This window comes from Tenrec ecaudatus, chromosome 4 (assembly GCF_050624435.1).
Source record: "Tenrec ecaudatus isolate mTenEca1 chromosome 4, mTenEca1.hap1, whole genome shotgun sequence".
Lineage (NCBI taxonomy): Eukaryota > Metazoa > Chordata > Mammalia > Afrosoricida > Tenrecidae > Tenrec > Tenrec ecaudatus.
Genome location: NC_134533.1, coordinates 163,577,734 through 163,721,912, shown reverse-complemented (window position 1 = coordinate 163,721,912; position 144,179 = coordinate 163,577,734). Strand labels below are relative to the sequence as shown.

Here is a 144,179-nt window from a genome sequence, read left to right as displayed (position 1 = left end):
CCGAGGTTGCTTGCATCTGATGTTATAAAGCAAAGTTTCCCAAGGTAGGTGATTCTTTCCCCGGGGCCATCTAGAGCTCTCTGAGGGTACTGCAAAAGCGGATCACTACAAGTTATCCTTTTCATTGATGGGGGCACTGAGGAAGGTATGCATGTATGTCTGTATGTATTTACCGAAAAGGGCGCAGTCAGCCAAATGATTTTGGGAACCTATGCTGTAAACCAATGGCTCTCAAATTTCAGCTACATCAGGCTCTTAAGATTCTGTAGGTGTCATATGTGGCCTGAGGAGTTGTGTTGCTTGTGTTTCCTAAGTGATGTTGATCCTACTGGTCCAGAGACCTCACTTCGAGAATTACTGTGCAAGTGATTAAAAGCAAGGTATACAGTTACAAAAGTCACTTAAAGTTCCATCATGCCATTTAAAATAGTGACGATGCTGAAAAACAAATGGACTAACAAACATTGACTTTTTAATATTATCAGCATATTCAAGATAGGTTTTCCCCCTAAATTAATGAAATTATACTAAAACCTGCCTTTTATATCCACTCAAGGTTGATCAATGTGGCAGTTACATAATCTGTCAACTTATAAATGGGTGAAGTCTAGCCTGTCAATCAGGTCATAGCCAATGAGGCCCCTATGTGGGCATAGCCTTCTGCAGAGGATTCTGGGAACTGCTGTCTTCCTCCCTGCAGTTGGGACACACACTCTCTCCACTTGACATTCTGTTAACAAGCCAGATGGAGCTACACTGATGGAGCTAGAACCTTGGAGCTGGAGGAGCCACATGGAGACCCATGCCAGTGCTGAGATGCTTCTACCACCTGCATTCCACAAGACTTTACCCCCACTGGCCTGGGATCTTCCTGCATTCTGTGTCATTGCATGTGTTGCATGAGTCTGAAGAGGAATTTAGAGACTGATATGGACATGTGGACTTGATCTAGACTTGGCTGGGGTGTTTTCTTAATGTCCAATTGCTCTTGGATATTAAGTACTCTAGAAGACACATATGAGTGTCTCTGGATTGGTTTCTCTAGTTAACCTGGACTGACATAATCAGAGAGCTATTGCTGTAGTTCATTTTTAAGTCAAAAAAGCCAAGCAGAATAAAGGTTTTGGGGTGGAGTTAGACAATTATTTATACACATATATAGTAGAACAAGAGATTCACGCTTTAAAAAGGAATGACATCCACTGATTATAGGGCTATATGAGAAATACTTTACATTAAAAAATAGAAATCATTCATCAATGGAACACAATTGTCACTCATTGGAGTCATGTAGGAGTACGCCTTTATATATAAAATTAGATTACACTGCTTGAAATGCCTTCATATAATCATATAAATGATAAAATTCCTGGTTTAGTTGAGGCCAACCAAATGCCTAGTGGAGGCCAACCAAAGTAGAACCAGAAGAAAAAGAAGACGTCATTTAATACTCTTTCTACCAATGTGCTAACAGACTTTGGAGTTTCTACTTACATGGTCTCTGTATGATGTGTCCATATAGCACACACAGCCTTTTAACTTGCTTGTTCCCGGTGGTGTAGAGGATTACACATTGAGCTGGTCACCACAGGATCAGCAGTTGGAATCCACCAGTTGCTTCCATGGGAGAAAGATGGGGCTTTCGGTTCCATTAAGGAATTACAGCCTCAGAAACCCCAAAGGGTGCTATTATGGGACCATGAATCAGAATCACTCGGCATCAGTGAGTTTGGAGCTATCCCTGGTCTGCAGGCTCACCCCTCTAGCTATTTCTAGTATTTGCCATCTAAAAAGCTAGTGGGTGTCTCCACTGCAAAAATCCCAATCCTCTTCTAGCAATTTCCCCAAATCACCAGAATATGAAAATAAAAACTTTAAAATGACCGTTGTAAAAATACAAATAAAATCCGCTCCTGTCTCTGGCTACTTTTTAATTGAAGAATGTCCTAAGTGGACTTCCTCGGGCAGTAAATCAATCCATTTATTACAGCGCCCATTGATTCCCGCCCAAGGCAGAGCACAGACAGAATTACATCAGCGAGAGTTTCAGCTCAGGCATGTGACCTTTGCCTCCATTGTTCTGGCTGGCCTTGGTGGATTGTTTCAACCAAAGTTTGACTAATCCTGAAGAAATGGTGTCCAGGAGAGAGAAGATCTAGTTTATAAAACTTCTGTTGCTAGTTGCCATCCCATTGAATCAAACGTATGGAGACCTCATTTTCTAAAGGAAGTGAAGAACCTTAACAACAAATACCACGCCGTGAATTGGTCCCAGTTCACACCAATCCTAGAAGACAAGGCCGCACTGAACTTGAGGCTTTTCAAAACTGTCCATCCTTAGGGGAGCAGAAAACTTCCCCTTTCTCCCGCAGAACAGGCCCTGGGCTGGCACGGCCAGCCTTTCTGTAAGTAGCTCAATAACGAACCCACTACACCACCAGGGCGGATTTTTAGAAGTAAAAGTAGATTATTATTTTGAATGAGTTTAAGTCTACATAAACCAAAACTGAAAAACCAAACTCACTGCCATCTAGTCGATTCTGACTCATGGCGACCCTATAGGACAGGGTAAGAAGGCCCTATGTATTTCAGAGATATTAACTCTTTGCGCAGTAGAAATCCTCTCTCTTCCAACAAGCTGCTGGCTACTTTATATTGGTGGCCTTGCAGATCATAGCTTAATTGGTAACCGCTGTCTTGGTAAAGTGGTTGCACGTTGGGCTGCTAGCAACAAGGTCAGCAGTGTGAAACCAGCTGCTGGGGAAAGATGAGGTTTGATACTCCCGTGAAGAGTGACAGTGTCCAAAAATCACAGAGCAGTCTTCCCCTGCCCCCACAGACTTGCCATGAGTTGGAATTCACTCAATGGCACTGAGTAAATCTACACATTTCTTCTTTAAATGTGAAGATTATGCACTGAGAGATAAATAATCCATTCTCAATGCATATCTTGACAGGTGTTAGTTCTTAAAGAGTTGAAGAGTATACTGATGGATTAAAGTGCTAGGCTGAAAAAGCAATTATGTTAAAACTCTAAAGCTTAAATTTCTTTTACTGTTGATATGAAGAGTTTATATCAGTATAATCCAACTGCAAGCTGCAACCCTGGAGTTGTGCTTTGTACAGACTGATTTCTTAATTGAGCACTGTTTACGTGGGGCATGGGGTGGACGTTAGGGAAAGTTTCCTGTGTCATTTTTACACGGACAGATCCTGGCCTTTCAGATTAAACCTTGTCGTATTAAAGCAGGGGGAAGGACATAAGTAACTAAAGAAGTGATGGTACTGGGTCCCCTTTTATTGGAGAACCGCTAAGTCGGGCTCCTACCCAAAGTCGAACAACCATCATTTCCACAGTCGTGGGTGGCCATCCTGTGCTTCCTCTGCCGTCAGAGTAGTTCAGTTTCTAATTCTAGTTCTAGATTGTAGTTTGTGGACACTTTATCTCTGAGCAACCCTAAAATCAGAAGAGCAAGCTACATGAAAACAAATAACATTATCTAGCCTAAAAGCTAGAAAGTACTAAATTCAAATTCTCTGGTTCCAAGAATATGAACTTTACACTAATTGAAGATGGGAAAGTTAGGAAAAAGCACGAGGAAAAAAGAACACTCAAAATCATTGGCCCTAGTGAGACCTGCTTTACATAAACATTATTTAACAATATAAAACTGCTTTCTATTTTTAACAATAATATCTTTAATGGAAAGATATGTCCAGTATAATCCCCAAATTATTAAAAAAAAACATATATTTGGCAATTTTCATTTACTTTTTTTGAGAGAAGAAAATATGCTTTTATATTTAATGTGTTATTCAGCCTACCTTTTCCTTAAAATAATTAGAAATTATAGATAAGTTATTTATTGGTATTATCACTTTGAACTCTTAAAAGACAATCATTTGCATTCAAATAATAATCCTTGAATTCTATTTGAAAGTTTCATTACCTAGGGGGATAAAATATTTCTTTTTGTTAGCATTTTATTTGGGCATACTTAATAAACAAAAAAATAGCATTGCTAATATCAGATGGATCTTGGCTGAAAGCAGAAAGTCTTTCAAGTAAATAAGAAAGATGTTTACTTGTATTTTATTGACTATGCAAAGACATTTGACTGTGTGGATCATAACAAACTATGGATAACCTTGAGAAGAGTGGGATTCCAGAAGACTGCATTATGCTCATCTGGAACCTTTATATGGATCAATGGCAGTTCTGTGAACAGAACAAGGCAATAACATATGGTTTAAAATCAGGAAAGGTGTGGTTCCGGGTTGAAAACTCTTATACTTATTCGGTCTGTGTGCATACCAGATAATCAGAGAAACCAAAATATATGAAAAAGAATGTGGCATCAGGATTGGAGAAAGGCTTATTAACAAATTTTAATATGCATGTGACATCACCTTGTTTGCTGAGTTTGAGGAGTACTCGAAGCACTTGCTGATGAAGACCAAGGTTTGCAGCCTTCAGTATGGATTACAACTCTAGGTAAAGAAGCCAAAATCTTCACAACTGGACCAATAGGTAGCATCATGATAAACAGAGAAAACGTTGACATTGTCAAGGATTTTGTCTTGGGTGGATCCACAATCAATGCTCATGGAAGCAGCAGCCAAGAGATCAAAGGATAGACACCTTGAATTAGATAAAGCTGCTACACAAGACCACTTTAGAGTATCATAAAGCACAGATGTTACTCTGATGACTAAAGTACATCTGACCCAAGCCATGTATTTTCAATGGCTTCATATGCAAATTTAAGTTGGACATTGAATAAGGAAGTCTGAAGAAGAATCAATGCATCTGGACTCTAGTGCTAGAAAGAATATCAAACGCACCAAGATGCTAAAAGGCCAAACCAATCTGTGGCTGCTCCACAGAGGCAAGGATGGAAGACTTTGTATGGACTGTGGGCATGTTGACAGGAGAGACCAGTCTTTGGAGAAGGACATCATGCTCAGTAAAACAGAGGATTAGCCAAAAGGAAGTCCTTTAAGGAGATGGAGAGACACTGGCTACAACAGTGGGTACAAGTATAGGAACAATTGTGAGGATGGCACAGGATTGGGCAGTGTTTTGTTCTGTTGTGCATTGTGTCACGTGGGTGAGAACTGATTCAGTGACACCCATCAACAACAATATCATATATCTATATTTATATCTCTATCTAAATATATATCCACAAGATATTTGATCCCATTTTCTAATTTTTAAACATATTTTATGAGTATACTAGCTACACAGTCAAATTTATTTTTGTATGTTAATTAAATTTCAAGTGTTTTTATACACATACACAAAAATTGACATGGAATCATTGTTTTCTTATTGTGGAAATAGAGTCACCTTTCCAAGAAGCTATCACATGCATTTGTGCCCCCAGTCAAAAATATTGTTTATCTTGAACATTAAAATGTGTAAAAAATTTGAACTAATTATATAAAACTTATTACTTGTGCTTTCCCCTTGGGAAAAAAGATTTTAAAATATACAAATAACTAATGTACATCAGTCATAACATCATCCTGGATCACCCCCCATACCCCAACCACATAATCTATTATTTTAAGACCATCATCAGTAACGAGATATTTTTATTGCTTTAAATGTGACATGTGACAAGAAATGAATGTCTTTGGATTGATTGCAAAAGTACAGTTTTGCTACTCTCTTACTTCCTTACCTTCTTTATGACATTGGTCTATATTTTCCATTCCATTGAATACCAGGTTACATATCATTCTTTAATCACCTGACTCACCATTTCTGGTAACAAAGACCCTCAACAAAGACCAACACACAAACTCATAATTTCTTTGAACAGAATGTCCCTGGTCCACTTAGCTGAGAAGGCACTCTGTTTCTTCTAAACTCTCTTTAATATAGTCATATTCCAAAAAAAATTTTCTAATTGCATCCCACCCCATCCTACATTTCTTTTTGATGGAAGCCAGGGTACAGAGAAGGTAAAGAAATAGTAAAGTAAACTCAGATGGCTTTTCCTACTATCCTTCTGAACAGGGTCATAGAGAGCTCAGCCAATGTCTGCATCCAGCTGATATGTTCAAAGGATCTCTTCCTGCTACCTGGAATTTGTCTTCTCAGCGCCTGTTCCCAATAGTTTAAGCTATTAATATAAAACCTCCCTATGTGAATGCCTCCTCCTTTTTTTGTCCCAAATGCATTTAATAGTCAAGGCCTGGTAGTTATTTTGAAAATAAAATCAACCCCAGGTGTATAAAATTACACTATTGAAGATTAAAGCTGAGAAGTCCTGGAATGATTGATTTAAAGTTTCCCTACATCTCCTCTCAAATTTTAGCCATGAGATTTTAAGAATTATCAAAATTAGTAAGAAAAGGATAAAAAGGAATGTAGAACTGAGAAGAAAGTAACGGGAGTAGTTTTCATTGGACAATTTACAGACACAGCATTATGCTAATCCAGATGAGTGACCTTAACGACCTGAATTACATGATATAAGAACTAAGTAAAGAGGAAGATGGACTCTCGAGGTAACATTACAGGTGCATTCATGAAAAATAAACCAACTCTAGATGGCTCAAATAGCTAAGCATTCAAATACTAGGAAAAGCTGTGGGTGCCAATACACCAAGAGGCATCTCCAAAGAGGAGCCGGTAGTCTGGTCCTGAATGGTCACAGCATTGGAAGCCAACAGAAGGCAGTTTGACTTTGTACGCATGAGGTCTCCATGAGTTGGAATCAATTCAACAGCAACTGAGAACAACAGAATCATTACGATATGACCCTGCTTTGTAGTTGTGTTAGTCTGGGTTGACTAGAGAAACAAATCAAGGGACACGCCTATGCGTGTAAGAAGGAGCTTTATATAAGGCAGTAATAGTGTACTGAAAAACACTCCTAGTCCAGTCCAAATCAAGTCTATGAATTCAATACTAACCCATATGTCTGATACTAGTCCATAAATAGTGAGTCATTAGACTCATGAAGCACCTGCAATAGTGTTGAATGCAGGAAGATCACAGGCCAGTGGGTAAAAGGTCTGTGGATCCAGTGACAATGGAAATACCTCAATAGGTCTCCACATGTCTCCTCCAGCTCTCTTGGTGTCTCAATAGCAGGAAAGGGAAGGCAGAAAGAGATAGAGTCTGGCCCCCAGTGCTCTATTTATCTTCTTTGTGCCTCCAAATATGGTCATCAAGTTGCTACCTGATTGACAGGCTAGACCCCACTCCTTTGCTCAAACTGACAAGAGATTATGTAACGGGCATAGTAGTGGAGATAAAAAAGTGTAGCAAAGTAGAGAATAAGGGTTGTAGTATGGACTACTACAATGGATTTATGCCTTTACCATAAAATACATTTCTAAGTGTGTGATGTGGTGCATGTATATTTTTAAAGGCATATTGCCAGATAATGGCTGTGGATCAGGTTAGAATTTATATTATATGTATTGAGTTGTGTAGTTATCAAAATAACCAGAAGATATGTTTAGCAAAAGGTTGGAAATACAAGAGTGGAAAACTACCAACACAGATTTGAGAGTGATCATCTCAGCGGTGACAGTTGAGACCACACAGTCAGTCAAATATGATCAAAATCGCAAGACAAAAGAAAATAGCACCAAGATAGAATTTCAGTGAGTGCCTCAAATTCAGAAGCAGAAATAATAGAAAGTCAAATGCTGTTTGTCAGTAATAATTTTACCTGTCTCACCAAGTTATAAAAATAACTGTTTTAGTTGTTCAGTACTTGAGAGAGCATAGTAATACTATTTTTACATCTCTTCTACTAATTAAAACACCATTACAGTTCAACTACGAGCTGCAATAGGATTCATTGTCTCTCCCTGAAAGAGCTATTTCCTCATCTGTGGAAGATAAGGGTTGGGCGTTGAGAGATACATAGGTTGACAAATATGACAGCATCACTAGCCTTTTAAAGGACTCAGTCTCAAAGGCAGCCAAAGAGGCTACTATGTACGTAGGAAACACAATATTCATTTAAATTAAAGGCATTACAAATTTAACTGTTCTTTATTAATAATCCACCCTTGGATAGTTCTTTTATAACATATGTAAAAAGAAAATGAACGTCCATTTCATCTTTTGAAATTTACAACCACGTTAAATAAGAGAGGGACATGTCCCCCATGGAACCAATTCTTCACCACATGTGTTAATTTCCTCAACAATACCTCAGGCAGGGTAGAGTTATGGCAATGAGAATACCAGGAGTAACTCTGAGTCCCCTTCTCTCCAGGTAATAGTGAAAAGCTATAGCTTCCTTAAAAAAGCTTTTTCCTGTCACCAAATTCAGTCATATTCCTCAAATCCTGGTTGTTAGGGATTTAAGTATTTCCCCACAGATCCTGTTTCTCATTTCATTGATTCACAATAATGAACTGTAGACCTATCTATTAAATTTTTTATTTTCTGCATACAAAAATGAAAAAGAATCCATTGAGAATGTAAAATAATAGTAAGAAAATACGTCATCTCTAACTACTACCTTTGATACAACTATCATGAAGACTTTGGTGATTTATATATATCTCTATTTATTTCTGGGTCTATGTTTACATATTTTACATTTTAAGAGGCCTGATATTTGCAGAGTTAAGTCCTCATCTCCAGCTGATAGCTTTGGCTAGAAACCCCAGCCCTTCTATGGGAGCAAAGACCTGGTGAACTGCTCCCAGAAGGGTTACCATGGAGGAAACCCGGGAGGCAGTTGTCCTCTGCCTTATAAGACCACGATGAGTCAGAATCAATTCAGTGACCCAGAACGACAATAACAGCACATTTACACTGAGCACCTCTCTCTCTGTAGCGATGTCATGTTTCATATTCAAATCTATACCCTGCTTTTATCCCTTAACATTTCTGTAAAATTATTTTTTCCCTCTGAGAATATTCCAGCCTACAAATGGAATATCGCATACCTTACCATTTCCTGCTAGAAGATTACATTTGAAGGTTTCATTCAGAAAAGGTTGAGCATAATGTTTATATATATGAATCTCATTTCTATGGCACTCTATGAAAATACATACAATTTTAACTAATAACTCACCAGAAAAGTACTGAAGAGAAAATCCCTAGCTCTATATAATCCCATTATCTATAGACCTAGCCTGTTCACATTTTTATTAATGACTCAAATGAGTGCGTCTGTGGTGTATGCTGATCGGGTGGGCAGATGGGATGAAGCTTAGAGAAATAACAAGCACGTTGGATGATGGAATCACAATCAAAAAGGATCAAGCAGGTTGAAATGATTAGGTAAATGGGAAGAGTATATTTTGAAGGGATAAATATATTTCCATGTTTTGGTTAAAAACAACATTAATGATGATATGGAATGTGATTTACTAGAAAGTTCAAGCAATATATATTTATATATGTATTTAAAAGACAACAATATAGTGGCTATAGAATTGTTGATTTTGCTTGTTGATTTTTCTAAGGAGTGCATATCTCCTTATAGCCCACTGTCCAGAGTCAATTCTGACAAATAACGCCAAGCAAAAAACAAATCAACTCAATTTCCTTCCACATGATTCTGACTCATAAAGAGCCTATAGGACAGAGCAGATTGCCCTGTGGATTTCTGAGACTGTACATTTTATAGCAATAGTAGTTTGTGGGAGGATTTCTAAGACTAACTCTCTGCAGGAGCATTAAGTCTGTCCAGTGTTTAGCTCAAAGCTGACTCTGGGAGATAAGTGAGTTCCAGGTCTGAAAAGTGTGTGAGGGTCATAGATTCAGGTTTACCTGTTTCTCAGGTCAGTAAACCTGATCTTTTTGTGTGAATTTAATGTTGAGCTCAAAGTCCATCTGTCCTAGACACATAGTTACAAGGCATTCTTTGTCTATCATTGATTCTCCATTGGCAATGACTTTGCACCTGCCCACAAGACACCTATGTAATATTTTGCAGAAATTTTTCATTGGCACAACTTGGGATCAAAGCGCTTAGTATCTAGGCAGGTAGAGCCTGGAAATTTTATATGTATCTGTGTCTATATTGATGTAGAGAAGAATATATAGGATCTTCTAAAACAAAGAACTATCTGGCTCCAAATGTCAATGACCAAGTTTAAGAAGCCCTCCGCTTCAATATGTCCAATAGGTAACAAACTCAGCGTTAACAATTTCAAACTTGCCCTCTTCATTCCAATTTCCCGCCTCCTCCTCAACTTCCTAAGTTTTTTTTCAATAAAACTTGGTTGTTATTCCCTATTGTTATTAGGAATGACTGGACGTCATGAACTACCTAATTGCATGACCTGGTTACCCCTAACTCCTCATTTGTCTACTCTTTAATACCACATTCTGTTGGCCCACTGCCAAAATGGCCTTCTCTTTCTACTCCTCTCCATCACTATTGCTCCTGACTTGGCTTGATCCCACAACCCCACCCCCCCAAGAATTCATCATGCATCCTTCGTATTTTGTCCAAATGAATCTTTCTGAAACACATCATACTTGTCTCACATCCCCTTGCATCCACCTGAGGAACAAACCATGGCCCAGTGAGTGAAATTTTCAAACTCTGAAGGTAGGTGCTAAACAAGGTGGTTCCAATTGCTTTCAACAGCTTCCCATGCCACTACTTGCTTTCCCTCAGATGCCGACTTATAACAAACCTATAGCCCTTTTAAATTCTGAGACCTCATGCTTTGGTAATTTTCCTTTGTGGATGAACAAAACAGCAATATTCACGTTAACCAAGTCCCATTGTATTACTGTATTTATATCAATGACCATTATCTTGTTCTGATGAGCCTTTAATTTCAAGCAAGTATTCCTAAAGAGTATATATAAAAAACAAAGAGTATAAAACCACATTTCCCTACTACAGTGCTAATAGCTGTTTTATACGTTAACTTTTGTTATCAAATGAAAGACAAAGCAGTTATTCAAATGGTGTGTTTCTATGAGAGTTTTAAATATTTACATTTTCAGAACAAATGCCTCCAATAATGTGAAATCCAAAATGTCAGCATAGCATGTGTTGTTTCCTCCCACCGGTGGAACAGGGGCATTGCTGTGTCTGCTACATTTTCATTTATGAAGTGGTCAAACTGCTTCAAGGAGGTTAAAATATATATAATAGTCCTTTGAGGGTGGCATTGAGAGGAACATAAATATTTGACTATGAAATACATGTAGCCACGGTGAAATGTTTGGCCATACAGATAGTTAAATGTTAAGTATAAAGCTAAGAAAGACATCATGAAAAATATTTAATCTTGTACTGCACTAAAATGCATTAAAAGTACACAGTCATATCACAAAGATCTCCTTTAGTATTGTGAAAAAATAGGCATGGTGCACAGAGCAGTGAACCCCAAACTCTTTATGTTTGCCTTTGGAATTTGGACAGACACACACACAGTTTCCTTCTCTGCTTCTAAGCAGAATTCTTCCTGAGGAGACCATACTGTCAGCAGCCAAGAACAGAGTTAGGTGTTCCAGGGAAACAAGCCTGGGGTTACAGCCAAATCTCTCAGCAAAGCAGAGAGTTCTCTAAATAATAAAGACTTGACTGTGATGGCAAACGTCTTCTCGCAGGTGCAGACGCATGTGTTCAAAAATGCAAATAAACCCTTTCAGCTGCTCTCCCTACTCCACTGCCAGCATCTTCTTTTCAGACAGCATTCTCATTTTGCTAGACTTCTTCACATAGGGATCTCTCTACTCCAACCTGGTCCAGGTGTGGGATGGAGCAGTGAAGCACAGCAAAGGAAGGAAGACGAATAAAAGCCGATTCTGCTGTTTCGCTGGTCTTTATTCTCTTGTTCTCTATTGTGGTAAATCATATACATAACATGAAGTGAACCGTTGTTGCTATTTTTAGCCTGTACTCTAGAGGATTGTGTACATTCTCAAGGCTGTGTAACCAGTATAGTTCTCCTGGAGTCCATGCCCACCCAGGGTGATGTTGCGTGTTTCACAGAACGGTGCTCCATAGCGTGACAATTGTTGATTTGTCAGAAGGAGATCAGCAGGCCATGCATCTGAAAAACTCTGAGTTTCTGCAACCGAGCATGTTTCTGTTACTCGTGACTTCACTAACCTTGGTTCTATTCAGAGACTCTACCATTGCCAAGAATATCGCCCCAACAAATACCCTGTTTTCATTCAACAATAACACCCTTCTCTCCTTCTCGTGGCCCTTGGTAAACTCTGCTGTGCTTTCTACTTTCATGGATTTGTCCTAGACCTTTGTTTATATTTAACAATATACTTTGATGCATTCTGTTCATATTTAATAGCTGAGGACGAGTATGTGTGTGCATGCATTGCTGTCATGGCGGGTGGTCGGGAAATAACCTGCTCTGTCTAATTGGAATCCTGTGCACCAATTAAGAGATCTGTGTTATCGCAGCATTAAAAAAATAAAACAAAATTTTTAAAACAAGCATATTTCCTGGAGTTTTTATTGGATGGATTTCTTTTATTTATGCCAATCCCACACACATTTCACATTTATCTTTCTACTAAGTGAGTTCTGGTAAATCAATTGGTTATCAGATTCTGAGAAATTAATGTCCAACAACCATTTGGAACATTTCATTCTCCACCTCTACACAGGAAATGTCCTCCTCGACAGTCCTTTTGACTACAAAACCCAAACCAGTAACTGATCTAAGTAGTATTTTAGGCAAAATTAAGCACAGCAATTCCTGAAGTGGCAAATGGAAATTAATAGTATAGCAGAGTCATTTGCAAAAATATATATTTTTCTGATATCTATTCAAATGATTATACCAATCTAAACTTTTCTTATCCTTTCTAATTTTTGTGTATTATTAAATCAAACCAAGAGCTTCATTTTCCTGTTTATAAAGTTGTTAAAGTCTCATAGACCCAACGCAGTCTTCTCTTTGGTCATTTGCAATTTACCCAATCTTGCAGCACTGAAAAATCAAGGCCAGGGTCCCTGGCCTCTGACTTTCCAGAAACAAAAGCCACTGAAGCATTTTGCAAAGGATACCTGCAAAGCTCACACAAACAACAACTGTATTCTGACGAGACCATACGGAGGAATGTCTCTGAAATTGACATATGCAATCTTAGTAATACTTTGGAATAATTTATCATAATGGTTTGTATTCATGATCAATAAATGGGTACAAATCTGAAAACAGTTCACGAAGAAGCCAGTCAATAGTGAATCCAATTTCCCACATGCTGCAAACAAACTCACTTTCATCAAGTACATTCTTACACAGCACAAAGTAGAACTTCCCCGGTAGGTTTCCAAGACTTTAAATTAAAACAAAAATCATTTTACTGGGGGCTCATACAACTCTTATTACAATTCATCCATCCATCCATCCATTGTGTCAAGCACATTGATACCTTTGTTGATAACATAATTGTCAAAACATTTGGTTTCTGCTTGAGCCCTTGGTATCTGCTCCTCATTTCCCCCCTCCGTCCTCCAGCCTCCCTCCTTCCCTCCCTCACAAACCCTTGAAAATTTATCAATATCTCCCTTCACCCACTTTCCTGTTGTCCCTCCCCCAGGGAGGGGGTTATATGTAGATCATTGTGATTGGTTCTCCCTTTCTCCCCGATCTCCCCCTTCCCCTCTTGGTATCACTACTCTCATTATTGGCTCTGAAGGGTTTATCTGTCCTGTATTCCCTGTGTTTCCAGCTGTTACCTGTGCCAGTGTACATCCTCTGATCTAGCTGGCTTTGTAAGTTAGAATTTGAATCATGATAGTGGGGGATGGAAGGAAGCATTAAAGAACTAGAGGAAAGTTGTAAGTTTCATCAGTGCTATACTGCATCCTGACTGGCTCATCTCCTCCCCATGACCCTTCTGTATGGGGATGTCCAGTTGGGTACAGATGGTTCTGGGTCTCCACTCTGCACTCCCCCTCATTCACAATAATATGATATTTTTGTTCTTTCATGCCTGATACCTGATCCTATCGCTACCTCATCATCACAGAGGCTGGTATGCTTCTTCCATGTGGACTTATTTGCTTCTCAGCTAGATGACCACTTTTTTTATCAAGCCTTTAAGACCACAGATGCTGTATCTTTTGATAGCCAGGCACTATCAACGTTCTTCACCACATTTGCTTATGTACCCACTTTGACTTCAGTGATCAGGTCAGGAAGATGAGCGTCATGGAATGTCAGGTTAATAGAACAAAGTGTTCTTGCATTGAGGGAGTACTTGATTAGAGGCCTAATGTCCATCTGCTCCCTTAATACTCAACTATAAATACATGCACATAGATCAATTTCCCCATCGTTATATATAAATATATACATGCACATGCCTGTATTTAGACATGTATAAATGTCCTCTGCCTCCTAGTTCTTTCTTCTATTTCCTTTTATTTTCCTCTTGTCCCATTCTCATATAAAGCCTTCATTTGGGTTTCATTAATGCTTCTCGGTTAAATTGCCATTGATCAGTCCCTACCATGCCTCCTATACCCTCACCATCAATTTTGGATCACTTGTTGTTCCCTCATACCTGGGTTTGTTAACATCCACTTCCTTTCCCCCGCCTCACCCTCTCTCATGTCCCCCCCAGAACCGTCCTGTTGTTTTCTCCTCCAGATTATTTGTCTCACCTATCTTATCTAGATAGACCTGTAGAGATAATAACATGCACAAAAAACAAGACATAGCAAAACAAAGCAACAAAAGAAAACACAAACTAATGACAAAAGAGAAAAAGAAAGAAAAGCCTGTAAAGAGTTCAAAGTGTTTGTTGACCTTTATGAGTGTTTTCTGGTTGAGTCTGATGGGGTGCCATGCCCTGGCCCCAAAGTCTATTTTTGGTATTTCCTGGGGCTTCGTTGCTCTGTTCCCCTTGCTGTTGTGTTGCACAACCTTAGTTTTCTATCTCAGTGTGGTGGGGTCAGATTGGGCACAATTCCCACACTGTGCTTCCAGTGTTGTCACCATAGCACTATGGATCAGTGAGGAGCATCATGTCTCCTGTTGGGACCAGCCCTATGGTCCTCCCTTTGCTTTGGCTGCTCTGAGCAGGAATATCATCCTGAAGGCTTGGTGGGCAAAGATGTGTTCCACTCTCTGTTCCTCCCCCATCAGTTGATCCTGTGTGCTCTGATCAGACATGTCCCTCTCCCTGAGCTGTAGCTTCGGTGCTGTCCACTGAAGTGAATTCTTCTGCAGGGGTTGTGGGGCGGGGGGGCAATGCTCCATGTAGTTTGGATTGGGGCCAGGCCCTCAGACCTCTCTATTGGTTCCTGCTTCGTGCTGGTATGTTGCATTCACATCTTGGAGCACTGAGTTGAATCTTTAATGGAGTAGAAACCCTCATCTTTCCCTCATAAAGTTGCTGTTGGATTTGAACTGCTAACCTTGTGACTAGCAGCCCAACCTCTAGCCAACTATGCCACCAGAGCTCCTTCCAGTATGCTTTATATATTTCTTACAAACTCTCTTTGACACTGGCAAGAAAATACTGCCTACATAGTGGTAATCAACGAGACTAGAAACTTTATCAACCTGAAAAATCCTTAGTGTACCAAAACAGACATTCTTATAAAATCAGAATACTTCAGGGGAAATTCAAAGACATTTCGCTCACTAAAATTGGTGGTAGAAAATCACAATAAAATTACAGAAGGCAATAAAAGGAGAAATGGGATCAAGTAGGATTTCTAAGCTAGAGTTAAGAGAAGATCCATCCTTAGACCATAACACAATGTCCAGGAACCTGATGAAATGTTCTGTAGGGTAATCTGACTCTGTTGTGCCGCTCCCCCCCGCCCCCATCACTGTGATTCGAATGTACTCCACAGCCCTTAACAACATCCGCATGGCCTACCAACAGGATGTTTGTCAGGATTCAAGAGACAGCAAATGGGTGGTACTGTTACTGTGAAGGTGACAAACAGTCTGGGCATCCCTGAAGGGCAAGGTTTATTCTTTTGCATATTGATAAGCACCCTCACCGCTTGGTATGTAGCTGTGCATATGAATAGTGCATTCCTAAAGGACAATGGTGTTAATTGTCGCCTTAATTTTTATGCAGAATCATCTTGTTCAGATGCTTCTTTAGGATTTTGTAAAGAGCCCCCCCCCCCCCCCCAGTCCCCTGGTGAGAAAATAGTAATAAAGATCAAGAAGTAAGAGCTCAAAAAGAATGAACAAAGCATAAAACCAGGAGAAATTATTTCTAAAACTAGAAATAAGAAGGCAAAGAGACCTGGAAAAGTCTGCGTTGTAGCTCCCTGATGTGACATCTGTATCACCCTGCCCTGGACTCTTCCTGTACAACGAACCCCTGAGGAGAGAAGAGGCTGAAAACTGGTCTGCATTATTTACCGGGGAAGATTTCGATAATACCCTGTTAATATCTAAATGGCACGTCTTAAAAGGATTGTGATCAGCTTTCCTCAATCTCCACTGAGATCAAGCAAGAAGATGTGAGCTTCTATCGCAACAGGAAGGATTTAGGAAAAAGTTTCAGTAAAAACTCACAACAATGTAGGTAACTTCACAGGAGGCTGCATTCGCCAGGTAAACTATGAACAGTGTCTTTGAAATATGAGAGATTCTCATCTCACCCGGAAGATCACTTTTTAAATTCTTCTTTAGCCTAAGAGTTTAAAGTTACATATTAAGTACCGGTTAAAAAGAACAATTGCAAAATAACAATCGATAATTTATAGGCACTATAGAGCTAGGTGGGATAAAGACTGGGCTCTCTAGTCCCATAGAGAGTTGCAGTCTAAGAAGGACTCAGTACTGTCCTGTAGGTTTGCTAGGAGTTGCCATTGACTCCATGGCAGTGGGTGGGTGATAAGCTGGCTTCTATCTTGCTCAATGACCTCAGGATAGGATAAAACTAGAAAATGTGTTTGCTAAACTAGGAGTGCATTTCCCATCAGTCAAATTATCTTGGCTCCCCAAGTTTGTTAATGCAGTAATAGATCCACGAAATAAATTGAAATCACCTGCTAGATTTCTGTATCTAAATATGTAGCAAACTATTTAACACTCTCAATAGTAACATAAAAGAAATTAAGAACAGGCAGTACACTAAGTCCTGATGAGAAGACGGCCTTAGAATACAATGGTCTTAGGTATTAAAACTGATTCCCTTTGGTGTACTTTCTAGGGAATAACACCAGACCTACAATTTTTTACAAAGGCAGTGAAATTGTTCCAAGCGATTGTCCTATCAACAAAGAATTAACTGTTATTTTATCCCAGGACATTTTTTTTTTCAGAATTACAAAATATTTCAAGTATTCCAAATAATGACAATGTAGGTTGGAAAAAAAAACCCTTCAAATCATCTATCTTGAGCACCTTCCTTGAGTCAGGTGTCCTGGAAGCTCTCTATAAAGCTCTCTCATCCGTTATCCAGTATAAAAGGTTAAAAATACTTGATAGACTTACAGAGAAATGAACTATTAAATCCAGATAATAATTTTTCTTAAAAATAAACTTTCAAATCAGATTTTGTAATATACCTAGTAACATCGTTGTGCTATACACAAATCAAGTACACGATGTTCATAATCAGCCTCATGAAAAAATCAAGTGTTTTTATTAATAATTTTATTGGGGCTCTTCCCAATCTTGTGACAATCCATAGTCAATTGTATTGAGCACACTTGTACAATGTTGCCATCAAGGTTCCTAGAACGTTTTCTTTCTACCTGAACCTTTGGTATCAACTCTTCTTTTTTCCCCTCCCTCTTCCACCCTCCACCTGCGTGAATCCTTGATCGATTATAAATTATTGTTGTAATTCCATATCTTGCACTGTCCGTTGTCTCCCTTCACCCACATACTTCAGCAAATGCGCACTGCCTGCCATTTTTGCTCAATTTAGTACTAACTCTGTTTTTGATTTCAAGTGCCTTTAATGGGTTTCATCTTTCAAATGACCTGAGAAAATAAAGCCCTGGAGCTCTAAGTCGTTCTTGCATCCTGAAGGTTTCCAGCCGTGCTTTCCCATGGGGAGCTAGTCTACTTTCAACTAACCGTCTTTGACTGCCAAGTTTGCCGGCCTCATGGCAAACTATTCATGCTCCCTGGTTGACTGCACTCGTAGTTGCCATGTTTTATAACCTCAAAATCACCAAAGGAACCTGCAAAAACAATGACAGTGACTCGCCTCAAATTCTGAAACTGGATCTCCTAAATTAGGTGTGAGTCGGGGTAAAATCCTGGCCTTCTGCTTGGATGATGTAGGTTTGAGTTCTGGCCACTGGCCACCAAGTGGAGGTGCCATTCCGCTGTTCACAGCAGCTTGCGGGTTGCTTTGGCGAAAAACAGGCTTCAGCAGAGACCCAGACTAAAGCCGACCGGGTAGAAAGACCTGGAAATCGACTTCTAAAAATCAACCAATGACAATCCTATGGATGACAGTGGTCAAAGGCTATTTTGTATGGGAGTCACCGAGTTTGGACCGATGGTGATAGATGTCAGAAGAAACAACCTGGAGATGGAGTAGGATCTGAGTATTTGAATTATTAGCAAGCTTTTCCCCAGGCTCTCGGCTACCAGTGTTGTGTGCTGTCTTCATTTGTGGGAACAATTTATGGCATATCTATCAGCCTTTCATTTGAATCTTAATCCCCTATATATTATTCAAATTAATCATCAAAAGAACTCGTCTGCAGTGAATGGAAACAACTTTTTCTGTTTTACAAATGAGGAAACTAAGATTCAAAGGAATTAAGGCTGATCTGGAGCTACAAGAACCGCCCGTCCTCCTCGTCCTGTATAGACTAAAAGGGTGGGATGAGAAACCAGAGGTCAGGAGTAAGATATGTATTTGAACGATGACCAGAGCAAAACAAAACCTGCCGTAGAGTCGATTCCAACTCACAGCCTGTAAATCAGAAAGTCTTATATATCTCATGTGGTGCAGCTGGGGGATTCCAAAGGCAACCCAACAAGTAACCCACTGGGCCAAGGGGCTTGGATTTGTAATTCAATTCTTTGAGCGTCTAATTAATTACAGTAAAGTGATGATTACAATGTTTATCTTTTTATGTATAGATCATTACTCAAGAAATATTAGTCCATCCCCATTCAAAACTCAAATTTGTCTTTATTTCTATAGCCACTAACCCTTAAAACAAAAACCTTCTTTGGGCCATATTATTAGATAATAATTAGTCATATAAATGTGATTATTTAGTAAATATATCTGTTACAGAAATCATCAAGCAATCGTATTTTACTATGCAAAATGATAGGAGAATTTTCAAGATTAGAAGAATATTAAACAAAGATAAAAATGATTAAATAAAATTAGGGAATGATCCTGCAGAATGATTTTAAGGAGGCATTCAAAATTCTCATTAAAAGAATACTGTCAATTACATGATAACACAATAGATGAAAAATGAGATGCAATATTACATATTTTAACATGATTTCATAATAGGTCCAAACGTATTTGAAGTAAAGTGTATGTGTGTGTGTGTGTGTGTGTGTGTGAAAGGATGCCTGTACGTACACATTATCTTTTTAAAATAGTTTTATAGGGGCTCACATACAACTCTTATCACAATCCATACATATATCAATTGTGTAAAGTACATTTTATACATGCACATTATATGCATGTATTAGTTTCAAAGATGGAGAGGGAATATCCCAAACTATTAATAGTAGCCTCAACATCGGGGAATTGTGGGTGACTTGGGGGTTTGCCTTTTAGTTTACATCACACATGCTTACAAAATTGCTGAGCAAGTTGTCTGGCGAGAAAAGTGAATATTCTATGCAATACACTGTCTCCTGTAACTTGTAAATCCGAATCAAACAAATCATGCTGCTAACCATGAAAATGGGCCCAGCTTTCCATGTGCTTCTTCGCGGTTCCCTTTGCAGTTCCAAGATCCATCATGAGTAATTCTCTTACAAGGTTTTTAAAATATCCATGGTACTGTTAAATGATACCGTGAGATGTTCTATGTAAAAGCGAGTCTCGTAGATTACACGTATTAGAAGGTTTGCCCTGACTATATTTGGCTTCCATGGGGATTCTACAAATAACATATCTGCAACAGAAGGCTCTGAAATCAGGGAACAAAATGTTCTTAACTGTTTGGGGTGATTTCCCATTTATATGGGAATCAGCTTTCCGTCCTAAAATAAAAGTGCAATAGCCAACATCCCAGCATTGACTACTAGTTTGCGTTATCCCGAGCACCATTACAAGTTCATTAATATGCTATTGTTCTGGATGTGACCTTGGGAGGTAACTCAGCCTGTCTGTGTCTTATTTTTTCTCCCCAGAGGAAATTATACAATTGTGTCAATGAAAGTTTGCTGGATTTTCTTTTTTTTCTTTTTGCTTTTTTCCTTGAGGATTATTCAGTTAATATCTATAAGATCTATGAGTAAATGCTTATTATTATAATATATATTTTAAACAATTAAAGACTGCCTTTAAAATTTAGGGATCTAATTGTCCCAGATAAAAGGAGATTGAGGCTGAGTTTAGGGGTTTTTTGCACCTTCTATGCGTCAAATGCAAGTCTTGCTGACATCAAAGTCCATAAATAGTCATAAAACCATCCATGCAATGGACAATATTTTATAAATATTTACAAACCTGCTGAATGCCAGACAGAGACAGTGAGCAATACTGAACGTGTTGAAGAAGGCGCAGTTCCCGCCAGTAGTTCAGGGAGGGCATGCATGCAGGTCTGTGAGCAGTAAGTGTGGTGGTGGTGGGAGGGGCGTGAGCATATGGGGCCCTGGTGCAGAGGGCTTTCTGGAGAGCTAAGCCAAAGCTTCCTGGAGGACATGATACTTCAGCTGAGATCTAACAAGGAGTAGGGGTTCACCAGGAAGGAACAACCAGCACTTGGCATCGGCTCCCTGGCATTCTGTGCTGGAACTCCAGAGCTGCCAACACTAACTTCATGCCAGGTGACAAATGATCTGAGTGCCCACAGCTGCAGCTGCTGTTTTATCAGTACTCACCCCTCCTTCCACTAATGAGCTGGGACCAGGAAAGAGGACAGCTTAGGAACCGAGATCTCTTCTGTCTGCCTTTGGTTCACAGAGGCAAGAGAAGCATCCTCTCCCTTGGTAGCAACACGGCTACAAATCCTTTGTTATTTTTCCCCTAGCACTTGTTAAAATAGCAGTTTGCATGCTACCAATTCCCATTTTTATATATCTTTATGGCAGGCTGTGGCTTGCTCATAAATATCTCGACGTATGAAAAAAAACCACGATTTTAAAAAATTAATTTATTTATTTTAGGAAACAGCTGTACAGCGTGCCAGTGCCTCTGAGGTTCCTCAAGGTTAATTCTTGCGGCTAAGAAGTTTTCTGATTTGCCCTAACTTTCAGCAACTCTGACTTTGGAATCTTCTACCTGCAGTTACACAATTCCCCCGGGACCCAGGAAGGCTAGAGGGGATCTATGACAGACGTAAACAGCTTTGCCGAATGAAGGCACGTCTTGCTGCTTTTATAGATACCTCCACATTTCAGATATCATTTTCAAGATGCTATTTCACTCCAGATGGCTTATTTGAGAAGGAATTGCTCCTCCTATGGTGGGGTGACAGGTATACCACTTCTAATTTAGAGAGTTGCTGGAAATAGTTTCAGTTTGCCCTTTAGAAACCCCTGCTCTCTGCCTGCATCTCTGTATTTGAACTTGTTGGAAAGAATAAGAATTTAATCGTTGCCCAATTATTTAAACAAGCAAACTAAAGTGCTTACTAAGCGGCTGCTTGTGTCCTAAGAGTAATCTAGAGCTAAGAAAGCCTGGACTTTGTTTCCCTTCCTATGAAGTTTACAGCTGGTTTGCAGGGGCTGCAGAAATGTCATGGTAAACTGGTTCAGTGACACTGACTACAGAAAGCAGTAACATGAGGCCATGCAACATGGAAAGGAGACGTCTGCACTCCCAGAAGGGAGACCAGGCTATGGGATCCAATAGCTAGAAGACGCCTGCCACTTGTTTACGTGTTATGTCTGTGTGTCTTTGAACACCCAGCCTGCCAAGACATAAGGAAATCATACAATCTTTTATTAATTTTTTCCAGGACTTTGCCTTTGTATCTTTTCAAAATGGTTGTTGTATCTTTTCAAAATGGTGATGGTCCCTGAAAGAAGCTGCATATTTTGTTTTGTTTTTTTTTGTACAGTAGAAAATCTTAACAGAACCAGCTTCACTGTGTAAAGGAAATTCCATTTAGATTGTTTTAAGACACACAGCAGCTCCAGGACTTCAGCCACTAGGGGGGAAACCTGCAGTACACACTGCAGTATAGCGCCCCAAACTGACCAGGCAGCATTCTTTGAACAAGGCATGCCTCCTCTATCCATTAGGCTCCAGGCCCAGTCATGCCCCAGGGCTGGGAAGAAGGGGAGCATCTTGGGCCGCTGTGTCTTTACCACCTCCCTCACAGAGGCTAAAAATAAAGCATCACCAGCCAGGTCCAGCAGGATGGAGACCAGAGCTGGTGTGGAAATTTATCATATTGACACTGATGAGAGAAAAACCCTGACTTTGTGCAGATTCGCTCAAAATGAAGCGAGTCTTGTATTCTCCGTTTAACAGACACATAAACCCCAATCCACATGTATTTTTAAACTGAGAAGCTGTACCCCTGAATGGATTTTAGATGCATCACCTCAGAGTGAAATAGGATACCTAAATTATCATCGCAGGAAGGTCTCTCCTGAGCAACAGGGTAACCGCCAGGCTGGGGGCTTATTTAATTGTTAAGGTTCATTGGCATTGTTTGTTTATTTGTCATTTCTTTTCCTTTTATTAATTTACTTTTTAATTTTTTTCAAAACCATTTGAGAGTTGATACAGATATCACATCATGCCATAGTTCAGCCACATCAAGCAGTGGTGGACAATTACTCCCCCATTCAGTTTCCAAACATTCTCTTCTTTCTTGAGCTTCTCCTCTCAGCTCTTTTCATGCCCACCCCCTCAACCCCACTCATCCTGCTATACCCCCGCCCCCAGAAACCCTCATTCTACTTGCTGTCCCTAGAGGTTCAGCAAGCCTGGGTTAAGCATATAACAAAAATTCAAGAGGGTGACCCCTGATGACACCACACATTTGAGATAAACCCCAATATGCACAAACAACATATCCTGAAAATGTTGAAAAGCAGATCAGGCCTAACGCGCTTCTTTTTCTAGGACATTATACATCCATTTATAATTTGCATGGGTGCAAGCCTTGCAAAAGTTACTGTTAAATGCCTACGTTTATTAGTATCATCCTTTCAAAGGAGAAAACCTTTTTCCTCACTAGTTTCTATGTCTGCTGCTGTCCATTAAAAAAACAAAAACCAAAGACGAACGAACTGTGGAGTTCCCGACCCAGGCCCAGCAAGGCCCACCACTGTCTATGCAACCCCCAAACACATCTCAATGGCCTGAACCACTGCGGATACGAATACCTTAGCATTTCTCAAACGACCCGTCTAGACGCCTAGAAGGAAGGAGCGGTAGCTTCACTGCCCCGGCACTAGACTTGTGGCGAGGTTCTAGATAGTGTGACCTCAACGGAATTGCAGACAACCGACTATGGAAACATAAACCTATGCTATGGAGGGAAAAGGCAATCCTCACTCGACAAACATTTCTCTTCACCCGTTGGTGTTATAGCCCTACTAGGTCTACTGCAGAAATATTAAGATGAACAGGTGTATTCTACCTGAATAATCACGTAGTTTAAAATTATTTGAAAAAACCTTAAGACATATGTAGGCACGATTCATTGTATAAGAGGTTAAACACAGAGTATGTTTTAAGCACCAATCATGGCTCCTCTCAGGAACTTGTTGGCACTGAGAGCAATAAAGGCAATGAACAGGTCCAACCGCTCCAAGGACTTGGTACAATTTGAGGGTAGTCATCCACGATGCCCATTGGAAAAGCGAGATGTGAATGACATGGAACGCTAGCCTTCTTCTCATCTCAGCTTTTTAATTTTCATTCGCCGGGTAAATATTTTAGCCAATATCACCATGTGCTGGGTGCGATTGTAGGCTTTGAGTTATAGCGTGCTGAACAAGAGAACCATGCGTCGACAGACAAGAACACATGCTGAGATTATCTTAAAACTTCCTTCACACTGGCTTTTTCGGTATGTACACGTACTCAGTGTTTCTTAAAGAGTACTGAATGGCCTACATTGTTAGTGCCACTGCGGATGGAGCAAAAAGAATATCCAACACTTTTATCTTAATGTTCCAGGCCATTCCCACTACTGACCCACCTCCTTTTATAAAATTATCTTTTACTGCTCTCCTCTGAGACCAGTGAAAAAGGCAATGTCTGACCTAGACTCGGCTCCTGCCTCCATTCCAGTCGACTGCCAAGTGCTGCTTCTCCAGCCGCCCCCTTCTCCACCTACCAGAATCCTTCCGCAATCGATCACTAGGAAAAGAGACCTTCCAACTTATGCTCTTCCCAGCTCTTACATCAAACTTTCTCTCCATTAAGTGTCCGACAATTTTTGTGTTCCTTATTCTGATAGTATTTATTTTTTATTTGTATTATCCTGTGCATTCGGCATCTCCTTGAGGGGGTGGGCTGTTTCTAATTTTTCTTTGTATCGCAAGCTTTATTTAGCATACTGTTTCACACAGTTATATTTCTCCATTGTATTATGTTGAATTGTGCTATATTTGCATGCAATGACAAGATACAAAATTTACTTTCAACTTTGTGGCTGCTATATCTACTGTAAAGGAATACATTCAACTTTATAAATAGGCAAAGAATAAGAATTCGGTTTGTTATTTGCAATTACGTTCTGAATTTAATTTTTTTCTTTCAATTTTCCAGAACTCCTGTGAACTCCAAATATGGTCATCTCAAATTAGAGGAAGCTGTAGTTCAGTGGGAGTCAGAATCCACACAGTTGGCCTGTCCTGGTGGCAGACTACTTAAAAGCAGCTGAGCTGTTAACAATAATAACAAGGGTCAGCAGTTTGAACCTACTACCTCTCCACAAAAGAACGACGACGACCTGGCACTCTACCACCATAAATATTTACCGCCCGTGAACCCAATGGGACAGTTCTACTCTGTGCTATAGGATTGCTGGAGCCAGAATCCAGTCCGCAGGAGTGGCTTGATTTACACTTACATATCTATGCATCGTTCTTTCAGGAGATCTCCTTCACATAAAATCACCTCAGTCGATAATTTAGATTTCAAAGGAGAAAAACCTCTTTTTCTTTTAAGTATTTAAAGCATAAAAATTTAACTGCACACCTGAATGAAATGGAAGGATTATCAAGCATAATTGAGAGACAAGCAGATTATTTCAGCACAATTTGTTTTTTTACAATGCATGATCTGCATACTGTTCATCTAGATAGAGATGCTGTATGGGAGCCTGCCAATATCCACCCATAGCCAACACATGCATATTGGTAACTGGACAATCATTCTACATCTAGATCACAAATACATGTTCCTGACCACGTGCATAGTACACACATTCACTCACATAACATATTAATACCACACAAAATGGACATACATATGTCCCACTAGTGTTTTCATAGTTACCCAATTTTTTTTCTGGGACACATATGTCAAAATTATAATTTACCTATATGTTTAAGTCTACATCAACAGGTTAACGCATTCCAATGCCTAGCCCATGGTAATATGTATAACATATATATGATATATACATACCTATATCATATATATTGCTGGCCATTATTATTTTTTAAGTCATAGCTGGTAAAAACTACATGCAGATTGTTCAGGTTTTCCATCTTTTCTTTCTTTCTCTCTAAAAGAGAAAATAAAAGTATGTGGCTGCGGTTATCACGTGCTTCTTTGGCGTCTTCGGTCCTTCTTGCATCCAAAAGCACTGTCCTGTAAAACCTTTCACCATCTCATGTGGAAAACGTAAGAGCATCTTGGTGGACATGAAATGGGTGTCTACACAAAGGCACAACCCAGGACACACAGAACGTAGGGAACACAAAGGATAAACAGACGGGTTCCTACCCAGAACAATTCCATTCAGTAGTTTCTTGTGCACGTACCCGCTCGGCTGCCCGCGGTCCATTCTGCTTTTAAATACTACAAAGCAGTGTACGCTCCCAGCGTCTCCCGCGGAAGTTCTTCCTTTTGCGCTCAGAAATGGAGATACTTGGACAGTGAGTGATGCCCTGTTGCAACTGCCTCCCGAGTCCTTGGGCTCCGCGGCTCCCAGCCGCGCGGGTGAAGCCCTGCCGCTCCGAGCTCTTTCTCTCCCGCAGCTGGCGGCTGGCCGGCCGCGGAGAGCGGGCCCGAGGCCGCCATCTGCAGGCACCTTGAGGCAGCTGCAGCAAACTTAACCACTCAACTGTGGGTGAAACCAGACATGTCAGCACATTCTTTGTTAAATAAGCAGATTGCTTTTATTTACAGTTTCCCCGTACGGTTTTAAGAGACAGGAGACACGAAAAAACCTCCCTCTATTATTCATGGATGTCCTCTTCCTTTCATACTTTACAATGAAGGGGGAAGAAATGCAATCTCTTCCCTAGGTGCAAGCACTAAGAGATGGCAAGTGGACTTTCTGCTTCTTGGTGACATAGCTGAAAGGAAAGTAATTAGCATGGCCTGGTAGCAGAAGTTTCCAGGATTTGGCCATTTAGATCATAGGCAGCTTTCCAAAAAGAGAAAGCTATGCTTCTGAACTGACACAATAAAGCATGTTACACATACTCTAGTACTCTCGCTAATTGCAAACCTTACCTCTGGAAATGCATAGTGTGTTACTTCTCAATGCATTATCCTGAGCTGAGTATGATAAGGAGGAAAAGCAGTCTCAGTTAATGCTTCTGTGATAAGGTTGTCAGATGACTTTAATAATTCAACGAAAGCTCCTTGAATTAATTTTCCTCTATCTCGCTAAGCTTCTTTCCCTTAAAGAGGATAAGTTGTATACCTGAATGACATATAAGCTTCATTAATTAATTGAATATTGCACTCAAGGCTTATCTTCTAGGATAGGCATTTAGAAATGTGATTGTTGACTGTGATATGTATCAGAATGACATATATCCCTTACACCCTTGCTCCACTCCCTATGCATCCCGTCTATAATTCATCAAAATGTATTATGCTTTTCATTTTCATTGGAATTCCGTTTTAAATTTTTTGAATTCGAGATCAAGCTACACACAAGTACTTGTGTGTGTGTAAATATTATGCATCATGAGTCATAAACTCACTGCCATCGAGTCAATGCCAACTCCTAGCGACACTATAAGACAGTACAGAACTGCCACTTTGTGTTTCTGCTACTGTGATTCTTTTGTTAAAAGAGTTTTGCTGGATATAATTGACATATCATAAAATTCGACAGCTCAGTCACATCAAGAAGAGTTGCACGATCATCACCACAATGCGTTTGAGAACCATTTCTTCATTCTTGCAGTTATCACCATTTGCTCCCACTTACCCCACCTCCCCTGTCAGGCTCCCAAGAAACCATGAATCCACTTGCTGTCTCTCTAGATTTGCCTATCCTGGGTTTCATGTACAGAAAGCATTTTTTTTCATTAACAAAAATGACTAAATGAAACAATCAAAACAAAGCATAAAATATTAAAAAACTAGAACAAATGTCGATGGGCCATACGGTAGATCAAGTGACAGGGTGCTAAACGTTCACCTATCTGCCTCTGCAACAATCCCCTTTCCATTGTGCCATGTCTGCAGGGCAGCAAGGCTACCCTTGATGGGAGCAGAAAGCCCTGTCCGTGTCCCACTGAGTGACTTGTTGACCATTGCAAAACCGCATCATCACAAGGGAATATGCAGCCTGGTTTAAAATCCAGGAAGGTGGGAGACAGGGCTGTGTGCTCTCATCACACTGATTCAAACTACATGTCAAGCAAATAATTAGAGAAGCTGCATTATATGAAGGTGAATGTAGCATCATGATCGGAGGAAGGTCGATTAAGAACCTGTGATATGCAGATGACACAACCTTGTTTGCTGAAAAGTGAAGAGGATTTGATGCACTTGCTGATGAAGATCAAGGACTACAGCCTTCAGTGTGGATTGCAACTCAATGTCAAGAAGAGCAAATTCCTCACAACTGGACCAATAGGTAACATCATGATAAATGGAGAAAAGATTGAAGTTGTCAAGGATTGCTTCTTGCTTGGATTTACAATCAATGCTCATGGGAGCAGCAAACAAGAGATCAAAAGACCCGTTACCTTGTATAAATCTGCTGTACAAAATCTCTCTCAAGTGTTGAAAAGCAAGGATGATACTTTGAGGACTAAGGTTTGCCTGATCCAAGCCCTGGTATTGCCTCATATGAAGGTGAAAGTTGGACATGGAACAAGGAAGACCAAAGTGAACCTAGGCATCAGAATTAAGGTATTGGTGAAGAATATTGAAAGTGCCATGGACTGACAAAAAAAAAATCTATCTCGGAAGAAATATAGCCAGAATGCTCCTTAAAGGCAAGGATGGTGAGACTTAGTCTCATGCACTTCATCTCATGCATGTTGTCGGGAGAGTCCATTCCCTAGATTAGGACATACTGTTTGGTCAAGTAGAGGGGCAGTGAACAAGAGGCTGTAACAATGGGCTGAACCATAAGAGCAATTGTCAGGATGATGCAGGACCAAGCAGTGTCTCTTCCAGTTATACAGAGTGTCTCTGTACAGTGGGGGCCAAATTGATGGCACCAAACAGCAACATGATGAAGGACCCGTATTAACGTTCAATTGCGGTGTAGCAAATTATCCCAAACTTAGTGGCTCATATTAAGGCACACGCATTATCTTAGTATTGATGGGTCACTGACCCTGACAGGGCTTCTTTGGGTCCTCTGCTCCAGGTCTGACAAGGGTGCAATAAAGGTGTTGACTGAGCTGCATGTTTTCTAGAGACTTGACTGCAAAAGTGTCGGATTTTCAGTCTTATTGACATTGGCATGTAATTCACATATCATGCAACAGTTTAAACATATTGAGAAGGGTTATGCGATCATCACTACCATCAATTTTAGATCATTTTCTACTTTCTTGTCCTTGATATTAGCTCCCCATCCTACTACTACAACCCTCCCCAGGCCCCCTCACCAGCCCCAAGAAAATGTTAATCCAGTTACTGTCTTTATAGATTTGTCTATCCTTGATGTCATGTCAGGGATACATACAACAAAAAGCAAAAACAAACCCCAGAAGCAATAACAAAACAGATCATAGAAAGTAACCTCAGTTTAAAAGAACATATCTAGTTTTCTTAGGACTTCCCAACTGTTTCCAAGAAATAGTTTTTCATAGACTGACGTGCACAACATCACTGGCAAAGGTTTCCAATTATCCACATTTTGGCCAATTCTATTTATTTTATTGTCTGTGTTTTTTATTAGTAGTTATAGAGTGATAGCTCATTGTTTTTCTTTTCACATATCTTACGATGTAATTGTTCATTCATTTTAAAGAAATGTGTGCAATCATCACTACAATCAATTTCTGAATATTTTCTTCTTATTGCGGTTAGCCCCCCACTTTTTTTCCATCCTCCCCTGCTATGCCCCTAGGCAGTTACTCTCTCTGTAGATCTACTTCTACTGGATTTCTTATACAGAAAATCATACAAAACCGAACACAATTGTAGACATTCTACAAAGCAAGAAAAGACAACCAACAACAATAACTAGACAAAACAGAAAAATCTCAATCAAAGATAAAATAGAAAATATGAGCTACTCATATCCCTCAACGTTAAAGCTCAATCGTTGGTAAAGTTCATTTTCTTGTGACTGAAGAACCCATGGCCCCAGGAAGATGAGTCCTCACTTCAAGTAAAGCACAAGCCCTCCTTTTAAGGACGTTCACCTGATTGGAGCAGGCCTAGAATCCCAGGTGATGTGGTGGGGAAAGCACTTCACAGAGAAATGAGAGGGCTGCAGCTTGAACCCTCCAGCCATGCCGCAGAAGAAAGAGGTTGCAATCTGCTTCCAGGAAGACTGAGCGTTCTTGAAACGTGCTGGGGTAATTCGCCTGCGACCTGTAGTGTTACGTGGGTTGGAATTGACTCACTGGCAGTGGGTTTGCTTTCCTGGTTAAGGCAAACACACCTAGGATAATCTCCATCTTTAAAATTAGATGAAGGGGGAGGAGGAGAGAGTGGAGCACATCCTGGCCCACCAGGCCTTGAGGACGATGACCTCAATTAGAGCAGCCAGTCCACAGAGAGGACCACATGGCCAGCCCCAGTTTGGGTCATGACGTCCCTCATTGACCCATACCCCTGCAGGGGACAGCACCTGAGACACAGTGTGGGAATTGCGTCTGATCTGACCGTGCTGCCACACGGAGGCAAAGCACTGGGGGAGTGCAGCGGAACAGCAAGGGAATGGAGCAGCAAGGTCCCCAGGGAATGCTGAAGGTGGACTTTGGGGCCAGGGCATGGTGTCCCAACAGACTGGACTGGAAAACACTCCTAAAGATCAACAAATGATCCTTGAACAAACTACAAGCTTCTCTTTCTTGTTGTGTTGTGTTTTGTTCTTTGTCAGTGGTTTGTTGTTGTTTTGTTATATATTGTGGCTTGGTTTTGCTCTGTCTTGTTTTTGTGTATCTTATTATCTCTGTAAGTCTGTCTAAATAAGATAGGCTGGGTGGACAACCTGTAGGAGAAAACAATGGGACCAAAAGTTCCGGGGAACATGGGATAGGAAGTGGGGGGAAAGGAAGTGGTGTCAACAAACCCAGGGACAAGGGAACAACAAGTGATGCAAATTGGTGGTGAGGTGGTTGTGGGAGGCCTGGTGGGACATGATCAAGGGTAATGTAACCAAGAGGAATTGCTGAAACCCAGGTGGGGATGGAGCATGATAGTGAGACAGGAGGAAAGTCAAGGGAAATTGAGGAAAGAGCAAGGAGGCAAAGGGCATTTATAGAGGTCTAGGTAAAGACATGTACATATGCAAATATATTTATATATGAGGATGGGAAAATAGATCTATGTGCCTATATTTATAGGTTTAGTATTAAGGTGGCAGAAGGACATTGGGCCTCCACTCAGGTACTCCATCAATGCAAGAATACTTTCTTCTATTAAATTGGCATTTTATGATGCTCACCTTCCCCACACAACTACTGAAGACAAAGTGGGTGAATAAGCAAATGTGGTGAAGAAAGCTGATGGTGCCCGGCTATCAAAAGATATAGCGTCTGGGGTCTTAAAAGCTTGAGGGTAAACAAACGGCCATCTAGCTCAGAAGCAACAAAGCCCACATGGAAGAACACACCAGCCTGTGCGATCATGAGGTGCTGAAGGGATCAGTTATCAGGCATCAAAGAACAAAAAATCATATCATTGGGAGGACACCTCCATGATAAGATTGCTGAAGACAAATGGATGCATAAGCAAATGTGGCAAAGAAAGCTGATAGTGCCTGGCTATCAAAAGGTATAGCTTGAAGGTAAACAAGCAGCCATCTAGCTCAGAAGCAACCAAGCCCACATGGAAAAAGCACAGCCTGTGTGATCACGAGGTGTCCAAGGGATCAGGTATAAGGCATCATCAGAACAAAATATCTTAGCATAGTGAATGAGGCGGGCAGTGCAGAGTGGAGACCCAAAACCCATTTGTCGGCCACTGGAGATCCCCTTGCTGAGGAGTCTAGGGGAGGAGATGAATCAAACAGGGTGCAATATAGCAATGATGAAAAATACAAATTTCCTCTAGTACATAAATGCTTTCTTCCCACCCGCCCCCACTATCATGATCCGAATTCTACCTTGTAAGTCTGGCTAGAACAGAGGATGTACACTGCTACAGATAGGAACTGGAAACACAGCGAATCACAGGCAGATGATCCCTTCAGGACCAGTGGTGTGAGTGGCAATACTGGAAGGGTAGAAGGAGAGTGTGTTGGAAAGAGGGAACCGACTACATCGATCTACATGTGACCTCCTCCCTGGGAGACAGACAACAGAAAAGTGGGTGAAGGGAGACATCAGACAGGGAAAAATATGACAAAATAATAAATTTATAAATTATCAAGGGCTCCTGAGGGGGGAGAGAGGGAGGAAGGAGGGGGGAAATGAGGACCTGATGCCAGGGGCTTAAGTGGAGAGCAAATGTTTTGAGAATGATGAGGGCAATGAATGTACAGATGTGGTTTTTACACAATTGATGTATGTATGGATTGTGATAAGAGTTGTATGAGCCCCTAATAAAACGATTAAAAAATTTTTAAATCAACAGATTTAGGACCTTAATCCTGTTTTAGATGAAAAAATAGTAGAATATAATATAGAAAGCCTAGAGCAATCATATGCTTAGGTAGGTACAGGAAGGCAGAAGAGAGATACACTGAATTACACCAGGATTTCCAACTCATGAGTGGGCAATGGAACCCTTGGTGCAGAAGCGGCATCCATGCAGTTGTCCTCTAAAGCTAGTAGCATAAAGCTAGTCTTAGCATGAAGCTAGGCATGGTTTATGTTTAATTTTTAGAGCAGTCTCCCCAACACCTAACATGTTTAGCTATATATCAATCTTAAAAGGAACCCATCCAGAGAGTCTTTAGATATCCATGACTTGCATGGTATTTTTGGTGAAAAAATAATAATAACAATTAGCCTACTCAGATTTTTAAGTCTTTAAAATAAAAGAGGAAAGTTTCCAGTTGGTGCAGAATACTGCAGCTGAAAACCATGTGGCAATTATGAACTGTATGCTAGCTGATCCAGGCTAAGCTGTTAGCAAAAACAAAAGTACAGTTTCTAAAGAGGAAAGATAGGATATAAACAATCATCCATTTGATTTTACTGACATATATCTATGGAATTATTTTTATATCCTGGAAAATATTCTGGAGATACCAAGAATACCACAATGAATATGCTAAAGTCTCTGTGTTCATGGAGCTTACGTTTCCATAGTCATAGATAAACTAGAGCTACAGAAAATACATAAATATGTAGAACAGAGAGTCTCTGCTTTTGTTTTTGCTGTGAGATGCCACCAAATTAGCTTTGCCTTACAGACACCCTATCTTCAGCATAATGAAGCAATGCCTGGTTCGATGCCGTGCTCAAAATTGGTCTTATGTTTGATGCAACCGCTGTGCTGATCCATCTTGTCGCGGGCACTTCCTAGGTGGCGTAAATGGTTTTCATGTTCAACTGGTAACTGAAAGACTGCCGTTTCAAGTCCACCCAGAGGTCACTAGGAAGAAAGACCTGGCATTCCTTATAGAAAAATCACCCCCTGCCAATGTTGTGGCATGTAATTCTACTGTGTCATGACTCAGAAGAAACTCATTGGCAACTGGTCACTAGTAGATCAAAGTAAATAAATGATATGTAATCACGTGGTAATTGTAGGGATTTAAAACAATAAGCAAAAGTAAATGTTGATAGCTAAGAGTTGGTAGAAATGCCATTTATTGAGACTGTTGTTTATTGAAAGGGTTTTCTAGGAAGATTGTGCAGAATTAGAAAAAGCCCTGAGTGTAAAAGAAGAAGATACTTTCTTGAAATTAGATTGCTTTACTGTAAGCTATTTAATATATTTTAAAAATAATAATTTATAATAGTTATGTATTATAAGTAATGATTTTTTAAATGACTGCCAGTTAAGGAAAGACAATTTAGACCATTCGTCTGTGCAAGAGGAGTAGCTTGTCTAATATGATAGAAAACTATTAGCAGTCATCTGAAATCATATCATGTAAGTTTAGATCACTGTAAGAATGGTGCAGGGGCAACATCTGTGCTCCTCTGATTTCACAATGGGGAACTAAAATAAAGCTCCACATCATCCCAAGGCTGATAACTGTGAAACAACGTCAGACGTGTTTCTACTCTCCCATCTTCTGCACCAGCCAACCCTCCTACAACATACTCCACATCTCTGCTAGGTTTGATAACTTACTATAAGGGTTACATAGAACTCACCAGGTACTCTATTCGTAATATCATTGTAGGGCTTATTAGGGAAGCTAATAGGTCATAGTTCAGTTTCAGAAATGCTTAGGGTAAAGTTCTTCCAGTCGCTAATGCCTTTATTTCAGCCATGCCACGGGTAAGATTCAGCACACAGAGAGGGCCACAGGAGCACCTCCACTCTTGGCTCTTCATGTTTGTAGTGGAGTGGAATCCTCCATCACTGCTTTCATGTAGAACCTAGAGGAATGGCAAAATTGACCAATGCCCGTGTTAGAGTTCCACCCACGCTGTAGGATCCCACTGAGTCATTTGACGGAAGTTATAAAAATAATGGCTAGAGAAACATCAAATAAATCACAGTACCTCAATGTCTAACAGAGAAAAAAAATAAAGCAAAATTATTTCAATAATTAGAAAATGTAGTTATAGACATGGAGGTCACTAAAAAATCAGTTGTTTAACACCACTGAAATGTAAAAAAATGATTTAGATTAAAATGGTTTAAAAAGATACTAGAGGCTGTATCCTCTCAACAGAGTGATATAAATGAGAGTCAAAGTACAAAAATAAATTCTTATTATTTGGGGATTTTTAGGATTTAAGTTACTTTTAGAATCCCTAACACTTGGATATGTATCTGGTGACTTATAAAATTCTTATTTTATGCTTAAAATACAAATCTATATAGAAGACATCTGTTACCTATGATATTCTGTATGTGATCATATTGAAGCAATTTAAGATTATTCTGTCCCCTAGTTAGTTGAAGAATAATTTTTATCAGATTTATTGTTGAAAACAATCTTATTTTTAAAGTATCATTTCAGGATAATAATATCTTTAGTAAATTCAAAGACCAGGGGAAAATTTATTTATAAATAGTTATTTATATTCAAACTCTGACCTTTTAAATGATGAGTGAAACTATTCTTTTAGTAAGAGATTCCATAAAGGCATTTCCTTCCATTCTCTTCATACAATCATATTGAAAAGCAATCTGTATTCCTAACTTCTGAGATTTGCCTCTTACCACTACATGTAATACCTACTCTTTCTTTTTGATGTATGATTGAATTCAGCAGTTCAATTTACTTCAATGTGTTTATTCAATGTGCTTCACCTTATCTTAGTCATTTAATATAGTCTCCTCCTCTTAATAATTTTAATCTTATTATATTCAGCCTATTTCAAATAATTTTGGGAAAATCTTTTAAAGAAGAGACCGTAGTTTTCTATTCTTAACCCAGTGAGCAAATAAAAATTCGGAAGCTTCATTCATATTGGATAGATTAACTCTAAATGGCCTAAAACAGCTTCCTTAGCCTTTGAAATTAAAACACTTGTTTACTTCACAAATAAGCTGAGGTTTCATTTAGTGGAAGCATACAAAGTGCTTTGAAATGCTTTAGTGAAAAAGGATATAAAAGATCAATGTCTAATTGAATATCCTGTACCTCCTCCATATTTATAGCTTGTTAGTTATAACGATCATGCAGCTGAAATCCACAAATCTCTGCTGATTTACAAAATTTTATAAGAGTCCTGGTGTTAGTGTTTGACTACTGAATGCAAAGTTAGCGGTTCAAACTCACAATTTACTCCTCAGGAGAAATAGGAGGTTGTCTGCGTCTGTAAAGATTGATAGTCTCCACAATCTTTGGTCATTGAATGAGAATTTTCTTTATCACTTTGATCACTGAGTCAGAATTGACTGGATGGCAATGAGTTTGGTTTAGGGGGAAAAAATCAAAAGCTAAGTTATCATTTGTCTTTGGAACACATTCTATATCATATAAAATACCACAAACCCATTAAACATCATTAATAAAGAACAGATATTTTCATAGCTGTTGTTCTTGTTAAAATGTAAATGATGTTCAATTAAAATAAATCTATAGAGATGTAAATAACTTGTGCAGAAGACACTGAAAAGTACTACAAATCACTTGCAGATGAAACTGCATTACATACACCTTTCTGCAAAGGTCTGCCATAATCACTCACCCTCACAAACTTTTATGAACTAGCTGGGAATATTTGTGTTGCAAAACCATGTTTAAAGTTGATCATCCATTCTAGCCACTCAATTTTCTGTCGGTCTATGGTATCATCAGGCCACACCGACATCTATCTGCTCAAATATCTTTAATTATCAAATCAAATAAAAATCAGTACAAAAGGTTGAAGAGATTCTGTTATTTTTAGAAATGAAGTTTCCTGATTTTGTTAGAGTTACTCTAACATCCTACATCTCTTAGGCTCAGTGGCATGTGTGAGATTTCACACTTGCCCACATTGGGTACTGTGTGCCCTGGCATGATTCACCTCTGATTGAGCAACCACCTGCAAAGGCTACAGAGATCTCTGACTCATTAGCCTACTGATGCAATTTATTTTAAAAATCAGATTGATTATTACATGGGAAAAACCCTGTTCAGAACTTTCCCTGTGGATACACCTCTTTGGAACCCTACTGAGACTTCATGAGTGAAACATTCATGACAAATGTTCTTTCCAGGCGCAGGTCTTTACATAGGTAACATTCACATGGCATAGCTTATCATCCTAGGAAATACTGAAGAAGTTAAGACTCCAGACTAACAGATCTGAAATGCTAGTTTTAAAAAATGTGTTTTGCCATCATGCTCTTATCACACAGCCATTAAGGTAACTCAGAGAGCCTTGTTGGAAGAATGTAAGTTCTTGGTTTCATTGCTAAATGAAAGTTCCAGTGTTCAAACACACCATCTTCTTCGTGGAGAAAGACGTCGATGTGGCAGTATATGCTTCCGTAGAGATTTGATGTTCTCAGGTGCTGTCAAGTTAGGTTGACTCGCAGCCACCTGGCACTGCTGGCTTGTGTGTCCTCCTCCTCATCTTTGCTGTCTGCGCTCACTGGCTCAGTCAAGTGTCAATCCGTTCCATTGAAGGTCTTCCTCCTTTTGGCTGACCCTCTGTTTTACCTGCCTTGTCCTTCCCCAAAGACTGGATCCTGCTGTGAACCAGTGCGTGGGAAGAAGGATTTCTATTTTCACTTCCAGGAAGCATTCTGCTTGGATTTTTCCAAAACAAATTTGTATGTTCTTTTGACAGTTCTCTGATATCATCTGATATTCATGATAGAGTCTTCCATGGTATATTCTTCACCGACACCATAAGCCAAATGCAACATCAAATCATCAGGTGTCCTTATTCATTGTCTAAGTTGTGCATGCATGTACAAAGTGATGGGAAACACCATGGTTTAGATCAGGCATACTTTAATCCTTGGCTTTGTTACAGTGTTGGAAACCCTGTAGGCAGTCTCCTTAGTTGTATAAGGTTGCCATGTTTAGAATTGGCCCCATGACAGTACATTTGGGATTTGATATAGACATTTCACTAATATAAATCATTAAAAGACCACTAGGTATTTTGACAAACAATTTGAATTCTTTCAGTGTGTTATTTAAAACAATTTAAATTCATACTTCATATATAACCAACATAGCTTTCATGTTGAAATTAGTTAAAATAGATATCAAATTAAAAAAAAAGTCCACAGGCCTATCATTTTCTCTATGACCCAGATCCATTATTTCCTCTTTTTGTTAATAAAAGTAATATGGACTCTAAACTTGTGATATCCTATGTATTAATAAAGACTAACAATGGTATATATAACTTGTTGTATACTGAAAACCCACTTTAAAAAAAGCTGAAGTCCTATGTCGAGAGCTATCTCTCAATAGTTTCTGTAGACAGTTTGAAAGAGTACTGTTTTTCTGCCAGAGGTGAGTTGAGTTCCTTTGAAAGGTTTTAAAAATAAAACCCGGTTCGTTTTATGCCCACCATGATAGCCACACAGTTTGCTTGTCCTCGAGAATTCGTGGCATTCACGTTAGGAAGGAAAGGCAACAGACACAGAAATGATTGCCCAGCCTCCCTCCTGCTCAGTTTGGGAGTCAGTGGGACACTGGCCTCTCTTCAGCGTCGTCGCTGAGGAAGGGCCCTATTAAAGAGGACTGCGCTGGTTTACACTGCAGATCGAATGGAGCAGTAAACGACCGCATTAACATGACTGCAGCAGGGGTCACGGTCGCCTCCAGTGGGTAGCGGATTCTGCTCTAATACTTCCACAGAGGTGCAATAATTGTCCACATGTCATTATCTAATTGGTCACGAAGCGTATGCAGCATCTCACCCTCAAATGGCCCCCACCCCTCCCCTCGCCTTACAGTTTTGTTTGCCTCGCGCTTAGCGAGTGTGAGCAGAGAGGGGGAAATGTGCACTTTCAAATGATCACCTATGTGTCATGAAGGTGGAGGACGGGATACAGCACTTGGAAACCCCTCCTGGAGGCGTTTAGCGATACCAGATACCACCCACCAACACAACTCAGATGTTCTTCATTGGGTTCCCCCTCCCCACCCCCACCCCAAGGCCTGCGATGTAATTTTCCAGTCGGCTCGCATTTTCAAATAAAAGTTAAAACAATCCACTGATCCAGAATGGAGAGAGAGAGCGAGAGAAGGCGAGAGAGCGAGCGAGGGAGAGAGAGAGAGAGAGAGAGAGAGAGAGAGAGAGAGAGAGAGAGAGAGAGAGAGAGAGAGAGAGAGAGAGACGATCGCTCGCTCCCTGGCTCCCGGGGCCGGGATTCGCGGACTGCGGCGGCGGACTTCCACAGTTGGCGCGGAGGAGGGGCCGGGAGGCGGGGGACACGCAAGCGGAGGCTCCAGCGATGGGCTGATCTGGGGGCTCCCGAGCGCCGCTCCCTCGGCGCTCGATTTGGGGGCGGCTGATGGATTTGCATTCGGGTTCCATCCCAGCGTTTTGGACCTTGCCTCCTATGCTCGGCCTGGCGCGCCCCGTTTAGGGGCAGACGTTGGTAAGTGATGTGTAATCCGATTTTAGTTATTTCCTGGGCCATTAAAGTGGCACTTTTAAGCAGGTCAGTCTGAAAAGATGCCGCCGCCGCCGCGAGCGTCTCCTTGGCCTGAAACGTTCCGCGGTCCCCTCCCCCGCCTCCCACCCTCTTTCTGGAGCCGCGAGGGTGCGGGCTGGGGGAGCTGTCAGGGGGCTCACTCTCTGCCAACGCGATCGGGTCCCCTCGGTGCTTTCCGGGTGATCACCCCCTCAACCCAAGTCGCATTTGGCGTGTTCAGCCATACTGTGGTGTTTGGATCCTCTCTTTCTCTTTCTCCTTCCTGCCCCCACCTTCGCCATCTGGCCAATGCTGAGAACTGGGGTCTGCTCGCCCCCTTCCTGCCGCCTTCCTGCTCCTTTCCACCCCCCTCCTCTCTGATCTACACGCCGTCTACCCCCCACTCCCACCTACTCCAAGGGACAAGAGCAAAGATACCCGGGGATGGCCACGACTGGTCCCATCGCCTCCGATCGAAGGATGCCTGGGGCAGGGATTGCGCTGTGAGTGACAGCCTTTCAGGAAGAGAGAAAGAGAGCGACCCAGAGACCAAGCCGGGGCTCTCGGAGACCGGGAAGCTCGCCCTTGAATCCCAGAGCACTGAGATGTAAAATCCAACGAGCCCAGTTCTGGGACACGCAAGCAGCCTGCCTCCCGTCAGGACCTAGGGAGCTGTGGTCCTGAGCTCCTTGTTAGTGGCATCGTCGCGCTAGGTGCGCGCCCAGCTCTCCCATTGGCATGCAGCGACCATTTCCCTGCAAGTCTCGAAGGTGGAAACACTTAAAAGGATTACAAGCGTGATTTGATGGCCTTTCTGAAAGTTGGTGGTCGGAGGAGAACCCGCAAGGCTCCGGCGTGATGGATACAATGCGCCCTCCCAGAGAGTTTCTATCTCCTGCGGGGAAGCGACTCGGAGCCAGCCTCGGAGATCGCGAGCGCTCTGCACCATAGGTACACATCCCACCCTTTCCTACTTGGCTTAATTGAACCCAGTAATTGTCGCTTGTAGGTTGTGCATTGTAAAGCCTGTGGTGTGGCCGCGGCAGCTGCTGGGTGCTCACAGGTTGCCCAGGGTTTGTTGTGATTTCGAATGGAGCAACTAGCTCAGCTCGAAGGAGGGCGGTGGAAAGAGGGTGCTGGACACTAACGTGTACCCTCGGACCTCCTTTGAGGGGGAGGGAATCATAAGTAACTTCAACAAATAGGCCAGGTGGTGGAGCGAAGGACCCCTCCCCCCGTAGATCCGCCGCTCCTTGACGCTGTCAAGAGATAGATGGAAAATGGCTTGAGCTTTTTAATCATTCTCCATTCTCAACAGACCCATTGTCGTGTAGCCCGGCGATGGCAGATTTAAAGGGGATCCGTGGAAAGCTCGGGGATCTTCAGAAAATCAATGATGCAGCATTTTAATCATTTGTTCTAGGAGAGATCGTTTTGCTTCCATATTGGAATATTTAATCTTTGATCTGGAGAGATTAGTGGGCTCCAGGATCTGGCAGTGGGATGTGGGGAGGCGGGTATGGGGCACCTCTGGGAGAAAGGACTTCTTGTCCTCCCTGGACAAACATTGCTGGGCGCTCCCAGCAGAAAGCAGTGGAGAGCCGGGTTCCAGGGCCTTTCACTTTGGGAACCTCCCCACCACCACTTAGATAACGCTGTCTTGGGGTTAAAGGAAGGAAAGGGGGACAGCCTTTAGAACATGGCCCGAGTCCAGCATATAGGGGATGCAGTTTTAGAGAGAACAGAGACTGATTGCAGGGCCGCTTCCCGGTTCCCCCTTAGTTCCTCGGTTCCAGCACGTCGTGAGTTTGGATAAGGTCTGTGCACAGGGGTGGGGGTGGGGGGGTGTTGAAGGAAGTGGTGGTGGGGGGTAGCCCTTGAGGAAGGAGATGGGATTATTCTGGTTTGGAGTTTAGGCTACTGGGGTTGGTTTGCTTCTCAGCTGAGACTTCCTTGAGGGTGGGTCTTCCCTTCCTAGGGTGGGTCTGACATCGAAGGGTGTCAAACCGCAGAGGATCCGGACCCACTGGCTACTTGTTCTCAGCTAGCGGTTTCCCATGTTAGCTGCTGTGGGGCGACGCACACACATGTGCGGTCATTTTAAACGCCCAGTGTCGCGCAGCTCGCCCTGTGAGTTCTAAGGAACGTTTTATGGAGTTGGGCGATTGTCTGTGTTTTCAGCTGGAAAGAAATGGACAGATAAGCTACTTTCCTTTTAAAATAAGGTATTTGTAAAAAGTGCTTTACAGGAAAGGCGTCTTTAAGGGCTGTTGAGTCCTCATCCTTAGCGGCAAGAAAGCCCCTCCCTGACCCCTTCTTCTCCAGGACTTGAGGAGGACTGGTGTGTGGGGGTGGGAGGTGGGGTAGGAAGAGGAGGGTGCCAGGACCATACACAGTACCATCTCCTGCAACTAGATCCATTTGCTGCACACTTGACTCTCCTCAGTTTCCCCACAGAGCTGAATCCCTTCCTATCAGATCGGAGTGTGGAACTGTGAGTTGAATCTTTTAAAATTCCTCTTAGAGGATTCAGGTGAACTCTGCTCCGAGGCCCCTCTTCACACAGCCTGGTCCTTCCTCACTCATCACCACTCCCTCCCACAACATCACGGAGCCAAATCTGGAGGAGCAAACCTTCCAAACCCTTGTCCCCACATCTTTGTTGGAAGAATGTGAGATGTACCATTGCACCTAAATGATCTGCATTTCCTTACAGAACATTGACTTCTCTCTGTTTCAAAAAAAAAAATCTGGAAGCAAACACATGGCTGTTGCATCTTGAATCCAAGGGAAATCGAAGGCTTTTAGCCGCAGCACAACAAAAGGACTCATGGTGCAAAGGGATCGAAGCAAAATTCAGGAGAAACCCGGTCCAAGTCTCTCGGGCTCTCTGAGCACTTGTTCGGGACATCCTGGCAAATTCAATTAGATTCAGCTCTTCTGCTTAGGGGAGCTGGGCTTTCTCTCATCTTGGTGGAGAAGTGTCTGTGCTGTTAAAAGCAGGGGGGGGGCGAAGGGGGAGGAAGAATTGAACAATAGATTCACTTGCCAACCTAGGGTTGGAGAGAGAAGCTTTGGAAACCAGAGGCACAAGCTAGGGAAGGGATGCTTTCCTTGAGAGTTTTTTTTTTTTTTTTAAGAAAGAAGTCTACAGTTGGCCACCACCTTCTTTCTCGAACACAAAGGAATGCTGTTGGTTGTTCTTCGTCAGCCTCCTCTGCCCCCTCATTTTTGGAGGGTATTTTGTCAGTTTATCTTCTCATATCCCTTACTTTTAGCCTCCTTCCCGCCCCCTCCCCCCGTCCCCCGCCAATGCCGCGCGCACGCGCGCGCGCGCGCAAACACACACACACACACACACACACACACACACACACACACACACACACACACAGAAACTGTATAGTCAGGGCTTCCCAGCGCTCGCTCCCGACCCCATGCAAAGCGCGTTCCTCTTCTGAGAGCTCACTTCATGACGTGGAATGCCGGATCCAGGGTTACAGCACATATTAAATAAATTTTAAAAAAGGATAGAGCGAGAGAAGGGCGAGATTCTGCACTGTGACTGAGTCTCCTTGCGTCCCTGCATTCCTCCCGCCCTTGCTCCGGGTGCCCCATGATGTGCTGCCGGTACCCAGAGAGAGCAGCCGCGGGAGCAGCGGCGGAGCTGGAAGCCTGCAGCAGCCCCTTCTCCTTCCTCCTCCATGGACTGTGCCAAGCGGCAGCTCTGCCTCCTAAAGAAGCCCATTGAAGGGCCCATTGCATTCCCAGCACGTTTTGAGCTTGCTGCTTTCTCCCCCCTTCTTAGTCTTCCTCTCCCTCCCCCAACCCCCTCCAGCCCCCGTTACTTCCGAGAGAGGGAAAGAGAGAATCCTCAACTGAAGCCCCCGCCCCCACCCCCACCCCTATGTGCTTAAAAAAAAATCTCCTGCAAAATAGGTAAGTCAAAGACATCGGGAATCTTTCTTGCCTAAAGCTTAGGGACCTCAAAAACAAGAAAAGGGTTTGTTTTTTTTAAAAAGGAAGAAAGTACTTAAGTAGGTTTTAATATTTTATAAGGGAGACAGGGCAGACTAACTGATACTGCAATGTAGCTTCATCTGCCTTCTCCCCTCCTGCTTTTCATTTAAGTGTTTCTAAAAATTGACTACTGCGTGCCTGAGGCAGGTTGGTTCCCTTTGCTTTCTCACGGATTCCTTCCAGCTGTGTTATATTATATGCAAGTTGAATGTGAAGATTCATTCGCGTTCACTTTCCCAATAAATTATACTATTGTGAATTAACTTAGGGGATTGGTAACACATTTCCTGTATGTATGTATCTATGTATAGGAAGAAAAGATCTGCTAACTTTTCCATTTGTTTTTATTGATTAAAACATTTATTCAATTTTGATTGATATTATGACTCAAAAAGGACAATTGAATAAAATGTCATTATTATAATTTATCGATATATGCATTCCCATATACCGGTGGCATTAGGCAAAGAGGACAGAGATCAGAGCCATAAGGGAAGGCTCTGTATGTTAGAATAGTGCATTGCATATGTTTCTTATCATTGGAAAAGAATGATGTCTTTCTTTGAAATGTGTTTCATGTAGTATTCTCATTTGTCAGCAGGTAAGAACTGATGTTCCCACCCTCCTTTTCCTTCATCCACTCTCTAACCAGTTATCTGCCCTTCCAGCTTTTCACAGGATTTATCAGTTGAGCTTCAAGACACAGATCCATTTTGGAAACTGAGTGTTTTAATGCGGACACTCCCAAGCTCAGCATGCTTTACCTGTCACTATCTTTAGCTCTGACAGTCGCATAGATGTGTTCTTAAGAGCTGCTAATCATTCCTAATGGCTTTCAAGAATGAAGCTATACAAGTTCACAGAGGTTATGCATTTAGTGAAAAGAGACTTCAGTCATCTGTTCTTGGGTATTTGGGAGTGGAAATATAGTATACTACTGACCATATGCTTTTATTAACCATTTTGTGATTAAGAGCAATTTTGGATTTTCCCGCGATACCAATTATTTTACACAACTCAAAGCCTGATATTGGGTATTGGGCACATACTTTGTCATACTCTTTTACTAATGATTTTGGGGGCAGTCTACATCTTTTTTTCTGAGTAGATCCCTACAGTTTGAATATCGCCCTCCCCCCATCATGGTTAAAATTAGATTTATAAAGGGCACCTCTGATGTCAATGTGAGTTTTAACAGTCAAAAAGGTGTACTGGACAAAGTATTGCCATTATTGCTGAATCTGCTTGTACCTGTAATGCAGCACTGTGAACCGATTTTCTTGTTTTCTAGAAGAGGCATAGATAAGCTGTTTTTGTTCCTATGATATGCCTCTTATACTAAAGATGGCTTGGTTTAGGAAAATGTCAACACATGTTTCGATATTTCAGGGTCTCCTAAATTTAAAATATAGGGCAACTTCTAAACATTAAACATGTTGCTAGCTCTTTCTGAATGGTATTTCAAAATTGCTGATGGTTCTATATTACTCTTAGAAGCCCCACGTGTAGGAGTTTATTAAAATCATGCCTATGACTAAAGCTAAAAATCTGCATCTTTATTTCTGTTGCAGTTTTGTAATCAACAACCAACGATGAAACCTTCCATAACTGAGATGCTTCACAGAGGGAGGATGTTGTGGATAATTCTTCTAAGCACAATTGCTCTGGCATGGACTACCCCGATTCCCCTGATAGAAGACTCAGAAGAAATCGACGAGCCCTGTTTCGATCCATGCTACTGTGAAGTTAAAGAAAGTCTCTTCCATATACATTGTGACAGTAAGGGATTTACAAATATTAGTCAGATTACAGAGTTCTGGTCAAGACCTTTTAAACTGTATCTGCAGAGGAATTCAATGAGGAAATTGTATACCAACAGTTTTCTCCATCTGAATAATGCCGTGTCCATTAACCTTGGGAACAATGCGTTGCAGGACATTCAGACAGGAGCCTTTAATGGCCTTAAGATTTTAAAGAGACTGTATCTCCATGAGAACAAACTAGATGTCTTCAGAAACGATACCTTTCTAGGCTTGGAAAGCCTGGAGTACCTGCAGGCAGATTACAATGTCATCAAGCGTATTGAGAGCGGGGCATTTCGGAACCTAAGCAAATTGAGGGTTTTGATTTTAAATGATAATCTCATCCCCATGCTTCCAACCAATTTATTTAAGGCAGTCTCTTTGACCCATTTGGACCTACGTGGAAACAGATTAAAGGTTCTTTTTTACCGAGGAATGCTAGATCATATTGGCAGAAGCTTAATGGAGCTCCAGTTGGAAGAAAATCCCTGGAATTGTACATGTGAAATTGTGCAACTGAAAAGTTGGCTGGAACGCATTCCTTACACGGCCCTGGTGGGAGACATCACCTGTGAAACCCCTTTTCATTTCCATGGGAAGGACCTTCGGGAAATTAGGAAGACAGAACTCTGCCCTTTGTTGTCTGACTCTGAGGTGGAAGCTAGTTTGGGGATCCCCCACTTGTCGTCAAGCAAAGAGAATGCATGGCCAACTAAGCCTTCCTCGATGTTATCCTCTGTCCATTTCACAGCTTCTTCCGTTGAGTACAAGTCCTCAAACAAACAACCTAAGCCCACTAAGCAACCGCGAACGCCCAGGCCACCCTCCACATCCCAGGCTCTATATCCTGGCCCCAACCAGCCTCCCATCGCGCCTTACCAGACCAGGCCCCCCATTCCCATTATCTGCCCTACTGGGTGCACCTGTAATTTGCACATAAATGACCTTGGCTTGACAGTTAACTGCAAGGAGCGAGGATTTAATAACATTTCGGAACTTCTTCCAAGGCCATTGAACGCCAAGAAACTGTACCTGAGTAGCAATCTGATTCAAAAAATATACCGTTCTGATTTTTGGAATTTCTCTTCTTTGGATCTCCTGCATCTGGGGAACAATCGTATTTCTTATGTTCAAGACGGGGCCTTCATCAACCTGCCCAACCTAAAGAGCCTCTTTCTCAATGGCAATGATATTGAGAAGCTGACACCGGGCATGTTCCGAGGCCTACAGAGTTTGCACTACCTGTACTTCGAGTTCAATGTCATCCGAGAAATCCAGCCTGCGGCCTTCAGCCTCATGCCCAACTTGAAGCTGCTGTTTCTCAACAACAACCTGCTGAGGACCCTCCCCACGGACGCCTTCGCTGGCACATCCTTAGCCCGCCTCAATTTGCGAAAGAACTACTTCCTCTACCTTCCGGTGGCTGGGGTCCTGGAGCACTTGAACGCCATCGTCCAGATAGACTTGAATGAGAATCCCTGGGACTGCACCTGTGACCTGGTCCCCTTCAAACAGTGGATCGAGACCATCAGCTCGGTCAGTGTGGTGGGCGACGTGCTCTGTGGGAGCCCCGAGAACCTCACCCACCGTGATGTGCGCACCATCGAACTGGAAGTTCTCTGCCCAGAAATGCTGCACGTGGCACCTGCAGGAGTGTCCCCAGCTCAGCCTGGAGAGTCTCACTTGGCTGGAGGGCCCACAAGTGCATCCCCGTACGAGTTCTCCCCGCCGGGGGGACCAGTACCACTCTCGGTGTTGATTCTCAGCTTGCTGGTTCTGTTTTTTTCCGCAGTCTTCGTGGCCGCAGGGCTGTTCGCCTATGTGCTCAGAAGGCGCAGGAAGAAGCTGCCCTTTCGAAGCAAGCGGCAGGAGGGGGTAGACCTCGCTGGCATTCAGATGCAATGTCACCGGCTGTTTGAGGACAGTGGAGGGGGTGGAGGTGGAAATGGAAGTGGGGGTCGACCCACACTTGCCTCTCCAGAGAAGGCTCCGCCCGTGGGGCACGTGTATGAGTACATCCCGCACCCAGTCACCCAGATGTGCAACAACCCCATCTACAAGCCGCGGGAGGAGGAGGAGGTCGCCGTGTCGTCGGGGCAGGAACCAGGGGGCGCAGAACGTGGGGGTCCTGGGACACAACCCCCAGGGATGGGCGAGGTTCTGCTAGGAAGTGAGCAGTTTGCTGAACCACCCAAGGAGAACCACAGCAGCTACCGGACCTTGCTGGAAAAGGAGAAAGAATGGGCTCTGGCAGTGTCCAGCTCCCAGCTCAACACCATAGTGACAGCGAACCACCCTCACGCTCACCCTCACCCTCACCCTCACCCTCACCACCCAGCCGCTGGTGGGGTTTCCGGGGGAGTTGGGGGACCTGGGGGAGACTTGGCTGGGTTCCGCCACCACGAGAAGAACGGCGGGGTGGTGCTGTTTCCTCCGGGGGGCGGCTGCAGCGGTGGCACTATGCTGCTAGACCGAGAAAGGCCACAGGCAGCTCCCTGCACAGTGGGCTTTGTGGACTGTCTTTACAGCGCAGTGCCCAAATTAAAGGAACTACACGTCCACCCTCCTGGCATGCAATACCCAGACTTACAGCAGGATGCCAGGCGCAAAGAAACCCTTCTCTTCTCGGCTGGAAAGGGCTTCACAGACCACCAACCCCCCAAAAGTGATTACCTCGAGTTAAGGGCCAAACTTCAAACCAAGCCGGATTACCTCGAAGTCCTGGAAAAGACCACATATAGGTTCTAACAGAGAAAGATAGATTCGTTTGTTTTGTTTTGTTTTTTAAAAGAAAAGGAAAATAAAAGAAATATATCCCAATCCCCCTTTACACTTGCCCCAATAACTCCTTCCTCGTAACCCTCCCTGCCCAGACCAGAACTGAAGCCGCATGATAACTACAGGATACAGACGTATGCCCTCTCTCTCTTGAACGGGATTTGGAGGAAGGGCCATACCCAGATCATTAATCAATGAAGTGCCTTCGCAGACTTTTGCCAGCAAATGTTATCATTATTTTTTTATACTGAAATTGAGACTTTGACTGTGCCATGTATAAGGTATATAAGGGGTCGTTGTATTGATCCTAATTAAGTAAAATTCAATGTATCTTTTTTTTCAGTATTTTTTTTTTTTAGTTGTAGTTTTGTTTGAAAAGGAGGGGGGCGGGCGGGCAAGTTGACATTTGTGGCTTTCTTTCCTCTTCCCGTCATGGCACAGATTCTGTACATGTATTAAAATGCAGTTTGCTGCATGCCTGGAACTGCAAGACGGGAGGGAGGGCGCGGGTCTTGCTGGAATGTTCTCACTCACAATCTTTTCTCACGCTCATGCCCCCACCCAGATGGCAAATCCCTGCACACAGGTCCTTCAACCCACAACCTCTTTTTCTTTTCTTTTTGGTGCAGATTTAAAGGTATACACACACGCCCTAACAGACTAACACCCACACAGACCCCATTACCCTTCGGTTCCATCTGATGCGTTCCGGGTTGACCCCTCGTCTCTTTTCCGTAGCTTCACTCCTCGTTGTTTCACTTACAGCATCTCTTCTGACCACCCTGGGGAAGTCACATCACAGGCTGAGCCTCTCAAGTGGAGGACCCGGTGGTTTAACAGCCGGAGGCGCGCATCTAGGGATGAGCACCCTCTTTGTGACATTTCATCCCGATGCCAAGATTTTTTGGAGAACATCTGCACTTTCTTATATATATATATAATATTAAAAAAATTTAAAAAGCAACTGGGTATATATCACTAACAGCTTTGTAGGAAGCACTTTTAATGTTTTCTCTCACACACAAAGATACAAAAGAAATGTGCATATATTTATTCTGTAATTTCAGTGATTATAAATTGTAAAGGTAATGTTTAATCATTGTATAGTGATTATGCGTCTGGTATAGCTTTCCTAATAAAACGTTTTTTGAAAAACATAATACATTATATATAGAGGATACAGAGCTTGAACCTAAAACTCCAGCTATGCCATGCCTTTCTTGCTCCCCCTTTAAACACCCCCTTTCTTTTTACTTGTTCTACGGAAAGTTAGTTGATTCATGAGTTTGACACACTGTGTTGTTGATACACCATCCGCACCCTCCGCACCCTGTACCCCAATCCTATTGGGACTTAGAACCATCTGATTGATAGTGCCTGACTTTCTCTTGGAGGACGAATCTCCAAGTTAGTACCACCATGAGGCAGGAAACAACGGAGAGAAAATAGAGTCGCTGTCACTAGGTTTCTAAGTTCAAGATTAATTCGATCAGATAATCAAGGATCCAGTCATCTTAAGAGAGATCGCAAAAGGCCACAAGGAACTGGAAAATTTCTGTTCTTTAAAACAAAACAAACGCACTGAATTCACAGACCCAATTTGGCCGTCAAAATCCGCTTTGCTGCGAAAGTCGTCACACTTGTGTTTGTCTTTTCTAATCCCTCGCTTCACTTACTGGCCCCAGCTGTGCTTGAACTAAGACAGGATGCTGGATAGAATTTTTCTTTCTATGTACTATTAAAATGCTGTGAAGTTGACTTGGTAATAACCAGTTTATGATCCATTTACAAATGAGTGAAACCAAAGAAAATCAAAGGTTTAAGGTATCTAGTGTGTGGAGGAAATTTGAACTGATAAAATCCTGAGCTTGGAGGTAGGCACTTATCTCATTAGGCCAGTAGAGGGCAGCAGAGTTCCAGCGATTCCAGCTGCAGATTTCTGCAGTGAAAGCAGTATTTTCTGCTAGTGCTACTTCAAGCTGCCCTTATAACAAATTATCATTACGTGTTGAATGTAATTCACCACAATTCACTGATGCCTTACATCACAATTTTCCCACTAAAAAAGGAATAAGACCGGCAGCTTGAAAAGCTGTGGGGTTGGTAAACCACTAAGACACTGTATTTTTAAAACGCTCCATGAATGTCTAGAAGATATTTGTATATCTTGATGAGTTATACATGGATACCTACACAGGTAGGCCTACAAATGGAAAGTACAAGTCTATAAATATCAAACATACAGTTTTCGGGGCTACTTTGCATTTGACATACTGTACCTAGAAATTTTATCCTCAATTATTTAAAATATATTTTCAAATAACTTAAGATGAAAAGAGATGTCTATGGGAAAAGACTCACCCTAGCTCTACATAAAATATTGACATTAAAATTTTTATATGCAAGAGGATCAGACCTACTACTAAATAGGTGTCATTCATTCACTGACATTTTGTCTCTTCACCTTTCCACATGTCATCATTGTTTCTTGCTATCTTACTCCCCCCACCCACTCATTTCTCTTTCCTTCACTTAGAATTCACTTAACCACCACTCCTTAAGCATACACTTTCTAAATTAGTGATCTATAGTGCTTATATTATACCTGTTTTATGTTTTGGAAAATAACAGGAAGCATGTGCGCAGTGAAAACTCAAAGTGCGAGCTAGATCCTTCTGATAGAAATACTTCCCTCGATAACACTGCACACTTCCATCACATGACATACTATACAAATCAGGATAAAGTACAATCAGTAATGATCCTGGTGCTTTTGGCATTTGAAAAATGAGTGTCCAATAGCAAATCACGATGCAGGTTCATAATGATGTTTATATTCTAATACAACAGAAAGTAAGGCTGTGTAGTCTTACATGTAGGGGTAAGTTCATCCTTGAATGAGGAATAAATTTATTTATTTAGTAAAAATAAATTTATGACATGAGATGGGATTTTGTGTTAAAGAATATAATTTTATTTTTCTTCCACGGAACTTTCTGCCCCATGGTGAAGCCTCTTGTTTTAGCTCTGCATTAAAACTGCTGATGTTTGCTTTGCTTTATGATACCAGATAGATGTTTTTAAAATGTCACGAATGTTAATATAGATATTATGATTAGAATTTGTTTTATATTCTTAATATATGTGCTACCAAAGCGAGCACAATTTGTTTTATATTCTTACTGCACTAAAATTATGTTTATTTTTAAGGTAAACAAACATCACTAATTCACTTCTGGGTAATGGCCAATTGGATAGAAGCCGACCCATCCTGACAGATGTTTGCTCTTAACTGTCATTTCATAAACAGCTATAGGAATAATATCCAGAAATCATGAAACATATTGTAATGTTCCTTAAATTATGAGATGCCATAATTTAAGTGGGAAATAACTGGACTTGGAATATGAGTTTATATGGTCATGATAAATTTAATGTGCTTTGTATCATATGCAGTAGAGCTATGTGGATGCTTTTATGTTTTTATTTAGAAAGGGATATTCTAACATCAAATTACTAAAAATTAAATACATTGTCATAATATTTTTAATAAAATGTATAGATAGAATCGCAAAGAGAGATTAATGACTGAGCTTGACATTTTTGTTCGCTTTAATTTTAAACCTAAGATACATTAAAAGGAAAGCATTTGTGCTTAGAATTATAAAAATTAATAATTTGGTTATAGAAGAAAAGGATTTTCTTTTGCCATTGGCACATGTCAACTTGATTTATTTACTGTATCCATATGGGCCTGTACTTTTCGATTATGGTGTCTAACCCCCCAAATGTGGCATTCGTGTGAAATGCAGAGACAAAGGGACCCTGAAGGAAATGCTTCAGAGAGTGTCAGCTACAAATGTCTAATGAGACAAGATATTGAAGAGCAAATGTGAATGAAAAGCTATCTTGTCCTAAAGGATTTGAGCTGGTTTAATCTGAGTTTAGAAAGTGACAGCTTAAACTTAGCTCAAAATCCATTCCTAGAAAATTCAGGTGAAAAGAACATAAATGTCATAAATTAATCATGGAAGTGTTCTCTTTAAGACACTATAGGCCTTTTCAAAGTAATAGGAGCAATAACACATGTGTAATTGGGCAGTCATATGCATCATTGTATATAGAGAGCTATTATATATGTATATACACTGTATATACATGTATATAATTTTTATATGTTGAGTTACAGTTATATGTAAATTATGCATTTTTCCTCACATGTATAACAGTATCTGTTTTATTCTTTTCTTTTTTGTGTTTCTGTCTAGTCATCGTCTGAGTGAAACTGGATGAAATTATAAGTCGTCACTTTGGGAATATTCACATGTAAAAAATAACATTGTAATGAATCTTTATGAATTTAAAAGTTCTTTTACCTTACAGTTTGTTTCATTTTGTTATTTAAATCATAGCAGACCAATTTCAGTGTGTGATATAAGATACATCTTCAAAGTAAAGAAACTAATCTCTTATAAATGTGCAATATATATAAAAAGAAAAAATAAGTGCTCTTTTTCATTTCTACTTCTAGAATACATTTTATAGGTGAAATTTATTTCAACCATTTTATTAGTTAAGCAATGTCTCAGAAGTTGTCTAAGTGTGCAGGAAAAATGACATCTTACATGTAAAGAAAGAGAACTAGAGATGCTATTTATGATGTCCATCATCTGGTTACTTCTTTTAACATCACCCTTCATTTCAGATGTATGAGGGTGGAATGGCTGACTCTGTATGGTAACCCAGTTTCTAGTATCTTATATGCATTGGGCAATTACGTAACTTCAAGGTCGGAGGCTCAAACTCACCAGCCACTGGAGGGAAGAAAGATGAGGTTGTGTGCCCCCCAAAGATTTACAGCTTTGGGAGTCCTATATAAGGTTGTTATGAGCTGGAATTAATTTAATGGCATCGAGTTTAGAATTTGGATACGAAATCTGAGCTGAAGGGGCGGGGCCAATATATGAGGAAAGCAAGTACAGTAGGGGCTGTCAGTTGTGAAGAGGCGAGGTTGGACAAGTCGCTTTCTTTCTAATTACATTTATCCCTAAAAGAATATTTGTATTTGGGACAAAACCATTTTCTCTTTTTTTTTCACTGATACAGATTAAAATTTTGCTCTATGTTTTAATATAAACTGATACTTGCAATTGATTTCAAATAGAGAGACAAAAACATTGTAATTATTTTGTGGTGTGTGATCCAACGCCAACAAAATCATTGAACAGCAAAGTTCCAGGGTTACCTGAGGTTAAAAGAAGGTGCAGCGGCAGCAAGACTCGGTGAGCCTCCGAGGTCTTGGAGGAGATTCCCGCCAGCTCATGGGTAATCCGATGACAGACTGATCAAATTTGCTGTGCTTTCAATGCTCAAAACCCAACAGGTTCCATCCTTATGCCCCTAGCCACTAAGAAAGTGCTAGTGATAAGATAAAACAAATATGTATATTTTATTCTAATTTAAATGTGATAATTATCAAATTGCTCTCTTACAAAGCAGAAGGCACCACTTTTCCAGGATTGCTTTACATGCGACCATCGGGCCTTTGCTCTTTGAACACTTATTACTCGGAATGCACCCCACTATCAATGATTTGGATGATGAAACACTACTAAATGAATTTTAATTTCTCATTAAAACGAGAGCCGATATTCCCGAGACTGCATTGGCCAAGGTTAGTTCAGAAGACAAGTCACTGAAGCAAAGATGCCACCTGATGATGCAGATGAACGGGAAGGGATCCTCTCCTCTTCTGTGGCCTTATTCCGTCCACGATTCCTGCAGCTCTGCTTCCACTTCGGTTTCTGTTTCAGTGCACGGTGTTCTTGTGACAAAGGGAACATGTACTGAGCTCAAATTGGGTGCCAAGGCAAGATCAGGAACTGATAAAAGTCCTTCCACTCAATGACAAAATGTCCAATTCACTTACCTTTGCCCTTAGGCTGAGAAAATAATTCAGCATGTCTCACCTCTTTGTGAAATCATTTATAGATCTGGTGAAGGTCAGAGCCTATCATACTAATATTGGAAATCAAATGAGAATCAACAAATACATAAAAATATGGAAACCAGCTTGAAAATTCCAAAGATTTTATCTTCTACCTCATAATGTCCTTTAGATCTTAACATCCAAAGTCTAGCTTAATTGGTCAAAAGAGAAATGTTGAACTACTGATCTTGGAATCAGCATCTCTCCCTAGGATCCACACATCCTCTGTAGTTGCAGTTTTGGTTACAGATGAGGTGAAAGTTTTCTGATAACTTGTCATTTGGTGTTCTAAGAATCTTTACCCAGATTCTAATAAGAAAATTTGTCTTAAAAGGTTTCCCTACTTTGCAGTTTTGGGTCTACTTTTGCAATTTAAAAAAGTGTGTCACGTATGTAAACTATAATTTTGTGATTGGGAAATATAAGTAAAAGTTTATCTCAATTGGAGATTTTTAGATGTATTGATTTGAGTTGGGATTTTTTTCCTGACCTGTGCTCTTATTCACCAAATTTAGATTCAAAATTGAAATCTGTCATACTATTTTTAATGCCAGTTAAATCAGATATTTTACTTTTATTGCTGGAAATACAAAACCTGCATCCAGATAATGTTAATCCCAGGATAAATAATCAATCTGCCAATAATCAGGACAATGGATCTCCCCTGCTTCCTTAAGGAAACCGTCCTAAACAAGAAGGGCAACGGGAAGAGAAGAGGTAGGAGAGGAAACTACGCTCCCTTTTCAAAGACTATTTTTACCTTTCTTCTAATCAATAGGTTTGTTATTGTTTTTGCTCTAGTAAGAGCTCTTAATTATTCATTAATTAATTTATGAGTCCTTCCAATATCAGTTTCTCTTGGGTTGTTAAGAAATCATTTAAGGCACACATCCCAGCTGTTTATATAGACTGAATAAATCATAATTATTAAAAAGTCTATTATAATTTATCATGTGACATATTCAGAGCTATGCATATATTACAGAGTTGCTCATATGTCATTTCAGAAAAAATTTAAATTGACTAAATTGTTGTTCTCTTCTGTGTGCTTGTGGCCTGCATTTTACCAGTATAATATTGATTTGGATGATATATAATTTTCTCTTTGTAAATGTGATTACTTGATAACTGAATATCATTCAAATGAATCCCTGATGCCTTACATGAGTCTTATTTACTAGAATTTTTATGAAGTAGGTGAGAGATTGAATGATGCATTACTGAACAAATGCAATTAAAGTTTCAAATGAGGTAAGAAATCATTTGGGAGGTTGGACAGTATGTTACCTCTAGCTGCTAATGTTTCGTTTGTTTGACAATCATTTCTCATGTTGACTGAGACATGGCTGCAGAGTGGGCAATACTCTATTCATTATTTCCATTCTCATCTCAAATATACTCCTGCGTTTCCATAAGCATTATGTGAACTCAGAGAAGGCAGGATTGGGATGCTGATTCTGGAAAACATGTGCAAACAACATTCTACCTATCCTAAGTGAAGCATGTGCAGCGGTATCTTATTTCTACTCTATTTCTGACATTACAGAAAAAGGGAAAGAAATGTCAATATGAAAGTGAAGACAGTGTGTATAGTCAGATGGAATATGCTTCTAGTTGGTGATGATTCTCCAACCATCAGTATAAAACTGCTGTTCTCAACAAGGATGTCTAACTTGAACCAAGCAAGGAATTGTTTTTCACACGTCTAACTTTATGTCGCATCCATTATGGACATGAAAATTCAGCTTTCAGTCCACTTCATTCAGTAGGCTGTGAGTGAAAAAATAAACTAAAATTTAAATGCTCTTAAATATTTATGATGTACATGATGCTACATTATGTCAACGGGAGTGTGTGGGGAGAGTTAACCTGAGTGTCCTTCAGTCACTTCGCATATCTGTACCAAGGATTCAATTATTTTGGAAGTACTTTAGAGGAGAGCCTGTCTTCAACCTTTTGTTATTAAGGGTCTAGGACTGTTTTTTGCTCAAAATGGACTATGCATTTAAATCAAACTTGAGTTTCATGGAGTCTACCTGTTCCTAGAATTGTCCCACAATTATCTTCCTTTTTACTGGTTTTAATATCATCTTGGCTACTATTGACATTAGCTAAGTACTTGTTGAATAAGTATGAATAAGTAGAATTTTAACATATATGTAGCTCAGGAGTTCTTACATCCATTCCTAGTATTTTAGTGTGTAATCCACAGAAAGGAAGAAAAGGGATGGAGTGTGACAGAGGTAGTAAGAAGGACAGCGACTTCATTTTCTTTATTAGCAATCTACACTCTGACCTCAAGGAAATGAGACTGAGGAAACTGAAGCATAGGATTAGATCTATGAGGAGAAACTAGGGGGAAAGAAAATTTAAAAAGGCAAAAGATGGAGAGAGAGGAAAGAGTTACAGAACTTAGTTTTATGTTCTCATTAACAGAGAGCAGAGAAAGCAGCATGTCCAGTAGTAACCACATGTGGTAAGGACCATGGTCACGGTTACAAGTAAGAGTATTAATTTGCTCTGCTGAGTTGCTGTCTCCTTTGTTATAATAGCTTCACAACAGCTCCACCACCTTACTGTTAGATGCTTTTCGAATTTTAACCTAACATATGTGCATTAAATCAAACAAGATATATTTGCAAAGATTGTATGTACCACCTTCTTTTAGAGAAATAGTTGACATAGATTGATATGTTCCATACCAATGAAATGTGCAAGATTTCAACTTGCAGGGTGAGGATATGGCTAACTCTTTTTAACAATTTTTTTTAGTTAACCCCTGATCCTGTTGTGGGTAAAAGGAAAAGAAACAAAAATGAATGAATGATTGCCTGGCGGGATGACTAAATGAAATGAATGCTATATGGAATATATTTTTACCTTAGAAAATGTAACATTTAACAAATTGCTAATGATAATTAATTTGATAATATGAGAAGTAAAAGATAGAAATTCTATGTTGTTTAAATTTTAAACATGAAATATGAGTTTATTCAAATTTTACTCTATTTTATTGAAGGATAACATCAGTCAATCAACCAGAGTACTTGAGGCTGAATTTAGTTCAGTCAGAAATACTTAACACAGATACTAATACACACACACACACACACACACATTTTATATGACCCTCAAATATCGTGTTTTTTTTAAAAGCCATGGAAATCTATGTGAATTTTTAAATGCTTTTCTGGTCCCAGGAAGCATGACCATCTGGTCCTACAACTGACCTATCTAAGATGTTTGATTTTTGTTAAAATTCTGTAATTGTTTTATAACTTTATGGTATCTTTGAAATATACTTGCCTTTGAATTCTAATTATATTAACTAAAGAGTATAATTCTAAACCGTACATTTACATTTTAAGTGAATTTAAAATATAATTAAATATCTTTGAAATTTTTATGGAAAAGTACTGTGCAAAGTAGATTACAGAGTTTCATCTTATTTTCAAAGGGAATTAATGGCTGGTAATATAGTAGACTTTATAAGATGTAACATAAGAAATAAATATCTGGCTAGTCCATAAAATCAAGAATGAAGGGATATTAACTTCTTCAACTCTAAAGTAATCTTGTGTGATATAAACTTCAAAGAATATAATTATTTATGGCTATATTCAATTAATATATTGAGCTCTTTAAAATGTTCAAATATATATTTGTATCAATATCCCATGCACTTTATTAGTATCTACACTAACAAGACTCATTTTATAATATAGAAAAATGTTAATATCCAAATTATAAAAGATGTGACCTGAGTTTCATATCTCAATCCTTTGTGAAAGTCAATCAACATCTCAGCCTCAGATTTTCTGAATAACCAGCTGTGTAAGACACAATGTTGTCTAGAGGCCAGATGTGATGACAACGAGCAACTTCCAGGAAAGCATTCCCTATGCCTACAATGGACACATTCAAACTCTAAGTCTTATTGGTGCTTCATAGAATGCTGATATCTAAAAATTTTAAAATCCCCATGCATACTATAATGTACTTCTATTATATTGCTTATAGTTCTGAAACTTCAATGTGATTATAATTGTTTTCAATAACTGTGGGTTTCAAAATATTATTGAATGCAGATTTTGTTCTAGGCCAATGGAATTTCATTATGGATTATGCTATTATTTTAAAATAGCAAAGTATCAAACACAAATGGACACTAAAAACAAAATCCAACAGCTATGAAACTTTGTTAAGTGAGTATTCCAGGGATTTAGATCTCCTCGGCCACCTGCCATTGTTGTGGGTAATGATGACTGGATAGCAAACAAAAACTGTAATCCTATAATCACATCCGTTTTCTTTAATTACAACAGATAATAGGTCCCATTGCAAAATGCCTGTGTCCTATGATAATATGACTGAGTATATTGGAACAACTATTTGCTGATTCTTAGTCGAGGGCACAACCGTAATAGCATATGCTGAGAATCCGCAGAGGGTTTTTAATTTTCTTTTATTTCTTAATAGCCTTTGAGTTTCAGATCAGTTTTAAGTTTACAAATAACTTGAGCAGAAAACATAGGATTCCAATATGCCTCTCTGCACACTGCTTCTTCTATTAATACTGAGCAATGCTGTGGTAAGTTTTTTCAATTAAAGGAGTCCATATTGAAACATTGTCCGTGCTTGGCTTACAGGGACATTCACAGCTTGTTTCATGCACTCCTACAGTGGGATGTGGTTATAAGTGGGGCAGCAGTTGGAAACCACCCGCAGTTCAATGGGAGAAAGGCTGTAAACTGCTACCATCTCGGAAACCCATAGAGGGTTAGCCGTTAGCCAGCATTGACTCAGGGCAACGAGCTTGGTTTTGTCTTTATAATGTATAAGGTCACGTAACCACCTTGAGAGTCGCATAAAATCGTCTCGTTGCTCTGTTAATGCCTAGTATTCCATTGTCTCCCCCTTGAATATCTAGCAAATACTAATATATCCAGTGTTTCTGTAGTTTTGCCTTTATATGAAGTCCTATAGTTGGAATTATAAAGTATGTAGTTTTTCCACATGGGCTTCTGTTAAAAAAATATGCATTTAACATTTCTCCATGTCTTTGTGGCTTGATTGCTCACTTCTCACTGCTGGACAGTTTGCTTATCCATTTACTGACAGAAAGATATCTTAGATATTTCCAATTGTTGCCATTTCTGAAATAAAGCTGATACAATATTAGTGTGAAAGTTGTGTGTGTGTGTGTGTGTGTGTGTATAAGATACCTAACCTTGCAATGATAGGATCACGTATTCAGCTTTTAAGAAGCTCCCAGACTGCATTTCAAAGGGAATGAGGTACCATTTGGCACATATCATCAATGAAGGAGAATTTCTGTGGCTTCACATTGTTGACAGCATTTCATGTTGTCGATGTTTGGCGTTCAGACATTCTAACAGGTGCAGGAGGTCATGGTGGCCTAGGGGGTCAAGTTTTGGACTGCTCATGGAAGAGGGCGTGGTTCCACCTCACCTGCCAGCTGAGGCCGCTCCTCTCCAGTTGCACTCTCAGAAACTCTCAGGGCGCCCCCCTGCCCCTCGCCCCCTGCACTACAGGCTTGTTAGGCAATTCACTCCATGGGCATGAGTTACTGTGGACATAGTAGGTACATGGTGGTATCTTGTTTCTGTTTTGATTTGCAATTCCTTAAAGATGTATGATGTTGAACATTGTTTTCATGTGTACATGCCTTCTGTATATCTTAATAGTGAGGTTCTGTTTAGATTTTTGCACAATTAATAATTGTGTGGTTTGTCATTGTTGAATTTGAAGAGCATTATAAGGATTTTGTATACAAGTCGGTTTTCAGAGATATCTTTTACAGATATTTTCTCCTACTCTGTGGCCTGTCATTTAATTCTCTTTATAGGGCGTTGACAGAAGTTTTAATTTTAATAAAGTCCAACTTTCCATTTTGTTCTTTGATGCATTGTACTTTTGGAAGTACATCTATAAAGTTAGCAACAAAGCCAAGCTCAGCTAGGTTTTCTCTTATCTTGTAGAATTGTATAGTTTCACAGTTTACGTTTAGGTCTATGATTCTTTTTTTTTTAACCCAAATCCTAAACTCTGGGTCTAGATTATTTTTTCTTATGTAAATATCCATTTTTCTTATATAGATATTCAATTAATCCAGCATGGTTTGCTGAAAAGAACACCAGTTTTCCATTGAATACCCTTTGCTAGCTTTACAATGTTCCCATTAACACATATATGCATTTTTCCATAAACTTTTGGAAACATATGTATTTACTCTGCTTAATTTTATTTCTTGAAAAACTTTCTGAACTCCCTTCATATATATATTTAAGTCTTCCTATCCATGATCATTGACTATCTCCTTACTTATTTTATCAAGAGTTTTCTTGTTTTCCTCTTTTGAATTTTATATATACATGGTTACTTAAGTGTGTCCCCCTACAACCCCCACCCCTTTTTTGCTGGAGACTACTTTAAAGAGACTATCATTTGATTTTCAAATTCCCATTGTTCAATGCTGGCATAACACCCCAAGTCATTGCCTGGAAATCACTGCACACTCATAGTGTGACTCTATGTTTGATTTCAAGGCTATTCATATTTCTGGGGTGGTGTATTGAATTGCTGACTTTATGGTTATCCATCCAACACTTGCCCAACTTCCTTGCCACCCCCACCTCTGACAGCACCACAAGTGTCTTTTGTATGTTACGGATGCATTTACTACCATGGCATGATGCTTATTAATTCCAGGAACTAGTCATTGTTTCTTTGAGATTTTCTACATAGACAAACATATTCTCTGTGAATGAAGACAGTTTTACCATTTCCTTCCCAATCTACATACAATTTACTTCTCTCTTCCTCTCTGATCTAATTACACCAGTTAGGACTATGAATGTAATTATTGTATAGGAGTGGTGAGTGCGGCTATCCCTTTCTTGTTCCTTATCACAGGTAAAGCACCACGAGTCATTTCTCATCCTTATATATGATGTTCTTTATAGGACATAACTATTGGTATGATCACATGACTTTTTTTTCAGCCTGTTGATGATTTTTACCTATGGAACCAATCTTTCACTTGGTTGCTGTGTACAATTATTTCCATATATCATTCAATAGAATGTGCTAGTTTTTATTGATGATTTTACATGTATCCTTATCAAATATTTTGATTTATAATTTTCTTTCTATAATGTTTGTTGTCTGTTTATTTTCCCAAGGTAATGCTGACTTTACATAAGAGGTTGGTATGTGTGCCTTCCTTTTGCATTTTAAAAGGAATGTAAGAAGGGCTGGAGCTTATTTTCATTTAAATGTCAGAGAGAAATCCTCAGTAATTCTATCTCAGTCAGATGATTCTGTTTTGGAGAACCATTAACTGTTGATTCAGATTTTAAAATAGATACAGGTATATTCAGTATGTCTTTTTCTCCTTGTGTGAATTTTGAAAGGTTGTATCATTGAAAAAAATTACTCTATTTCACCCAAGTTGTCAAAGTTGAGGGCAAAAAGTTATTTATAGTATTTGAAAAATATTTTTAAGGTGTCTATCAAATAAATTGTGATGGTCATTATTTCATCACTTTTCCCTTTTTTTAGTAATTGACAAAGAAGTATTACTTGAGCTGATTTAAATTATGGTTGTTCTATTTTTTCAATTTACACGAAAGAATGGATGTATGCATTTTTCTTCATTTTTACTCAAAATGCAACCTACCAGCTTTTGACAATGGGAATGACATAGTTATGTGACCCTATTTTTACACCTATGGTATATAAAAGTTAATTAGCATCACAACTGAACAGGCTTGCAATCAATCTCATAGGGACACACTGAAGTCCAGACATGGACACCACGCTAACGCAGGTCTTAGGCATGTTCAAGGGCTGTTGTCACAGCAGAAACCAGATTTCCCTGGAACGCCTTCCTTCCTCCTGCCAGTCAGCATGTTAGAGTTAAGAAAGGTTTCTTTTGTGAAAGGTCCCATCCCTTTGTACATGGCAGACACTGGCTTGATGAACATTATCATGAATGTGCTCTCTTCAGTTGCTTGTTAAATTCTTTTAGGTGTATATGTGTTGACATAGAGTTGCTGAGTCATGCGGCGTTCTCTATATAGAATCTTTAGAAATAATAAACACTGTTTGCCACAACTTCTGCACCTTTTAATATTCTCACCAACACTGCGAGTATTCCAAGTTCTCCATATCCTAATGCTTCTTGTTTTCTGATTTTATTTATTTATTTTGATAGTTGCCATCGTAGAGGGTATAAATCTGTAATTTATACCCTCCTTGTAATTTTGATCTTTACTTCCCTGGTGACTCCTGACCATCAATACATTTTCACGTATTTAGTGCCCATTTCTATATCTTCTTTGAAGAAATCTATCCACATCTCTTGTTCATTTTTAGATGGGATTGTTAGTCTTTTTTATTGTGGAGTTTTATGGGTTTTTTATTCCTTCTGCATGTTGAGCCCTTATCTGATACATATTTTTCACATATTTATTTCACTCTATAGATTGCTTCTTTACATCATTGACTATGTCTCTTGATGCACAAATGTTTCTCTTCCATGAAGTCTAGTTCATGTGTCCTTTTTCTTATTGTTTGTCCTTTTTGATATTATCTCTTAAAATTTCTGTGTCAAAAAAACATTGAGCCTTTTGTTTCTATTATTTTATGTTATTGTCTGAGGCATTAAACTAAGCTCATTCTTATGCCTGTGGAAATCCAGTTGTCTGGGAACTATTTGTGAAGCACATATTCTTTTCCCTTAAATAGCTTTTATATTCTTATAAAAACCCAATTGGTCACAGATGTTAATTTATGAATTCTGTGTTTAATTTCTAAGGAGACCTGGGGTATGTGTTGGATCGCTAACCAGAAAATCTACAATTGGAAACCAAGAACTGCTCTGAGGGCGAAAGATAAGGCTTCCTTCTGCCACAAAGATGTACATACAGTCTTGGGAAATCACAAGGGAAAGCTCTACTTGATCCTGTAGAGCAGGGGGGTCAGACTCAATGAAACGCGGGCCATTTGGTGCACCAGGCAAGATTCACAGGGGCCACATCACATTTACATATTTTATTAAGTTTATATTTTGAAGTGAGGATTCAGGAATATGGATAGGAAAATTAAAACACTATATACTTGCTTTTATTTAAGCTATTATTTTATTTAATGTATTTATAGAACTAAAATTATTTATTTTTTTACCTAAAACTTGCCAGTGCTTTCCTCCTACTAGTTTTCACTTACCTCCTTTGTTGTAACTGGAAAATATAACAAAGTAACTAATAAAAAACACAAAATGTTGGACAGTTGACAAACGTGATGCACAATCGTAACGGCTTCCCTCTAAAAGTGAGAATTCACGCTGCCGCTAGGTGTGATTCATGACAGCACCACCCAGAGTGCTCACTTTAACCTTTTCGCTGTCGGGATCTGTTTACATGACGTCACACTGAGCGTGGAGGACAGATTCCTTCCAAACGTTGCCAGAACCGAGTCAGCCCATTTATACACGTCCGCAGGCCCCCAGGAGAGGCACTGGGCCACGTGCAGACTCGTCTTCAGTAGTTAAAGGGTTAATGAGGCAATTGTGTGCATGGTATTGCCTCGATGTCCCCTAAGCGCTATTTTCTTCATAACAATTTTTTCTATTTTCATTTCGTTCCAGACCATCACGGGCCCAAGTTATCTCGGGGGCGGCATGTGGCCCGTGGGCCACCAGTTTGACACCCGTGCTGTAGAGTAAATGATGCGTCCGAATGCACTCGAAGGCAGTGAGTTCAGGTTGAGTGTGATGTCTCGTTTCTGGATTTTAACATGATTTCACTAGCGTATGTTACTCATTTTACAAGAAGCTTCTTTTAAAAACTACTGTGCTTGAACTCACCCAGAGGCCCTTCAGAAGACAGACGTGGAGCTCTGCTTCTGATCAGTCACAGCTCTGAAGATTCTAAGCAGCAGATTCACTCTGCACAGATGGAGTAAACTTGGTTTGAAATTGACTGGACAGAAACCAACAAAATTAGAAATCTTGTAGCACATTTTTAAATTGGGAAGTGTGAGTCTTCTTACTTTTATTCATTTTGAAGACTGCTGAGGCTATAAAGGGTTTCCTTCTTCAATTTTTTATTGTGAAATAGTGATTGTTTATATTTCAGATCGTCAAATTTGTATTAAAAAATAGAGTACTTATTAGTTTTCCCAATAGCTTGCTCTGACCTCAATGTACCAATTCACTCAATATAATGTTGTTGAAGTCCACCCACGCCATAACTTGTTTCACAGTGTCGTCATTGTTCTTCAGGGACATAGTATGTCATTATGTTGATGCACCCATGACTATGTAATACATTCTTTCATTGCAGGGCATTTAGGAGGTCCCCATCTTCCAGCTATGGTGCACAGTGCTTCAAAGAGCATGTGTGCACATGGTGTGCATGGTGCATCTGCTTCGATTCTTACTTCTTTAGGCTTTGTCCCCAGGAAAGGAGTTGCTGGGTCATGTGGTCTTTCCATGTCCAGTTGTTTGAGGAAATGCCACGCCACTTTCAACCGTGGTTGGAGGGTCTCACCAATCTCACCAGCAGTGTATGATGGTTCCAGCCTCTCCTCAGCCTCTCAAGCATTTGTTACTTTCTAGGTTTTATTTTATTTTATTTTTCTTAACTTTGCTATCAAATCAGGAGTAAGGTGATAGCTCTTCGCTGTTTTGATTTGAATCTCTCAGCTGACTAATGATCATGGACATTTCTTCAGACCCCTTTTGGCTGCCTGGATATCTTCTTTGGTGAACGCTCTGTGCAGATCTTCTGCCCATTTTTAAATTGGATTATACGGCACTTTTTTGTTGAGTTGTTGCAGTTTTCGATAGATTTTAGAGATTAATTCCTTATCTGATATTTGATTGCTGAAACTTCTTTTCCCCATCTGTGGGTTCTCTTTTTGCTCTTCGAATGTAGTTTTCTGAGGCACTTAAGTCTTTTATTTTTACAAGATCCTGGTCATTTATTTTTGTCTTCTGTTGCATGTGTTTTTAATGACCAGTATATTTGATAATGTGTTTATACCCTTTTTTAGGGCCCTTGAGTTTAACCAGGTTTCCTTGTTGATGACCTAATGGTTCTAGGATATATGTTTAAATCTTTTATCCATTTTGAAGTCTCTATTATATATGGGGTCAAGTATGGATATTGTTTCATTCTTTTACAAAGGGAAATCCAATTTTGCCACTACTATTTGTTGAAGAGACTATCTTTTCCCCTCTTAGCATATTTTTGCCTTTTGTCAAAGATCAGTGGTCTGTAGATTGGTGAATTTGGTTCAGGGTTCTTTATTCGGCTCCATTGGCCTACAAATCTATCACTGTACCCGCATAAGGCAATTTTGATTATTGTGACTCTGTAATAGATTTTGAGGTTGGAAAGTGGGAAGCCCCAACTTTATTCTCTCTTAAATATGGTTTTGTTTATGTTGGGTCTATTTGCTCTCCATATAAAGTTGATGATTGGTTTTTACATTTCTTTAAAGAATGGTGCTGGGATCTGGATCAGAATTGCTTTGTATTTATAGATTGCTTTGAGAAGTACTGACATTTTCACAACGTTAAGCCTTCCTGTCCATGAGCATGGGACATCCATCCATTTATTTAGGTCTGCTTTGGTTTCTTGGAGTAATGTTTTCTAATTTTCTTTATACAAGTCTTTAATTTATCCGGTTAGGTTTATTACTAAGTACATAATTTTGTGTGTGGTTATAGTAAATAGCCCTTTTTCCCTTTCTTGATTCCCTTTTTCGGGTTCTCCTCTTAGTATACAGGAATCTGATTGATTTTCGTACATTGATCTCGCCGTCACCAGGCTGCCATAGTTTTATTATTGTGTCTTGGTTTTCTATGTATAGCATCATATCATCTTCAACTACAGAGAGTTTTACTTCTCTTGCCAACTCGGATACCTTTAATTTCTATTTTGTTATGTAGTAACTCTGACTAATCTTTCAAACACAAACTTGAACCAGAGTGATTGTATTAGGCGTCCTGGTCCGGGTCCCATTCACAAGTGTTATACTTTCTGTTTCTCCCTAGGGTAGGGGATGTTGGCCATTGGTTTTTGCATATGTGGTCTTTATTACATTGAGAAAATGTCCTTCCATTCCTATATGAATGAATTTTTAAAATTCAGGAATGAGTGTTGGATTTTTCAAAATGCCATTTCTCCATCAATTGATATGATCATGTAGGTCTGAATATTTTGTTTTATATATATGATTGATTACATTAATTGATTTTCTATTGTTGAACAGTGCTTGCATATTTGGAATGAATCCCACTTGATCATGATGGTTTTTGCCGTCATAGTTGTTTAATTCTATTGACTATGAATTTTTTATTACTGTTGTTAGAATTTTTGCATCTAGCTGCATAGGGGCTATTGTTTGTACTGCTCCATTCTGGTCAGCTCTTTGCCTTGTTTGGGCTTTAGGATTATTCTCCCTTCATAGAATGAGTTCGGGATTTGTCATCCTTTTAGATAACTTTGAAATAGTTTGTTTATAACTGGTTCCAAGTCTTCTCTGTTTGGTGAAACCATCTGATCCTGGAATGTGGTGTATGCGTGTGTGTGTATGTGTGCCTGTGTGTGGGTGTGTATCGGGGGATGCTTTCATTGACATGGTCAATTTCTTCTTTTGTTTTGGGCGGCTTGAGGTTTTCTACATCATTTTGTGTTAATTTAGGTAGATAATGTGTTTATAGAAATGTTTCAATTTCAAATAGATTAGCAATTTTGTGAAATACATTTTTCCATAGTACTGTGTTATTATCTTTTATTTCAGCTGGTTCTATTGTGATTTTATCCATTTTCTTTTTCATTCTTGATATTTGCCAATTTTCCTTAATTAAGTTTGTCAAATTTTAAAGTAGTTTGAGAGAATCAGCTTTGTATCTTGTTAACTTTTCCAATTGTGTCTCTGCTACCTGATTAATTTATTTCTTGTCTAATCCAAATTCCTCTCTTCTGGTAGATGAAGGCTTACTTTGTTGCTTTTGTTTAAATTGTTGAAGATATTGGGTTAAGGTGCTGAGTTTTGGTTCTCTCCTCTGTTTCAGTGTACATGTTTATGGCCATAAATTACTCTCTGAGCACTGATTTTGCTATGTCTCAAAGGTTTTATCACATTGTTGTTTTGTTCTTGTTTGGTTCAAGGAATTTTAAACTGTTATTCCTTATTTCTTCAATTAACCAGTTTGTTTTGGGCAGGGTGTTGTTCAGTCTGCATATATTTAATTATTTTCTATTTATATTCTTATTGTTGAATTATCATTTTATTGAATTGTGCTCTGAGAAAAATGGTTTGTAATATCTTGAAGGTTTTAAATTTAAGACTTGTTTTGTGGCCCAACATACAAAAGTACTCCCCGCAAACCTCGAAATGGGCTAGATGGAGGGGAGCTTTCTTAATACACATTTTTCCTGCTAGGCAACTATGGAGCAATGCGCTCCGAGTTAGTGTACCCAGGCAGGGCTTCACCTGGGAAGGTTCTCTGGTCACAGTGAATTTTTCTTTTTGTAAAAGTCGTTTCACTGGAGCCTCATTTTTGTGTTGGCCGATTGAAGAGAAGAGTATGTAGCTGTGAAATTCTGTTTCCTGCTCAGGAAACATGCTGCAGAAACTGTTGTGATGTCAAACACAGCTTACAAGGACAGTGCTGTGGGAAACATTCAAGTGTATGAGTGGCTTTCTCGTCGCAAAAACGGTGATATGTTGATTGATGGCAAACCTTGTTTTGGACGTCCATCAACTTCCTGAACAGATGAAAATGTCGACTCATAATGCATTTGGAATCCCTTCCACCAGATCAGACTGTTAATCAGGTTCTCAATTTAGAGGTAACACAAAAGGATTTATTTGTGACAGACAGGGGACAAGTTTTGCCATCATGAGCATGCATCTGCTCACACAACCATCTCAGTGCGCCAGTTTTTGCCAAAAAGCAGCATGTCTCTCTTGCCCCATGCACTTTTCCCACCTGACCTTGCCCCATGCGACTTTGTTTCCACTAATGAAAAGGGACACGAAAGGACAGTGATTTGAGGATATAGAATAGGAAAAGCAAAAAATGAGGCAGGTTCTGTCAGCCATCCAAACAGATGAGCTGTTCAGTGTATTTCTTGAGTTTCTTTCCAGATGTTCTGTTCTTCCTCGAGTGGTGTATTGTGGTATTCTACTTTGATTCTCACGCTGTCTTTTTCTCTCATCAGCTCTATAACTCAAAAACCAAACACATTGAATCAAAAGGGAGATGCAATAAGTTACATTTTAATTTTGTTCTAGTTTTAAAAAATATTTTCTGCTTTCTTTTCTATTGATAATTTTCTCTGTTTTATTTTATCATCATTGTTGGGTTCTTTGAGATTTTGGGTATATTCTCCCATTTAGGGAATCCAGAATAAGTAAATCTATAGAGTCAGTAACTAGAGCAATGGCTTCTTAGGGTTATGGTGGGTGAAGTTGTTGGGGTGAGGGGAGCTAACAACAATGAGCACAAGAAAGAACAGAACGTTCTAAAATTTACTGTGGCAATGATCAAAAATCTTTTTAATATAATTGTACTCCTGAATTCATAAAACTATTAACAAGAAAACAAAAACAAAACTCATTGCTATCAAACTGATTTCTACTCAGTGGCCATATGAGGGTCTGAATATTGCAGTTTAAGGGTCTTTCATTGGTTACACATATGTTTATTATGATTATTCTTTTTAAATTATTCCTTTAATCATTATGAAATAACCTTCTTTGTCTCTCATGGTAGATTTTACTTTGGAGTCTGTTTTAACAGAGGTTTACATTGCCACTCCTACTTCTTTAAAATTTCCATTTCCTTTTTTAAAAATTCTGAACTTCTTTAGTCTATTTTTGTATTTGTGTCTCAGTGTGTTTCTTGTAAGCAGCTTACTGGTGGGTTCTATTTTCTAATTCAGTCTGCTATACTGTCTATTGATTGATACATTTAATTCAAATACGTCCAATGTCATTATTGATACATGTGGTCTCCTTGCTGCCATTTTGCGCATATGTGAGTGTTTGTGTTTCTTCATAAGCTTGTATGTGTAGTTACTGTTGTTTGTGGGTTTTTTGGTGAACTTTTTCTTTGTTATCTTAATAATTACTAGGTTTTTGTACTTTTTTCCTTTTTATTTTGATGAGACTACTCTACTTCTTTGAGGTTACCTTGTTATTTATTGTTTACTACCTAAGTTTAAGATAGTGTATGCTCTCATGTGAACTCCTTGACTTCCTCTCTATTTGTTTTCATTTTGAATTGATATTCCTGACCTCTTTTGTCTGAAATTCCTACCATTTAGGGTTTTTTTGTCTGCTTACTTTTGTTTCCTTTCAGAGTATTCATAGTTGCTGTCCAGGGATTCTGTAACTTCTGCTTAGGTGGACATTTTCAACCAGAAGCCAATATAGTGTTTCTTGCAATTTTACATAAACTTAAAGATCAGGTTTTATTTTAGGGTAATGCAAACTTTATAACTGAGTTAGGCAGTGTTCCATCCTCCTCTCATTTACTGGAGAGTTTGCATGGAATTGGTGTTAATTCCTCTTTAAATGTTCAACAGAAAAAAAATAATCTGAACTTTCCTTTTGGGGATACGTTTTTATTGTTTCAGTCTCTTCCCTGGTTATAGCTGGGTTTTAGCAGTTTATTTCTTTTTGAGTACGTTTATGTTACTTATATGTTTTTCATCATATCAAATTGACTGTATTATTTTGCGCACACATTTTTATATTCTTATTCTTTTCTTATATATTTATTATTTTATATTCTATTATTCTCTTAATTTCTGTAAAGTTAGTCATAATGCTACCACTTTAATTTCTGATTTTAACTACTAATGCAATATATTAGTGTGTGTATATATATATATATATATATATATATAATTATTTTATTTATTTTGAGGAATTCTGGTGGCCTAGTTGTATGCTTTGGTCTGCTCATTGCAAGGTCTGCAGTTAGAAACCACCAGCTGCTCCATAGGAGAAAGATGGGGATTTCTTCCTTGGTAAAAAGTTACAGCCTCAGAAACTCACCGGGGCAGTTCTGCACAGTTCTATAGCATCACTATCAGTTAGTAACAACTTGTTGGTAGTGAGTTTCGTTTTTTGGATTTACTTGCTGTTAAGTGTAGATAAAGGTTTGTTAATTTTGTTGATCTTTAAAGAAAACAATGTTTGATTTTCCTTACTCTCCAAATTGCTTTCCTATTCTTTATTGCATTTGCTTATTCTTTAGCATTAACCATTTTCTTCCTCCTGGTTACTTTGAGCTTTGTTTTCTTTTTCTAGTTTCTCAAGGCATCAGCTTAGGGTAGATGCAGACTAGTTCTTCTCTTTTAATGTAACTATCTGTAGCTCTAGATGTCCCTCTGAGTACTGCCTTCACTGGATCCTATACATTTTGTCATGACATGCATTCATTTTCAGTAATCTCCAAATATTTCATGATTTTCCGTTTTTTCTCAAGTTTGTTTTAACCCTTGTTTTTATTGTCTGTTTTCCTGTATATGCAATCCGGGATAGGTAAATTTATAGAGATGATAACCAGAGCGCCCGCTTCTTGGGGTTATGATGGCAAAGTTGCAGGGAGATGAGGACCTAACAGCAATGAGCACCGGGAGGAGAGGAACGTGGTTTACTAATGTGTTCTTCAATTACCACATGTTTGCAGAATTTGATTTTTTTTCCTTTTATTGATTTTCAGGTTTTTTCAATTTTGTTTGCAGTAAATATTTTGCATGGTTTCAGTCTTTTAACATTTATTGGGGCTTGTTTTGTGACCAAACATAAAATCTATACTGGAAAAGTGTCTATGTACATTGGAGAATTTCTATCTTACTGTAGTTGAGTAAAGTATTCTGCAAAGGTTTGTTAGGACGAGATGATTTCTTGTTTCATTCAGACACTCTTTTTTCCTCTTTTTTTCAAGTGTCCTTCTGACTAGTGCAAGCATGATATATCTTTTCCATGCTTTTAATTGTAATCTATCTGTGTCTTTGGATTTAATGTGTGTTTCATGCTGAGGACTTTTAATTGTTAATAGATTTTTTTCCTCAACTTTTTTTTAAACTGTGCAAAAAGATATATTTTTAAATCATTTTATTGGGGGCTTGTATAATTCTTATCACAATCCATCCATCCATCCATCTATTGTGTCAAGAACATATGTACATTTGTTGCCATCATCATTCTCAAAACATTTGCTTTCTACTTGAGCCCTTGGTATCAGTTCCTCATTCTCTTTCCCCCCGCCTCATGAACACTTGATAATTATTAAATTATTATTTTGTCATATCTTACATTGTCAGATGTCTCCCTTTACCAGCTTTCCTGTTGTACACCCTCCAGGGAAGGGATTATATGGAGATCCTTGTAATAGGTTCCCCCTTACACCCCACCTTCGTCCACCGTCCCAGGATTGCCACTCTCACCACTGGTCCTGAAGACACCATCTGTCCTGAATTCCTTGAGTTTCTGGTTCCTATCTGTACCAATATACATCCTCTAGTCTACCCAGATTTGCAAGGTAGAATTGGGATCATGATAGTGGGTGGCAGGGTAGGAAGGAAGCATTTAAGAACTAGAGTAAAGTTGTATCATTGCTACACTGCACCCTGGCTCCCTCATCTCCTCTCCATAACCCTTCTGTAAGGGGATGTCCCATTACCTACAGGTGGGCTTTGGGTCCCCAATCTGCACTCCTCCTCATTTACAATGATATAAACACCTCGTGATCACACAGGCTGGTGTGCTTCATCCATGTGGGCTTTGTTGCTTCTGAGCTAGATGGCCACTTATTTACCTTCAAGCCTTTATGACGCCAGATGCTAAATCTTTTGATAGCCGGGCACCTTCAAGGGCATTTACAGTGGTCTAAATACAGGCATGTATATATGTAAATATATTTATATATGAGGATGTGAAAATAAATCTAAGTGCATATATGTATAGGCTTAGTATTAAGGCAGCAGCTTGACATTGGGCCTGCACTCAAGTACTCCCTCAATGCAAGAACACTGTTCTAGCAAACTGACATTCCATGATGCTCACTTTTCGGACACAATCGCTGAAGACAAAGTGGGTGAATATGCAAATGTGGTGAGGAAAGCTGATAGAGCCCGGCTAGTTCACATAATTTCATCTGATCTTTTGATATTGTTAAAAATTCATTTTTGGTTTTGTTAGGTGCCTCAGAGGAGGTTCCTACTGTGACATTATGCATTTGAATTATGGTGCTGGTTATGAATATAGAAAGTTGGGGGGAATGCTTCCTCCCCCCAACTACCATGATCCGAATTCTACCTTGCAGGACTGGATAGGGCAGAGGTTGTACACTGGTGCATATGGGGGCTGGAGGCACAGGGAATCCAGGGGGGATGATACCTTCAGGACCAAGGGTGTGAGGGGTGATGCTGGGAGAGTGGAGGGTGAGTGGGTTGGAAAGGGGGAACTGATTACAAGGATCCACATGTGACCTCCTCCCTGGGAGATGGACGGCAGAGAAGGTGGGGAAGGGAGACTCTGGATATGGCAAGATATGACAAAATAACAATGTATAAATTACCAAGGGCACATGAGAGAGGGAGGAAAAAAAGAGGACCTGATGCAAAGGGCTTAAGTGGAGAGCAAATGCTTTGAGAATGATTGGGGCAGGGAATGTGCGGATGTGCTTTATACAATTGATGTATGTATACGAATGGATTGTGATAAGAGTTGTATGAGCCCCTAATAAAATGTAAAAAAAGAAAAGGAAAAAAAATGATTAGGGCAAAGAATGTACAGATGTGCTTTATACAATTGATGTATGTATATGTATGGGGGGGGGAAAGAATATAGAAAGTTCCATGGACTGCCAAAGGAACAAACAATTCTGTCTTGTAAGAAGTACAGCCAGGTTGCTCCTTAGAAACAAAGATAGTAAGACCTTTAACACATATCTTGGCTATTTTGTCAGGATATATCTTATCCCTATGAAATAACCTGGTGCTCGATAAAGCAGAGAAAACAGGGAAAGACCCGCGACAAGATAGATGGACACAGTGACTGTAGCAAGGAGCTCAAACATAAGGACAGTTGTGAGGATGGGGCAGGACTGGGTAGTGTTTCATTCTCTTCGACACGTGGTTTCCATGAGTTGGAACACACTCACTGGCTCCTAAAACCACAGCATCATCCGTGAACATTTATTAGGTGTGAGCTGAATATGGCAGCCACTGTGTCAATAGATTCTGAAAAACTTAGTAACTAATCATGTTGTTAATTTTTTTTCTCATCCTTGATGAGCAGTGATTACTCTTCTGGGTGCTGATCCTAAGGCCAGCAGTTTAAACCACCAGCTGTTCTGTGGGAGAAAGATACAGCTTGTTCATTCCTGTAAAGAGTTACGGTCTCATAAATGCTCCTATCTTTTAGGGTCACTAAGAGTCAGCATGGACTTGATAGCAGTGAGTTTAATTCATTTGTTGTCTGTGAGTGAATGCATTATAACTACTCTGAACGATTAAGTTATTTTAGAATGTGACCTACAATTTAAAGATATTTGTATGTAACATTAGCAGAAATAACCTAAATAGTTTATGTCTACGTGGCTTGAAGGAGTTCTGGGTCACTTTTGCTTTTCAATATTCTAAAGAGGTCTTGGCAGCTGATTTGCCCAATGCAATGCATGTTGATCTCTTGATTGTGGCTTCCATGATAATTTTCAGATCCAAGCAAGACTAAATCCTTAATATCATCAAGATTTTCTCCATTGATCATCATGCTACCCATTGGTAAAATTGTGAGGATTTTGATCTTCTTGGTCTTGAGTTGCAATCCAAACTGAAGGCTGAAATCTTTGATCTTCATCAGTAGTTGCCGCTAGTCCTCTTCAGTACAATAAAGAAGGTTATGACATCTGCATATCACAGATTGCTAATAAACCTTCCCCCAACCCTGACACCTCATTCTTTTTCATACCATCCAGTTTCTCTATACAAATTAAATAAGTGTGGTGACAGATACAACCTTGACGCACACCTTTCCTGATCTTGAACCATGTGGTAGTCCCTTGTTGTGCTTGCCTCTTGATCCATGTATAAGTGGTTGGTCTTGCAAAATTCTGTCATTTGTTCGCCACCTTCCTTCTGTCACCAGGACCATATTTTCCAACCACTGTTCCTGTTTCTTTGTTTCCAAATTCTGCATTCCAATCACCAGTAGTTATAAATGCATCTTGATTGCATATTCAATAATTTTCCATCTGAAAATATTGGTAAATATCTTGCCAGTTGGCTGCTTATTATTTCTTTTCCAGAAAAGGGGGCAATTTGTCAAAAACAAATTGGGAGATCTGTAATTCTAAAACGTACCCATCTAGACAGAAGATAAGAATCTAATGCTTTGTTTCTAATGTATTATTAATTGGGAGTCAATCTATCAATCACATCATTGCTTACCCCAGTCACATCAAGCAGTATTTTACACTTGATACCACAATCAGTTTCTAAACATTATTTCCTTCTTGGACTCCTAGACATCATCTTCCTGTTACCTCTCCTCCCCTCCAGCACTGTGCATGCTCCCTCCCCCAAGCCCTTGCTGTCTATATAGGTCCATCAATCCAGGGTTTCATACACCAAAAACCAGAATGATCCCAATGATATAACACCTCTGAGAGAAACCCTAATATAAACAAACATTAAGGAGACCAAAACGAGGGCCAATCTTGATTTCGTTTTCTGAACTGTGCAATATTTTAGATGAAATCATATATGTTATCCAGAATTAAATAGTAGAAATCAATTCTCAATGAGTTAGAAAGGAGCAGGAACAGCTTTAGGGTAGAGGAAGCCATCCACAAGCACAATGCTATGACAAGCTTTCTTTGGGTTCCCCAGAGGACCTAGATTCTGCCAAATACCTGGTGGTACAAGTATCAGCAAGTATTTGTCTGTATGCCAATGATGAGCTATTCTGATTGCAGTTGTGTAGCTTCTATTTATTTACTCATATGTTAAGCTTATTCTTAAAGTGCCCTGCACAGCACAGAACATTAGAGAAACTATAATATTCAGATGAATATGAAAACATGAAACCTACTATATGCTCAAAATATTAATATTTAAGAGTGAATTCTACCTGTCATGAGTTGGAGGATGGTTGCATATAATTTACAGAAAGAAGTGAAATAGGTAAGCAAAAGTATTTCAAAACTATGAATAATCCTTAAGATCTAATTCAAATTACCATATATTTTTACATATAATATCTAGAATTATTTTACTCTATGGAAATAATTCACAATTTCAAGACTTAGAATCTTGAATATATTGTTGGTGAAAGGCACAGAAAATACTAGAACTGAGTTCACTTAATCTTCTGCTTTGGTCTTATGTTAAATTTCCCCTTTTTCTTGGGTCTCTGTCTCTCACTTAATTTACTAGACTTGGCTATGCTTTAAATAAATTCATATAATAAGTAATAGAGCATAATAACTAAGGAGGAAATAGTCACCAAAAAAATAAACATTTTTAAGCAAATGAAATGTTTTCACTCAAGGATAGCATGCCAGCATCCAGGCCATAAATCCAGTTAGACTTTGTCTTTAGTTGAAGCCTCTCAGACCTGTGAAATGCCAGGAAAGTTTAGCTTCACTTTAGTAAATGATGGTTTTGAATGTGGACATTTAGCCACGTTTCCTCACCACCAGGTTTATTTAATTTCACTTTTGTTATTTGAAATGATGGTCTCAAATCTGTGTTCTTTTCTTTCCCTATGCAAAATAAGTCACGGTGCTGAATGAATATTCTTCTGTTTTCATAATTTAAATTTTGTTGGAATAGGAATGCAAGGAAAGTCTATAATAATGTATGTGCCATTTAAAAATATTTTTGAACGTTATCCCAATAAACCTAACTTTCCTTCTTCCTTAAAGTAAGAGATTCAATTTTTTAATCGAATGGCCTTTATATTTGTTATATTGCTGCTTGATTTTTTCCAGTCAACATTGTTCTGTTTTTGCACCAGCAATTTCCTTCTATTTTTATCTTTTCTTCTTTTGGATCAAGGATTTGATTCTACCACTTTAAATTTTAAACATACTATAAAAAAGGGAACAAGAATGCTATATATAAAATGATACCACTAAAAGGAAGTTTTCAAAATATATTCTAGGTGTGTTCTAGGATGATGCAATGTCACTTATAAATAAGTTGACTAGCTATTAATAGGCATGTCCATGCAGAACCATATTTGTCTCAGAGTTCAGGAGACATGCCACATATATCAAAATCATGATCCACTATTAGTACTAACCACCACTTGGGTGTCGATCTGCTGTGCTGCGGTGGCTAGTTTGTTGTTGTGGTGCTGGAAGCTGTGCCACCTGTACTTCAAATGGCAGTAGAACCACCCACAGTGAGCAAGTTTAGCAGAGACCCCAGACTACTAGCAGACTAAGAAAGAGGAATTCATTGCCCATTTCTGAGGAATCAGCCATAAAAAATCTTATGAACTGCATCAAAATATTGTCAAGATACTGAAAACTTCATGAAAAGAAGCAGAACTTTGTCAGAAATGGTGCCAGGACATGAGCCACTCAGGTTGCAAGTCTCTCAATATATGACTGAGGAAGAGCTGGCATCTCAAGGCAGAGTCTACCGTAATGACCGGGAAGAGATGATGGAGAAGCTCAGTATCAGAACCTAAAATGAGACCAGGGACTCAAACCATCAGTTGCTTATAGGTAAGTTCAATTTGAAGTGGAAGAAAATTTAAATGTGTCCAAAGTTCCAAAATACAGCCTTGAATGTATCCCATCTGATTTTACATCGCATTTCAAGAACAGAATTGCCATATTGAACACTAATCCCAGAAGTGCAAGACAATATCAATAACAGCACACACAAAGAAAGCAAAAAGGGTTATTACAAAAAAAAAAAAGAAAGGAAGAATAGGTCAAATAGGATATCAGAGAGACTCTGAAGTCAGGTGAACATAAAATTTCAAAGGCCAACTCAAGAAGACATAATAAACATAGTAATGAAATATTCAGAGTTAGAAAATAAAAAGAAAAATAACAATAACAACAGCAAAAGAAAGAACATGTTCAGCACATCTTAAACTCAAGAGGAAAAAAAATCAAGCCCCAAGTTGTAAAATTGAAAGATTTTATGGGCAAAATATTGAATGATGCAGGAAACAACAAAAGATGATGGAAAAAACACTAAGATGGGTAAAGAAGGGGAATTCCTCAAAATCTTAAAGGTTATGCATGAAAACTGATGACCATTATCACACTCAATGGGGAAAAACTGAAAATATTTCATCTGAAAATAGGAACTAGTCAGGGGTTCTTTTATAAGCACTATAATTCAACATGGTGCTGGAGATCCTAGCCAGAATATTAGAAAACAAAAAGAAATGAAGGGAGTACAATGAGGCAAAGAAGTGAAGCTCTTGCTATTTGCAGCTACCATGATTTTACATCGTGAAAGATCCCAAGGACACTGCAAGAAGATGGGTGGAAACCATTAAAGAGTTCAGTAAAGTAGCAGGATACAAAATCAGCAAGCTGAACCAGATTACTCCAAACAAGAGATGACAACTCAAAACAGACGTCAAGAAAACAATACCATTACAATAGCAACACAACAGATGAAATGCCCAGGAATAAACCTAATCAAAGGGAAAATTAAAAAGACCTTTAAGAAAAAATCTCCAGAACATTTCTGAAAAATGAGAACTCAAAAGAGATCTACACAAATGGAAGAAAACCCTGTATTCATGGATAGGAGGACTTAATATTGTAAAAACATCATACTACTTAAAGCAGTCTACAATTGCAATGCAATTCCAATTCAAATCCCAATGTTCTTTAAAATCTACAGAATTCTGAAACACTTCAATAAGAAAAACACATATAATCCAATTAAGAGGTAGGAAAAGGACATTAATAGACAATTCACAAAGGATGCCACTCAAATGGCTAACAAACACGTGAGATATCTTCTACACCCACAATGATAGCCCAATTTAAAACAAAAACAGAGAGCACCAAATGCTGAAGAGTGTTCAGAGTAAAACTTATACATTGCTAGTGGATTTATAAGTATGTACAGTCATTATGGAAAGTGGCCTGCTGGAAATAGAAATACGATGTGACCCAGCAATATTTCTGCCGGGCTTATACCCCAATGACATAAGAGGCACAACACAAACAGACATATGCTTTCCCATATTTTTTTTCAGCAGAGCTCACCATAGCAAGAAGCTGGAAACAGTCCAGATTCCCATCAGTAAAAGAATGGATAAAGAAACACTGGTACATACACATAATGGGATATTAAAAACAACAATGAAATTAAAAACAACAATGAAACTATGCAACACTTCATGATATGGAGGAACCTAGAAACCATCATGCTGGGTGAAATTAGTCAATCACAAAAGGACTAATATTGTATGGGTCCATTACTATAACACCAAGATGAAGTCAGGTCACTGCTCCACAAGCATGTATTTTAATACAGTCCCCTAATCAACAAGGCAGAGAGCCTGCCTAGTGTCTATGAAACATACATTACCCCCTCTAAAGGTACATCTCAAAGACCACTTTGACAGAGATCTCACCTCAAGTTGGGTCAATTTCAAGATATTGGGAGAGAGATTATTCAGTTGCTGCCATGCAAAATTGTGCTAAGTCCACCCCAATCAATGGATACTCCCACCAGTGTGATAAGGAAATTCAAGTCAAAATGGCAGAGGGAAACATGTATATATTAAAAAGCAATTACATCTCTGTTGGTAGGTAAATGGGGAGGAGCCACTACCCCTCAGGAATAAACACTAATATTTATGTGGAACCAAAGAGGAGAATATACTTAGTACTAGCTTCCTAATTAGACACTTTTGACCTAGTTTCTCTTAGCCTTTGGTGATCTAGTGCATGCATTATAGAATACTGAGATTCTGGACTCTGTTCTTTTGAGGCCACAGTATCCTTCACAGGCCTCACCAGAAAGACTCCACATGTAAACCCACTATGAGAACTGGGCTTACCTCAAATACACCTGTGGCCATTGAACTTAAGGCTGAAATTCTTAGTGTGAGAAGCAGAGGAACTGGTGGATGTTGAACTTTGGTTCAAATCTTTTGCCTTAAGATTCTCAGCGAATAGTGGCCCAGACTTCCCATATACTTACTATTTTAATGCTCTCATTGCTTGATTTTGACATGTATTAATCTGGTACGTATGGGTTTGCTGCAATGAATGAATATTATTGGAAGAGTTGCATAGGAAGGTTGCTATCACCCCTGTTATTTGTGTAAATATTGTCCAATCACTTAAGAGTTTAATTTGTACAAGGCATCCATTCATGTATTATAGTGCCTAGCTGGCCTATACTCGTATAATTTCCTTTTCTCAACAGTGTTTTAAATTCTATACCATTGGTTAAACTAATGATAACATCGATGTGTCAGTGGTTCCTCAGTGGGTTGCTAACAGCAAGGTAAGCAGTTCAAAACCACCAGCCAGCTCCACAGGGGAAGGAGGAAGTTTTCTACTCCTGTGAATAGTTGCAGGTTAGGAGACTCACAGAGTAGTTTTACCCTGCCCTGTAGGCTCCGTATGAATCAAGATGGACTTTCTGGCAGTGGAAATGATGCCCCTGGGGAATGATCAATAACTTTCTCTAATGTAAAATGACCATGTTTCTAAGGTAAACCAGAGATATATATAACCATGGATGTATGAATGGATCTTGGGCTTGCACTTAATTCTAGTCCCAATCTAAGAGCAATTAGTTCTTATGACATGGCCCTCCTTCGTGGTTGACCTCATGGAAAGATCACTGAAGATAAAGGTGCTATAGCAAAGTGGTGAAGAAAATAGATGTTGCCCAGCTGCCAGAAAGACCAGCTCTGGTGTCTAAAAGGTTTGTTTTTTATGAGGCACCATGGAAGTCCACATGGAAGCATGCCAGCCTGTGTCATCAAGGATTGTAAACAATATAATCAAAATATACAGGATGGAATGGTATCAGAGCTTAAATTGTGGACCCCTGGTTTGCAGAAGGATATGGGTTAGAGTGGAAGCCTGACACCCATCAGCAAGGTTCACATGTGGATTGAGCCTCGAGTAAATTCCCTCTAATCAGAGTGGAGGGCTGTGAATCGCCTGTTATCAGGAAGAAGGCCTTGTAAAGACAATTATGGCAGACATATTTAAGTCAGAATGCAATGTCTTATCATTTGATCTTCCTGTTGACCCATTTTAAATCTGTTTCAGCGTTTTGTTTTAAGCGACAGGCCCTTTTCATAATCAAGAAATAATAAACATAAGTAAAGGTCTTTTTGATATTTTCTTCTTTCAGCCAATATTTAACTGACATCAGAATTACATCTCTTGTTTCATCTCTTCTTATAAATCTGGCTGGAACTTTTGGCATCTCTCTGCCAATGTACTGCTGAAACTGTTAATGTTATCTTCAACAAAATGTACTTGAATGTGATATCAATGATATTGTTCTATTATTTGAACATCCCTTCGGAGATACTACTGTTGGAATGGGTACCAATCTGGATCTCTTCCAGTCAATTGGCCAAGTCGCTGTCTTCAGAAGTTGCTGGCATGAATGAGTAAGTACTTCCAGTGTTTTATCAGATTGTTGAAACATTTCCATTGCCATTACATCGATTCCTGGAGTTTTGTGTTTTGCTAATGCATTCAGTGCAGCTGGAACTTTTTCTTCCAACACAATTAGTGGTGGAGTCCCCGCTAGCCATGAACTGGGGATGGGAATACTTGCTGATACGCAGTGCATTGGAAAGTAGACTACTGTAGATGCGGTTAGGTTAAAATTTCACACTTATCATTTGACCCATTTAAGTTCATTTTAGCTTTCAATGTTTTATACTTCTTTTTTATTGTGTCTTTTTCTGTTTTACTTTGTTATATTCTTATTAGTTTTTTTGTCTGCTTTTAATGTTTTTCTGTATATTCACCTATCCTGAAATCCAAGATAGGTAAATCTATAGAGACAGTAACCGGATTGGTTCTTGAGAGTGTAACAGGGGAGGTTGGGGAGAAGTGGGGCGCTAATAGCAATAAGTACCAGAATGAAGGAAATGCCCTAAGAAAGATTGTGGTGCTGACTCTACAACAAAACTTGATGTGATTGAACTATTGGATTATTATGTGACTTATGTGCTAATAAAACTGTTGAAAAGAAATTATAAAAAAGCATATGAATAAATTGAAAAAGAAGATGGAAAGAATACACAGTCACTGTACCAAAAGGAACTGATTGACATTCCACCATGTCAGGAGGTGATTGATGAGCAAGAACCAAGGGTAATGAAGGTAGAAGATCATGCTGCACTGAAAGCTTTAGCCTTAAGCAAGGCTTTGGGAATTCAAGGCTTTGTGAATAGCAGTCAAAGTATTCCAACAAGCTGAGGATGTCATTCCTCTATGGAAGGAAATTGTGAAGGCAGCTACTTTGTAACCGACTGAAAGAAATCCATATGGGTACACATGTCAACGAACAATTAATTGCCCGACAGAATGTTCAAATTTTAGAACAATATAATTAACAGCAAATATTCTTTTTCCTGAAGATCATCCAACCACAATTGCAGCAGTGCACTGACAGGGAGCTGCTAGGGGTTCAAGCTGGATGAGGAAGATGTGCAACACAGGATATCATTGCTTATGTCAGATGTGCTATGACTGAATACAGAATCAGAAGGATGTTCACTTGTGTTTTATTTACTATGCTAATACATTCAAATGTGTGGACCATAACAAACTATGTACAGCCTTGAGAAGACTGGTACTTCTAGAACAATAAAAGATTGGGCTCCTGTGGAAACTTTACATGGATGAAGAGGCAGTTGTGTGAACAGAACAGGACATAATTCATGGTTTAGAATCAGGAAAGTAGTGCTTCAGAGTTGCATCTTCTCACCATACTTATTCAATTTGTATTCTGAACAAACGATCTGAGTATCTAGCTTATATGAAGAAGAAAGCAGCATCAGGTTTAGAGGGAGGCTTATTAACAACCTGTGACATGCAGTGGACACAACCTTTCTTGCTCACTTTCTTGAAAGTGAGGAGGACTTGAAGCATTTGCTACTGAAGATTAAGGACTGGAGTTTCAGTGCAATTCAATGTGTAGAAAACCAAAATTCTCACAACTTGACCAGTAGGCAACATCAGCATCATGTGTGACGAGAAAAGAATGAAGCTGGCAAGGATGTACTCTTGTTTGGGTCCACAATCATTGTTCTCATTGTTCATGGGACAGTGATCAAGAGTTCAAGCAATGCACTTCACTGACTAAATCTGCTCCACCAGAGCCCTCTAAAGTGTTGAGAAACAAAAATATTACTTCGAGGACAAAGGTCTTCCTGACCCAAACCTTGATATTTTCATTCACCTCATACGCATGTGAAATTTGAACATTGAATAAATAAGGCTGAAGAAGAACCAATGCATTGCCTTGTGGTGCTGATGAAGAATATCCAAAGTACCATGGACCACCAAAAGAACCAACAACTCGATTGGAAGGACAGCCAGAATTCTCCTTTGAAGCAGTGATGGAAAGACTTTGTCTCACCTACTTTTTCATGGGAAACCAGTTCCTGGAGGAGTACATCATGTTGGGTATCAAAAAAAGAGGACGACCTTTAGACAGGATAGATTCACACAGTGGCTGCGTCAATGGGCTCGGATGAAGAACAATTGTGAGGGTGGCCCCGGAGCATGCAGTGCTTCATTCTGTTGTACCCAGGGCATCTATGAGTTGGAACTGATTCAGTGAGTCCTAACAATAAAAACACTGTTATAAAAAATAAATACCCCTCGTGAAAAAAAAAAAAAACCAAAACCATAAAACAGGAATTAAAGAAGGTGAAATTACTGCTTGACAGAAAGTCACATGGTATCTACTCTAATATCCTCATTTCTAAGGTCAGTCCTGAGCAGAAACTTCTTAATAATAGAGCTCACACAAGCCATCATGGCCCTGCATTCTGCTCATTGCTCATTTCTATTTCAGTCTGCATTAGCTCAAATCAACTATTAAGTGCAAAGAATAGCAAAGTCTGAAAATTATTTGCAGGAAAAGATTAACCACAATTCTGCACTTAAAAGCCCTTAGCTAAAGAATCACTTGATGACACAGTTATAATTATTCCAAGTATTGCAATTTCTTAAAAGGCTCTGGATTTGGAAAGATGCTGACTTCTTCAAACAACTGCATCTGAAATCATTAAACACCTCTTTTTCAAGAAAAAAGAAACTCATATCATTAAGGCTGAAAATTTATCAAATACATATATATAAATGTGTATGAGTGTGTGTGTGTGTTGAAATAAACTCTGGAATTAGGTTTTGCTGTCAGCTTTATCTGCCTCTGGAAAGATTCCTATTCATTATTTCAATGAAACTATATTTATGAAGGGTGAAAAATATCCCACCAACATTGCTCTGAAAGAAAATCTGAGATAATCATGGTTGGACAATTGGCGATCAGAATTTCCCAGAATCCTCTAGGTTGCTATTACTATTGTCATGACTTTGCATATATTCTACAAATTCTGCTAATAATTACTGATTCCTATGGTAATTGTGTGGGAGACAGCAAAATTTTGCTGTCCTTAAATGTGGAAAGAAAAGAGGCTATTATCTGAAAGTAAAAGTCATTAGTATAATGCATTCAGTTCAAAAAGGATAATATTAGTGTCAGAGTTACCAAAGCAATTACTTCCATTGAGTTTATTTTCTTTCTTGCTTTTCATATTTTATTGCATTTTCAGTAAAAGCTTACACAGCAAGTTCAGATACCATTTAGCAATTTCTACACGAATTGCTCAGTGATATTGGTTACGTTTTTACAATATGTCAACGTGATTATTTTTGTCTGGTTGTTTTTCTAGTATTCCCCTATTGCTTATCATCTCATGTTAGTTTTAATTGCGTGCCTTTTTGTATTTTGTTTTTAAGGCGTGAAGTACTCTTAGTATTCTTTATTTTGTGTGTCAATTTGTTATTTAGCTAAAAGATGACCTTCAGGGATACTTTCTGTCAAGGTTCAAAAACGTGTGCAGCGTAGTGTCTTTGGTAATCCTCTAACCTCACCTGGCCAATGGGTCTGTATGTTTTAAGAATTTGCACCACACTCCCTCCCATTCTATCGGGATATATATTTTGTACCACAGATCAGAACATACGACAGTGGTAGGCAGATATCATTTAGTCCTTCTAGTGTCAGACTCATTGAGGCTGTGATTACTAAGGGCAATCCTGTAGATGAGGTTTTCTGCTATTTGTTTCCTTCTTTTTCAATTACTCTATCCCTCCTCCCTCCTTCCACGCCACCCCCCAACTACCCCCTCCCCCGCCTCTGTTGGGGCTGCTAGGTTTGAACCACCTACTTTGAAATTAGTGGTCTAACTCTGAGAGAGTTAAAGTTTATTGTGCCAACCTGGCCGATAAACACATGTGGGGTTAATTGAAGGGCAGAGAAATAAATGACTCAGTGAGCCTCACCTTTCTAGTTCTCCGTTCCCTTGCTTTGTGGTGGTCAGATCAGAGTGCAGCTGCCTTAGCCAGTTCCCTTCTTCAGCTGGCAAGGCTCACTTCTGCAAGACATCCCTGAGGAGAAGCCACATGGACCTACCCCAATGCAGCCCTGGGTGCTGGAGCAGCCATGTGGAGACCCCAGCCAGTGCTGAGATGCTTACACGCTCACTGATTCGCCTTTCTTCCTGCAGTCGGGATCATTGCGTCTGTTTTGTGAAATGAAGGAGGACTTTGTGGATTGGTGTTGGACATGTGAGTTAATGGGTTAATCTTTGACTTGTGGGCTTGGGTAGCACTGGGCTGGGATGTTTTATTGATGCGCACTTACCCTTTATCTAAAACTCTCTCTTATACATATGAGTTTCTGTGGATTTGTTTCTCTACAGTACCCAGACTAACACAGTAAGCACCAATGAACTTTGATTTCACCATATGTCTATGCTAGTCTATTTATAGAAATTATCATACAGTATTTGTTCTTTCCTGGTGAGGTTATTTCTCTTCACACAGGGCATTATGTTTGTTTAACTATTTATCTGTTGATAGACCCTTAGGTTGTCCCCATTTTTGGTTGCTGTGACTAAGAATACAATGAACACAGGTGTGCATAGGTCTGTTCATGTTTCTTCTAACAGATCACAAGGGTATGTATGTGGCAGTGGGATTGCTGGGTCATACAATAGTTCTACTTTTGTTTTTTGTTTGTTGTGAGGAAGAACCACACTGATTTTACATAGCTGTGTCATTTTACAATTCTGCCAGCACTTGTAATGATGCCAATCTCCCCGTGTCATTGTCAATGCCCCTGGCTTTCTTTTTTCTTACATCTGTCATTTTAGCTAGGGTGAGTTTAACCATTAATGAAATGACCATAACCCGCCCCCCACCCTGCCCTTCAACTAGAGCAAAGACAAATTATTAGAACTGCATTCACCCTTGATTCAATAAACAGTCTTCTAAACAATGGGGATCCAAAAAGGCAATTCTGGTCAGTTTCTTTCTTGAATGGTTTCCTCTGCCCTTTATAGAATAGGCAACATTTTAGTATTACTAGGAATTTAGTGTTAATAGGAATGCTCGACATGAGCTAAACAGGAATTCCTCGTCAGAATCCCGCTCTGTCGATCTCTGTTCCTCTCATTCACCTGGCTCCAGGCACATCTCCTGAGTATTTATTTCTTAAAATACCCAAGTTTTTCTTGCCTCAGAACTTTTTCACATCTTCCTGTGACTTAATGTCTTCTCCTTCACTTTTTTTATATCTTTCATACTGCAAGTCATAATTTGAAAATCACTTCACGAACACATCTTTCCTGACTTTCCACAGAAAAGTGGCTCCTCAGACCTGTGGTGTCATAACAGCATTTGATGTTTCTGGAGAGGAAAAGGGAGTTATTTGTGTGACTATCACTTCAATACCTGATTCCATCACTAAACAATACTTTAATAATGGCAAACAACGTGTTACCTTTTAAAGATGTGTCTTCACTGATTAGATCAGTCCTTCACACATGAGTTGTGTTCAATATTCAATATTTTTGAGCGAAATAATCTTTCACTAAAGGGAAGTGGAAACCTAATCAACTGTGTTATAACCACTATAAAGAATTATCAAAACTGGGTACTGGCTAACAAAGTAAGTGAGCAAGATGGTGTCACTAATTGTGTTTCATAAGGCAGTAGCAAGGTCAAGTAGTTTGTCAAAGAGCAAAATAAATTTTCCATTAAGATGTTCAAACTACCACCACCTATAGAGTGATTTTATGCTCTCAAAAATTCTCTTTACTATTTTTCTCTTTCATTGTCATTTCACTAGAACAAAAGTCATTTTGAAAATTATATAAGTAGCCAAACATTTGTAGTATGTGTATTAATGTAAATAAATAACAAATATTCTGCTCTATACATAAATACTTTGTTGTTTGAGGTAATATGAATCAGTATCTCTCACATAAATGCTTCTATCTTAATAGATAGGACAAGGAGCATCAAAGAAGATAATTTTGAAGAGAGTCACCTAGTCAGCACTGCAGTGAGCCTTAAATCCCTGACACATGCATAATCTGCGATAAATGGGAATCTAGGTCTGGCAAGATAATTTTTTAAAAGTCAAAAGATTTGCACATACAAAGCAATGGATTTGACAGGGGATTGAATCAAACTGGAACACAGTCTGGGAATAGTGTCTGCCATGAACAACATTGCTCTCAAAGGCAGTTCCAAGCAGCAGTGCACTCTGACGACTGGGCCCACTGACTTACAAGCACACTCCATAGCAGCGATATTAAGGACTGAGCACAGATTCAGTATCGCAACATAGCTAAAGCTAATCCTCCTTGTGATTTCACACAGGCTGGCCAGCTAAGATATGAGTCAATCTCTCTAGGAAATTATGTGAAAATGGAGTGTGCAATGTAGTCTGGTACTTCAGAGAAGATAGACTGTGGAGTTCTAATGTGTGATTTTAAATTGCAGTATTCCACCTATCGGTATACATGTTTATGCTTTAGTTTCCTTTCCAATACAGTGGGACTAGATACAGTACTACCTTATGAGTATTTTTGTTTAAATGTATAAAGTGATGTTGAATACAGTACAGTTCTTGGCATAGTGGGATGCTTTGTATCTATAATAGCTGTGCCTTAGATATCATAATCTAACATGTTCAAAGAATCGTAATACACATTAGGATGGTAGGGACAATCAGAAAGGACAGATCCTGAGACAGATGAGACAAGATTTTTGACATTCAGACATTTATGAATTAATAAGGAAGATTTTCGGATACAAAAGAAACCAAGAGCCTGGCTTGTCACTATTTGCACAGGGCACATTCCGTTGCCATTTAGACCAGCCAAGAAGGAAAGATGGTGCAGTACAGCGTGAATGAATGCCTCATTAAAGCCTGGGCAATTTATTTAATCTTTTAAAAGTTTATTTTGGCAAAATGGAATTAACAAAACTTAATAGAAAAGAATTAGTACATGATTTGGAGACTTGAAAAGTTAAATCCTTGGTCAAATAGAGATACAACTTATTTAAATGAAGCCTTATGTGACAGCTCTCACCAAATACAAATGAATGGTAGTGTTTTTGGACTTGCTGAAGCACAATTGTGCAATAACAAGTGAGTCAAGCTCCTCTCCTTAAATAATCTGAATAGTATTTATGACATGTGTGTATAATGCAGAAGCTTAAAAATTCAAAAACAGAGTGCATCAGAGAAAATAGAAAAAATATTACAGTGGAACAACAACAAAATTCTTGTACATATCTTCTAGGCAAATTGTTTGGGGCAAATGTAATAGTGACTTCTGAAATAGTAAATTATATTTAGGAGAGCCAGGATATCAAGCAACACTGTCCTAGTACCATACAAAACAACAGCACTGCAGCTGGCCGCCATCTTGATCAGACACACTGTCGAAGTGTAGAGTGTTATCATTAGTGCATAGTTTCCAAAATACGTGCCCTTTGCAGAGCAGTCACACCAATGGTCTGCTGTTACATAATTAAAGCAAATATTGGCCTTCAGTTACTAGGAGACACTACAGTATTGTCTGAGAGGGAAAGAGTAGATGTAGGATGGAACCCTGTCAGAGAACAAAAACTCAAACATTTCCCACTAAGAGAGAGAGATTGCACTAAAAAGGCAAGTGGTACGACTACACTCTGGCAAAGACAGAAACTATGTGAAAAGACCAAAATGGATAGCAGAGGATATCTGCCTCTTGCTGTAAAACGTGGGGTAGCTAAACTGAATGGAAGAAACACTGAACTACAATAGCTGTAGAGAAGAGCTCAGAGGGTAGGTCCAGAAGAAAAAGTGAAGTAGTCCAAGGAAATATGCAAAGACCGCGAGTTAGAGGACCAAAAGAAAAGAAGGTATTAGACTTTTCAAACTCAATCAACCGAACCAAATTCAGTGCCATCTAGTTGATGCCAACTATAGCAACTTTATAGAACAGCAAAACTGCCCCTCTGAGTTATGCCAATAGAAAGTCTCCTCTTTCTCCCTTGAAGCTGTTGGTCTCAAAATGCTAACCTCCTGGCGATTAGCCCAATGCTAGCCCACTGTTAAAGCCTTTAATTGCAATGTAGAAGAATTCTATAAACAACAAGAAGGGTTAGCTAGATTATTGTGCCAAACTGGCAGATAAACGCATGCGGGGTTAATTGAAGGGCAGAGACATAAATGGCTCTAAAGCCTCTCCTCACCTTTCTAATTCTTGGGTATTTCACTTTGTGATGGTTGCACTAGGGTGCAGCTGCCTTAGCACTTCCCTGCTTCAACTTGCAAGGCTGACTTCCTACAAGACATTTCCAAGCAGAAGCCACATGGACCTACCCCAATGAAGCCTTGGGTGCTGAAGAAGCTGTGTGGAGACCCCTGCCAGTGCTGAGATGCTTACACAATCACTGACTGGGCTTTCCTCCTGCAGTCGGCATCATCAGGTCTGTTTTGTGAGATGGAGGAGGAGTTTGTGGATTGATGTTGGACATCTGGGTTAATGGGTTAATGTTGGACTTGTGGGCCTGGGCAGCACTGGGTTGGGATGTTTTCTTGATGCACACCAACCCTTACATAAAACTCTCTTCTACATGAGTTTCAGTGGATTTGTTTCTCGAAAGTACCCAGACTAACACAAAGAGTGGCACAGGGAGCATGGAGAGAAGGCAGAAGGAATACAAAGAGTTATTGCACCGAAAAGAATTGGAGACAGCAGATGTTATAGAACCAATGGGATTGGGGGAAGAAGTCTTATTTGCACGAAAGGTTTTAGTTAAAAAATGAAGCTTTAGGAATTGACAGAATTCCATTTGAAATATATCAATTAATGGATGCCACTCTAGAGGTGTCCATATATCTATCACAAGAAGCTAGTTAATTCTAAGAGTTCCATATTTGTGCAAATTCAAAAGAGACGATTCCACAGAATGTGGAATTTAGAGAACAATATTAATAGAACATGCAAGTAGACATTTTGCTGATAATAATTCAAAAATGATTGCTATATCAACTGTAACTGCCAGAAATTGAAGCCAGATTTAGGAGAGAATGAATAGGGATATCATTACTAATATCAGATGGGTATTGGCCAAGAGCAGGGAATACCTGAAAAATATTTACCTGTATTTTATGCAGACAGTTACATGACTGTGTAAAATAATAAATTGTGGATACATTTATAAAGAACTGGAGTTACAGAATCATTCGTTGGGCTTGTGAGGAAACTCTATCCAGGCTGAGAGGCAGTCATTTGACTCGATAAAGGAGATGCGGTGCCGTTACAGAAGCCTTAGTGTTATAGCAGTTATTTATCGGGCTGCTAACCTCACGGTCATCAGGTTAAAATTCCCAGACACTCGGGAGAAAGAGGAGGCTTTAGATTCCCCTAGAGGTACAGTTTAGGAAACCCACGGGGGTAGTTCCACTCAGTCCTATAGGTCACGATGAGTAGGCATTGACTCAAAGGCAGTAGGTTGTTTCTATGGTTTGGGTGGTTAAAGGAAGGCCAATGTGGCATAGTGGTTAGGCGTCAGCACTCCGCATGAGAAAGAAGAGGCTTTTTACACCTCAAAAGAGTTACCATCTCTGAAACCCACAGGGGCAGATTTACTTTGTAGTATCAATCACTCTAATGCAGTGAATTTTGGATGGTTCAAATTCAGGAAGGAAGTGCTTTTACCACACTTGTTCAATCCATGTAGAGTGAATAACTCAAGAAGCTGGAGTATATGACGAAGAATGTCTGATACATGCAGAGGACAATACCTTGCTTGCTGAAACGGAATTGGGCTTGAAAATTTACTGATGAAGGCCAAAGACCATAAGATTCCTTTTGACTCCTTTTAATTTGTTCAATTTTTAAAAAAACATTTTCTGTATTCCTTTCCACCAAAGTTTTCTGTGATTGTTATTGTTATTAGTATTTAAAAATATTTTCTTGTATATGTAATCCAGGAGAGCTAAATCTATAGACACAGTAACTGGATCAGTGGTTTCTTGGTGTATGATGGGAGAGGTGGGGGGAAGTGAGGAACTAATAATGGAATATAAGAAAGACAAAATGTTCTGAAATTGTGGTGATGGTTGTACAGTGATAATTAATATCAAATTATTGAAATTTATGATATATGAATGATATGCCAATAATTTTTTTAATCTTCACAATTAAAAACAGGAAAAAAAAAGAAAATTCCCAAGAATTTAATTTCATTTGGGTAAATCATGTATGACCTTGGAAGCAGTAGCCAGAAACCAAATTACTGACAGCACTGGGCAAATCTGCTGCAAAATGTGCTTTTTAAAGTTGAGGGCTAATGAAAGAACTCAGACTTCTCAGTCCCATTCAGCTAGTTCTGACTCGTACAGACTTGACAGACAGGACAGCATTGTCTCTGTGTGTTTCTTATGTTATCACTCTTCACAGGCCCAGAAAGACTCATCATCCTCCCCTGGGGAAGCTGGTGGAAGACAACTTGTAACCTACAACTTTACCAGTCCCTCACGTGCATTTGAAAGCTGAATTATTAACTAGGATGATTGAAAAAAAAGGAATGCATTTGAATTGTGGTGTTGGTGAAAGTGATTGACAACATCATGGGCTGCTAGAAGAATAGACAAATTAGTCTTGGAAGAAGTATAGTTGACTCTTACTTAGAACAAGAAGTTGACTGCCTCATTTTCCTCCCAATGAACAGCTGGTGTTGAACCACCAGCCTTTTGAGCAACACCACAATGTTTCAACCACTGTACTGGATCAGGGTTCCTCTGAGAGTGTATAGTTATGTCTGCGGTTCTCTTCCAATGCCACGTGAAAGGTGTGGCACCAGTGGATCTTATTGTAAAATCTGTGTCCTTGGAGATATATAAGAAAGTCCCTAAAGAAGTTGGAATGGATTTTAGTGTTGGAAGCAGCGTTAGCTGATGATGCCATCAGAGGACACACTCAGGACTGAGCTGTTATAAACGGACTCACAGCACTGGTTGGGTTTGCTTTCTGAAGGTTGATGGTACCCCAAGTCTAAACAGTGCTTCCCAACTCTAGAAACAGGTGCGAGACCTCCATGTCCACAAGCATAGTTTAATTAACAGTTTCTGTAAGAAATTTATGGCCTCACAGAGACAAAGAGGAGCTTCCCCATAGTAGAAATTTAAAAACCTGAGCTTTTATATTGCCTTTTCTGGTGCTGAAATCGGAACAAGTGCTTTTGTTCTATTTCCGGCAATTACGGGAGCTTTCCACATTAAAGGTGAATACTTTAGGGAAGCACTGGCAAAGCTGGGAAAGAAATTAGGAGAAAGGATGAAGATAATGGACAGGGGGCAATCCTCCCTCAACTAGCTGAGGCCATGGCCAGGGCGTGTCTCCCTTGGGTAAGAGCCCCCAGGTTTGCACAGACTGAATAGAACCAGCAAGAGCCCTGGGGCGGCTAGAGCAGGATGCTTTGTGGGGATAGGGTCTGTGGGAGATCGCTCTGATCTGTGCAGTGGGGATAACACCAACACAATTAAGGTCAACTGAAACTTGAAGGTCAAGGATCTTTTCAAAAGTGAGCTCAGAGGATGGCAACCTTTAGGGAGAAGACATTCTGTGATGAAATAGGATTTCAGACCTGGGGGCACTCTTTCCCCTTTCCTTTTCACTGCTTCGCAGTTTATTAAGCAGCATGCAACTAGGTCTTCACATAGATCTAACCATTGTTTTCTAGTAAATTGTCTCCAAAAATTAGTAATTAAATATTAGTGTCCACGATGAAAAGAGAAAGATCATAGTGGAATTGTAGCGTGTTTTCTGTCTTAAGTTGCAAATTTTATCAGAGCTTACAATAGAAAAATCGTTTTTTAACCGTGTCTTACAATAAATATGTGCTGGAATGGGATGTACCTTTAAAAATAACACTTAAAAATATCGTTCCCAAATCTAAAACACATTTCCATTTTAAGGAGTAAAAATTGAATTTTTTAAAAAGATTTGAGTAGTTAATATATAAATTCATTAACAAAACTAAGAATTGTTAAAAGTCATTTAAGCTGGCTATCCAATTTACTTGTAGTCCGATTGAAAATTACAGGAAAATTAGATATGATGACACAGGCGTTTGTGTTATTTAATACTGAAAATCACACATTCAAGAGTTTTAAAAAGGAGAGTAGCATGGTGATATTCAAAATGTATAGACATCTAACCATGAGGAAATACATTCTTTCGTACTTAATGTTAATGAAATAGATACACCCTCACAGGGACACGGAGAAGAAGGACCTCTTCCAAAGGTTTTCTTTGGAGTCTAGAATTGAAAATTATTAATTAGGCTTAAAGACAGCAATTTTGACCCAATGTGCTCTGCCTACACATCTTACTTCCTAAAAGGGAAGATTTGGTTGGAGGAAGGAACTAGGGTGAGAAGAAAATAAAATAAAATCCCTGTGGCTCAGAAACCTTAGGTAGTGTGCTAGGTAGATTTATTGTGACAACATGGCCAATGAACACATGTGGGATTAATTGAAGGGCGGAGAAATAAATGGCTCGGCAAGCCTTTCTTGTTTCTTGCTCTTTGATGATCGGGCCAGTGTGGGGCTGCCTTAGCTTGTTCTCTGCCTCAATTTCAAGCTACACTACCTGTGGTACACCTCACCTGTGGACTGTGTCACTGTAGCTTGAGGTTCCTTCAAGATCTGCTTCACCGTGCTTGGACTGGGGACTGTTGTTTCCTGTCATCTGGCTGACTGTTGGTGACCTGCCTTGCTGTTTGTTGCCTGTGGCCAGATAGCCTGAGTTGCTCTATGGAGGACTACCCACTGTCCCTCATTCCTTGAAGGACTGCCAGTGTATTAACTGTCTCATGGAAGTAAGTCACACTGAGCCATTTGTAGATTAATTAAGTGCTTATTAGATTAATTAAGTGCTTATTTCTTAAGTTATCTATCTATATAAATATATAAAAGCATTAGTGTGCTGGTTTTGTTTCTCTAGAGAACCCTGTCTAACATAATTGGCACCAAGAGTGGGGTTCTAGAGAAATAAAATAATACATATGGGCTTCTTAAATTGGCTCTCCAGCCTGATTAGCTTTAACAGCACTAATAATATTATTTCTACACCCAAGGCATGGATTAGTCTGCCACTCTTACTAATTAATCCATGGTGTGAAGTAGCAAAGCTAATATCTACTGTATCACCACCAATAGATGAACTGCTGGTTAAAGGAGAGGCTCTGGGTGATCATATGTTTATTTTCCAGCAATTTTGTCAGGATGACAATTATAGGGAAGCTGGTTGGCTGGTCATCCTTACAATGGAAAGTTTGATTAAGGAAAGGGACGGTTTCAGAACCTTGGAAACACGCCTCCAGTGCCGACTAACAGACTTAAAAGCTTTTGCCTGTGTTACAAAGGAGAGCCTTCTCTTCACTAGTAACACAGAGGACAATGCTGAGAACCAGGTCAAGAGTCTCATCATGTGAGTGACTGAATTACAGTGTCAGCTGAATTGCAGACCTAGAGCAGTGACTGGTACTAAAGTGAGGCCATTGATAGGAAAATGTTGGGACCCTGAAAAATGGGATGGGAACATATGGGCTGATGATCCAGAAGAGGAGGCTAGTAAGCCTAGTCAATAGATCCACCCCTACCAGCTGAAGGTATTAATCCACTATCAATAAAACAACCCACACCTGAGCAGATTAACCAAACTGTTCAAGCTGAAATGCCAGGTGGAGCTGCATCTGTAGCATTGCCTGGGGGAGATGCCTTACAAGATATTGTTGAGAGCAGCCGGGAAACACCCTCACCACCCATTATTTCAGCTAAACCTGTCACTAAAATTAAGGCTCAGAAAGCTCCTAAAGTTGAGGTTGAGATGATTATCCAAGAAGAAGCACACTATACTCACAAAACGTTTTCAAAAACGTACAAGCAGAAGTCTGGGGAATATGCCTGGGAATGGTGGGATACTGGTGCAAGAAATGTAATATTAGATCAGTCTGAGTCTCTGGATATAGGACCCTGATGCACAGATCCTTCTTTCAATGTCTCAGCGAGAGAGGCTAAGAGAGGATCTAAGTCTTTATTTGGTTGGTTCACGGAAGCATGGATTGCCAGATGGCCTAGATTAGACCATCTTGAAATACCTGACCTACCTTGGTCCACTGTAGAGGAAGACATCCAAAAGCTTAGGGAAATTGGTATGTTGGAATGGATCTATCGATTTGTACTGCTTTATAGATTGCTTATTTCTTACCTATCTATCTATCTAAATATATATAAAATTATTAGTGTCCTGGTTTTGTTTCTCTAGAGAACCCTGTCTAACATAGGTAGGATCTGGATTTTCCAGAACTTTGTAGAGAAATTGGAGACCAACTTTTCCTGTTAAAATATTTGTTCTTCTCATTTGACTCTGATTTTCTTGTAGTCAGGGACTAGGCACATCCAGTAACTAGCAGAATTTCTACCTTATATGACTCAAAATTAATATGATGGAATTATATTCTACCCTCAAAAAAGTATAAAATGTAATTAGCTTTCCCTACTATGAAGGTGGTGGAAGAACCGTGGTGGAATCTTAGGTTATGCAAATCCAACAGCTGCATCAAGGGAGAATGATAAGACTTTCTACTCCTGTGAGGATTAAGTCTTAGAAACCCACAAGGATATTTCTGTTCTGTCACATCAGGTCCCTGTGAGTCCAAATTGACTCACTAGCAGTGAGTTTGGTTTTGGATGGAGGTGGCAGAAATTCACTGGAGGGGTGCTTTAGTGTTCATCTTTTGATTTAAAGAACAAAAAACTGTATTGTCTAAAATATTTCTGCTCCAACTGGTAAAAAGCCAATAATTCTCTATTTTTTTATTAATCAACAAAATGGTTATCTAGGACAATCCGGGGCCCTCAAACTATGGCCCATGGGCCACATGTGGCCCTCCGAGGACATTTATCCAGCCCACTGGGTGTTTTTGCTCCATTTGTTCTTTTACTTCAAAATAAGATGTGTGCAGTGTACATAGGATTTGTACATAGTTTTTTTTAAAAAACGATAGTCCGACCCTCCAATGGGTCTGAGGGACAGTGTACTGGCCCCCTTTTTAAAAAGTTTGAGGACCCCAGAACTTGGTCATTTTGCATGGGCACTTTATCCTTTATTCTAAATTAAGCAGATTCAGAATGTACCTAAATGAGGAGGCTATACATGTGAGGTTTATAATATCTCACACATATCCGCTTTTTTTCAAAATGAGAGGGACACCCACAAGTGTGCACATACACGCATGTAAGTACATATGAGAGTCTTCACAAAGTTGGTCAAAAATGATAAAAGGTAATGGAATCTTTCTCCTTTGAAGACTCCTCAAATTTATTTTCCCATGAGTACACACACACATACATATGCAATGATTACTTATTCATATTTTGTAAACTTGAAGTATCTCCAAAAGCAATATTACATAGTGGTTAGGCATACCAACAATGAGTAAAATTGGGTTCGAATCAAATTCTACAGCTTCTTTTAGACATTTGACAGGGGACCATAGCAATGATCAGGAAAGTGTCCATCTCATAAGGTTTTTGTAGATAATGAATTAATTAATATTTGTAAGTGCATTCTGTGTTTAATATACACTTAACTATGATAATTTTATTAAAATAAGAAAATAGACCTTTCTAATACTTCCAAACATGAAATGTTGTTTTTCATGAGTATTTGGGAGAAAGATCAAAGAGTTAAAGTTCCATGGGAGCTCCATCATTACTAGAGTACATACTGTCAACATTATAAATTATTGTTGATGTTGACTTTGATCACCAGGCTGAAGTTGTATTTGCCAGGTTTCTCCACCATCAGGTTACCTTTTTCTTCTCCTTTTCTGTACTGTCATCTTTGAATGGAAACCACTAGCAAAATTTATACTTAATGAGTGGAAGATAAATCGTGTTTCTGGTCCTTTCCGGTGAAGTACCTATAATATTTATTTAGAAATCTGTATGAGTCTTCTCCCTCATGCAATAATTTATTCAAACTTTAATTTCCATCTCCGTGAATAATAAACAAATGTATTTTTAGTTTAGACTTTAGATTTTACTCTAATAATGCTTAATTTTATTCATCAAATTGGCTTTTGACTATTGAGAGCTCTTTTGGCTAGCCAGTGCTTTGCTTTGCATACACTCAACAGTGTGTTTGTTATCATTGTTAGGGAGCGCTTCCTTAATTTCTGGTGCCACAAAATGATATAAGTACATTTTAAAGGAGGGTATATCAAAAGTACTGTTGGTAAGGTTCTACTCCATAGATGCATAGTTTTATTTCAAACACAACATTTTAAACATTGTCTTTGAAAGAGCCCTCATGGCCATGGCATACAGGTTATGCACTGGCTGTGATCTACAAGGTATGCATTGGAGACCAGCAGCCAGCTCCGCCGGAGAAGGAGAAGGCTTTCTATTCCCACAAATAAATAGTCTCTATCCTCTCTTGGGAATGGACAACAGAAAATTGGGTGAGGGGAGTGGGTAAGATACGACAAAATAATAATAATTTATAAATTATCAAGGGTTCATGAGGGAAGGGGAAGTGGGGAGAGAGGAGAAAAATGAGGAGCTGATACCAAAAGCTCAAGCAGAAAGAAAATGTTCTGAGAATGATGATGGCAACAAATGTACAAATGTGCTTGACACAATGGATGTATGTGTGGATTGTGATAAGGGTTGTATGAGCCCCCTAATAAAATGATGTTTTTATAAAGGAAGAATCAGTATCTAAGTAGCAGATGGAGCAATGGTTGAGGGACTATAATTCTTTATAATAATTAATAATTTATCAGGGGTCATGAGGGTGAGACAGAGGAGGGAAAGCGAAAAAGAGGAGTTGATACCAAGGGTTCAAAAAGAAAGTAAAAGTTTAGAAAATATTGATGGCAACATATGTACAAATATGATTGATACAATGGATTGTTATAAGAGCTGTAAGAGCCCCTGATAAAATGATCCTTTAATAAAAAAAAAAAAACTTTTAAAGAAAGTTACAGTCTCAGATACTCACAGGGCCTATCTACCCTGTCCTATAGATCACAATAATTTGGTGTCCACTCTTTGGCATGAGTTTAGTTAGTTTCATTTTTCCCCTGCAATCAGTAAATGAGTACAGACAAATTCAGTTTAGTTGTTAGGTTATAAAGTACACTTATTGTGTCATGAAGGAAAAGACAAGCACAAACATTTTTTAAATGACCAAGGTTCAGGGCTGAGATAAAATCTATTTGTAAAAAATCATTTTGTTGGAGCTCTTACAGATATTATATAAATCCATAATCCAATTAGATTAAGCATAATTGTATAATTGACACCACCATTTTCAAAACGTTTTATTTCTTCTTGAGCACTCTGATATCAGCTCTCCTTTATCCCCTGCCCTCCACCACCATATATTGGTGCCCCCCCCCATCTTCCCTGCCTCTCTTCACATACCCTCAGGGAATCATTACTCTTATTACTATTTATGAAGGCTTTATCTATCTTGGATTTCATGAATTGAATGACCTTAATTATACAAATGAACATACACTGGACTCACAAGATAATTGAGGTGAAACTAAGACCATAATACTAAGGGAAGAAAATATTAAATGACATATTTATATGTTTATCTGTGTTATACTGTACTCTGGATATATCATCCCTTCCAGGTGGCTCTTCTGTGAGGGACTGCCCAATTATCTTGCAGTTAGGTTTTGGGTCTCCATTTTGTCTACATTCCTTCACTTCAATCTGATAGATTGTTTCTGAATTTCTGATCCATTGACACATGATCACACAGGCTGGTGTGATTCTTCCAAGTGGGCGTTGTTGCTTCCCTGCTAGATGGCTGCTTGTTTAATTAACTTCACATCTTTAAGACTCCAGACACTATATTTTTTAATAGCTGGGCACCATCAGCTTTCTTCACATTTGCTTATGCACCCATTTTGCTTCAGCAATCATGCCAGGAAGGTGAATATCATATAATTCCACATTATACCCACAAACTCTTCTTGTACTGAGGTAAGATTTAAGTAGAAGCCCAAAGTCCCTCTGCTTCCTTATTGTATTTACACACACACACACACACACACACACACACACACACACACACACAGACAAATGCATCCATCTTCATATATCTGTATGATCTCTTTGTTTTCCTTTCCTCCTGTTGTCTATCTAAATAAGATGGGCAGGATAAGCAATCCCAAGGAGAAAGCAATGGAACTGATGGTTGGGGGTGAGTTGACATGGGAGATAAACAGGAGGGGGGAAGGGAACAGTTAGAAAACAAGTAAAGTAACAACAGGGACAGGAGAGTAGCAAGGAATCTAAAATTGATGGTGAGGAGGGTAGTGTTCCCAGTGATGTTTGATATATTGAAATGTATCCAAGAGGAGATGAGAGGTGAACAAAGGGTAAACATGATAGTGAGGCAGGAGGAAAATAAAAACAAAAAGAGGAAAAACTAAGAATGTAAAAAATTATATATAGATATAAATATATACATGTATATATGATATCAAATATTTTAACAAAACTCAAGTGGACATTTTCTCAAACATTGAAACCTTTCATTAAATGTTTGGGAATTTTGCCACTCATTGAAAAAATTAGTTTCAAATTTGTAGGATGGTCATGGATCCTTGAAAAATGAGCAAAGAGAGGGAAGACAGTCAGTCTTGGTACGTGATGCATCATTGGCAGGAGTCTAGAAAGTGAATACTGTTGAAGCTGGCCTTTCCGTGGCTCTGTGGTTCATTGAGCTCAGCAAACTTTTGGCTTGATAGATTCCCAGAGTTATAGCATAATGATCAGGTAGCCCAAAGAGTTGGTCTTTCCATCAGTTATTTAGCCAAGATTAAAATTAAAGCAAATGAAGATGATTTTAGGAAATAGATGGTTTCTGGAGAAGTCTTGGATTTACCCATATGATCCAGAGGACAAGCCCAATCAGCCAAGAAGGTGACTGTGGCTGTTTATTTTTTAATTCCCAAGAGGTCTTCCTGATAGACGTCCTTAAAGCACATAGGATAATCTAGGAAACTAACCGTAAAGAAGCTTTAAGAAAATCAAAACCCTTATTAGTGAGGAAAAGGCTAGAAAACTTGGGCTTTATTTTTATCATCACAACAAAGCACCTGCTTATTCTTTTTTTAAACCCTTTGATTGGCACTTCATCCAAATATCATATAATTCAATAGCTCAATCATATCAAGAAGAATTGTACAATCATTCACAATCAATTTTAGAATATTTTATTTATACTCATGGCTATTCATATAATTATTGTTTTTTAATTGTAACAAAAATATGCACAGCAAAACATTATCCAATTCAACAACTTCTACATGTATAATTCAGTAAAATTGATTACACTCTGTGTTGTGCAACTATTATTGATATCCTCTTCTGAATTATTCTACCACCATTAACATAAACTCAATGGCCACTAAGCAAAAACTCTTCTTCCTTCAACTATGGTAACCATTAGTAAAGTTACATTTCTTTCTTTTAAGTAATTTTCTTGATATAATATTCATATCATACACTCCCACAGTTAAATTGTTTTTTAAACAATTTGAACATCATTACAATCAATTCTAATGCTCCTTTCCTACTCCCACATTCATTGTTTGCTCTTCAATTCCTCTCCCCACACCCCAATAAGCATGGTATCAGTTGCTGTCTCTACACATCCACTCCTATTCTTCATAAACTGGCAAATCTAATGGAACAATTAGAAACAAAAGCAAAATGAAACAGAAAAAAGAAAATAATAATAATATAAAGATAAAAAGAAAGATTAAAAAGTAAGGAAGAAAAGTCTACGAACAATATTTTAAAAGCCAGAGAAGAAATTTCTGTCTTTGGACAAACAAGAAATTTTTGAGTCTAGAGAAAACTCAGGTTGGCTCAAGAGGGAGGTCAACTGACCATGAATTGATGCACCACAACCAAATTTACAGCAACCTCTGTCTGATAGTAAAACTGCAACTTCCTCCTCTTTGGCTGGAGGGGTTCTGCCCGAGGCTTAATCTGACTAGATACTCTGCAAATGGAGTTTGGGTTTCTCCTGTCCTCTAGAGCCTTCTACGAATTAGGTGTTCACAATTTAAACTCTGATGCTTTACTCTTCATTATATTTGGATTTTGTTATCACTATCTTTGGATCACACAGGCAGGTGTGCTTCTTGGAAGTAGACTTATTTGACGACTCACTTAGATCACTTTTTATTTGAATACAAGCCTTTAAGACCCCAGGCATTATTTCAATTGATAGCAGGCCACAGGATGCTTCCTTCAGCTTCCCTATAGGACCCCTCTCTTCAGCGATCTCTTCATGAAGGCAGTTATCAATCAGGGCCATGTTATAAGAGCTGACTCTTCTTGGATTGGAGCTGCAATTAACTGGGCTTGGTTATGGGCTATGAACACATCTGTTTTATTTTGGCAGTCATATTATGACTAAAACAAACATCCAAACCAACAATCCAAGAACAAACAAACACCCCCCGCAAGACAAACATAGGAACGAAAAAGAAAACATTGTCAATCATTCCCCTGCGGTATAAGGTGATTGCTTTGATTTGATATCAATTGTTTTTCTAATGGCATATAATCTAAGGTATTGTTCATATGAGGAATTCACGTGAATATAATCCAACCACAGAGTTGCAGTCCATGATTTGCTGCTTTGTGCAGATCGGGTTCTTAAATGATTGAGCGCTGTTTACATTGAGCATGGGGGCTGGTGCTAGGGGGAAATTCCTGTGCTATTTCTTACAAGGGTAGATCCATTCCTATCAGATTAGTACTGGTCATCTTAATGCAAGAGTAGGGTTGAGGTACTAAATATCTGGTGTGTCTGGGTTTCCTTTCCTTGCACGCATACACACTAATTGAGGGGTCCCACCAAAGGTCCAACAACTGCCATTTCTACATCCTTTGCTTCCTCTTCCATCAGGGTATTTATTTTTAAGCCCAAGGGTACAGGATGTTTGGAGGGAAGGCCCAGTTCTTTTCATTCTTGCTTCCATGTGGAGTCCTTCTGGTGTGGTCCTTGGTGGGGGGGGGGGGGGGGTGGTGCCATGGATCCTGTAAGGCCAGTATTTAAGGTCATCCGATTTCTCAGTTCATGTTGTGGTTCACTGAGGGTGGTGTAGAAATGTATTAGAAAAGCCTAGGCAGGACATAGAACTAGCTTATTCTCCCCTGTGGTTCCCTACAATTATTGAGCATCCCTTCTGGATGCAAGTTTGCTTCTCCCCACCTCCCCACCATACCTGCCAACAGAAACATCAGTGCCTCCCCTGAAATGTAGATGCTCCCCTCCCCTGGGCTTCACTTGATTTTCCAGTATGTTTCTCCTCTCATTCCCGTGGAGGGCCTATTGATTTGATGTTAGACATCTTGACCTCAGGGGGATTTCCTTTTGGAATCTCTTCTGATTGGGGTTCTTTGGTTTCCTGAATAATTATTTTTTCATCTGCTTGGAATTGAGGAAGTTTTCTTTTTCTTTTTTTTTTGAGGAAGTTTTCTTAAAGGAGATCTTGGCCATTCTCTGTGTGGGTTTTTTTTGTTTGTTTATTTTTTAATTTTCTGGAATAGTTGAAAGATGTATCTTGTTCCTCTTAATTGTGCCCACATGGTTCTCAAGCTTTTCTTGGTCTCCTTTGCATTTTTTAGTTACTTGTTTTTCTTTTAGACTGGAGTCTATAGATTTGTCTTCAAGATCACTCAGATTTCCATCTCTTCAATTCTGTTTCTCCATTCTTTTAAAATATTGTATAATGCTATATTTTATTCACTTTTATGTTTCTGCTAGGAAGTTTGCTTGTGAGGCAGATAGGGAGGCTTCTAGCTTTTCTATTTTTGTGATTTTTACTCTCAGACTCTTCCTTCATCTGTTGAATGAGTGCAATCATCATTCTTTTAAGTTCTTTGGTAATTTCATCGCCTGTTTATTTCAGCCATTCAATTTAGGCCTGGTTCATATTCAGCTATTTGTGTCTGTTTCTCTTTTATTTTTTGTTGTTTTGTATATGTGTTTGTGTGAATTGCTATATTCTGCTGTTTTCTTGACATCTTTGTGTAGCTATTAGGGGTATTAGGGAGGTGGGTTTTTGTGAGAGTGGCTAACTCTGTGTGGTGGTGCAGTAGAGGGGTAGTAGACCCTTTCTATTCACTGTCTGGTGGAGACTGTGATATTAAGTGTTTTGGGGAAGATAACAATGTGGAAGAGGAAGTGTTAGAGGAAGGAGTAAGAAAGGAAAAGTCAAATTAAAAAGGGAGGGATCAGGTAGTGTTAACAAGTTGGTTAAAAGAAAGGAAATTAGACACACACACAGACACACACACCCCTCAAATGCCAAGTTTTGCAGTGATGGAGGAATTCATAATAATATTGAGAGGAAAAAATATAAGATCAGTGTCAGCTTTTGGTTTTAATGTGGATGGGAAGGAAAGAGAAGTTTTAGTGGTAAGAAAAAAAAGAGGGGAAATGATAAGTAAAAGGGTATGAAATAAAAGTTTAGATATTAAAATTAAAGACAGAAAGGGCAAGGATCAAAGTTATTAAAAATAAAAATAGAAGACTAAAGTTAGAATAAGAAGAATTCTTTTTTAAAAATATAATAAATCATTTTATTGGGGGCTCTAACAACTCTTAAAACAAGCCATACATCAATTGTATCAAACTCATTTGTACATATGTTGCCATCATCATTTTCAAAACATTTCCTTTCTACTTGATATTAGTTACGTGGTATTAGCTACTTGTTATTCCCTCCCTACCCCACCCACTCACCCTCATGGACTCCTGATAAATTATAAATGATCATATTTTCATATCTTACATTGTCCACTGTCTCCCTTCACCAATATTGTTCATCCCCTGGGGGTGGGTTATATGTAAATCTCTGTGATCGGTTCCCATTTTCTCCCCCTTTTCCCCCACCTCCCCTCCAACCTCATGATATTGTTACTCCCATTGCTGTTCCTGAGGGGTTATTCTGTCCTGGATTCTGTGTGTCAAGAGCTTTTATATGCACCGTTGTACAGGTTATGGTCTAGCCAGATTTGTAAGGTAGAACTCTGGTCATGATTGTGTGGGAGGAGCAAGCGATAAAGAACTAGAGGAGTGCTGTGTGTTCCGTTGGTGCTATCCTGCACTCTGTCAGACTCATTCCTTCCTTGTGACCTTTCTGTGGAGGAATGTCCAATTGTCTACAGATGGGCTTTGAGTCTCATCTCCAACCCCCATCCTTTACATCAATATATTAGTTTGTTTTGGGTCCTCTGATGCTTGTTTTCAAGAAGAGCTCTTAATTTTGTTTGGGCTCTAAGCTTTACCCAGAAGTTTTGTCTGTGATATCAGTGCTAACTTGTGGATTGATGATCTGTTGAGGGACTAATAAACAAAGAAAGTAAATTGAAAGCAAAAAATGTAAACCAATATTTATTTTCTTTTCTTGAGTGTACCAGCAAATGGAAAGTCTGATTAAGGATGAATCATAAGAGGAGTACACGATTTTGTTTTAAAGATGGGGAAGTTACAGGAATAATTGAACACAGAGTGACAGCAATAAAAAAAAAAAAAACAAAAGAACCACTGGGGCCTAGACTTTGTTGTGGGCAGAAATCAGACAGAACCGTGTGGAAGACTTAGGAATTCACCAGCTATCTATAACACCCGTCTGTGGTCAGCACCCAAAGCCACTCAGATAAGCAGCCTGGTCTCTGAGTAGGCTATTGCTTTATTCCTCTTTCACAGAAACCTGGGGAGGGGCAGTTAGAGTCTCCACTCCCTACCCCTCTGTGATCCCCTCTATCATTCACTTACTTGTGCTTCCATCCTCTCCGGCCTGATCCACTGGAGGTCTCTTCCTTTTAGAGAGTTAACCTAACTCATAGAACAACTACAGGACTGGCTCGACCAGACTAGACACCAAAATCATCCCCCTATGCTTAACTCCAAACCTACCCTGACATTGTAAAGGTTGTAAAACACCCATACTGCCAGAATGTCCCAGGAGTGGCTTCTGGGTCCAGAGGGGTTTTTTGGTTTTTTTGTTTTTTTTTTAATCTCATGCCCAAACTCCTTGCTTCAGCTTCCTAAAGCAGCAGGTGCAGTTTCTATTTGTACTGTTATGTCAATATTGTGCAAATGGGAAAGATGCATGCTCTCTGTTAATAAAAGTAGTTAAAAAATCCCTGAAACTTATGAATGGTCCTGTTTTTTGGATGCCTTAGGATATGAAGTGCTATACTTCAGGGATAGGGGATTAGTTTTGCTGAGCGGAACTGCAGCACCCCGGCTTGTGTGGAGAGTGAGTTTGTTCACTATGCATTCCTGCTCTAGGCTGCCCTGTGGAGTTGTCCCTGCGCAGTTTAGTAGATGGTATGATAGCTGCTATTGGCTAGGTAGTGCTGTGAGGATACCAGAATGGGGGCTCCCTTGGCTTTGCCAGAGAACCAAGCCTATGCGTGCTCTTATCCACTCCAGGGTGGTCACGTTGAGCTCCACCCCACAGTCCGGCCACTCAGCCCACCTCGCCGCTCCAGGACCACGAACAATCAGTTAGGAGAGTTGAGGAGCCACACTCTGCTGCTTGTTCAGAGAGCTAACAAAGGGTTCTGGTCGCAGGTGTTGCTGCTCTTTCATTTTAATAAATGTGTACCTACTTATCTTTATCCTAAGGATCTTGTGGTCTGGAAGTGTAGAATGCCCTGCTCTCTGGTTTCTCTGTGCCAATCTCTGTAGAATCCCTCTTGTTTGGGCTACGTGGTCACCATCTTGGTTCAATTTCCATGCTTTCTTATTCTTAAAACAGAGCAAGTTCTGTCTTGTGAGCATTTTATTGGGAAACCTTAGCTCATGCACTTTTTATCCCTTATCTTGCCCTTTCGTATTTAATTTTGTTTTCAATACTCAAAGAACACTGGAAAGGAATACCTTTTCCATTCCTTGAGGCCCCCAATCTGTTATTTGGACATCACATCAATAGAAGAGTATAGTATTTTGTTGGGAAGGATTCGAGAGATAAAAACATATCTATATCTATCTATCTATATATATATTGATAAGTGATAGCTGATTCGATTTTTGTAATACATTGCATGGTAGTTACATAATCTGTTGTCAATTTAAGACCATTAAGAGTGAAGGGGTGGAGTTTAGCCTGTCAATCAGGTCACAGCATGATGACCTCATTTGTAGGCATTAAGGAGATAAGTAGCTCTGTGGAAGTGGGACACACACTCCCTGGGAGACATTCCTGCTGACAAGACACATGGAGCTAAGCTGGTACCCTGGAGCTTGAGGAGCCACATAGGACTCCTGCCAGCACTGAGATGCTTTCACCGCCACTGGACCCACAAGATGTTCCACCCACTGGCTTGTGATATTCCTGCATTCAGCATCATTGCATGTGATTCATGAGTCTGAAGAGGAATTTATAGATTGGTATTGGACAGACGGGCTAATGTTGGACTTATGGACTTGATCTTGCCTGAGCTGGCATGGTTCCTCAATATACAATTTCTCTTTTATATAAAGCTCTTTCTTATATATAGATGAGTGTCCATGAATTTGTTTCTCTAATCAACTCAGACTCACACTTTGTGACTTTCCCTAGTATATATATTCTAATCACTTCATAGAATTAGTCATTTTCCCCCCAAGGAGTCATAGCTTATTTTACTGGAGAAAGAAATTAGAACCATGATCTAGGCACCAGATCTTTTTGTGCCTACTGTGATGTTGTGTACTAGGCACTCTCAGCTGACAAATGTTAGTATATTTACATGTACTAATTCACATATACTAATGTATATATCTGTAAGTATCTCTGGAATTCCTATTTGATGCAAATAGTTAACATACTTACTTGATAACTGAAAGTTTAGAAGTTCAAGTTCTACTTCTTGGCATAAAACCCAGGTGACTTACTTCTGAAAATTCATCCAATGAAAGCACTGTGCAATATAGTACTATTGTGACACATATGAGCTCACCATGAATTGGGATCAACTTGAAAGTAATTGATTTGTATTTTATAAACATCTCTAAATGTAAATATATGTATGCATATTAAGTTATTTATGGTGTCTTATTGATGTCTCTAATTATCATCCATAACTATGATTTACTGTGTTAGGCTGGGTAGAGTAGAGAAACATATATGTATAAGAGAAATCTTTATATCAAGAAGTAATTATATATTGAGGAAAAATCCCAGCCCGGTCCAACTCAAGTTCATAGTCCGATATTAGTCCATACATCCCTCTTCAGACTGAAACCATGGGCAGTGATGCAGAATGCAGGATTATCACAGACTGGTGGCTGCAAAGTGGTGTGGTAGGAGCATCATGGGGCTCTGGTGGATAGAGTGGCTCACCAGCAGGGAGATGAAGGCAGAGAGAGAGAAGGCAGCCTCCAGACAGCTGTATGAGGTCACCCCTCCAAGTGAGGTCATCTGGCCACAACCTGATTTACAGGCCAAATTCTATTTCCACACTCTTGTATATCTTCAAGTTGACATAAAATTTTATCATACTGCACTTACCATTGCTTATGTGTAACACCTGCTCTAACAGCAGTAAGCCCGCTACTGTCGTTTTCATTTCCTTTTCAATTGTTCTGTTGAAATGTAAAGGTATATGAGGGGGTAAACAAAAAAAGAACCAGAATGTGTTTTCCAAAGCTATGTCTTTAATATTTTTTAACGAAACAACTTTATCACCTTCAAAGTGCTCGCCATTATACTGAATCAAATAATTATACAAATCAAATCATTCTTTGAAACATTTTTCAAACTCATCTGTTTGGGTGACTGACAGCATTTCCCTAATTCTTTCCCTTACCTCTTCTACATTGTCAAATTGCTATCGTTTCATGTCCCTTTTCATTCATGGAAACAAAAAGAAGTCGCACAGAGCAAGGTCAGGAAAGTCAAGAGCATGGGCAAGGCATTCTGTTTTTTTTCCCCAAACCTGAAATGGCTGTATGAGCAGGTGCATTGTCGTGGTGGCAGACATGGGACTGGTTTTACCACCATCACAAAGCATCTGCTCATGGTGCATTGTCACCTGTCTGCCACCAATCAGGCCTTTTTTGGGTGCACTGTTATACAGTCTTTTCAGAACCTCTAAATAAAAAGCTTGATCAACAGTTTGACCTGGTAGAACTACAAGTTGACACTTTTGTCTTTTCAGGAAGTTGATGGACATCCAGAAGGAAGCTTGTCATCGATTGGCAATCCAACTTTTATGAAATGAGAAAACCACTTATGCACTTGTATTTTTCCTGTAGTGCTGCCCTTCTAAGCTGTATTCAACATCACAACAGTTTCCATGGCATTTTCCAGAGCAGGAAACAAAATTTCACAGTCACACGCTGTTCTTTTATATCAGCCATTACAAAAAATGAGGTTTGAATGAAACCGTCTTTACAAAAAAATTTACTGTGACCAGAGAGAATCTTCCCAGGCCACATCACTAACTCAGAGCAAAGTTGCTCCCTGCTTGTCTTGCAGAATAAATGCATACCATGAAAGTGCCCCTTAACGGTTTTTTTTTCCCTTCCTCTTACTTTTCTCTCTTTTTTTTAAATACCCCTTGTATAAATATCAGCATTGTCCATTGGTACCTCCATGTAAAAAAAAAAAAACTTTATCATTTTGAGAACAGTACTTATGTGAAATTGTTTTTGCTTTTAGCTTTACAAACCTCATTCATTTCCAAAACTATTTAGTTTACATTTGGCTACTTACATTTTATACCACACTCTCTACTTGGGTTATTTTATACACTTAGAATAGAGTTTGAATCTCTTGTCATGACTGTATTCTTTCTTGGAATCCTAATCCTCTAATTTGTTAATTATTATGAACATTTTAACATATATATGTTTTATATATACATATATAACATATAGCATGCATTAATATTATTCTTTATTTTGCTACCAACTTCTATGGGTTTTGATTACTGAATAATGTCCTACCTTATTATAACACCATGCAGATTTTTCCATTACTTTAAATATCTACTGACTCATCACTCTCCCCTTCCTCCAAACCACTGCTAATTCAGATTTTAAAAAAATCTTTGTATTTTAGTTTGAGAGATCACTTATCCTAGTGGGAAAGTATTCAGTTGCTAATAAAAGGTTGGCTTTTGAATCCACCACCACTCTGTGGGAGAAAGGTGTGAATCTACTTCCAAGAAGATTTACGGCTTTGTGAAACCTAATGGTCAGGTCTATGTCATCCTACCCAGTCTCCATGATTCATAGTCAGCATGATGGCAATCGATTATACCTTAGTTTCTGAAATGTTATTTTTAGGTTAATCTTGATAATCTTGGTCAAAGGAATCTCAGGGGTAGGGGTACAAATGCACTTAGCTTTCCACTGTATTTTGTTGGAAATAATACAAGAAAAATTAAATTTGGGAACTGAATAATATGAAAAGATCTGTGAAACCAAATAGCCTGTCTTTGAGACTGCATACAGAGTGAGGGAAAAGATAAGTGTTACTGATAAAACAGTGAAAAACTTAAGTACAAAATAAACATACCAGTTATAGAACTTAATAACTATAGCAATCAACATAAAGAGAGTAATAATTCTATCCAAGTAATGATAAACTGATTAGATAACATAATTTACAGAAATTGAAGACATTTATTGCTATATGCCTGCATTATGAGGGACATTCACATAAATTTAAGATTATTAATAAAGTAGACAATGTCAAAAGCCTAAGAGATACATTTATCTCTAATATATGAAGATAAATATTTACTCAGCAAAAGATTGCAAAATTTATTAGCAACATTAAAAATATATAAAGATGAATCAAACTAAAGAATTCATCCTCTCAACCGCAGAGATAACTTCTCATTGGTTATTAATTAAATGTCAATTTATCCCCTTTTAGTGATCTTTCATTTTGGTATGGAGACACACACATTAAGATTTAGGCCTCAACTGATTATTTTCTACAGGTGAATATTATTTTTGGTTGCTTCCAATGGAAACCAATTTAATCCAAAAAGAAATGAAGCACATATTATGAGGGTAAGCCCAAAGAGTACTGGGGTTCCAGGTCACACATGTTACTACAAACAAAATGTGTTTAAATATGTTCCTCAACTAGTGGCTGTCAATAGACAAGTTTTTTCAGTAATACAATAGCTCCACTTTTTTGTTGATATGTGAGACCAAACAGTCTGTCTCTTGAGACTGCATAAGGAGTAAGGGAAAAGATAAGTGTTACTGGTTAAATTTTTATTTAATGAAAGTTCCTATGAACAATATTCTTGAGTTACTCTTATTTGATTTTGTAACTCCACACAGCCAATTTTTCTATTTATTTTTGGTTCCTGGGTTGTTGGTTATTTTTGGCACATGGTGAATGTTTTGCCCATTATTGAATACGGTTATTTATTTTTGTTAGCATGATACTTTTTTAACACCATACTTTATTGAGTATGTGTGAATGGCTTTTGTGTTTATACATATATTATGACTCTTTTGACAGTAAGATCTGAAGAAGACAAAGATTATGTTCATCATTTACTCTCAAATACTTGACAACTGGAACATAGCAAATGTTTAATAAACAAATTTATTTACAATTACTTGTTTTCCTCATTATCTAGAATTGTGGGAGGAACATTAAATATTGTAAGGAACATTAAAAATTGTGTGTGGCAAAAAATATAAAACAAAAAATTGAAATAACCAATGATAGCATAAGCCAAATTTCAATAGTTTTATTTACTTCCTGCCAGCATTTTTTAATGAAAATGTACCTATATTTATGATGTCTATTTAAGTAATTGGGTCATTCAAAAATTTTGTTTTGTGTGTTATCATTACAATAGTTAATTTATATTTTTATTTATTTACATAACCTTTTTCTAATAATTTTCTAAGTTAAATTATACTGTACACAATTGAATGATTAAAAAATATGGCCTTCAGGTCCCTAAAAATGTAATATGAATATAGTTGTAGCTGTAGGAGCCCCAGATCGCATAGTAGATTGCATTTTGGTCTGCTAACTGAAATAGCATCAGTTTGAATTGACAAGGTGAACTGACTGCTCCAAGAGTGAAAGATGAGGCTTTCTGCTCTCAGAACGATTTACAGTCTCAGAAACTCCAGGGAAGTTCTACTCTGTTTTACAGGGTTGCTATGAGTTGGAACTGACTCAATGGCAGTGAGTTTAGTTTGATTTTATAGCTTTAGAAAGAGTTTATAATATCTATGCTATATTACTTTTGTAATATCCTTAAAGCATATTACAACAATTTATAGATGGCAGGGCCAGAAATAGCCTAAATCATGGAATACGCCAAGGACCCCCATGTAAAGGGATACAGACTTTGAGCAAGCACTGCCCCTGCCCTTGCGAGAGCACGCCACAATTCCTCTCTCTGTGTCTCTAATGAATTCTATCCATGACCAAGGTTAATTCTAACTTTTTGCTATATTCTATATACACTTTTTTCATCTTAGGATATTCTGTTCCTATGACTTAATCTCTAATTTCACATTTAGGAATCACTATTTGTAAAATCAATTTTAAAATGGAAGATACTTGCAAATATTTAATTTTTGAAGTAAATTTTTTAATATGTTACCCTTATATAATATGGGTAAAATATGTGCCTTTATATTTTAAGCTGTTTTTAAGAGAAGCAAAAACATCTTAGTTTTATTTTTTATTTGATCACTTGAGAAATCTTTGTTAAGTTTTGACCACTTAAATAATAATTTGTACCACACATGATTTAAAAAAAAATTTTAATTTACAATATATGTAAAGGACCTATTGCTAGGTCTAGCACAAAGGAAACACTAAAACTAGAAGCTATACGTAATGATTATTATTAAAAATTCTAATGGCTATAAATGTCAACCTTATTTCCTCTACTCTCTCAGGCGACAGTTATGCCCACTGTGGTGATGCTGCTGTGCGGGTCAGGTCCACGTTTGCTGCTCCCTCAATCCTGAGCTCATTAGTCAAATGTTCTACGTAGTATAATAAACACTTAGTCCCATTATGTCCTTATTTCGTATTCATTTATTAATGTGATTAGTTACTTAGTTTTAAAAACCCATGTCATTCACCTTCTATCTGTGTAGCACTGGACGCTAGTTTGAACTGCATTTCCCCAACCTGACTTCTCTCACATCGTTCTGCCATGATTCTGTTTCTATAGGACAACCTCCTCTTATGTTGCTTTTAGTTAAATTTGTTTGGGCAAATTTCTTATTTACATGTTTGTTTTGTTTATTTTTAGAATGATAAGCTGCAGATATTAAGGTGAGCCATTAAAATATTCTGCGGGACTACTTTGTAGTAGAGTGTGACACATAGCAGATAGCTGTGTGAATGGAACAGGCAGATGAAAGAATTTTAATCAAAGGAGTAGATCTGAGAGGGAAATATTGCTTTGATTGTATTGTGCTTTAAGGACTTCAGGATATTTGGGTTGGAGATTCAAACAAGTGATTAAAAATGAAGTTCTGCTAGATCTATTTATAACTAAAGTTTGGATAAGGATCGGTGTATACATAGTGATTCAAGTGTCTTGTTTAGTGGCATTCTGGAGAGAAATTAAATATCATAAGAAAAAAAAGAGTATTTTAGTAATTCCTCTCAGTTACATTGCCCTTAATCGAGCCCTACCAGACCTTCTACACCCTCTTTGCCATTGATTTTCAGTCACTTGCTGCTCCCTTGTCCATGGGTTTGTTAACACCCACTTCCTTATCCCTGCCCCCCCCCTCCCATGTCCCCTGGGAACTGTCGTCCTGTTGTTCTCTCTTCCGGCTTGTTTATCCCGCCTACCCCATCGAGATAAACATACAGAGACAACAATATGCACAAACACAAGACTGAGAACCACAATGCCACAGTAGAAAATAAAACAATAGCTATAACAATAACAAAAAGCCCACGACAAAAAAGAAAGAAAATCTTAAAAATAGTTCAAAGTCTATTTGTTGTCCCTTAGGAGTGTTTTCCAGTTGAGTCTGATGGGGCAACATGCCTGCGATAGTTTATTGTGCCAGCCTGGCCGATAAACACAAGTAGGATTAACTGAAGGGCGGAGAGATATATGGCTAGGTGAGTCTCGCCTTGCTTGTTCTGTGCCTCAGTTTAAAGGGGTACACTACCTGTGGGATGGCTAGCCTGTGGACTATGTCGCTGTAAGTTGAGGTCCCTTTAAGCCCACATGATTGGAATGTTCATCTCTGGAGCTGGGGACCGACAGTTGATGACAGTTGGGGACCTGCCTTGCTGTTTGCTGCCTGGGTATATATAGCCCAGCTCTCTCTACAGAAGGGACTGGCAACTGGCAGCTCTCAAGCCTTAAAGGACTGCTAGTGTCTCACTGCTTTATAATTTGACTGTTAATTTCTTGTATTATCTATCTGTATATAATTTAACAGTTCATTTCTTATATAATATATCTTTATAAATATATTTATATATATAATTACTAGCAATCTGGTTTGTCTCTCTAGAGAACCCTGTCCAACACAATACCCCAGCCCCACAGTCTGTTTTTGGTGTTGCTATGCTCCCCTGGCTGTTCTGCTATATACCTCCAGTGTGGTGTGGTCCGGGTGGGCACAATTCCCACCGTGTGTCTTCAGTGTTGCCCCCCATGGTATTATGAGTCAGTGAGGAACATCGTGTCTCATAGGGTGGGGGGGCAGCCCATGGTCCTTTCTGTGCATTGACTGCTCTGAGCAGAAATATTGTCCTCAGGGCTTGCTGGGTATGCTTCACTCTTTTTCTGCCTCCCTCATTTGCTCCTATGTGCGCTGATCAGACACATCCCCTTCCTTATGCTGTAGCTTCAGTGCTGTCTTCTGAAGTGAATTCTTCAGGGGGGCGGGCGAGAGGGAGGACTGTCCAATCAGTTGGTAATGGGGCTAGCCCCTCAGGCCTCTCTATTGGTTCCCTGCTTCATGCCAGTATATTGCATGCTTGTCTTGAAGCACCGGGTTGAAGTCTGATCCCTCTTTCTCCGTGGAGATATAAATTACCCTCTCCTTGGGTGGGTTGTGCCCTGTTCCCTCGGCTACCCATGTCTTTTTTAGTTTTTCCCTCCTTTTTAGTTGACTACCATATGTATCCCTGGGTTTAGTCTTGTCCCTGCCATATTACCTGGACCTCACTCTAGGAATGTATGCATACAGTAGCTTCTTCCCTATGCCCCTTTTGAACATTTAGCTGAAAAACAACAAAGCCCACATGGAAGAAGCACACCAACCTGTGTGATCATGAGGTGTCAATAGAATCAGGTATTAGGCATCAAAGACCCAGAGCAAAAAATCATACTGTTACTGAGGTGGGGAGTGTGGAGTAGAGGCCCAAACCCAATCTGTAAGCAATTGGACAGCCCCTTACAGAAGGTTGTGGGGAGAAGACAGGCCAATCAGGGTACAGTTAGTACCAATGAAACATACAATTTGCCTCTGGTTCTTTAATGTTTCCTATCTGCCCCACACCCCATCATGACCTCAATTCTACCTTACAAATCCAGCTGGACTAGAGCATGTACATGGGTAGAGATAAGAGCTGGAAACAAAGGGTATACAAGACAGATAAACACCTTGGGACCAATATTGAGAGTAGCCATACCAGGAGGGGAAGGGAAAGGTAGAGGGAGAAAGGGGGAACCCATCACAATGACCTATCTATAACCCCTTCCCAGGGGGATGGACAACAGACAGGGGATAAAGGGGGACATCGGACAGTGCAAGAGACATCGGACAGTGCAAGACATGAAAAAAAAAAGATAAATTTTCAAGTATTCATGATGGAGAAAAGGAGGGGGAGGGAGAGGAAAACAAATGAGGAGCTGATACCAAGGGCTCAAGTAGAAAGAAAATGCTTTGAAAACAATGATGGCAACAAATGTACAAATGTGCTTCATACACTGGATGGATGGATGGATTGTGATAAGAGTTGTACGAGCCCCCAATAAATTGTTCTTTTAAAAAAGGGAAAAAGAAGAAAGCTAAAGTTCTCACTTCCACCAAGTCGATTCCCAGTTAGAACAACCCTATAGAACAGAGTAGAATTGCTGCGTGTGTTGCTAAGATTGTGTGTCTTTAAGGAAGTAGACAACCTCACTTGGGGTTAGGAGCCCAAGGTGTAACCCATCATGCTACCAAAGCAGCTGCTGCTGCTGCATCTGGTTTTTGAGGTAAAATTATTGTGCTTTCTTTTTTTTAAGAATGAAAATTCCCAGATATTTTCAATAATAAAAGTGAATGTATACATATTTAAAAGCATTGTTAGAAATATGACCAAATGGTGAGTTGTAAATTTTATCCTCCATATTGACAATATTATACTAATGGTAAATTTTTAAAGCAATACTTTACTAAATATTGCTCATAAACATGTGAGAGTGGACCACTTAAGAGCACATTGTTTTGCATTAACGATGTAAAGATGCAGACACATATGTCTGCGTACATATATTTCAAGTTAAAGTGGGGTACTAGTATTGCAAATATTGGTCACATGTCTATAATATTTAATTTGGATCCCATAATGACACTGTTAAGTGTTCAAAATGGAGTTTAACCAGGAAAATCACAGAGACAAGCCCTGCGTGAACTTTCTTTTGGGTGAGAACGGTCACTAATTGAAAGAATGTAAGACAAAAGCGGTCCTATCCCATCTAGGAGATGATCCTGCTCCAGGTCGGATGGGGTCTTCAAATGTTTCCTCTCGGCACCAACTTCCTGGAAGTCTCGCCACTAAGGCTTCTAAGAAACGTTTTAAGGTGATAACTTTAGAAACTGGGTAGAAAATGTATATTCTGAAACTACGAAGCCTTAAAAACAAATGAACAAAAACCTGAAAAATGCCAAAAACAAAACACAGCGAAAACATATTTCCATTGAGTCAATTCTGACATTTCAGTTGCCAGCCAACACTCAACTGTTTGCACTACCAGGACTCCTACGATAGTTACAAGCTTTCAGATACATCCTGAGAGATAAAGTCAAAGGAAGTCATGATTACATTTAGCATTTATAAGTCACTTATGTTCTGACCTTTGAGATTTCAGTATCAAGGGAGAGATGGAAGCAGATTCAGTACAGATCAATAGTAACACATAAGAAACTGCAGCCTGAAATTGGCAGCATGATATGTTTAAGAAATTTGACAGTCAATCAGGAAAGGAAAGGAGCCAAGGACTTTGGGTAGATGACTGGGATTTTCTTTTCTGTGATTATTACACATATAATTGTGTTTATAGGTCTAGTGGTGGGCTCAACATTTGACTATGGATAGTTCATTTGTACAGTTGAAGATTTCTCTGAGATAGCTATGTCACTTTAATGACCAATTAGGTGACTTTCCTGAATCACTTAGCATAAGATTTGACATTATTAGGAGGGGCAATGTGGACTCATTGGTCTTTCGATGGCTGGAAATATGAAAATAGAGTAGCTACAAGTGTTAACCAGAGAAAAGATGAGATTGTGTTTGTGAGTTGTGAATGTACAGAGTAGAGAACTTCTAAGAGCTTTAAAGTTAATGTGCTACAGAGAGCTTCATGTGAAGTATGCTAAATATAATTGCTCATGTCTCTGGTTAATGGCACCAGTATATTATTTTAAGGATGGAGTTTGATCCATGGTAATATAACGTAAGTTAGTCAAACACCAGCAAGTAGATCTGAATCATAAAATAATAAAACTTTAAAACTGAAATAAACAAATGAGATATACCTGTCAAGCTGCCATCATTTTATAACTAAGGATGTTAGACAAGGTAACCTGCCTGAGGTCACCTTGCTACTTAGTACCAGTACTAAGCTAACTCAAGGAATTCAGTATGCGGTTACATGTAATTTAAATGGACTATATCTTGTTGATAGGAAGAGTGTTTTCTGTCAAGTGAAGCGTATCTATGGAATTTGTACTTTCCACAGAGATGAATTTTTAGCTTTCTGTACTCCAGCATTCAGTGAATTGAACTCAGTATTTGATTAAAGTAGTTTTTTAGATAAAAATGTAGTTATATGCATAAAGATTTTGTTCAATTAGCTTTATCGCATTACACCACTTACTGAGTAATTTCATATTTAACTCTAATTTATATTGATTAAAATTAAGCCTCTAAGTTATTTTGGCATCACACTACTCTTTTTAAGCACATATTATTTTATTTCTTTTTATTTCACTGAGTATTGACCAATGGGAAAGAGTTATTAAGGTCTTCTTGTATGTAGAGTCACATAATGGAATTGTAGAATTATAGTAGTAGAATAGATTATTGAGATTATTATTATTTTGAAAACAGTTTAAATTGATATCTATTTAATAATAACATATAATTTTAATCTATTAGTTTTATGTCACAGCTTCTCTTGGTCAATTTACAAGTATATATAGTGTCATTAATTCTTATGATTAGTGATGTATTGTTTTTATAATATTTTTATGCCCCTTCATCAGAAAAGATTGAAATGTGACTTGGTCATTTTTTTTTTTTTTTGCCAATTGAGAGTGAGCAGAAGAAGCACTTGTCAGTTCTTTGAGGAAGATTCATGATGAATGAGCTTTTGTGCTAAACCAAATATACTATGCAGTGGTTCTCAACCTGTGGGTCATAACCCCTTTGGGGGTCAAACAGCCCTTTCACAGGGGTCACTGATCCATAACAAGCAAAACTACAGTTACACAGTAGCAATGAAAATATTTTTTTGGTTGGGGGGTCACCACAACATGAGGAACTGTATTAAACAATCACAGCATTAGGAAGGTTGAGAAGCACTAGACAGAGAAACAAATTCATAGACACTCATGTGTAGAGGAAAGAGTGTTATATAAAAGAGCAATTTTATATTGAGAAGACATCATAGCCCAGTCCAGATCAAGTCCATAAGTTCTATATTAGCTTATATAATTATATATATATTACAGTTCAATATATACATTATAGTTCAATATATATACATATTACAGTTCAATCATACAAGGAGCCTGAAATTCTATTTTCATCTGGCAGAAACATTCTTTATCTTTGCTGTGTGCTGTCAAAAGTGGATTAGTGGTATTAGGACTTTAATCATGTCTGATACCAGTCTACAATTTCCTCTTTAGACTCACAGTATCATGCAATAATGCTGAATACAGGAAGATCACAGGCCAGTGGATGGAAAGTTTTGTGGTTCCAGTGGCAGTGGAAGCATCTCAGTACTGGTGTGGGTCTCCACTTGGCTCCTCCAGCTCCAGGGCTCTGGCTCCATCAGTACTGTTTGTCGACAGAAAGTGTGCGGGTCTGACTGTAGTGAGTTATTTGTCTCTTTAGTGCCTACAACAGAGGTCATTGAGCTGTGACCTGATTGACAGGCTAAACTTGACCCCTTCGCTCTTAATAGTATCAAGTTGGCAGCAGATTCTGTAAATACCAGTGTTTTTCCAAGCAGTCACTCTGATTCGCTTTCTTTGCCACCGTTCAGCATTGTTTCTGCCAGATGCTGTTCTAGCATCCTGAATGTAGGAATGAAGAACACTTAGAGTAAATCTGTAGCTGTGGCCCATTGGGCATAGAGCATGCACTAGAAACAAGCTTTCACTAGTGTAAACCACTGAGATTTTGATATTGTTTATTACTTATGAAAAATTTTAATTTCTTTACTAACCAGGTCTTTACGATTTCTAAATAGTTGTTTACTATTTGTTCTATAACAATTGCAGTAGAATTGTTAAAAGTCTGCCTTTTATATCTTATTTTTATATGCTTAAATAATTTTTATTAATATGCATATAGGATATCATTCCACAGTTAAATCACACAAGTAGTCAGAATTTCTATTTTCATCTGGCAGAAACATTCTTTGTCTTTGCTGTGTGGTGTCAAAGTTGGCTTAGTGGTATTGGGACTGTAATCACCACTCAGCAGAAATTAGATCACCCCAACATGATGTCACTAAGCCTTGGCACCCAAATCAATTGGGGATGAGTAGGGAGCTTGGCGTCTACCTCCCCGTGACCTACTATTCCCATTCCCTTTGCAAAACAAATGACCAAGATTACAGAAATGTGAGATTAATCTGAGAAAGATTTTAAACAATAGTTATGTTAAAATGACTCATCAAATTTGGAAGAAATGACAAAAATAGAAAACATCAACAAAAAAAGAAAACTCACCAAAGTAATAGTAGATAAATAGACTTTTTAAATGAAAAGTATTCTTCCGCAGCCACAGTCAGATGAGTTGATGGACTCAACAGCAACATGGAAGGCACAGTATAGCTCCGATGAAACTCAGAGCTATACTCCAGTTCTCTAATATTTCCTCTCCTTACTACTATGGTCTCTTTTTTTACCTGATTAATCAGGTTGGACCTGTTTATATTCATTTGTATAATAAAGAGCATTTGATGCATAAAAGCCATGCTAGATAACCCTTCAGAAAGAGTAATGAGAGTAATTATATATTGAGAAAACATCACAGCCCAGTCCAAATGAAGACCATCAGTTCGATATTAGTCCATGTGTCTCATACCAGTCTATAATTTCCTCTTTACACTCACGCAGCCATGCTGAATGCAGGAAGATCACAGGCCAATGAGTGGAAAGTCTTGTGGATTCAGTGGTGGTGGAAGCATCTCAGCACTGGCGTGGGTCTCCACTTGGCTCCTTCAGCAGCAAGGCTCAGGCTCCATCAGTGTAGCTCCATGTGGCCTTTCTGTGAAGGACTGTCCAATTATCTTACAGGTGAGTATTGGGTCTTCTGATATCTAGCCCATCAACACCTCATGATCTCACAGGCTGGTGTTCTTCCAAGCGGGCTTTGTTGCTTCCTTGCTAGATGGATGCTTGTGTAACTTCAAGACTTTAAGAACCCAAGTGCTATATCTTTCTTCACCCCATTTGCTTATGCACCTACTTTATCTTCAACTATAGTGTCGGGAAGGTGAGTATCATAGAGTGCTACTTTATTAGAACAAACTATTCTTATATTGAGGTAAGATTTAAGTGGAAGCCCAAAGTTCATATGCTTCCTTGTTGTATTTCCATAGACATACATACATAGAAAATGTACATGTATAAATCTCTATATGTATACTTATGTATAATGTATACTTTCTTCTTCTTTCCTCTTTTTCTTTTTCCTTTCCTCCTGCCCCACTCTCATGCTTGGCCATCATTAACCTCTCAGTAATTCCTCTCTTGATATAACTCGCCTTCTATATACATGCACATGCAAGAATCACTGGTTTAGTTCTCTAGAGAACCCAAACTATCACATGTATATATAAAAAAAGAGAAAAAGAAATAAATACAAATCTAAGTTCTTATCTCAAAAACCTATAAAAAGAAGAACAAATTAATTAAAAGTAAGCAAAAATGATGAAGTAATAAAGAGAAAAATTAAAGGAAACTGAAAATAGGAAAAAAAAGAAGATAAATATCAAGGAACTTAGAGCTGTGTTTGTTTTTGTTGTTTTTTTAAAGATCAATACACTTGGCAAACTTATAGCACAATCTACACAAGAAAGGATGAAAGACACAAATTACTAGTATCAGAAATAAAATGTGAAAGACCCTATATACATAAATTTGATCATGTGGAATTTCACACAAAAAGGCAAACTACTCCAACTTATCCATTTTAAAATGGTTAATCTTAGTAACCCTATAACTACTGAGGCAGTTAATAATTTTAAATCTTCCAGGAAATGAAATCTTCAACACAAGATTCTCTGAAATGTTTCAAGAAGAACTAATACTTATTCCATACAATCTCATGTAGAAAACAGATAAAGGACATTTACAAATTAAATTTATGAAACTAAAGTCACGTGACCTGACCAATGTATGCAGAACAAAGATTTTGACCCGTTTATTAAATACGCATTGATGATATATATGTGTTTTATGTATATATTAAATATATATGCTTCAAAAATTTACAAATGAGAGATTTACTTGAATTTGAATAAAAACACCTACACAAAATCTCCTGCTAACTCTACAGTGAATGGTGAAGCACTGAAGGTTTTCCCCCTTGATAGAAAGAAGGGGAAAGGTGTCCACATCCATCAGATTGTTCTGCAAATTCTTGCCAATATAAAAATACTAGAAAGTGGAACAAAAAACGTGCATATAAGAAAGAAATAGCTCTCTCTCTTCCGGTCCCTGACATTCCGGGAGCTGCAGGCGTCGGTGCAGACATGGCCAAATCCAAGAACCACACCACGCACAACCAATCCCGGAAATGGCACAGAAACGGCATCAAAAAACCCCGGTCACAACGATACGAATCTCTTAAGGGGGTGGACCCCAAGTTCCTGAGGAACAGCGCTTCGCCAAGAAGCACAACAAGAAGGGCCTGAAGAAAATGCAGGCCAACAACGCCAAGGTTGCGGCTGCTCGCACTGAGGCCATCAAGGATCTTGTGAAGCCCACAGAGGTCAAGGCCAAGATCCCAATGGGCGTCAACCGCAAGCTCAGCCGACTGGCCTACATAGCCCACCCCAAGCTTGGCAAGCGGGCTCGGGCACGTACTGCCAAGGGTCTGAGGCTCTGCCGGCCCAAGGCCAAGGCACAAAGCAAGGCTGATGCTCCAGCCAAGGCCACGACTCCAGCAAAAGTTCCCAAAGGCGCCCCTGCCCCAGCTCAAGCTCCCAAAGGCCCCCAGGCTCCCACAAAGTAGAGTTCTCTGTGAGGGCGAGAGGGACTGGTGTGAGCCCTGGGCTGCCGCCTGCATGGCGCTGGTGTCTTCTTGCGCTGTTTGTTGTACAAATAAACCCACGTGGCGCTGTTTTAAAAAAAATAATTAAATTGTCCCTATTTTCAGATTCCAAGGTTTTCTAAACTCAAATAATCTACATTAAGAAATCGCAACACTGATAAGGGAGTTTAGCACCATGTCAAGATACAAGATAAAGATATAGAAATCAAGCAATACAATAAAACTGCTAAAAAAAACACTTAGATGTAATCTAAGCAACAACACCCACACGACTTTTGTGCTGAAAACTATACAAAGATGGTGACAAAAATTAAAGAAGACCAACATAATGTATTCATGAATCTGGAAGACTAAATATTGTAAGATATTATTTTTTTAATAAATGATAAACAAATTTAATACAATCTTGTTGATATCCCAAGATATTGATAAATGTATTAACCTATCTAAATGCATTGGAGGAAGTTTTAAAAACTAAGACAGCTAAGATTACTTTGAATAGGAAAAATAGAAAGGGTGAAAATCATATATCAAATTATAAGGTGTATTAAATACTTATAATTGAAATGTTCAGTGTTATTTAAAGTACAGATACATTGATAAATAAAATAGAATAGAGAAGCCAGAAATTAATCCCCAAAGTATGCCCAATTGATTTTTGTAAAAGTCAAGGAAGATGTCTTTTCACTAAATCATTCAGGGGGATTTGCACCTGCAAGGACAAAAGTAAATAAATGCACTTAAAAGATCCTCCAACTAAGTCCCAAATGTCACAAAACAACTCAAAATTGATTACACACTTACATGTAAAATATAAAGCCAAATGCATTGTGATCTAGAGCTAAACAGTTTTATGTAAGTTTTCGAATCAGCAGCATAATACATTAAAAGGAAGAACATTCACTGGACTCCATCAAAGTTTGAAATCATCAATTATACGGTAGGAAAATACCTTTCAAACATGTTATCTATGAAAAGAACTCACTCCCTACTCACTGCCATGAGCCTAGGTGGCACAGTGATACCCTGCGGGGTTTTAAAATTGTAACTGTTTAGTGGAGTAGAAATTCCAGTCTGAATTCCCTTTCTCTGGAATTGTTGGTGGCTTTGAACTGCAGATCATGCATCTCATAGGCCTATGCATTACCATTGCACCAAGAAGGATCTGTAGTAAAGGACTACTATTTTGAATGTATAGGGTTTTTTTTTTTTGGTTGTTTGCTTTTAATCCCAAACTCACTGCCATGGATTGATGCTGAGTTATAGTGACCCTATGGGATAGAGTAGAATTGCCCCTCATGAGTTTCTAGGACTGAAACTCTTTACAGGAGTAGGAAGCCCTGTCTTTCTCCTGGAGAGTGGCTGATGGCTTTGAACTGCTGAACTTGCAGTTAGCAGTCTAAGAGTAACCACGATACCACCTGGAATCTTTAGGATATATAAGGAACTGAAAAAATGTGACTTTAAAAAAATATAGGTACAAATGAAGCATTAAAAAACCAATTTGCTCATAAGGATATATAAACGACAAACGAGAAAAAATGCTCAACACTACTAGCATTTGGGAGATGCAAGTTAAAACCACAGTGGAATATAAGTACTATACATCAGAATAGCTTTTAAAAATAGTGGCAACATAAAATGGTGGTGAGAATTTGGTGATGGGTTACTCATACATTTCTAATGAGAATGGAAAATGGTAGGACCTGACACAGTAAACAGCCTCTTCTAAACAAAGAATTAATCCAGCTTTTTAGCACTTGGGTCTTTATCCCCCCAAAATAAGCATACATGCTCAGAGAAAGCATGTGAGTGAATTTTCATAACAGCTTTACTTGTAATAGCTAAAACCTGGAAACCATTGAGATATTTTTCAACAAATGAATGGTTAAACTAAATGTGGCACATGGGCAACACAGATTTTATTAAAAAACATGACAAACTAATAATAGCCACAACACCGTGTATGACTCTCCAGAGAATTCTGTTGAGTGAAACATAAGGCCATTTCCAAAGGTTAATTTCATATAAATATTTTACATAACATTCTTAAAAATGATATGTATTATAAACATATGAAGAAACAATATTTTAGGGGGATTAAGCAAGGGTTGGGTAACAAGTAAAACAGCTGTAATAATAAAAGTTTCCCCTGTAATGATGAAAGTGTTCTGTTTATAAATTATTATTATCTTCATTTCTTATACCATCCATGGTCTCTTTACTCCATGTTTCCCTTGTTTGTCTCCCTAGGGTAGTGGTGGTGCTATACGTTGATCATTAAGATTGGTTCCCCCTATCTTCCTCTTCTCCCCTTTGCCCCACCTTCCCACAGCCCTCATGATAGTACTATATCCATTAATGTTCCTGAGGGATTTATCTGTCCTGGAATCCATGTGTTGAGAGCTCTTATCTGTACTAGTGTACATGCTCCAGTCTAACCAGATTTTCAAAGTAGAACTGGGGTCATTATGGTGGTGGTGGTTGGTGGCAGAAAAAGCATTAAATAACTAGAGAAATATGTGTTTCTTTGGTGCTATACTGTACCCTGGCTGACTTGTCCCTTCCTTGTGTCCCTTCTGTGAGGGGATGTCCAATTGTCTACAGATGGGGTTCAGGTCTTTACTCTGAACCCCTCATTTTCATCGATGTGATTATTTGTTTTGGGTCTTTTAATATCTGAGCCTGTTGACCCCATGTGATCATATAGGCTGGTGTGCTTCTTCCATGTGGGCTTTGTTGCTTCCCTGATAGATGGCCACTTGTTCAACTTCAAGCTTTTAAGATCCCAGATGCTAACTCTTATAATAGCCGGGTACCATCTGCTTTCTTTACCACATTTTCTTATGCACCCACTTTGTCTTCAGATATCATGTTGGGAAGGTGAGCATCACAAAATGACAGGTTATTAGAACAAAGTGTTCTTGCGTTGATTGAGGATTTGTGTAGAGGCCCAATATCTGTCTGCTACCTTAATACTTAACATATAAATATATGTACATAGACCTATATCCCTATCATTATATATTAATATATTTCATATATGTGTATCTCTATTTATACCACTCTAATGCCCTTTGTCTCCTAGTTCTTTCCTCTATTTCCTTTCTTCCTGTCCCACTATCATGTTCAACCTTCATTTGGCTCTCAGTAATTCCTCTGGGCTACATTGCCCTTGGTCAAAGCCCTCCAGGCCTTCTCCACTCATCGCCACTGATTTTAGATCTCCTTTTGTTCCCTTGTCCACTAACTCCCTTGTTTTCTTTTTGGTCAAGAAGTAGGAGAACTTCAAAGTGATTGGCAGGCAATTATTACTTCCATTCAGTGGAATTAGTATAATGTTTCTATGTAGGAATATATCTTTCCTTCGGAACTAAGACTTCCAGACCCAGAGACATGGGTGGTAAGGACTGAGCACAGATATATTGTGAGTGAGTCACCAGTAGTGATAGAAAATTATGTTATTCCCATTTCTACCCCTTACTTTTGGATTTGTGGTTCCTGGCAATTGGATAAACAGCACCATATCCTGGATTCTGGTGTAGTGCACATGTAGCCTCCTGGAAGGAGCCCTGATGGTCTAGTGTTTGCATATTGGTCTGCTAACTACAAGTTCAGCAGTTTAAAACTGCCCAGAGATCTTCTTCTCTGAAGAATTCACTGCCATTGAGTCAATTCTGACTCATAGAGACCCCACCCCTGGGGTTTCCGAGGCTGTAATTGGTTACAGGAGAAGAAAGTCCAGTCTTTCTTTTGAGGAGCTGCAGGTGGTTTTGAGCTGACAACCATTCCATCACAGCCTGTCTCAGAACCACAGTCTGGGAAACCCACAGAGGACATGCTACCCTGTCCTATAGAGTCGTTATGAATTGGAATTGACTCAATGTCAGTGAGTTTGGTTTGGTTTTTTGGAGATCAGTGTCCTAACCCTACAGGATAGTAATACCTAGGTAGCTGCACTCTTGTGCTTCTAGGAGCCCATTTCATCATTTTGTGAAATCACCTGCTCCAGGATAATGGGGAGCATGGTAATATGAGTGAGTTATTTGAGCATGAGCCTATGGCTGCACTTTGTTTTCTGTTCAGCAAGTCCTTTAATCCTCAAGGATGCTGTGTTGGATAGCATACCAATGATTAACATATTCTCCGGGCCCATGAATAGTGATTTTAGTCAATAGTGATTTTATTTGTAGGGAACGAACATTCATAATGAGAGTGGTATTTTCCAGTAATAAGAAAGTGCTGCCCTTCCATGAGGAAAGTTGTCCAATGTAATCAACCTGTCACTAGATTGCTGCTATCTCCCTAAGGAATAGTCCAGTGTTTCAGAGTTGCTATTGGTCCTCCTGCTGCAGAATGGGAAACAGTAGGCCTTGGTGTGTAGAAGTCCATTTTGCTGAGTCCACACACAGCCCCAGTTCCTACTGATATGACGACTTTGTTCATGTGTCAAGTACGCATAGACAAGAGGGACTGGGAGCCGGGGGTGACTGGTTTCCACAGAACGTGTAATCCCTGATGATTTAGCCAAGCCATGGATAGCCCACACATCAGTATACAACTGGACAGCTGGCCTTTTCTGATTTCAAGATGAAATGAACAACTAGGGATACTGCTTAAAGATCTTCTCACTGGGTGGATTTCCCATTACCACTGCCCTTCAGGGAAGTCCTTCAAAGAGGCCATATTGCTGCTGATGTCCATTTTTTAGTGGTACTTACAATTCATGGAGAAACATTTGTAAACCAAAAATGAGTTTTCTCTTCTTCAGTCAAAATGATCTTAAGGAACTTCTCATGAGACCATAAGTGCAGACTAGGAAAAAGGTGTAACTGTCTTAATTAATATGCTCTGGTTTATCCCTCTACTTCTAATATCCACTGCAATGGCTACATAATCTCACAGACAAAATTCACAATTAAAGGGCTTATTAAGAACATTGACAAGTTGTTATGCCAGTGATAAATTCGTAGGCTAGTTGTTTACCAGGGCAAGTTACAAAATTTTAGATCTGCTAAAAAGTGACCAAAGGAAGATATCATTTTGCTATAAGCCTCAACACAAAGGCTTCCAGTTCAAGCTCCTTGGGTAAACAAGCCCAGCTCCCTGAATTAAGTGTCCAGAGACATCCCACTCCAGGAAGCCTCAGCCTGAAGGCCCTCAGCGCTACTTCCCTGGGTCAGCAAGGCCGGCTTTCCCAACTCATTGCCCAGAGATGTTCCATCCTGCAATCCAGCTTCCTGCACAGAAGCACTCAGCTTTACTTGTTCCATGGGTTGTCACTGATGAGTGAAAGTTCATGTTGCTAAGCCCATGCGTAACTTCCATCTCTGCCCCATGGACACTTTCTTCATGCACTGATTGGGCAACGACAGGAGTGGGTGTGGAAAGAGGATGACATGGATAAGCATGCGATCCTATCCATTTGACTTTTAAAGGTCTCCTATTCAGAGGTAACCCTTTGGTGATTATTCACATGATACTCAAATATCTGCACTTCTTTTTTAAAAAAATGTATTGCCCATTTAGAGTGCTATATCCAGATACCTCTTCATCACACCTTGTTGCCATCAATTTTGTGATCGTGCTCTATCAAGATCCCTGATCAGCCAGGCAAACCATTGGCTACAGTTCATGAACCAGTATACAATCAAGTGTACCACTTGACGTTCTACCCAATTTTGGAAGTTACCTTCGCCCTTGTCCTTCAGGGAGGTGCCAGAAAGAGCTGTAGTACGGCTGCTCTGTTCACTTTTGAGTGGTGCCTGTCTATTGTGTAGAGCTATCCAGAAACCAAGCTCAAGTTTTCTCATCCTCACTCAACTGGTCTTCACTTAATTCCCTATAAGGTCATATGTTCAGATTGGAAGAAAGATGACCCTGAGGCAGGAGTAGAGACTGTAGGCATTTATTCCACTTCTGCATGCGGCTTACTTGTACCTTTAAATCCTGCTCCATCCTGGTCTTGAGTATATCACTTCCAGTTAATCCTGGAGTACTGTGGCCCACGTCCAACTTGATGACTCTGTGGTTTTGGCAGCATCCACTTCGAGATGGGCAGCCCAGGCCACATGCTGAGTTGGTGGCAGCCCATGGCGAAGGGTTCAGTCGCCGTTAAAATACAGTAACAGCTTTTCAAAGGGGGAGTTGTTATCTCCAGATTTTGCCAGAGCTTTGCTCCAAATTCCCAAGGGTCCACATGGTTTTTCATCAGCAGGAGCCTGCCACAGACTCCAGACTACACTTTATCTATCACGCAGATGCCAAAGCACCTTTGGATCAGCTGTGCCATTTGGCCCAAGTGGCAGAGAAGCTTTCAGCCTGAAGTGTCACAGAAGCTTCTCTTGTTCTGGGTCCCATTCGAAGCTGGCAACTTTGTCAGTCACTAGAGGAAAGGCTGCAATTATTGCTGCTCCTAGGTGCCTTTGAGCAGGTTATGCCTCAGAGCCATTCTAGGTCCCACAGAGTGACCCACCACCTGGTCCTGGGCCACTCTCACAATTGTCTTTATGCTTGACCCCATGGTTGCAGTCACTGTGTGACTCCATCTACTGGCCAATATTCCCCTTTTTTTTGCTACTCTGTTACTTTATCAAGCATAAGGTCCGTTTATAGGGACTAGCTTCTCCTGATAACATGTTCAAAGTATGTGAAAGTCTCATTGTCCTTGCTTCTAAGAAGCATTCTGGCTGTATGTCTTCCAAGACACATCTGTTTGTTGTCTGGCAGTTCACAATCCTTTTCATATTCTTCTCAACATCCATAATGCAAATATGTCAATTCTTCTTAGGTCTTCCTTATTAAATGTCCACCTATCACATGACTATGTGGAGATTGAAAAAATACCGTGGCTTGAGTCAGACACACTTTAGTCCTCAAAGTAATATCCTCGCTCTTCAACACTTTAAAGAACCGCTGTGCAGCAGATTAACCCAATGTAATCCATCACACACCTCCTGGCTGTTGATTCACTGAGCACTGAATGCGAAGCCAAGCAAGATGAAATACTTGACTGTGTCTAGCATTTCTCCATTGATTTTGCTATACTGATTGTTCCAGTTATGAGAATTTTGGTTTTTGTTAAATTTTTACACTGAGTTGCGAATATATTGGAAGCTGCTATCCTGGATCTTCATCAGCAACTGTTTCAAATCCTCCTCGCTTTTAGCAAGCTGTGTCACCTGTGAATTGAATTCTGTTAATAAGTCTTCCTCTAATCCTGATTCATTGTTCTTCATATAATCCAGTTTCACAAATGACTTGCTTAGAATAGGAATTGGGTAAATATGGCAAAAACCTACCATCCTGGCACACACCTTTTCTGATTTTAAATCATGCAATATTCCCTGTTCCTTCTACATAAGTTCCTCTCGATCCATGTACAAATTCCACATTGTGGGGGGAGGTCAGATGCTTACAGACATCCTCCCTGAAGACAGTCACCAGATTATTGTAGGCCCCACTCCCTGCTGTTACGGACAATGGACAGGCCTGCAGTCATAGATTTGCTTCCTGTAGGTGGAGTTCACACCCTACTGATAATGGCCTCTATCAGTTGAGTCAGGAACAGGTCAAATGGCTCTGGCTCTGTGACATCCAAAGTTAAGCTGCCATCCTAAATCTAGGATCCACCCAGCTTGTCACATGTATACCCCAATACATCCTCTTCCTATTGCGTGTATATCCCTGTCATTGCTGTATAACGTATAGTGCAACCCCTTCCTGTGAAGTATGTCTTTACCTGTAATTAGTGGGCTTGCATGCCCTCAAAAGGTATATAGGCCTGGGTTAGCAATAAAGGTCTTTCACTCTCTCAGCTCCTCCCTTAACTTCTCCTCAGCTCCCTCTCCTCCCCTGTTTCCCTTTCCTCTTGTTCTCCTTCTCTGCCCTCTATCTCCACGTGGACCATCAAGTGGGTCCGAGGCGAGCATGCTACTATAAAATGTGTCTGGCTCCATTATTGCAATATCTCTTTTGTCTCTCTTGCTCTTGATGACTTTAATATAATATTTATATGTCTCAACCATACAATTGTGCTTACTGAACCCATGATTAGTGGTGGGGGGCTGGCACTCCCAAACTCATACCACACCTCATGAATGCCATGGATCATTCTGGAATTCCCATTCTTCTCAGGATGATCCATAGTTGGTTTTATCAAAGTAAAATGCCTTTGTGTAATCAAGAAAACACAAGTGAACATTTTTTTTTGGGTATTCTCCACTTTGAGACAAGATCCATTTCATGTCAGCAATCCTGCTTGAATTTCTTGTAGCTCCCTGTTGATGTAGTGATGCAACCATTGCTGAATTCTTTTCAGAAAACTTTTACTTATATGTGGTTTTAGTTTATTGTTTGATAATTTCTTTGTGGCATTTCTTTGAACTGGGAACACATAGGTATCTCTTCCAAGCAGATTCATCAGGTAGCTGTCTTCTAAATCTCTTGTCATAGTTTAGTGAGTACTTCTATGCTTCATTCAGCTTGGACTTCTTCCTTCAGTATCACTAGTTCTTGGTCATATGCTAGCTCTTCAAATGGCTGGATGTTGACAAAATTTTTTTATATATGATAACTCTTTGTGTTGCTTCTATTTTCTTTTATTTATCTTTCCGCATCTTTAATATTTAGCCCATAGAACAAAATATTTTATTTTTACAAATTAAGGCTTATATGTGTGTGTGTGTATGTGTGTGTGTGTGTATGTGTGTTTGTGTGTGTGTATGTGTGTGTGTGTGTGTGTGTAGTTATTTTCAGTTTGCTATTCGATAAGTGTGTTGTTCCTTCTGGTTTTCTAAGTCTGTGTCTCTGTATACCTCATTATAATTTCATTTGTCTTCTTGAGTTGTCCTTTGAAAATGTCTGTTCAACTCTTTTGCTTTGTCACACCCACCCCCCAATTTGTTTTAGCTACTCTATGATCAAGCTTCAAAGTCTCTTCTGACATCCAGTTTGGTGCTTTCCATTTTCTGTGTTTTCATAACCTTTTGCTTTCTTTGTTTATAATGACTTTTATGTCAACCCACAGCTTGTAAGGTCAAAGTAATATTTTTACTCTAATAAATTAATTTTATTGTCTTTCAAATTCAACTTACATCTGAGAAATTGGTAGTCTCTTTCATAATCAGCCCCTCCCTGGCCTCATTCTGTCTGATGATATTGATTTCTCCATAATTTCTTCTGGACACTCAATCTTGAGAAGTTTATGGATAGAGTTGTTATTTGTTTCATTGAAAAGGTATTGACAATGAAGAATTCATTGGTCTTGCAAAATTCTGTCGTGTTGTCTCCAGTTTCATTTCTATTATCAAGGTCATATTTTCCAACTGTGTTAATTACTTTTTGCTTTCAATTTTCATATTCAAATCACCAATAAATATCAATGCATCTTGATTACATATTTGATAAATTTCATATTTCACATATTGGTAAAAATTCCTCAATTTCTTCCTCACTAGCTTTAGTTGTTGGTGAATAAATTGGAGTAATAATTTTATTGACTGAATGATTTTATATACTTGCTAGTATCACAAGTAATCATTGTTTTCTTTCAATAAATTCTTTACCTTAAAAATTAAGCAGAGTCTACCAGTATGTGGGCAAGTAAAAAAGTATTGCCACAAAATTGTAAAAACCTTTATTAAACAAAATTAGATAAAAAATGTGAATCAGCTTAAAATTAATCTCTCATTCCTAATTTGACATGTCTTCTAGTTTTGCACTAGAAGTCATATCATTTCCCCTTCCTAATGTAGATATTTTGCCTTTTTATTAGAAATTTTTATAGCTTCTTTAACCCTAAGATCTTGTCATTTAAGATGAATAGTGGAAGGCTTTCTTTGTTGTTGTAAGATAGCATCGAGTCAGTTCTGACCCATAGAGACCTTATGTGCAAGACAACGAAACACTGCCTAGGCCGGCACCATCCTCACAACTGCCCCTATGCCCAAGCCAATTGTTGCAGCCAGTGTGTCTCCATCCCCTTGACGGCCTTCCTCTCCTTAGCTGCCCCTCTACCCTACCTAACTTGAGCTTAACTGGTCTCTCCTGAAATCATGTCCGAAGTATGTAAGAAGTCTCGCCAACCTTACATCTAAGGGGCATTCTTAATGTAGTTCCTCTAAGACAGATTGCTCTTTTAGCAGTTCATGGCATATTTAACATTCTGCTCCAGCACCACAAATCAGATGTATCAATTTTCTTTATTCCATGTCCAACTTTCACATGCATATGAGGCAATGGAAAATATCATGGCTTGTGCCAGGCTTACCTTAGTCCTCAAAGTAACAGCTTTGCTTTTCAATATCCTGAAGAGTTCTAGTGTAGCAGATTTATCTAATGCAACACACCTTTTGACTGCTGCTCCCATGAGCATTGATTGTGGATCCAAGAAAGACAAATCCTTGACAACTTCAAACTGTTCTCCATTTATTATGATGTTGACTATTGGTCCCATCGTGAGGTTTTGGGTCTTTTTTACACTGAGCCTTAATACATACTGAAGGCTACACTCCTTGATCTTCAACAGCAAGCACTTTGAGTCATCTTCACTTTCAGCAAGCCGAGTTGCGCCATCTGCACATCATGGGTTGTTGATAAGCCTTCATCCAATCCCGAGGGCTTTCTATTCCACTTCAAATCTGGCCTTTTCCTGCTCGCTCACTGTCACTAACCAAATGCAGGTGAACATTATCCTTTACCCAACTGATCACAATAATCTTCGGTCTTTATACCTTCTAATTGGTTCCCCTACACACAATTGGTGAGTTTTCTAAAATGCAAACCTTATCATGACTTTCCATGTCTGAAATCACTTAGTGCTATTCTGGTGCTTTTAAGACTATACAGCAGTTGGGTGAGAAAATTCATTTGGAAAACAGAAGGGTAGTAGAGCAGTCTCAAGGACAATTTGTCTTGGAAATGATGGAATTTAAATACATTCCAGTTACCTTCATGTCACCACAGAGTGGCGATGAGCTGTCTTGAAACGCTCTGGGATTTGTCTGGAAATAACTCAGAGCAACTGTCTTTGTCTTTCCTGACCAAGGCTGGGCTGGTAGAGTTTTTCAGCAGCTCTGAACACTGCAGGATTTTGGCACAGAATTCAAGGAATGAAATGCACCCATAATTTCTCTCTTGCCAGTAATTTAAGTATATTGAGGATGTTTATGACTCTTTACTATGAAAGGGAGATTTCAAAGCACTTGTAATGTTTATGAGGTGCGAAAACAAAACTAGAATGAAAATAGAAGTAAAACAGGACAGTAGGAAAATCAGTATTCAAAATGAATTTACAATATACATTTATTTGTAGAAATAATTAAGGGGTGTTGGAAGGCTAGGGGATCAGTCAGTGTTTTTCAATATTATAGTATTCGGACTTTAAGAACAGAAATTTTAGATTATTTTGAATCATGGACACATAAAATAATAATTTAAAAATAAGGTAGTGACCCCTAGTAAAACACTAGCATTTTTTTTTTTTTAGTTAGGGAATTATTCCAGGGAGTTAACTATTTGAGGAGAGTTAACTATTTGCAGAACTAAGTAATTCACTTTTTAAGAATCGGCATATGTTGAATATTTTGGATGTGTGTATCCTTCTTGATGTTGCAAAGTGTTCATTTGAGCTATTTTATGAAGTTAAGTGATGATTGATAGATTATATAGATAATTTGTAGCTATTTCATCCCAGGAAATTTCTACCTCTATCTCAATGGTTTATGGTTAAAATTGTAGTAGCGTGAAAACAATGTCACTTTCTTAGTAATAGGCTGTACATTCCATTAGAACATAGCTCATGTTTAATTTCTCTTTTTTTCAGGTTTATTTATTTATTATATAATCATTTAATTGGGGGCTCGTACAATTCTTATCACAATCCATACATACAACCATTGTGTCATGAACACATGTACACTTGTTGCCATCATCATTCTCAAAACATTTACCTTCTACTTGAGCCCTTAATATCTGCTGCTCATTTTCCCCCTCCCTCCCCACTACCCCCTACCTCATGAACCCTTCATCCTTCATAAATTATTATTATTTTGTCATATATTACACTGTCTGACGTCGCCCAATCCGCCTTCTTCTCTGCTGTCCATTCCCCAGGGAGGAGGCTATACGTAGATTCTTGTAACCAGTTCCCACTTTCTACCCCACATTCTCTCCACCCTCCAGGAATTGCCACTCTCACCACTGGTCCTGAAGGAGTCATCTGTCCTGGATTCCTTGTGTTTCCAGTTGCTATCTGTACCTATGTACATCCTCTGGTCTAGCCAGATTTGTAAGGTTGGGATCATGACAGTGGGGGGAGGAAGTATTTAAGAACTTGAGGAAAGTTATATGTTTAATTGTTGCTACCCTGCACCCTGACTTGCCTAGTTGCTCCCCATAACCTTTCAGTAAGGGGTGTCTGGTTGGCTACCAATGGGCTTTGAGTCTCCACTCTGCACTCACCCACATTTTCAATGATAAGATTTTTTTGTTCCTTGGTGCTTGATACCTGATCCCTTCGACAGCTCGTGGTCACACAGGCTGATGTGCTTCTTCCATGTGGGCTTTGTTGCTTCTGAGCTAGATGGCCGCTTGTTTATCTTCAAGCCATTAAGACCCCAGACACAATATCTTCTGGTAGCTGGGCACCATCAGCTTTCTTCACCACATTTGCTTATTCACCCGCTTTGTCTTCGGCAGTTGTGTCGGGAGGGTGAGCATCATAGAATGCCAATTTAATAAAAGAAAGTATTATTGCATTGAGAAAATACTTGAGTGGAGGCCCAATGTCCTCTGCTACCTTAATATCAAACCTATAAATATGGCCACATAGATCCATTTCCCCATCCTCATATATAAATATATTTGCATATGTACATGTCATTATCTAGACCTCTATAAATGCCCTTTGCCTCCCAGCTCTTTCCTCTATTTCCCTTGACTTTCCTCTTGTCTCACTATCATGCTCATTCCCCACCTGGGTTTTAGCAATAACTCTTCATTACATTACCCTTGATCATGCCCTTCCAGGCCTCCCACAACCACCTTACCACCAATTTGGATCACTTGTTGTTCCCTTGTTCCTGGGTTTCTTAACACCACTTCCTTTCCTCCCACCTCACCCTATTCCATTTCCCCCCAAACTGTTGGTCCCGTTGTTTTTCCTCCAGATTGTTCATCCAGCCCATCTTATTTAGACAGACCTATGGAGATAACAACATGCAAAAAACACGACAGACCCAAACCAAGCAACAATATACAATAAAACAACAATAAACCATGGAGAAAGAACAAAACAAAACACAACAAGAAAGAAAAGCTTGTAGCTAGTTCAAGGATCGTTTGTTGGCCTTTTGGAGTGTTTTCCAGTCCAGTCTGTTAGAGCACCATGCCCTGGCCCCAAAGTCCACCTTCAGCATTCCCTGAGGACCTTGCTGCTCTATTCCCTTGCTGTTCTGCTGCACTCCCCCAGTGCTTTGCCTTGATGTGGTGGAATCAGGTCAGGTGCAATTCCCATACTGTGTCTCCGGTGCTGTCCCCCGCAGGGCCATGGGTCAGTGAGGGATGTCATGTCTCATGTGGAGCTGGCCATGCAGTCCTCTCTGTGGACTGGCTGCTCTAATAGAGGTCATCGTCCTCAAGGTCTGGTGGGCCACGATGTGCTCCACTCTCTCCTATTCCCCCTTCATCTGCTCCCGTGTGCTCTGATCAGCTATGTCCCTCTCCTGGATCTGCAGATTCAATGCCATCCTTTGAAATAAATTCTTCTGGGGGAAGGGGCAGGCATCCACTAAGTATTTGGTATGGGGGTCAGTCCCCTAGACCATGCTGGAATATTCCCTTCTCCATGCTGGAATATTGCATTCACACCTTGAGGCACTGGGTTGAAATATGGTCCCTCTTTCCCTATGGAGATATAAGCAACACCCTCCCCGTAGGTGGGTTAGTGCCCCATGCCCCCTCTACCCATTCTTCCTTATTTTTATCCTTTTTTTTTCCTTTCCCCACCTCCTCCCCAGTTGTCTACCATGTGCATCCCTTGAAGGGAGACTCCGGATAGGGCAAGATATGACAAAATAACGATGTATAAATTACCAAGGGCATATGAGGGAGGGGGGAATGGGGAGGGAGGGGGGAAAAAAAAAAGGAAGGACCTGATGCAAGGGGCTTAAGTGGAGAGCAAATGCCTTGAGAATGATTGGGGCAGGGAATGTATGGATGTGCTTTATACAATTGATGTATGTATATGTATGGATTGTGGTAAGAGTTGTATGAGTCCCTAATAAAATGTAAAAGAAGAAAAGAGAAAAAAAATGATTAGGGCAAAGACTGTACAGATGTGCTTTATACAATTGATGTATGTATATGTATGAACTGTGAAAAGAATTGTATCAGCCCCAATAAATTGTTAAAATAAATAAATAAATAAACTTAAAAAAAAACTAAAACCAAAAAAAAAAGAATGTTTGTACACAGTAGCTTTTTCCCTATATCCCTTTTGCAATTTTTTTTAATTCTTACCTCAGCAGGCTCATGTTGTACTTGTCTATTGTGCCTGACTTACTTCACTTAACATGATTGCCTCCAGTTATTCCCATGCCGTGATGTGCTTCATAAGTTCATCACTGTTTTATAGCGATGCATAGTACTCCATTGTATATATATACCACAGTTTTTAAATCTAATTGTCAGTTGATGGAAATTTGGGTTTCTTCCAACTCCTTGCAATTGTGAACTGTGCCACAATGAACATTGGAGCACAGATATCTGGCCTTGGTTTGTTTCTTGTTTCTTCTGGGTATATACCCAGTAGGGGGATTGCTGGGTCATATGGTAACTTGGTTTTCATCTGTTTTAGATATCACCAGATCAATTTCCATAGTGGCTGTACATACTTACAAGTCCACCAGCAGTGGATGAGACTTCCTGTCTCCCCACAGCCCCTCCAACACATGCTACTTTCTGATTTTTTGAAGTGGGCTACCTTTGATGGTGTTAGGTGGTACCTCATTGTTGTTTTAATTTGCATTTCTCTTATGGCTAAAGATGGGGAAATTTTTCTCATATGTTTATTGGTCATTCGGATTTCTGCCCCTGTGTAACTTCTGTTCAAGTCCTTTTCCCACCTCTCAAGTGGACAATTAGTTTTTCTCATTTTGAAAGCTAGTAGAGTATTGTAGATTTTAGTAATAAAGCCTTGGTCTGATGTGTCATTGCTAAAGATGTTTCCCCAGTCCATGGACTCGCTTATTACTCTCTTGGTGAATTCATTCGATGTACACAGGTGTTCTATCTTCAGTATATCCCGTTTCTCAATTTGTGCCTCCTTTGAGTTGTGTCCTTCCCTATTTCTGATAGCCTATGTATTCCCTGTGCCAAAGTTCTCAAGTTAGTCCCAATTCCCTCATTGATGGTCCTAATAGTTTGGGGATTAACTTCAAGGTCTGTGATCCACCTTGAGTTTATTCTTGTGCATGGAGTGAGATAAGGGTCTTGCTTCATTTTTCTATAGGTAAATATTCATTTTTCAAGCACCACTTTTTAATGATGGCATCTGTTTCCCATTTGATATTTTTGGGGCTATTAGCAAAGATCACTTGTCTGTATGCTGATGATTTTACTTCTGGGTTTTCAGTTCTTTTCCATTGGTCTGAGTATCTGTCATTGTACCAGTACCATGCGGTTTTGAAAACTGTGGCTGTATAGTATGTGCTAACGTCAGGTAAAGCAAGGACTCCCACTGTGTCCTTCTTCTTGACGGGTTCTCTGCTAATTCTGGGCTTCTTCCCTCTCCATATGAAGCTCATAATCAGTTTTTCAATTTCTTTGAAGAAAGATGAGGGCAATTGTATCTGGATTGCATAAAAGTTATATAGTGTCTTTGGCAGAACTGACACCATGACTATATTCAGTTTTCCAATCCACGAGCATAGGATATACTTCCATTTATTGAGGTTGCTTTTGGTTTCTTGTAATAGTGTTCTGGAGTTTTCCCCGTATAGATCTTTTGTTTTTTTTTTTTAGTCAGGTAAATCCCTAGATATTTCGATTTGTATTTGGCTATTGTGAAGTGTACCACCTTTTTGATCTCTTCTTCTGTGGTCTTATCCGATGTATATAACAGTCCGATGGACTTCTGTTTGTTGATCTTATATCCTGACACTCTGCCAAACTCCTCTAGTACTACCAAACTCTTCCAGTACTCCCCTTATGGAACTTTTGGGATTTTCCATATATAAAATCATATCTTCTGCAAATAATGATAGTTTCACCTATTCCTTCTTTGCCTTATGCTGTTAGCTAAAACCTCTAGCATGATATTAAATAAGAGTGAGGACAAGGGGCTTCCTTGTCTGGTCCCCCTTTTCAGTGGGATTGTGTTAGTCTTTTCTCCATTGACTACCATGTTGGCTGTTGGTTTTTCATATACAGCTTGTATTGTCTTGTGGAACTTTCCTTCCATTCCTATCTTCTCAAGTGCTTAAACAAGAATTTGTGTTTGATTCTGTCGAATGCTTTTTCTGCATCTATTGATATTATCATGTGGTTCTTATAGTTTTTCATGTCAATGTGATGAATAATTCTAATGGTCTTTCGTATGTTGAACCATCCCTGCATCCCTGGTATGAATCCCACTTGGTCATGGTGAATTATTTGTTTTATATACTTTTGTATTCTGTTGGCTTGTATTTTGTTAAGGATTTTTGCATCAATGTTCATTAGGGATATTGGTTTGTAGTTCTCAATTCTTGTGGGATCCTTGCCCGATTTGGGTATCAGAGTTATACTAGCTTCATAGAAGGAATTCAGGAGTTTGCCATCTTTTTCTACGTTCTGGAAGAGTTTGTGTAGGATTGGTGTTAGTTCTTCCCTAAATGCTTGGTGGTATTATCCAGTGAAGTCATCTGGTCCAGGGGATTTTTTTTTTTGTAATCCTTTGATAACTTTCCCTATTTTTTCTATTGCTAAGAGTCTGTTGAGATTCTTGACATCCACCAAGGATAGTCTAGGGAAGGATTCTTTTTCCAAGAATTTGTCCATGTCTTCCAAATTTGTTGAATTCACTGGAGTACAATCCTTCAAAGTATTGTGTAACTATCCTTTTGATTTCATTGGAGTCTGCTGTAACGTCCCTTCTTTCATCCCTTATTCTTGCTATTGAAATGTGTTCCCTCCTTTCTTTGGCTAGGTTTGCCAGCAGTCTATCGATTCTGTTTATCTTTTCAAAGAACCAACTTTTAGCAGTATTAATTTTTCAATAGTTTTCTTATTTTCCCTCTCCTGAATCTCAGCCCTGATTTTTATAATTTGTTTTCTGTTGCTATTAGTAGAATTGTCCTACTGACTCTGTTCTAGTTGTAAATTTTGTGCCAGCCTATCAATCACGAGTCTCTCTTCCTTTCTTAGGTGTGCATGTATTGCTATGAAACTTCCTCTGATGACTGCTTTTGCTGTGTCCCAAAAGTTCTGGTGCTCCGTGTGCTCATTCTGATTGGTTTTTAGAAATTTCCTAATTTCATCTCTGATCTGCGCCAGTACACACTCCTTTTGCAATAGAGAGTTATTCATCGTCCAATTGTTTGCACCTGTTTTCTTCATCTTCCTTTTGTTGGTTTCCAGCCTTATGGCAGTGGTCATAGAGAGACCTGTGTATTACTTTAATGTGCTAAAATTTATGTAGATTCGCCTCATGCCCCAGCATGTGGTCTATCTTCGAATATGCCCCATGTGAAATTGAAAAGAATGTGATTTTTTGGGGGGGGATGAAAAGCTCTGTAAATATCTATCAGGTTAAATTGACTAATTGTGGTGTTTAGATTTCTAGCCTCTTTGTTGAGTTTCTATACCTGTGATCTATCTTTCTCAGAGAGCGGTGTTTTGAAGTCACCCACTGTAATTGTTGAGGCTGTGATTTCTTTTTTCATCTTTTGGAGTGTTTGGCTGACATATTCAGCAGGTCTCTCATTCAGGGAATATATGTTTACAATGCTTAGTGATTCGTTGTCTACCATTCCCTTGAGCATTATGTAGTGTCCCTCCTTATCTCTTTTTAAGGTTTGTACTTTGAGGGCAATTTTATCCGAGATTAGGATTGCAACCCTTGATTTTTTTTTTTTTTTTGTATTGCTGTTTGCTTGGTATACCTTTATCTAGCCTTTGATTCTCAGCCTATTTTTGTCTGTAGCCTTGATATGTGTCTCCTGTAGGCTGCAGATTGATGGGTTGTTTTCTAAGCCAGTCTGCTAGTCTCAGTCTTTTAATGCCTGAGTTCAAGCCATTGATAGTCATGGTTATTATCTCCATCTACGGACTCTGTGATGTCATCTTATACCTTGTTTGTTGGGGGTTTTCCTACTTTCCTTTCTCATTAATGTGTTGTGCATGTGTGTGTGTTTGTGTATCATTCTTCTCTTCTTTCCATCCTTAAGCCAATGCTATCTTTGTTGCCCGCTGGGTGAGGCTGTTCTATGTGCCAGTCTCTTATTTATGCTTGGTGAGTGTTGTTCTTCTGCCCATACTTGGTCGGCAAGGATCTTTTGAAGGGCTGGGTTTCTTTTACTGTATTTTTTGAGTTTTTCCTGTTTGGGAAGTCTCTTACTTCTCCATCTATCTTGATTGATAATTTGGCTGGGTAGGGTATTCTTGAGTTTATGTTGTTTTCCTTCAAATTTTGGAATATGTTACTCCACTCTCTCCTCTTCTTCTTAGTTTCTGCTGATAGTTCTGAGGATATTCTTATTTGAGAATCTTTATATGTGATTGCTTATTTTTCCCTAGCTGCTCTCATGATTTTCTCCTTTTCCACAAAGTTTGATAGTTTAACTATTATGCGCCTTGGTGACTTCTTGGTATTCAGTCTAGTTGGTGTTCTTTCAGTCTCCTGAATGATTGCCTGGTTTTCATTTATTAAGCTGGGGAAGTTTTCCTCCAAGAATTCTCTCACTATTGTTGCAGATGACTTCTTTTTTGTGTCTTCCTCCAGTAATCCCCAAATTCTAATGTTCCTATTCATAGCATCAGACATAGCTCTTAGGTTTTCTTCAGCTTCTCTGATGATCTTATTAGATTTTTGTTCATGTTTATTAAAGTCTGCTTGGCTGTCCTCCAGGTCACTGATGTGGTTCTCTGATTCGTCAGTCGATTCTCAAGTCCCATGTTTCTGCTACTGGTTTTTGTTATCTCCTCCCTAAATTCCTATATTTCCCTTTGGTGGATGGCCTTTATCTCCTCTATCATTTCATCTGTTTTCTGTATTGTTTCCCTCATATCCTATATGACTTCAAGCAGCATTCTGAAAATTTCTTTCTGTGGCAGCTCAATGTCTGCTTCTTCTGTGTATGTTGTTATGTTCAGGACATCTTCTGCCATTGCCTTATGTTTCTCCTGTTTTTTTCGTTGAGGTCGTTGGGGCTGATGGTTGTTTGTGTTGTGTTTTAGAGGAGCTAGTTTCCAATTGCCAGGGAGTTGAAGAGCACTGGCTCTCTCTGGGAGACTTAGAAATGTTTCTTTGAACTGCCTACAGCTTATTTTACTATGGGATTACCCTATCACTTTATCCTCCTGTGGCTTTCCTATCAGGGGAGTGCCCAGAAGGCTGGTGGGTTGCCTGCTTTGGTGTTACAGAGGTTGGTCAGAAGTTCCTGCAACAGCTTGGAATGTTGATGTGTGTTGAGCAAGCTTCCTTATGCCCCAGTTACACAGGCAGGAATTCCCCTGTGAAAAGTTGGGCAGAGTATCCCCTGGAGGGAAAGTGGGCTTTCCCTAACCTGGGGTTAGCTACACAGGGTGGAGCTCACCTAGCTGGGTGTGGTATAGGAGTAAATGCCCTAGGCCAAAGGGAATGTTCTGGAGGTCACCAGTGGATTGTGAGAGAACAGGAAAGATACAAAGAAGAGGAATAAAATTAAAAAGTAAGACCTTTTAGACTGTGTGGGAATATAGGGAAGAGAGGGAAACAAAAGCAACTATTTAGCTGAGTCCCAGAGCTGCAAGAGTTTAATCCCTGCCCTGAGACAGTGCTGCAAGATGCAGCTGAGCATGGAGAAAGCCACTGAGCAGCTCCCAAACACCGTGGGGCGACAGAGAGCAGAGATGTAAACAAAAACAACATTGTAGCTGAACCCCGATTCCTGCCCGTGGAGCTGCAAGGGTACTGTCCCTTCCCTGATTCAGGCGGTGACAAACTCTGCCTGTGTGGAAACCAAGCCCCACTATGGGTTCCAAATGGTCCTGGCTCCGGCAGAGACAGTGACTGGGCAAGATCAAGCCCCAACTGTCTTCCACTGAGGTAAGCCAAAAGCCCCCAGTCCCTAAAAACTCCATGGGTCTGGGCCTACTTATCTTTATGATGCTCCACCTGCATTCCAGCAGTGTTGAATTTCCTTCTCTTGAATATTAATTTAAAGCCTCCTTAGGCATCATATGTAAATATACCCAGATTGTATCTTAGATATGTCATAGAAATATTCATATTGGACCATGTGATAATTTTTTTTGCTTTTCCCTGATTTTAATTGCATCAGAGTTTTTCTGTTACATTTATATATGAAGGATCCAACTTGCTGAGCTAATTATTCAATTTCTAAATCATTTTGACCATCAATTATTTATTCTTTAAAAATGTCAACACATAAATATTCTGCTAGACTCCGTTTTCCTGGAAACCTCTCCTTTTGAGATACATTGACTCTTTCAAGCCATTAAGTTATTTTGAAGCAAATGGCTGTTTTAGGATGTCCATTTTTTTTTCAAACAGGTATTCCTTGTTTTTCCTTACTATATCAGTAATTTCTTAAATAATTTAAAATAGTAGAAAAGAAGAGATTTAAAACACTTATCTTACTACTAATAAATTTAATACATAGCTACAAATTAATCTATATTTTGTAATTTTGTATTTTATATTCTGAATCATTTAAAATTTTGATTAATGCATATATTTTGTGAAAGAACAGATTTCCCACCAAGTGGAGGAAAAATGATCCATAATTTGGTGTGTTATCTCACCATTATTATGGCACCAGTTATCATAGAATTTGTGTATTGGGCAAAGATCAACTTTAAACTAACACATCCCATTTATGTGGCCTGTTGTTAGATGCAATTCGTTTTATATCATATCTTATCCTCTAAAATGTTTAAATTGCATCCTATAAAAACTTGATAAGCTGATCACCTGAAAATGAAGTGATCAAATGTGGTACAGAAAAAAATGTGCAGAGTCAGAAAATAAAATATGAGAAGGAAAAATTACTTGGCAGAAAATAGAATATTCTCTGAAAACAGTTAATGAGTAAAAGTAACTTCAGCAAAGCAGTTTTGCTATCTCTTAATTATCCTGTTCTCTTTGCCTACTTTACCATTAATGATATTAGATTTTCAAATCACTGAAATTCTTACATATGCAATATTCTGCCTATCCCTCCTTCCTACTAACTCACTTTTGAAAGTCAAGAAATACTCTTCAAAAACGTCTGTGGAAATAGGTAGATAGATAATTGTGCAGTAGATAGATAGATAACATATAGTACATGTTACAGGGATTCAGTTCATACATGTACTCACTTATTCCAGTGAAAACTCATTTTTCAAATCTCTCTCTGATCAGTGCATGACTATAGACAAGTTTTCTTAGTAATGTCTTTACTTGAGTCTTATCACGATACCTTCCAAAAGAGAAATAGCCCGATCAAGTGTGCAGCTTCTGAGGGATATTCTGGCCAAGTAAATTCAACACAGAGAGGCCAGCTCAGTTTATGATGATTGGATTTGTTGTTTTGATTTGCTTTTAATAACAAAGTGAGCACAAATGGTAGCTTTTTCTGGAAAGAAATAAGATGATTATGAGGACTTATATGAAGAATTTTTCAGAAAATTGAAACTGCCTCATGAAAAAGACCACACACTTTGAGTAGCCCTTTTTGTTTCTTCCATCACATTCATGCATCTGCTTATTCTTCCAGGGTAGCATTGCCCGATTTGGGGAATTTCACTGGGAACCCACAGGTCTTCTGCCCTACCGATCCTTAGACATTTTTTCTTTCCCAAAATGAAAGATCATTGAAAACGAGCACCATTTGAGACCCTGAAAGATACCAAAACCATGTTTTTGAAGTGATGTAAATTACAGAGTGAAAAATTATTTGGAGAAGGCATGGAGAGTGGAAAGACTGTCTTCAGAAGACTATAGATCGAGATGGAAGATACCTTGAGAAACAATAGCTTCACATTCTGATATATTTTGGCTGCAAGAAATGTTTATAAAAGTGATTTTATAACAACATTTTTAACTTACCTTTGGTGGTAGTTACATAATTCCATGTCAACTTGATAAATAAGTGTAGGGGTGGAGACTAGTCTGTCAATCACAGTCTGATGATGCCTTTTGGGTATGACCTTCACAGGAGGATTCTGGGAGCTTCCTCTATCTCTGTGCTTTCATCTTCCTGTTGAGAAAACACACTGAATCATGCTGAGACCTGTGAGAGCCACATAGATGCTTCTACTGCCACTGAATGCACAAGACTGCCCTCACTGGCCTGTGATATTCCTGATTTGCATCATTGCATGAGGTGTTTAAGTCTCAAGAAGGATTTATAGACTAGTATTTTACTTATGGGTAAATATCAGACATAAACTTGAGTTGGACTAGGCTGGTATGTTTTCTTAATATACAGTTACTTTGATATAAAGCTCTTTCATATATATATATTTGTTTCTCTAGTCAACCTGGCCTAACATACTTTCATATATATATATATATATATGCACATTATATACTTATATAATTTATATACTTATATACATGCACATGATATATTTGTATAATTTATGTGTTATATGTTATATTTAAATATATTTCTACAATCCAGATAGATTGATGATAGCTAGATAGCCAGGTCTTTTTCATGATGCCATTGATTGGACTCAAATAGTTAACTTTTAGTTTAAGAAGCACACCAGCCTGTGTGATCCATGGATTATAAAATATATATAATCCAAATCCTAAGGAAGAAGTGTGATCACTTAATCATGAACACCTGGTTTGCATAAGGTTATGGATGACAGTGGAAGTCCAAAATCCATTTGCAGTACCCACACACATAATAAATCTCTGATGAATCCCTTCTGTCCATAGTTGAAGAATATGGATGACCTTGTTATCAGACAGAGAGCATTGGAAAGTCTATTATGGTAGATATCAGGTTAAAATATAATTCTTTATTTGATTTTCCTTGTGACCCAAGTTTGTTTCAGTTAAAAAAAAAAAGAAAGAAAGAAAGGGCAATATACTTGGATCACGCCTCTGGTGAATCCCTTCTGGCCAACGATCAGAGA

General features: G+C 39.1%; 1 protein-coding gene across 1 annotated transcript; it reads left to right on the top strand.

The window, feature by feature from the left end:
- Positions 1 to 44,430: 44,430 nt before the first annotated feature.
- SLITRK3 (SLIT and NTRK like family member 3) lies at positions 44,431 to 47,388 on the top strand. The gene has a single exon (XM_075548887.1). It carries the CDS (start codon positions 44,431 to 44,433, stop codon positions 47,386 to 47,388), a length of 2,958 nt encoding a protein of 985 aa, XP_075405002.1.
- Positions 47,389 to 144,179: the final 96,791 nt, after the last annotated feature.

Coding starts and splice junctions, on each gene's coding strand:
- SLITRK3 (XM_075548887.1), top strand. CDS start 44,431: ATGAAACCTTCCATAACTGAGATGCTTCACAGAGGGAGGATGTTGTGG.